General features: G+C 42.1%; 7 protein-coding genes across 13 annotated transcripts; 3 read left to right on the top strand and 4 right to left on the bottom strand.

Annotated features, from left to right (window-relative positions):
- Positions 1–1,400: 1,400 nt before the first annotated feature.
- On the bottom strand, positions 1,401–20,445 carry pum2 (pumilio RNA-binding family member 2). 7 transcript variants are annotated; one of them, XM_084560148.1, is made up of 23 exons: positions 20,266–20,444; positions 18,406–18,769; positions 16,769–16,837; positions 15,126–15,231; positions 14,189–14,376; positions 13,921–14,093; positions 13,438–13,732; positions 13,250–13,343; positions 13,006–13,113; positions 12,759–12,901; positions 12,292–12,412; positions 12,037–12,177; positions 11,350–11,655; positions 11,029–11,256; positions 9,573–9,870; positions 9,335–9,464; positions 9,106–9,240; positions 8,828–8,965; positions 8,194–8,319; positions 7,828–7,899; positions 6,776–6,897; positions 4,926–5,118; positions 1,401–4,022 (listed from the first exon to the last, which is right to left on the bottom strand). In XM_084560148.1, exons 2-23 carry the CDS (start codon positions 18,754–18,756, stop codon positions 3,891–3,893), a joined length of 3,669 nt encoding a protein of 1,222 aa, XP_084416274.1. In that variant the 5' UTR covers positions 18,757–18,769; positions 20,266–20,444; the 3' UTR covers positions 1,401–3,890. The 7 variants fall into 7 exon arrangements, with proteins under 7 accessions (XP_084416274.1, XP_084416277.1, XP_084416276.1 ...); XM_084560151.1 differs by having other exon boundaries at positions 9,112–9,240; XM_084560150.1 differs by having other exon boundaries at positions 11,350–11,652.
- A 356-nt stretch (positions 20,446–20,801) lies between these two features.
- LOC311499287 (rho-related GTP-binding protein RhoB) lies at positions 20,802–23,977 on the top strand. Its single transcript, XM_084560217.1, has one exon. The coding sequence runs from the start codon at positions 21,138–21,140 to the stop codon at positions 21,723–21,725; it is 588 nt and encodes a 195-aa protein (XP_084416343.1). The 5' UTR covers positions 20,802–21,137; the 3' UTR covers positions 21,726–23,977.
- Positions 23,978–24,946: 969 nt separating this feature from the next.
- LOC311499197 (apolipoprotein B-100-like) lies at positions 24,947–38,480 on the bottom strand (the record flags this gene model as incomplete). The annotated part of the gene is made up of 26 exons (XM_084560084.1): positions 24,947–26,273; positions 26,372–31,068; positions 31,177–31,550; positions 31,688–31,803; positions 31,896–32,071; positions 32,188–32,354; positions 32,448–32,649; positions 32,742–32,872; positions 33,123–33,293; positions 33,382–33,587; positions 33,756–33,923; positions 34,022–34,225; positions 34,308–34,481; positions 34,670–34,889; positions 34,992–35,203; positions 35,316–35,462; positions 35,558–35,672; positions 35,760–36,210; positions 36,323–36,408; positions 36,548–36,672; positions 36,844–36,996; positions 37,388–37,535; positions 37,676–37,821; positions 37,921–38,033; positions 38,192–38,236; positions 38,426–38,480. 26 exons carry the CDS (start codon positions 38,478–38,480, stop codon positions 25,164–25,166), a joined length of 9,912 nt encoding a protein of 3,303 aa, XP_084416210.1. The 3' UTR covers positions 24,947–25,163.
- A 12,319-nt stretch (positions 38,481–50,799) lies between these two features.
- On the bottom strand, positions 50,800–66,015 carry apobb.1 (apolipoprotein Bb, tandem duplicate 1). The gene is made up of 29 exons (XM_084560083.1): positions 65,946–66,015; positions 65,678–65,710; positions 65,471–65,583; positions 65,229–65,374; positions 64,987–65,134; positions 64,737–64,889; positions 64,455–64,576; positions 64,270–64,355; positions 63,745–64,189; positions 63,549–63,663; positions 62,543–62,689; positions 62,254–62,459; positions 61,969–62,164; positions 61,692–61,871; positions 61,367–61,570; positions 61,101–61,268; positions 60,805–61,010; positions 60,403–60,585; positions 60,183–60,313; positions 59,879–60,089; positions 59,624–59,796; positions 59,373–59,533; positions 59,159–59,268; positions 58,697–59,070; positions 52,503–58,496; positions 52,305–52,416; positions 52,194–52,217; positions 51,861–52,068; positions 50,800–51,769 (listed from the first exon to the last, which is right to left on the bottom strand). The coding sequence occupies exons 1-29, from the start codon at positions 65,998–66,000 to the stop codon at positions 50,810–50,812; spliced, it is 11,364 nt and encodes a 3,787-aa protein (XP_084416209.1). The 5' UTR covers positions 66,001–66,015; the 3' UTR covers positions 50,800–50,809.
- An 8,623-nt stretch (positions 66,016–74,638) lies between these two features.
- hpcal1 (hippocalcin-like 1) lies at positions 74,639–88,929 on the top strand. The gene is made up of 4 exons (XM_084560262.1): positions 74,639–74,969; positions 83,586–84,096; positions 86,955–87,060; positions 88,695–88,929. The coding sequence occupies exons 2-4, from the start codon at positions 83,719–83,721 to the stop codon at positions 88,790–88,792; spliced, it is 582 nt and encodes a 193-aa protein (XP_084416388.1). The 5' UTR covers positions 74,639–74,969; positions 83,586–83,718; the 3' UTR covers positions 88,793–88,929.
- Positions 88,930–88,948: 19 nt separating this feature from the next.
- On the bottom strand, positions 88,949–96,023 carry pdia6 (protein disulfide isomerase family A, member 6). Its single transcript, XM_084560261.1, has 13 exons — positions 95,911–96,023; positions 95,453–95,594; positions 94,585–94,642; positions 94,072–94,198; positions 93,673–93,779; positions 93,451–93,587; positions 92,430–92,544; positions 91,829–91,969; positions 91,530–91,614; positions 91,333–91,405; positions 91,075–91,233; positions 90,890–90,986; positions 88,949–90,062 (listed from the first exon to the last, which is right to left on the bottom strand). Exons 1-13 carry the CDS (start codon positions 95,927–95,929, stop codon positions 89,991–89,993), a joined length of 1,332 nt encoding a protein of 443 aa, XP_084416387.1. The 5' UTR covers positions 95,930–96,023; the 3' UTR covers positions 88,949–89,990.
- A 1,911-nt stretch (positions 96,024–97,934) lies between these two features.
- LOC311499801 (voltage-gated potassium channel regulatory subunit KCNF1-like) lies at positions 97,935–100,246 on the top strand. The gene has a single exon (XM_084560923.1). It carries the CDS (start codon positions 98,046–98,048, stop codon positions 99,543–99,545), a length of 1,500 nt encoding a protein of 499 aa, XP_084417049.1. The 5' UTR covers positions 97,935–98,045; the 3' UTR covers positions 99,546–100,246.
- The last annotated feature ends 10,281 nt before the right edge of the window (positions 100,247–110,527 follow it).

Genomic DNA, 110,527 nt, shown 5'->3' with positions numbered 1-110,527 from the left:
AGACATTAGTCTGTATAAATGTTCACAAAAAAGGGTATGGGAACCACTGACTTCAGAAGAAACTCTTTTTTTATTATTTCAGATTATTCACACTAATGTATAAGTGTTAAAACTGTCTGTTTTAACGTGACACATACACCAATCAGCCACAACATTAAAACCACTCACAGGAGAAGTGAATATCATTGACCATCTCGTGACAGTTCAGTGTTCTGCTGGAAAACCGTTTGGACCTGGCATTCGTGTGGATGCCGTTTCTTGTCGCCACATGTTTGCTAATGTGTGTATGCACCTTTTAGTTGACGTGTCCTGAGGGTTTTTAAGTTTCCACACCGCCGTGTAATTAGCGTTTTGGGCCGTTGCTGATTAAGTTTGCTCATGTTGTGATGTCATAGTCATGTTTGTACCTGAGTAAAGCACAGAGACGGTTTCCTCCTATAGATGATTGTGAAAGCAGCCTTGTAATGTCAGACTTTGCTCAGATGTCATTCATTCATTACATACACTGATGAGCCACAACATTATGACCACTGACAAGAGCAGTGACCAACATTGACCATCTTGTGATAATACAATGTTCTTTTGGGAAACTTTTGGACCTGGTATTCATTCGTGTGGATGTTACTTAGACCTAGACCTAAGCACCCACCCCCACCCCATAGCAATGACACTCCCCAGCAGGGTGCAGCCTGACACAGCAACTCAAACAAACAACTCAAGAACAGCACAAGGTGTTGACCTGGCCTCCAAATTCACTAGACCCCAAACTGATCAAGTATCTGTGGGATGATCCACAGAGACCCCTCCCCTCAACCCATAGGACCCAACGTTTTTATACACATTATTCAAGTTATTTGATCTATATACATGCATAATATTTACTAAGATACGTTTTGTGTCAGGTATAATAATCCAAAAAGTAAATGCTTGTTAAATAATTGCAGTCAAATAACAAGTATGACATTTCCTATAAAAAACTACTCATCCCCTTTTATTGAAAAGCAATAAAAAGGGTGGAGGTCCAGCTAATCAGTTATATCATCAAGACACTTTTTGCAGTTTGGGAATAGAAATAAAAACACACATTAAGAAACTGAGGGAACATGGTACTTGTGTAAACTTGCAATAACTGCATAAATGTACACTTTGCACCAAGAGTCTTACTTAATACTTTGAAAAAGCTTACTTTACATTAAATGTCATAATCAGATTTCTTAAAAACTAACCTCAAGTACCATGTTTAGAGCATTTCTAGCACCACCCAGTGATTGTTTGCTCTTCACTGTTCCTACTCCCCAAGAGGACGAACCTCTACGGTAATTTCAGACATGTGCCGACGTCTTAAAAACCAATTCAACTCGAACCAAACGCGAGGAAAAACCACAACAATACTGGTCAAATGTTAGAAGAACAGTTTAATTATACAGTCACAATTCTGCTTCCAAAAATGAGTTTGTTTTCTTCATCTAACATCTGGAAATGTACATAAGGCCACCTGAAAATGTACATGACTTTGACAGTGTGACAAAACTCATATGTTCATATTTATATAATTGACAATATTTTACATTGCTTTTGCTTACAAGGTAGTAGCTGTTCCAAAATACAGCACTTCTTCTGTACAAAAATAATTCTTGTCATATCCTGTGAAGTTTCCATGGTAGCAGAGAGGACTAAATGCAGCCTCAGTTTTAGTCGAGTGTTTTTTTTTTTTTCCTTTTTAAACTGTCACACATCAGAAAGACTATCAACATTGGATGTTACAGCTTCAGTACAAATAGAGGCTGGCCTTTCCCATAACAGATTAAAAACAAAAACCATGCCAGATTGTGAAGCCATAAATGTTTTTTTTTTTTTCCTTTAAAATAACACTTGATCAAATAAAACTGTATACATTATATTCAAGGGGAAAGGAGTGATGAATATACACACATCTAAATGCACAATTTTGCCTTTTTCTCCCCAAAAAAGTGTAAAAGACATCCCATTTACAGCATAAACGTTTACAAATGTACAACTGTACAGACGAAATAAAAGCATCACTACAAATTTAGAGCAAGGCCTGTCAAACACCACGACTAGACAAATTTTTTTTTTTCCTCATTTAAACTAATAATCTTACACTTAATAACTGCACATATACTACATGTATTCTACAATTCATATGAATCAAAGAAGCCATCACTACGAGCATTACAGGTGAATCGAATAGCTTTCCGATGGCCCCACCAGCCTCCACCAATGCACTTGCATACCCAACCAAAATAGAAAAAAATATATATATTTAAAAAAAACAAAAACAGAACCATTAAAAAGGTTCTTTCAACATCCCTTTCTTTAACTTATCCCACTACTTCTAGTTCATTTCACCTCAGATGTACAAAGCTGGGATCAACTCCACAACAACTTTACTTATTATTATTATTTTTTTTTTTGGACTGCTCGGACCTTCAGGCGGTGGGGGTTCCATCGTCGCTGCAAGCCCCCCTACCCAAAAGCAACAATTTACTCATACACAAAGATGCTATACACCGCTAAACTACTTCTACGCAAGAGATGATTATTCCGTACATAAAGATACCGTTTTCTAGGGCAGTGTTCATCTCAAACTACAAGACAGATAAGATGTTACACAAAATGTGATAAAGAAAAAACTCATTCCAAGGATTAAAACCTGTCACAGCATGCCAACGCATAGCCCGCTCCCACCCCGCTATCCCCACGAATAAGAAGGAAAAAAAAAAAAAAAAGCCCCCCGCAATGGTCGCTTCACGTCAAGATTAAACCAGGTAACGCGCCCGCTGTACAACCAAACCACATGCTCTGCTTCTGTAAGTAAATAGTAGGGATTTATTTTTCCTCTCTCGCTCTCTTTCGCATAAAAGCCGAAGTGATGACCTGGATGAGGGAAAGTAAGACGGCTCGAATGGATGCAGCAGTTCGGATTTGCAAATAATAGTACCGAAACGTCAGGCCGACTGCGAGCTGCTGGGGTGAACGCAGGCTCCCGTCAAGTCTGGAAAAGGAGGCAAAATAAGCCACCACTGGAAAAAAACAAAAAACACTACCCTAGACGTAAGCACCTATCCCCAACGCCAAGCTAGCAAACCGGTCTCAAAGACCTCTGGGTGACTGTGGCACGTAGTACTCGCCTATGGACGGAGGGGGTTGCCATCCGTCCGTACTATGCGGCGCTATTTGAAAACTAATCCATCCGGCAGCTTTGGCATGGGCAAACACTTGCACTGTGCACGGGATAATGTACAAATATAATATTCAACTGCCTGGACTTAATTAGGACAGCTGACGTAATAAGTCTGGTTACAAAAAAAACAAATGGAATTGTGTTTTAAAAGGTTTCACTCAGTTTAGCCTTATAAAGTCACTTGCTGGTGTTAAATTGTAAGAATTGTAAATTTCAGCAAATGTGTAATAATTTGTTTTCTACAGAGAATTTACAAGGTAAAAAAAGTAAATGTACAAGGTAATATGAAAACCGGTCAAATACATCAATTACATCATTAACAATGGGCTTGTGCTTTACCCAGGAAAAAGCAAAAAAAAACTAAAAGAAAACAAAAAAAACAAAACTAAACAAAACCAGCCTGCTGACTGTGCGTCCCCTGGGGGACCACGCTGGGGACCTGCACCAGGGGTGGCAGAGTGGCAGGGGTCAGTTGTCACAGCGTTCTTAGGTGAAGTTGACTTGTCTTTTCTTTTATTTAGTTTTTTGGTAATTCCCCCAAAAATGGGATGACAGAGTGTGTCAAAGGCTAACCCCTATGGCTAAGGAGCATCTCTCACAGAACGGGTGGGGGTGGTGGTGGTTGTGGTGGTGGTGGAGGGGGGGTTGTGTGTTTCTCCAGGGGGACTCGGGGATGTCGACCAGACTACATGAGGCCATTCGTGGGGCCGCCGATGGGACCCAGTTCAGAGCCGCTCTTCATGTAGTACTTCTCCAGCTTGGCCAGAATGTGCTTCCCGTAAGTGTACTTACGCAGAGTGGCAATGTGGGGCCGGATCTGAGGGAGAGGAGAAGACGCGGGTCAGTAACATGAAAGGTTACTCTGGTTTAATCTGACAACAAGCTGATTAACCTTATTGCAATATGGTTTGTGGTTTTAATGCCCGTCGAAAGATTGTCCTCTGATAATAAACAACCTGCACACTGCATGATCATACCTCTTCTCTGGAATTTGGTCGTATATAAAGACTTTTATGTGCTACATTAGTATCCCATTAACGATTTAAATAACAGGCCGATCGGAACAAATATGCTTCAAGCAGCTCCATTCAGAGGGTAAATGAATAAATACATTCTTTCTGCACGTTTGCCCCAAACGGGGTAGACGCCAGGTGACCTGATGGGTTTCTGGGAGCGCCACGAACGCAGCAGCAGCAGCAACAACAAAACAACGAGCTGTTCAAACAAGCGTTTGTAAAGATGAATGGAGCTGGAATCAATGTGGGCAGCGACTTTGAATTCATTCACTTTAGGAAGATGACCAAGACGAACAAAGAGCACTCTCAGTCTTTCAGCCAATACTACTTCTGCTGCTGCTGCTGCGTTTCCAGCAGAAGTTGGAATCTTTAACGAGACTCGTTTTAGTCGAGTAGAAAAACATATATAAAACCCAGACGCCTCAGTGTAAGGGTGGGTCAAAATACACTCTTATTACGCTTTGTTCTAGATGCACTCCTGTGTTATCAGATCATAAAACCTGTACAGCTCCACCCACCTCTTATCCAGGAAGAGATCATTCATGCATGAATAAGAATGTGCAGGAACTTGGTACATATAACTTGAGTGCAACATTTTCTGACGTTCGCGTATTTTTTTATTTATTTATTTATTTATTTTTACAGATTCTGCAAGCTCGACTGCGTGCACGCTGAGAACCTGCACCCTCGTCCGTTCAGCTCACCTTGTGCATGATGATTTTACGCTGAGCCGGTTCCGCCATGTCAATCATTCTTTGGACAACATAGTTGGCGTACTGGTCCTTCATCATGGTGTACAGGGCGCTGTGGGGGCCGTCCTTCTGGCAGCACACCTCGTCTATCAGCAGAGCCCTCTCTGCACGTGAGGAGTGGATCACGCACTTCTCCACAACGTTGCTGGAGATTAAAAAACAAACAACAGAAGTACCATTACTCACAAATTCACAAAGAGACGGCCAGTCACATTAGTCATCCAGCATGTTTGTCGATATATCAGAATGTGGTTCTTTTTTTTTTTGCATACTCCATTTGTTGCTCAACATGGGTTGCGTCACGGTGAGCAACTGGTCAGAGCGTCTATCTCTCACTACATTTGTGGTTGGGAGCATGTTGAGCAAATACGCGTTTTGTTTTTCCTTTTCGAACGGTTCAGGGCAAGAGGCAACATGACGGCACGACTTAAGGCCTTACGACCGATTGCACCAAGCAAAACAGAACGTCCTGTAATGATCGCATCAATGCATGTGTCTAACCACAATTAACATGTTGACTGTGGGCGACATGCACACTGCATGTTTAAACAACAACAACAAAAAAAGCTCTTTTCACACAGAACTTATAATGTTATGTCACAATGATTCATAACAATGGTTTCCTGCTGGTTATCTTGAGCTGGTTCCTATAATGTGCCTGTGGTTCCTCTCGTGTTATTGTGGTCAGCTCGCAGTATGACACAGTAATGCTGCCGCTGCAGTATTTAAGTTTCGGATTGAATACTTATGTGTTTAAATCCTTTGTACCTGAGAAAAACACTACTATAGAGTTTTTTGAACAACACAGTTGGGATACTAATCCATAGTTTCTCAACCAGGGGCCCGCAGACCCCTAGTGGTCCATGGTGTAATTGCAAGGGGTCCGTGAAAATAAAATATCTTTTAAAAAAAGATCCTATGACATTTATAGAAATAGCATTTTATTCAGATGTGACTGAGACACAACTGAAAGCTCATATTTGCCTTAAAGATTGAATAAATGCCATAATGCAATTTAAAATGCAGTTTCTGCTGTTTCTTTCTATCAAATTGCACCGCCACCCCCAAGATCGGGTGGGGGTTCCTCAGGGTCGATCGAAAATGTGCAGGGGGTCCAGGACGCAAAAAAGGTTGAGAACCACTGTACTAATCGACCAATAAAAGGTTAGAAATCAGTTTGGGAACATGCCAAATCAACTGTCTGGTCATTTTATTAATAAACTTAATTTTTGATTGCCATTTTCTACACAGAACTGGATGTGCATTATTGACATGCAACAGAGACTCAGGCTTGAAATCTGCTTGGAAGGAGAGTCTGGGGATAGAGACAAAAGAGATTCAAAAGTCTGTACAAGACGTGGTCTTTTATAGTTCAAGGTACCATATCACCTGCACTGGTCAGCACAGAGGCTCAGGAAAATGTTTCCAGATATATAGACATCGTTTAATTTTTTCCTGGAGCTGTAGAAAAAGGTGTATTTCTGGCGCTACCAAGGTGCACGGAGGAGGAAAATAAAATGGAAAAGAAACTGTAGAAAGGTCAAGACTTTATCAGACCGATGTGAAATACTGAAAGCCAAGAGGCAAAACGCATCAGTCTAATAAAGTTGTTCCATTTACTACAAGTGCTGCTGGAGTCTTGACCTTTCTACAATTTGTTCTGCAGCTGTCAAAAGATCTCAGATTATTGGAAAACTACTTTTCTGACTTCGGAGTGTGTGCAGCAAGCTACTCAAGTTTGCATCATATAGCCATTCTCCTTCCATGGAACGGTTTACAGAAGGTCATAAAACACGGCTTACCTTGCAAATTTATGCTGGCTCAGGACGAGGACCTTGCCGCGAACCTCCGCCACTATCTTGCTCTTATCTTCGGGTCGGCCGTGCTCCAGAACATGCTGAATGACGTAGTTACCGTACTGATCCTGCAGGGGGCAGCGGAGATGTGAGCGCAAAGGTAAAGCCGTAAGGACGGCAACAACAGAAAATAAATAAATAAATAAATAAAAATCACAGAGACACCCTTTAAACGTGATTGACACTCATGCACTACTTTGCACCGCTGGTCTCGACTGGTGTGAGATAATCATGCATCTCTACAATGATAGGCTGACGAGTGAGTGACACCCCCATTTGTAGTACTTGCGAATACCCTTACGCCATCACTGCGGAAGGTCAGACAAGACGGATGCTGCTGGTTTGGGGTGTCGCTGACCAGGCAACACAACCAGTAGCATCTTTGCCCCTTCAGAAATGGGTGATAGACATTCATGGGCGTAATTTTAGTGTGACGAGATGGAGACGAGAACTCACCTGGCCAAGCAACAAATAACACCACTCTCAATTGTCAATCTTGTTAAGGGAGTGATTTGTTGGGCAGGTAATGTGATCTCCCACTTTTAATTTCTCAGCATTTGCCTTCAAATCCATTTCCCGTCAATCTGTTTTAACAAGAACCTGCATTACGCTGCTCTTGGAATTTAAGGTGATTCAAGCATTAATTGTTAACACTTTTATTGGTAGAGTTTTATTATTTTTTTTCTTTAAATCAAACTATTACACATTTACTTGAAATGAAGAGGGAAAACGGAAAAACAGATTGATCAGAAAATGCTGTGGCGGCAAAAGAGGGATCATGAGATAAGTCGGTAAGCATGTGCCTTGTGAATCCTCTGTGGCATAAAGCAAGAGAAGGGGGAAGAGAAGGAAGAGGCGGCTCAGTGGGTTAGGAAAGGGCCTGTAGAAGAGTTGGGCAACTAAATGTTAAATCAGAGTCTGTACAGAAGAAAAGATAAGAAGGGGAAAGAGGAAGGGAGGACGGGGACATCCGCGAGAGAGAGGCAAATTGCTCTGACCTTGAACAGTGCATCACGGGACACTGTATAATATGTTTTGGGTGTCATCTCCAATGATACGCCTTGATATTTCTAGATGGAATAAGTGAGGGGGCAGGGTGGATGTTTAAATAATCACATACGTCAGATGCAATGACTGCTAACAAGTACAAATACATTCATTCTTTCACTTTTACACTTAGCAGACCACGGCTACACAGGAACAATGACAAGCTAAGTATAATGAAAATGTTCAAACACGAAAGGAGACATGCAAACACACGAGACACGTCAACAGCAAATGTAGAAGTCGCTTATGTGGTTCTTTTAAAATAAAATAAATAAATAAATAAATAAATGGGATGGACGGGAGGCAGATGTGCTCACCTGGCCCAGCTGTTCAGAGTGCTGATGCAGCTCCTCCAGGATGGGCAGAGTCTGCTCCTGGGTGCAGTGCTCCAAAATCCTTTGGATAACTCTGCAGCCGTAAGGGTGAGTGGAGAGCACGAACACCTGCAACAAAAAATATACGTAAAGAGGTAAAAGTTGAATCAGATCAATACAAGCGGTAACTAGAATTATAGTGCTGCCCTCAAGTGGATAATAAAAGAATCTAAAGCTGCATCTCAGCTCATTGTTTTATCCTTAGACTGATCCTTAGTCCTTTGAGCGTTTTTATTCCATTAAAAAGATTAAAGACCTAACGAACAAACCTTCTACAACTGCATAAAAAAATGAAGAATATCAAGAACAAAACAAACAGAGTTAAATACACGATTTGATATATTCATTTGGCATTTAATAGAAATGTCTGTGTTTATGTACATGCTTTTTTCCCCCAGTTAGATTCTTTCATTATTTCTTCATATTGCAATGCGAAGCAAATAAGAGACATGCGAAATGAGCACAGTGAATCTGCGGCGCTCGGAAAAGAAAACTAAACTGGTGCGACTGGTTTATAACCGACGAGAAGACAAAACAATAACCGCCACGGAGCTTGCTCTCATAACAATAAACCCACCTGTCCCTGGAAGGCATCAATAATGAACTGCAGGGCCTGCGGCTGGACGCATTCAATGCACTTCTGCACCACATGGTTTCCATTCTGGTCCTTCACACACTTCAACACGTGGCCATCCAGCTCACGGACAATGTCGCTCTAAAATTAGGAGGTTTGGTGGGGAATGGAGGCAAAACTGTCACGCCGACTGAATGTAAACTGTATTAATGTTTAATACTCAAAATAAATGCAAAAAAAATTAAATAAAAATGTTAAAAAGGAAGTGAAATCTCACTTACAATTACCTGCTGGTCTGAGGAAATGGACTCCAAAGCTTTCTGAATGACCCTGCAACCATACATCTGCAAAGCCAGGGGGAGGACGTGCCCGCGAATGCGTGTTGCCAAAGCCAGCTTCTGGTCTGCACTTCCAAACTGCAGGAAAGAAATTATTTTGATTATATGCTTCAGAAAATAGAGCCCCCTGTTGTGGTTCTTATTGTGTGATTACTGAGAAGACGGTGCCAACCTCAAAGAACTTCTGGATGACATAGTTCCCAAATACATCAGTCATCAGCTGGTATGCTGCTTGCAGAATCTCTCCAAACACCATCTGCCTCTCAGCAGGAGTGGCCCTCTCTAGCTTCTGTTGTATAAATCTAGGGGGACAAGATTAGAACAAAGAGTTTAGAGACAGAATAGACTTTAGCATTTGAGCAAAGCTGAAATCTCTGCAGCACTTCAAGCCTTAAAAGCAGATCATTCACCTGGATCCATGCTGGTCTTGAGAAAACTCCACCATGTGTCCTGGCAAGTCGCGGAGCTGGAGGTTCGGGAAGCGGTTGTTTCTGAAGTCTTCCAGTAGACGGCTGCGTCCGGATGGCATGACATCAGAGCGGCTGTAGCGGGGCCGAGACGGAGGGAACAGCTGGCTCGTGGAGTTGAACAGGCTGGACGTGCCGCCGGCGCTTCGGTATTTGGCCTCCGCTCCGGGAGCAGCAGAGATGTAACGCCCGCTGCCGTTTGTCAGGCCACCTAGGTTTACACAATAAGAAGGGGGGGACACTGTAACAAAAAAACAGTTTTGTTTTTGGGACTGCATAGTTAGTGACCCCTGAAACTGACAAAGTAATGTTAGACACCGATTATACATGTGAGACACGCTACAAGCGCCACTTCAGTCCCCCCTTTACACTGAAAGTTAAAATATACGTTTCTAAAACAGTTCAATGTCAGTGATGGGGAAAAACCCACAGTTCTTTTGTGTAATAACAAATACACTGATCAGGCATAACATTATGACCACCTTCCTAATATTGTGTAGGTCTCCCTTGTGCCTCAAAAACAGTTGTGACTCATCAGAGAATGGACATGGGCCTTCTGAGGGTGTCCAGTGGCGTCTGGTAACAGAATGTTGTTAGTGGGGTCCTCTGTGGATCATCCCACAGATACTTGATCAGTTTGGGATCTAGTGAACACCTTGTGCTGTTCTTCATGTTTTTTTGAGTTGCTCCTAAGGTGTTTTTGTGTGTGTGTCTGTGTCAGGCTGCATCCTGCTGGGAATGGCTGCTGCCATCAAGGAGTGTCATTGCTATGGGGTGGGGGTGTCTGGTCTGGTCTAGGTGGGTGGTACATGTCTAACACGAATGCCAGGTCTAACAATTTCCCAGCAGAACACTGAATTGTCATAAGATGGTCAATGTTATTTGCTTTTCTAATCAGTGGTCATAATGCTGTGGCTGATCAGTGTATGTGACAAATGAATTACATATGAACATAGTCTGACATTACAAGGCTGCTTACACAATCATGTAGTGGAGGAAAGCGTCTCTGTGCTTTACACAAGTACAAACATGACTATGACATCACAACATGAGCAAACTTAATCAATCACGGCCCAGAGCGCTGCTTACACAATAGTGTGGCAACTTAAAAACCCTCAGGACATGTCAACTAAGAAGGGGCATACACACAGTGGCAAACATGTGGCAAGAAGAAACCGTTCTTGTTGTAGCAATAATAGGTTAAAAATCATTTGGCAATGCAAAGTGGGTGTGTAATCTCAGCTTTGAGGCGATGACCAATTGGAGCAACTGATACAGCTGACTGACACTTGACTTTAATAAGCATTTACTGTAAAGAAACAGCTTAGGTTTGTTGGAGCGTCAGCAGCAAATAGAGAGTGGTGATGGCAACATGAGATAGCTCTGTCCTTAAGCTTACCTAGGTGAAGGCTGGAAGAGGATCCATGAGAGGAGGGCAGAGAAGGTGGAGGAGTGAGTGGGGAGTGACCTGGTGTGAGCCCGATGGGGCTGGGTGAAGAGGAGTAACCCAGGCTGTTGTAAAACGGCTGGCCGATGGGAGTTAAACTGCTGCCACCTCGTTTGTAGAGGTCGGAACTTGCCAAGAGGGAGTCCCTGCGAGACACGCTACTACTGGTAGAGCTGGACACTGTAAAGATAATAATAATGGAGAAGCAGTTTGAGAAAACAGGTTGCATTTAATAGGTGGGAGAATAGTTAGAAAGTAGTTTTAGCGACTGACCAGAAGAGCCAAAGCCTCCGAGAGCAGAGCCCAGGCCGACGCCCAGAGAGCCGCCGGTGCTGCTGAAGCCCAGGGAGGAGCTCGGGGGCGGCGGGGCGGCAGAGGTGTGTGAGAACAGGGAGCTGCTCTGAGAGGTGTTGGGGACAGATCCAGAGCCGTAGAATGAGCTGGAGGGGAGGCCGCTGCTCTGCGGGGGAGCCTGCTGCTGCTGCTGCTGCTGCTGAGGCTGAGGCATGGAGCGGTACAGTCCGTTGGCCGGAGGACCTGACATGTTGTTGCCAGAGCCAGATGCAGACACAGCAGCTGCTGATTGAGAGGAGGAGGAGGGGTGTGAGGGGTGAAAGGTGAGATCACGTGATCACAAGGAACTTAGTGGTACTAACTAAAGTGCATGTTTGGCATTTAAATTAGTATTTCTGGTCAGTTTCTAGTCACAGAAGTATGGGATACAATATTTTTCCAACATGTTTTCTGTTATCGCAAGTTGTAAATTTGTGGATTTATCTTTTTTTTTTTTTTAATAAGTAGGTCTAACTCTAGGAATGACTCTGCTCTCACGCCAATAATCTACTCAGGCTTTGACAGTAATAAATCTAATTGCTCAACTGTTCTACTGATTACATATCTGAGTCCGTAGGACCTAATTCCAACATATTCATCTGTAAATGCAAATGGGTTGGGTCCTACCAGCTTGTGCGGCCGCAGGGTTGATAAGAAGGGGGGTCTGGACTAGACGAACAGGGCCGCCCAGACCGGTTCGGGCACCGGGACCCATCACCAGGGCTCCAGTCTGGTCATAGTAGGCTGCAGGGGCCAAAACCTGATAACCTGGAACACAAAACATGGATTATTGTTTTTTGAAAGTTGTAATAACACACATCCAAATATCAATTAGTGAACATAAATGCATTAATTTGTGAATGTCTTAACCAGGTCACCAACCTGACATTCCTGCGTATGCCAATGCAGGATTTGCAGCGGCTGCTGCAGCTAAAGATTCCTGCTGACTCTGTTGTCCTTGTCCAGGTGTAAGAGGTCGCTGGTTGTTTCCTTGGCGCATCACCTGGAGGAATACAGTCAGAACAAAACTGCAATGAAACCTATCGAGCATACTACGCAAGCAGTGCCCTTTTCAATTTGGGTTTTGTAACTTTAAGCAGAGCCGAGCTAAAGTGCCAAATCTGTTAAAACTGGTCAGATTTGACAGTTGCCTGGCAACATAAACAACCAACCTCACAACCGTAACCATGTTTTGATGAAACGTTGCTCTGATGGTTGCAGAAAAGTATGGGATACAATATTTTTCCAACCAAGTTCATCCATTTTTAACTCACAAATAGAAAGAAAAAAAAAAAGTCTAAAGGAATAACTCCTCCGTGAATATGCAATAAAATATGAATAATTCCTACCTGTTGGCCTGGTCCTGGTCCCTGATTGGATGCTTGCTGATTAGCCGAGTGATTGGCATTAGATGCAGCCTGTTGCTGGAAAAGATTGGCAGGGTACACTCCCCACGGGACACCGTAGTACTGTGGGGGAACAACTGTGGGGCCTAAAGAGTAAATATTCATGTTATACACGTATTCGACGCATCGGCTCATCTTTCGACAGATCAGAAATCGGTACAGGGACATTACGTATGTGTTGTATAATCACCTGCAAGCGTGGCTGCTGCTGCCAGCCCAGCGGCAGTGTAGGGATCAGTTCCAGGAGGGCCAGCATTAATGATGTAAGGGTTTGGCACAAATGCAGGAGCAAGTCCAGCTGGGGAATAAGGAGAAGTAATTCAATTCATATTTCCATATTTAATCTCATTCGAAAGTCTTAAGCGGTCTTTAGCTGGTGACGTCTCAAAGTTTTTCCTAATTATATTACACCAAGGAGAAACCGGTCGTCATACCGAGATGCTGCTGCTGAGCGGCAGCCAGGGCGTATTGTTGTTGCTGAGCTGCAGTGAGCTGTTGAACAGTGAGGGCATTAGATCGCTGGAACAACTGGGGGGGGAAAAAAAGAAAATGAAAGATCACAATCTGTTTAGCAAACCCACAGTTAGATCCTTTAATTAATATGCTTTACGTTTCAACAGACCTGCTGCTGAGAGCTGTAGTCAAACAGTCCTACTGGAGTCCCTGAGGAGTCCACCTGAATCTGGTTCCCAGCGTAGTCGAACTGTAAGGACTCCACACCGGCTTGCTGCTCCATGCCACCCATGTTCTGGGCTTCCTGGTTCTGGAAGTCCTCGGTTGGGACCTTGTTTTGGGCGGGGTTCTGTTGCTGGAGGGCATGGGGGTGGTGCTGTCCCATCATCTCCAACCCCGTCTGGCTGGGACCCATCCTCTCCACCGCCTCGGTGGGGGAAGCTTGACGGCTTCCGGGAGTTGGACTGGAAAAGCAAACAAGGTTTCGCATCAGCACTAACGTCATATTTCTAAAAAGTATCCTGACAGTTTACGAGCTTTCACGTTTATCTCAACCAACTTTTGGACGTTTTTATTAGGTTTCGGTTTCAGTGCTTTGAGTTGCATCATCCTCAGTAACATCTAGAGTAACAAAGCATACAAGAAGACCTACTTGAAGTCTTTGCAGTCTCTGTCCATGCCATTTAGAAGACCTCTTCCGTTGGCTTTAGCGGGATCATTCTCCTCTCCCACTTTCATCTCTGGGCTCTTGTCCTCCTCAAAGGGCGACACCTTCTCTTGGGCATCGCTCTTCTCTCTCCCATCTTGGTCGGCATCTCCTCCACCCTGCAAAGATTACATCACCATCAAACTTAATACAGTTAAAACAAGCAAGACAAACGCCACCTTTGGCGTCGAGAGAGAGAGAGGGGCTGACTTACATATCCACCGTTCCTGTAGCGGCCGTCCATCTTGTCGCCGGGAGAGGAGCTCAGGACGTACTCAACCATGCTCACACCCAGGCCTCCGCCTTCCGAGCGAGGTGAAAGCACGGAATTGGCGTCGCCGTTCCCGTGGAAACCGGGGCCCGGTCGCCGCTGCACCATGATCGGCTGGGACACTGAATGATCTGAATGAGACGCAAGCGACGTCAGCTTCGCGTGGTCCGTACGGTACAACTTACAGCTCAGACATATTTTAAGTTCCACATGGTGGCTATTAGGACTGGGTTCTGACTGAACCCCTTAAAAAAATATATTGTTTTCATCTAGGCTTTAAGTCATTCTGCAATAGTTTCACTTTTAGGGTTACTGTCCTGCAACATCACCCAACTTTTACTGTACTTCAGCTGGTGAACAGTCACCCTGACATTATCCTGGCTTCATTTTTTGATGATGGCAAGCTGTACAGATCCGGACGGAGCAAAAGAGTCAAAAATCATGATTCTCCTTCCGCCACACATTTGGAACGACGTTTTCCTATACATACTCAGCCCGTTGTGCACATGTATAGTGCTGCATGTTCTTAAACTATTGGGCCTTTGTCACACATTGCCATAAATTCACATGTGGTAGACTAATGAAAAGTGTATGGGTGCAGGAAAAATGTTACGCACATTCCTTCACCGACCTACAATGAACATGACTGTCTGAGTAACGAATGAAAAAGAACACTGCAACGATTAAGTTGATTTATTAGTTTAACTAATACTTAATTTGAACTCTAAAGTGTATATATAAACCTTGAGAGAGGCATAAAGCTATTTAAAGTCACATAAACAACAACGTACAGTCAGATCTGATCATGTCTTCTTAACAAAAACTAAATCATGAGTATATACACAATATATTATAAAAGAAAGACATAGGAGCCACTCACGGGACGGTCCCCACGCATTGTCCCTCCACTCCTCCCCAAGAAGCATCCCCTTCCTTCCATCTTTGGCCAGCTCATCAGAATCCCAGAGCTTCTTAGCTGGCAAAAGCTACAAAAAACATCGACATACAGATTTATTTTATATTTGTTTTGACGTTGGCGCACAACAAACTGAAGCAGTATTCGAAATACAACCGGGGTGCGACCCTGTGTGTGTTTGTCTCAAACAGTTTGTCACACCATGTGATTCCATCAATTACTATCAGAACAGTCTCCTTTTGTCCGTGTAATCAGATGCTTGGAACAGAAATGTTTGAGCTCAGTTCATTTAGCATGTGCTTCCTTCGCAGCAAAAAGGGAATATTACTAAATGACATTCAGTGGATGATTAAGAAAGGTGATAAATACCATTTGGCAGATTGGTGTAGTTTTACTTTCAGAGTCACGCTTGTCTGGTAATGGACCCCTAAATGCACGATTAAACTACCAGCTATTATCACGACCACATGACTCAAAACACTTGAATTAAGTGTTTTTGTTTCATAAAACAGCTGCTGGAGTGTTTTTGTGGGATTTAATTTTAATAAGCTGATGAAATGCCATCAAACAGCTAATCATTACAAACTTCTCCACACAGCGGCGTCCCATAATGTGATGAATTCCGCCCAAAACTAATTTCTGACTGTGACTACGTTTGCTTCTTTACTGTCGCCGTGTTTTACAGGACGGGGAAGGATCATGACTAAACAAAGGAAGCACCTCAGAGGGTGTGACACAGACTTTTAGTTAAAGTTTGCTTAAGTGTGCTTTTTCCCCGTACGTGCAGCAAAAAAAAAAAAAAAAAAAAAAAGTTTCCACTAAAGGACACATTGCAAGGCAGTTATTAAACCTGCTGAACAAGTACAACATAACATTACTGAAATGTGATGTCGTGGACCACTCCCCCTACAGTCAAACAACTGCTCTCTCTACATCTTTAGTTGATATAGCGCACATGTTAATGTTGTAATGTTTGCGGCCAAAACCACAATATTAGACTCTGTCTATATAAAAGACATGGTAAATAAGATGAACTTTTATTTTAAGATGGTGTCTAGTAGACAGGATGAATGATTTAATGATGCCGCAGACTTGTTCGAGACAGTAATTGTCACAGCCTTGCATATTTTAGCAGCTTACAGAGTATTAAGCCTTTAATTAGTCTGGTTTTAATAGGGCTTCCAAACAAAAGTTTTTAGAAACAACTTTACAATACATGTTTGTATGTTTAATACTAGGATTTTTAATGCCTATCTAAATATCGATGTTTCCTCAGGAAAAAAATAAACAAGTCACCTTCTTCTACGCATATTTACATTTATAAGATTAACAGTGTGTATTGTATTGGCCGCAGCAAACAGAAAGAGGGGAAAAATGCTATCGTTATCAGCCCTTAAATTCCATATCTGTGTATCTGCATAGAGGTTTACACATCTTGAACTTGAGTAAACACCTGCTCTCTGCAAAAGGGCCCTGCACCAGCTCTGCAGAACACATTCGCTATAAATAAAATAGCAACCTAAAGGTGTGTGAAGACACTTTAAATTTGATTAAACACCAGACAAGAGTCCCAAATAGACAATGTTAGGACAAAAACAACCCCTTACCTCTCCCATCCCCCGAGACTCCAAAGCAAGAGCTTGAAATTGATAGTTCATTTCATCCACGACACGGACCTGAAGCAAAAAACAGAATAAGGTGTGAGAATAATTTTACTAACTTTAAGATTATTCACACAAAATCACTGAACTGTAACCAGATAAACACTGTTTTTTTTTTTTTTGTTTAATCATTTTTACCTTCAACATTTTATTTCAGTGAAATAAAAGAACCCTGGTATGAAAAACAGCCGAGTAGTCTTTCAAATAATTGCTCAGCCAAGAAAAAGATTGTTTATCTGCAACAGACATGTTCTTACATAAAGTCTCACAAATAACCAGTCATGACAGGGTGTGAATGAGTAATAACACTCCATCTCATTACAGCTGTTTTGTCATCACTAGCACCACCCTGTCAATACGTATATCGTTTTATAAATGGTGACAAAATTCTGGAAATGGAAGTAATGCAGTCATTTTCTGGACAGCGTCATCTGCAAAAACAGAGTCTCCCCAAGACACCTCACATCTTTCTTTTTTTTTTTTACAACGTTGGGCAATAACGCCATGCTTAATCAACTGTGTACACAGGGGCCTGTTGAACAAAGGTCTCAGACGTGCACTGGGAAACGGGATCGCAACGAACTGAAGATGGACCTTCGTACAGATTTGTGGACCCAAACAAGGAAATGTAAAACACACAATTTACACAAACCTCAAATAAGGGATTATAGTTGATGCCTTATAGGGAGAATTAAATTGGGTCGCATGAAACTGAATAACCTGAAATTGAAATAAAAAAGTACATTTTCCAATGGCTCAAGTTTTGGCACCGTTGTCCCACTGTTCAAATTCAATAAAGAGTTTGGGGCTTTTTCTGTGAGGAGTTTACATGCCTACGGGTAAAATGAGATCAAATCCAGGATGTTTAATCTCAGCAACAAATCAAGTTTGAGGCTTTATCAGATACCAAAACACTACGCAACAGATTGGAATACTGTCAGACGGGATGTTACAACTCTGGCTGGGTTAATCGTTGTGACAACGCAGTGTGGTGGCACCTCTGTTGTGCCAGTACAATGGCTGAAGCCCTCATCTCACTAGTTTGCCCACTATGAATAAAACGACGGCAGTATTTTAATGCAGCGCCACTGTTGTCTGAACACACCTTGTGACAACACTGGTGATCTATGCACCTCTCCCCTACTGTGCGCTGGGATAAACGACGCGGATGGACCCAGAATTCAAACTTAGTTTTACTACGGTCTGAGGAGAGACAGCACGTGTACACACCGCCTCATAAATTGGACTTGTAGATGGAAAAAAAGAAAAATAAATAAAGTTGGAAGTCATATGTCACAGAAACAAGTGAACTGGTGTTGGTGGTGACTAACAATACAATGCTACACAAGTTAAAAACCCACTGATGTCTTTTGATTTTCTTGTTTTCTGGAGTTTGCATCACCTGTTGAGTTATTTCCTTAATTGTTAATAACTGGTGTGTTTCCAAAAATGCACCAAAAGAAATTACAAAAGTTTACTCAGTTGTGTAATTTGGTGCAAAATACAGATGCCTGTCTATCTAACCATCATTAAACTGCTATTGTATCTCTACAATAGATGTTCTTCTAATAAGGGTCCTTTACCTGATCAACATGATTAGCATCTCCAGTCGGCCAGCGGTGCTTGCTGGGGGTGCAGCCCACAAGCTGCTCTCCCGGCTGCCTCTGAAAGAAGTATCCGACTGTGGCGTCGTCCTGAGACCTTCCACTCAGCGGAGGCTGTGGGGTACCTGGGGTGGCGTTAGCGCCCCTGTCCATGCCCTGTAAGTGCGTTCCCCCGGGAGCTTGCCCGGCGCCTCCAACTGAAGCCAGGGGCCCTCCGGCATGAACTCGGACACCCCCAGACTCGGGAGCACCATTTGCATGCAGCATCCCACCTCTTGTCTCCTGCCAGGCCACGTCATTCATACCTAGGATGCTGCATGGAACGCTCATTCCACGGTAAAGCCTAAAACAAACACGACACAGTTATTTAGTCGTTAAAATATACTCTATATTCATATAAATACATATTGTGTTGTTTTTACTTGAATATGCAATCTTATTAGAAAATACACCCCTTCTATATTGCTCTGCAAAATAATATTTAATTGACAGACTACAATAGCTGCATAAAAACAAATAAATTAATCTGTCCAAGTAGTAGGCTACACTGTTTTACATGACGTGTTAGGTAATTAACCGTGTAATTCACAACGTGTGATCACTGTGGTCTTTTAACTCAAATGTGAACCTTTAGACAAGCGAACTTTTGTAGTAGACCCCATGAAAGGGCTTCAACCCAAAAATACTACTAAATGGATAAGTGGTGCATTTAATTTTCTTCGCTGGGACATGACTAATTCCCGAGCTGTTAACGCCTTGCCACGGGCGTTTCAAAATACTCAAATACGGCTGAAAATGCTTCCTTAGCAGCCGGACACCGGCCCTCTTTGACAAGTCTGATTTAACGATTTGCTGATTTAAGATCGATCACGGCGAGAACAAAACAAAGACTGATAAGATGTAGCTTGCACGACAAACATTGCTAGGTAACGTTGTGCCTGGCTACATGCTAGCTGGCGATCAAGCTAACTATGCTACTACCATTATTGCGTTACTCAAAGAGAAAAATGGCTCCCCAAAATGCAACTGAACGTTAATCATCCCGACCACAATTAGAAACGTGTACGTCTTTGATACGCGTAACGACTTGCAATGTTACATCAAGCACAGACCCCCTTGGTGGGTATGACAAAACCGACGTGCAAGCGTTTAGCAACCCGACTAGCTAACTTAGCTAGCGCGCCCGCTGCTAACAAGCCAACTTGTCGGTTTCGCTGTATTTACGCAAAAAATGTTGACTGCATGTGCTCAAGGTGTAGCCGTTCGCGAATTTGCCGCGCGTTTGCGTGTTTTATTTTGCACCAACTCGTTTATTCGCACACGCGGATATCGAACATGATACATGCTAGCTACAAGGTACTTCACGGGGGGTTAGCATTCGCAGCCTCCTTAGCTACCATGCTAATGCTAACCGCAAAAGGGGCCTGTTCTGTTTGTTATTTCTCGGCTGCTGCGCTGAAACATCACGGTGTTACTCGCGAATTCGCTGTTTTATTTATTTATTTATTTATTTATTTTACAATAAATTGAAGCACTTCCGCGTTGGACAGAAACGAGCCGCTTTCTCAACTCTTTAAGTGTGCTTTGTGCAAGAAGCCAAAATCAACCATTACAGCTAGCGTGCGAGCTAGCAGGCGCTACTTTGGCCAAGTCGCTGCTGGCTGAGCTAAAACATCAGCCAAACACTCAGCGGCTAAACAACATGGCCCCCCTTCAAGTTCCAAACAGAGGGGCCTTAACCGCTAAACAAAAGGGGAAATACTCGCACCGAGGCGGCCGCCTTGAACGCGGCCGCCTCGCGGAGCTTTTCGCTGCGGGGAAATAAGAGGAGATACTCACGCCTTGTCGCGTCGAGAGAGGGTCTACGCTTGTTGCACGCCGTCAAGCCAATTCTAAATTGTTTTGTTTCCTTGGAGAGAGCGGTGATTTAGCAATGCCTGGTAGTCAATGCTAGGAGTTTGCCTACGCTAGTGCCCCCTCCCTGTAAATAGCGTGAACTACGTAGACGTAACAATGTCAATGTAAATTTCCCCCAACGTTCCTTGTTGCGCACAGCTGTTTGATGTTTTTATTTATTTATCAGCCACACGAGAGCTTGTAAATTACAAGTGTATTTCTTTAAAAAATAAATAAATAAATCCCACTCACATTGCTGCTGGGTAATGAATGAAATATGTCTTAGTTTGAATGAATGTTTATTGGATAAATAAATCCAAATATTACTGCTGAATCGGTGTGAAAAAGTAGAAATACCAAAAAAACAAATATGTCTTTAGATATATATATATATATATATATTAGCTGCTTAAAAAAAACAAAAAACGAATGGCCTAATATCATAGTGTAATACATCATCATGCAGTGTTTGGTTGCTTTTTTGCTGATCCTGGGTCGGGTGGATCCTCGTGGTCCATGACCCTCCTCTACATCAGGAAAACCGATGAGATCCAATCACCTCCCCGTTTACAAACTGTGATCTCACCTCCCTACTTCCGATTGGATTGCTATATTTAGGAAACCACCCTTCTCTTTATAAAGAGATCGCAGTGGTTACCGGCAAAGGTTTCTGGATTTGGGAGGTAGGATCGGCTTGCCGGACAAGTCTGTCCAGTGTCTTTTAGATTATAAAAAGGAAAGGGAGTTGAGAGACAGCAGCACATCTCGGTGTTTTTGGATGCTACACTTTGGGTGAGCGCTAGGGAAAGGCAGGAATGGCTGACATACGAAAGAAACTTGTGGTGGTGGGGGACGGCGCATGCGGGAAGACATGTCTACTGATTGTGTTCAGCAAAGACGAGTTCCCCGAGGTGTATGTCCCGACCGTGTTTGAGACATATGTCGCGGACATCGAAGTGGAAAACAAGCAAGTCCAGCTGGCTCTGTGGGACACCGCCGGGCAGGAGGACTACGACCGGCTGCGCCCACTCTCCTACCCGGACACCGATGTCATTCTGATGTGCTTTTCCGTGGACAGCCCGGACTCGCTGGAAAACATCCCGGAGAAGTGGGTCCCCGAAGTCAAACACTTCTGTCCGAATGTGCCCATCATACTGGTGGCCAACAAGAAGGATCTGCGCAACGACGAGAACGTGAAGAACGAGCTGTCTCGGCTGAAGCTGGAGCCAGTGAAAACAGAGGATGGCCGGGCCATGGCCATGCGCATTGGCGCATATGACTATTTGGAGTGCTCCGCTAAAACCAAGGAGGGGATCTGGGAAGTATTCGAAACTGCTACACGGGCAGCTTTACAAAAACGAACACCGCCGGGTGGTTGTCTGAAATGCTGCGTTTTGTTGTGAGCCTGCTCCGTCTGGAGGGCTGCGACGCGCAGACAGGACGTTTCCTGCCTTGGGGTCTGTGTCTGAACATGTGCGGGCTGCGACCATGGTTTGGACACTCCCTTCCTATTCAGATGCCCTCGGTTGAACTAAGACGGCCGACTGCGAACTGCTGAGCTGTTTTAGGACATTCATACGAATATCATCTGATATCTTGGTGTGTGGGTGAAATGCACTGGTTACAGCATGTTCTTTGTGGGTCACACGACCTCAGTCTGACTGGTAGAGGGGTAAAAAAGGACAAAGCGTAGAGCTGTGGGGGACTTTCTTTTTTATCTACTTCTCATGTGGACATGGCCTCTCCGAAAGGGCCTGCTTGCCAGCCAGCTCTTCAATTGCTCACTTTTTTGTGTGTGTGTGTGTGTGTGTGTTTTAAAGTGTTTGCTGAGGTCAAGGCCTTACTGCCAAGGTTATACGTTGTAATAAGCAAAGCAGAAAAATTGCACTCGTTATTTATGTCCACTTTGTATTATAACTGTACTAAGTGTGTGAAAATTGCACAGCGTCTGGACACTTCACGGAAAGTTTTGTAACATTATTAGTCAATGCCCACAGTGTTCTGTATGGCTTCTCGTGATGTTTTACTTTTGAAGAGAAAGAGAGAGAGAGAGAGAGAGAGAAGGCTTCGCTTAAGTTTACAGTTAATGAATCCGTTGTCTCAGGTTTACAAATTGGACCGACAGTATTAAACCCCCGATTTTGTAATGCAGCAGGGCAAATTTCATCCCAGGTTTAGGAGGCTGCACGTCCACCAGGGCTGAAAAGGGCTAACCATATTTTGAGGTGTAGGTTTGCAAGTTTTCAGGAAGACATTCTGCTACAGTTCAAATTAACATGTAGTACGTGTAGGCAGAGAGAGATTTTTAAGTTCGCAAAGCATGCTGTTAGTCCACATGTAATGCTCAGCTGAGGCCATATTTTCCAGTTTATGCCAAGACATTTGTCATCTGTAAATAGTGCAGCCAATAAAGACGATACTTTCAGGTCACCTTAACCAAAATCATTTAGAGTGCATACTGCTTACACACATCTAACTGTTTGAAAAGACTGATGAGCCTCTGCTGTCTCAAACACTTGGAAGACCGGCTTAACATTATCTGTACAGCTACAGCTTAATTTACAGTTATATGGGTTGTATTTCCAAGAGATTGGTTTAGCATGTGAAGGTTTTACTCAGTAAAGCGTATTTTCTCAGAGAGTGTCATGAAACTGCTGCTTATGAGCCTATAGCACACGCTTCTGTGGGATTAAGCCATCGAATGGCAATTCAACACTTCAGTGGAAGATTACCATGTTATATTATTATCAGCAGAGTCTTAGAATAATAATTCAAGTCTAGACAGGGGTTTACCTTTGATTGAAAATACTAAATGTGAAGTAGTAACAATCTCTGAAGCTGAAAATAAGCAGTCAAACTGAATTATTACTAATTTTGCATCTCTATGTCTTCCACAATGACGGTGAATGTAGCTCAGATTTATTCAGTAAATTTGGCGTAGGTGTATCTGGGTGTTCATACTTGCTCACGTTTGATCTGTGTCTGCACAGAAATGTTGTGTAACTGTCCTCTTGCACGAGGGTCGGAGCGTCTGTTCAAATGACAGCTATGAACATCACTTACAGAGATTGTTGCTACACTGGGGATCCAGGGTAAAACCCCGGTAGATTTACTGTCCGAGTTGTTATTTGATCAGTTTGGCCTCAAACGGGTCATTATTTTTTTTTGTTTTCCTGCAGTTCGATTTGCATCCATAGTACAGACGCATCTCAGTCTAAAAGACTTTATCTTTTATAAATTCAACCAGGGTTACGACGGTGTAAAAGTCACATTCCTCCCTGCCTTGTGTTGCTGGGCTTTTTGCTGACTTACAGGGCAGGAATGCATTGTGCTGGACTGGTTAATTTTCCCACACTGGCCCCCCTCATGTGCCTCCGATTTACCGTGTTGTTAGGTTATTATTCACTGGTCGGACAGGGCAGTTTTCATCCTCTTTATTTAATTCAATCACGGAGAAGGAAAATGCTGAATGTGCCAAATGTATCTGTTTGTAAGAGTAAATCTTGACAACACTAGTGCGATTACATAAGGCCTTCTATGGTGGAGTGGTACTTTGGAAACAGTGGACATTTTGTGAGGAAAAACAATACAGAATGTAAGGGAACAAGTGGTACTGTTTTGGGAAAAGTCAATAAAAAAAAATCAATGCTTGTCACCATCTCCACTTTTCCATTCTTTTGCCTCATTTTCCTCTCACTGAAGAGACGTCAATATTATTCTGTTTCAGGTAGGAATACTTTCATCTTACCAGAAAGAAACCATATCATTGTATAGACATGAAGTATATTTCAATTTTGTTGGTATATTTAGTGAAGTAAGTGCATTAGTGATTTTTTTTATGTGCTTTTAGTGGGATACATTTACGCTTAACTTGAATATACGCCTTATAATTAGGAGTGGAAGTACATTTCAAAGGTACGGAGTATTTAGATTTCCCAATACTACTCAATACTCCTTAGATGTTGTAGTTTTTATTCCAACGGTACATAAAGTAGTTAAGAACAGCTTCACCTAACAGTTCAAACATTAAAATAATGAGCTTAAATAAATAATTATACCCCAATAATATACAGTAAATTATCATAGAACTGAAACTAACACAAATATATGACACAATACTTTTTGCTGATGGTATTTCCATTATGATTTAAGACATATGCAGGACCTTTTCTCATGTGGGAGTAGTTCTACATTAGTATGAGTCATTCTTATTCCACCACTCTCTAGACACATGGTCAGAAGCTATCACTGGAAAAGTATAAGCCAGTTTTTCCAAAGTATATTTTAAGGCCTGCCCCTACTATTGTTCAAACCGACTCTGTATCTGCTCTAATTGTCATTGTTTTTTTTGATAAGAAAGCATGTGTGTCACAGAAACTATTTGTGGCACATCTAAATTTGGATACAGATGACTGATGGGGAACTGGCAGGACTGTATTTGGAGTGTGTTCAGCATGTTTTAAAATAGTGATTAGAAACTAGATTCGATTTGAAACATGTTAAGAATGCTTAAAATGTCACATTAGCTGACTTTAATATTTCCAAAAAGCTGAGATATAGACAGTTATGTTAAATAGTATATAAGAAAAGCACTGAGTTTTTATGCAGTACAAACTGTTTTTATTGAAGACCACACAGGTTTTTAAATAGTACAAGAGACAAAGGTATGGTAGGATCACGCAGGGTGTCCACTAAAACAAAATTAATAGTTTGAAAAACAGCAGAGAAACAAGCATCATAGTACAGACCATGTTGTTAGCACACAATATTTGTTGTTGTTGGCATGACAACCCTATTGTTGGTCACAAACACTGTCCTATATCTTTTTGAGTCATGGGCACTTAGTCGAATCTGGTGACAAATGGCAAAGGAATGTCAATTTCTATCTGTCTGTCACCGACTCTCACATATTGTTCAACAGTTTTGCTTTTTTCCTTAAGGGTCCTAGTGACATTGTTGTGAACCTTGTTAATGCGTTTTACCATACCATCGATCCTGGACTGTATGTCGGTTCTAAGCTCTTCACTAGACATGTCAGTCACAAAGCTCTGGAGTTTAGCTAGCACAACTTTCAGATATTTCATTACAGCTATTTGGACTGCTTCAACTTGCTCAACAACGTCAGCCAGGACACGAGAGTTCATGGCATCATTGTACACAGCAGTCATAAAGGCAAAGAGCTTCTCTACATTCTCAGAGTTTAGATTCTGGAGAAACCTTTCACTTTGCTCTACGGTGTACTGCATGAATGCTGACAGTTTCCTAATGATATCCTCCAGCTGCACATTCCTCACAGTATCAATCACTTGGCTCTGGATTTTCCTCAAAGCTACAAGGAAGTTTTCAAGTATTTCTCTTCCAGTGACAATCTCGCCAGAGACGGGATGGGTGAATTCGATGGCCTGGAAATAATTAAGGACCCCTTCAAACATGGAAGCAAAATACTCTGGAATTTTCTCAGCAGCCTCCTCAGATACATCAGCAACAAAGGCAGTGAATTTCTGATAGACCTCAAGCCCAGAAAGCCTCTGCTCATAGCCAGGGAGCTGGAACGTGGTCTCCTTCAGGAATTTAACAACAGCATCAAGTACAATTTCAACTTTCCTTTGGTACTCTCTGAGGATTAAAATGGTCTTATCTGTGAAAGCTGTCATAACATCTGAAGGATTTACTGCTGCAAGGTTGTCATTAGCTCTCTTCAACATCACTTTACCCTGCTTTTTAGCCCACCCAAAGAAACTATCAAGCTTTCTAGACTGTCTGTTGATTACGTTGTATGCTCTGGCAGCTGGAACAGACGCCATTTCCATGACGGCGGGCACCTGTTCCTTCAGTCCCAGCATCATCTCGTACGGCATTTCTGTATTCCAGGTTGTCTGAAGGTTCAGCTTCTCAGAGTTCATCACAGACATCTTCAGACCCACAATGTCAATGTCGGTTGTTGGCTCAGACTGTTGAAAAACAAGTCACAAAACATTAAATTATTAAAAACTACACCATTTACATTACAATTAGCTGTTGGTAGTAAGCAGGTTTAATTTGATCTTACCGGGTAGCGACCATAGAGTCTTGCTTTCACTTGTGCTGGCCGCTTAGTCTGCATCTGTACTGCGATGAATCCTGCAGATGGCGTGGACATGGAGACAATAAGGCCTTCCTCTGGATTTCCAGTAATCTCCTGATAGATTTCCATGGTCAGGTCAGGTAGATTGACCTTTGCTGAATTGGAGATGGTGGTATCAACATTTTTTAAACTCAAGAAGATGGAGCTGTTATGCTTTCCCTCTAGCATCGAATGTTTCATGGCCAGGACGGAGGCCATTTTGAGTCCATCCACTGTGTTCACGTTGGCACTGCCTTCAATTCTTCCATTCAGAATGTCAAACTCAGATAACGAGGAAGCATCAAGCTTCATGGTGAAGCTGTCCCTGTTGAATATGCTGGCGTCGGTTTTCAGTGTGATCACTGCTGTCTTCATGGAGAACTCATACATCAAATCACCCATCAGTGGGATTTTGATGCTCTGAATTTTGGGCAGGGTGATTTTTGGAAGAGTCAGCTTACTGAGAGCAGATGGAACATGCATGGAAGGCATTGTGACGAGAGTGAAATCAGGTAGAGGAATCGTGAATGTAGACATCTCAACATCCATCACTGGAACTTTGTAGGCAGGGACTGTGATAGTTTTAGGCAACTCAATGCTGTATTTTTCATACTCTGCCTTTGCTTTGTCATAAGACATAGTGAGGATGGCAGCAGCCTTATCCTTGCTGATGAGCACTTTCTTGTGCAGTGCCTTGATGTTGGTATTAAGGGCTTCGATGACTGGATCCATATCAATGTCAATGGTGATCATGTCAGTGTTCTTAATGTACTTAATCTTGGAGCTCATGTCTAAAGTCTGCTCAGTTGTGGTCAGGAGGTAGCCCAGGCCAGCATCTTCCCACAGTGTGAAGTCTTTCACTCTTGGTGTATTCATGTCAACAAATGGCACAGGTATTTCAGGAATGGTGATGGGCACTTTCAGCAAATCAAGATTTGCTTCTGCATTGATCTGGGAGAAGATGTTAATCTCTCTTTCACCATTGTCCATGGTGAAGTAATGGGAGTATTTGTATTCATTGAATCTCGCCAGACCCGTCCAGCTAGCTTGCTGTACTTCAGAGTTTAGGGTAAAAGCAATGTCATTCTGGAGATCCATCTTTCCAGGCAGCATGAATGGAAGGGGAATATTGGCATTTCCCTTGTTCTTGGTATCAAACACAAGTTCCTTAGGTGTCACCAGAGCAAGTGCAGAGCTTGAGAGAGTTCCCTCAACCCGACCAGCCAATTGTGCATCATGAGAGGCAGTGAAATCAATTTTCATGTCTTCAACTTTAGCTTGGAGCTTGACTTTTGCAATGCTGCCCTTGATCAAAGGTGTTTCTGTTTCAAACTTAGCATCAATAATTACATGGCGGAAAATGCACACATCAGCTTCCACATTTTGATTCATTTTAAAGTGGCCACAGCCTGTTTCTCCGGCGAAGGTCACCTTGGCTGTGTGGAGATCCATGACCACCTCTATGTCACTCTTGTGGGTTGCCTCATCCGAGTAGTCCTTGACTGCATATTTTTCATTGAACAGATTGTTAAAGGTCAGGCTAGCGGTGCCAGCTTCAACCACAAAGACTGTCTTTTGATTCAACTTTGTATCACTGAGGATGTTGAGGGATGGCATGTTAAAGTCATGCTTGTAGGCAGTCTCCATCGAGGCAGAAACTCCATTTTCCATGGCAAACAATGCATTGTTGACAAGCTCCGCAACATACAACTCAGTTGTGGCCTTTGCAGTAGTCTCAGCTGAAGCCTGAGCGGACAGTCCATAGAGAGTAATTCTTCCCTTGTGATCAACTGCAAAGCTTGACTGATCAACCTTGACACTCTCAGAGATGGACAAACGTGTCATCTCGGGTAAAGCCAAATGTGCACTGGCATCAACAGTGAAATCGAGGATTTTCAAAGTAGATGTACCCTGTGAGTTGAGGTTCATTTTGAACTCTGGTGTGGCCGATGTAGTTGTGGTGTTCTCCAGGTCAGCAGTGGTCATGAGTTTGTAATGAGGTGAGGTAACTCTGAATTCACCATAAAGTTTTCCAAAACATGGAATCTTGCTCATTTCGGCCACTTTCTCTCTTAGCTCCCTGGTGAATGTGTCATAATCAAAAGATCTGATCTTCTGAACCATTCTCATGAAGTAGTCACTCATGTCATCAATCAGTTGTTTGAAGTCAAAGGAATATAGCTCATTCACAAGCTCTTGAACAGGCATCATAAACTTTTTCATCAGTGGCTGGATGTCAATTGACCTGAGGGCATCAAATGCAAGCTGAATCTTTTCCCTCACCTGATACTGCTTCATAATTTTAACAAGCTCATCCATGATGGCCCCAATCATTTTTTCAATCTCATAGCTGGAGAGGATCTCTTCCATTTTGGTGTAAAGCATATTGAACCTGTTAGGAATGTTGTATTTCTTGATCCAAGCCATGACAGTGTCCTTGATAGATTTCAGGAGATTCATAACTTTGTCAGATGGGAATTTGGCTGACAGGCTGACCATGTAATTTTCCACTGTGTTGAAGAACTTTCTCAGATCTTGGATGAAGAGGTTCAAGTCAAAATTGTCAATGACCTCCTTCAGTTCTGCCAGTTTCATCTGAATCTTGGCACTGATCTCGTACCTGGTGTTGATGTCTTTCAGGATCTCAATGCTGTCATCCATCAGCCTCATCACTGTGGTCTTCATGTTTTCAATCACTGCTGGCAGATACTCAATGAAGGGGATTTGGATGAAGTGGCTGTCACTGTTCTTGTCATACTTCACAAATCCAGAGATGGCGTAGTTTTCACCAGCCTCACTGAAGAGGGGAGTTGAGATTTCTCCTTTCATTTCAATTCCCATTTTCTCTTGATTGTTATAGGCACTAATTTCTTGATTAAAAGTGTGCTCGTTTACATTAGATATCATCTTCGCTGTGACACTTTGCTCTTGGAGGCTCAGCAGGGTGCTGAACTTGTTGTCCATATTGGTTTTGATGGTGGACCTGTCCTGCAATTCATGGGAGGTTGAGGCTCTGCACTCAAATGCATGTGTTAACAGCATGGGTTCTGCCTTCAGGAGGAATGTGCTGTACAGTTCGCCACTCTGCTGTCCATATATATTCATAGCACCATTTGAATTGAAAATGGCATCGATATTGAGCATGAAGGGTGCAGCAACAGTTTTGACAGTGCTGTCCAGGCGAAGAGCTGGTGAGTTGAAGTTAGCCATGTTGTTGAACTTCAGGGTCAGACCAGCAACCTCCATTTCCGTAGCGTGTGTCATGTGAGATCCAAGGAGCTTACCATTGGTGTTGTACTTTGCAGACAGGACCATTTCAACAAACTTGATTTCATAAGTGTGCTTGAGTTCTTCCTCTGAGAAGGCTCCCTTCACTGTTCCAGTCAGCGCCATGTTGTACGGCTCTGCCTTGAACTGAGCCTCATTCACAAAGTTGACCTCCATGATCTTCAGGTCATTTTTCACAATAACCGAGGCAGTGAAACGCTCCATGTTGACTGTGATGTCGTGCATGTAGGAGTTGCTCCTGTCAAGGACGTTGTCAGTCTTGGACTGGAGGGTAAAAGATCTCAGTGAAAGAGACAGTGAATGGGTATTATCGGTTCTCATGTCATTGAAAGATCCAACCAAGTTGTTAGAGAGGACCAGGCCCTCTTCATTCAGTCTGAGGTTTACTCTGTTCCTGCTATTGATGTCAAAGAGGTTACCCTTAAACATGCTGTTCAGATAGACTTCTGTGCTTGAAACCTTCCCCTCAACATTGAGCTCAGCTGTGTTATCTTTAATGGATCCCTTTGTTGTGATAGAGACTGTGGCGCCAGAGGTCTCAAGTCCACCATGGAAAACATTCTCAAATGTCAGTGGGCTGTGCTGAGCAGTTGTTGTGCAGCTGGTGGTCAGGCCATTCATATTCAGGGCCAAGGTTGCCTTGTGGGAGGCAATGCTTGAAAAGATGTTCATGGAGGCATCAGCATTGATCTCCAAGCCAGAGGGGTTCATGGATCCAGTAAGCAAAGAGTAGACGCGGTTCTCTGTATCATCGGCTTGATTCTCAATTCTGAGGGCGGCCTGTCCTCCAGAGGCAGAGAACTCAACCTGGCTACGAAGCATTCTCTTTTCGGCCTTGGTCACAGAATCACACTGCATTTTAAGTGAAACATCCCTGTAGCTGAGGCTCATTTTGGTGGTGTGCTTCATGATCTCGCTGTTCAAGTTGGTGGTAGACTCAAACAGAAGTTCTTCATTTGCATATGATGTCGTCATCTTGTTTGAAAGCTTCAGGATTTCAGAGTTCATCCCCAGTGAACTCTCCATTTTTGCTTCTTTCTTTGCTGGCTCAACAGAGAAGGTGTAGAGATAGGTGGTGCTAGCAGTCATGGGCCCAACAGTCACGCTTCCATCCGTGTTAACATCTCCAGACAGCTTGCTTGAGTCCAGGGTTAACTGGGTGGTAACAGTCAGAGAGGTGTCCAGACCCACAGGGGAGTTGGCATACACATTGTACCGCCCTGTTGTGAGCACACTGTCTGTGACAGCAACTGTTTCCAGCACTTTAAGACCTGTGTTGATGAACATGTGCTTCAGGGAACCATCAAGGGTGAATTCCATGGTTTTTGCATCTGTGTCTGTGATTTTGGAAGCTCCTATAAAACAAACCAGGAAGTAAAATAACTATTAGTATCAACCTGTATGCTCTTTCTATTATGTTAAACAACACATGTATAAGTCTTGAAACATAAATATTAAATTACCCTCAGCTGAGAAGGATAGAAGTTTGATGGGACTGTCAGCCATGACGCCGAACCTGGCCTCGTAGTTAGGAGACTCTACAGTGTTGTTACCAGCAGACACTGTTCCCTCCCAGTTATAATAGTTGCTGTTGACCTTGGCAGCCAATTCCACCATTCCCATCAGAGGCACAGTGAGCTCATACTCAGAGGGGAGGGTAAAAGTTGGGACTTGGATCTCCTGTGGGGCAAAATCCATACCCAGCTGAGGCACAGAAATGCGTGGTGAAGTAACCACTGGAGGTATCCTCAGCTCCTCAGATGATTTGCCTCCAAGAGGCAAAGGGATAGTGATTGCCAAGCGGTCCTGGTTGAACTTGTATCTGAATGCGCTTTCACTGGTGAAATGATAAAAGCATAATACTTAGACCCTAAAACATACATTTAAGCACAGACTAAATTTTATTTTAAGATATCATCAGGATTGAGCTGAAAATGTTGTCATAATCATAAAAACTTTGTATGTTTAACTTACACATTCATGAATAGGTTTTCAGGGATGGCTGGCATTTCCACCACTGCGATACTGTTCCTCAGATTTTCAACATAGGGAACATCAGCTGAGATCTTGTCCAGCCAGATGTTGCTGGCCTAATGAAAGAAACACCACATTTGTTATGCTCATGTCTGGAAAAAAAAATAACTCTTAGTTAAGTCAGTTGTAGTGATTATAGTCTTTTCACCTCAATTCCCTTGACGACAATGTGACGCAGTTTCATGTCAGAATTGACAACCTTCTGTTCCATAACATCATCTCCAAGTTGCTTCAACCGGTCCAGGAGCATTTCGGTGTAAAACAGCGAGGACTTAGTATCAGCGTTCATATTGGACATCAGTTTAATCTCAGCCTGGTCTTCACCTGAGATACAAAAGATTTACATTTTACTTTTACATCTGAGAGGGTGATTTGAAAAATGTAGTAATTGAAGTAATCAATCTTTGAAGTTAATGAAAACAGGATTTTAAGAAATATACCATATTTCAAGGTGACTGCCTGGATGGAGGAGATATCCATAACATCACTTTTGATCTCCATGGTGAGTCCCTCAGCTTTGCTCATGGTAGCAGTGATGGCGGCATCAGTCCTGAGAGAGGGGACTAACAGCTGAACCTGCAGCATGCCATCAGTCATGGCCTGAACCCTGTAATTAATAAAAAAAAAACAGTCAATATCCAAATGCTTTGAATAAGATATATATTTGACTGAAAGCAAAGACAGTGCTTGGATTACTCACTTGGCACGACCAATCAGAGAGAGCTGGGGCACGTTCTTGTTGGAGATCTCGAGGGTGATGGACTTTCCTTTGGTATTGCTGTCGGTCAAGCCAAACTTAACGCCCGCCTCGACATCAAAGTCAGGTATGAGAATCTGAGTGGTGAAGACATTCCTGTTCCTGTTGTATTTCATAGTGGCTGTAGCCTCAGTAGACTGAGAACCTGAAGTCACAGAACAAATACAACTTCATCATATACCAATGCGAAAAAGAAGACTATGGGTTACGTGAAATTTCCAAATACGACAGTCATACCTTCAGCTCTCAGGGACATCTTCAAAGAGTCAACCTTCTGACGGCCGTCTTTTCCTTCGCTGAGGAGTTTGTAGGCGATGGTGGCTGTGTACTCAGAGACCTCTTTAGTAGGCCTGATGACTGCAGCAAACCTGGGGTGGAGTAAAATCTTTGATGAGTTTTCATGTAAATAATATGTAATATCTAATTCTATGCAGCTACATCATAGCACCAACCATAGCACCTAATCCATTACTTATATTTCAAAGTGAGGTGATTGAGTGCTTTCTTGGCTTTAAGCATCTTTTATTAACCCATCTACTTTTCAACTGAAATACTTTTTCTTTCACTTTAAGAATGGCAATGATTCAATATGTTGCAATCTATAAAATAACTACTCACTTAGTCTCTCCATTCAAGGGGAAGTAGGGAACAGTTGTCCTGTCACCGGTGGTGGCCCGGAGTGTTTCGGTGCAGTATTTAACTCCAGAGAAGAGAGGACTGCACTCTGATTCACCCTCTGTGTGTGGGATCTCTGTGGCCTGTCCAGCACCCACAATCAGCACTTTATTGCTATTTAAAAAAAAAGAACAGAAACGTTAATCTCTTTTTAAAATAATTTAATTGCATATGGATGTTTTATGATTTGTTTGTTAGTTACCTGATGCTGAAGAGCTTTGTGGTGCCCTCAGGAGCCGGGATGGAAAGCTTCACCTGGTTCTCCTCCATGGTGATTTTGGCATTGAGGGCGCTCTCATGGTACATGTTGGTGCGCATCTCAACAGCAGAGGCAACAAATTCAGGCATGTGGACTCCCATCTGAGTCATGAATTCAACTCCAACAGAGGGCATGAACACCAGCTCCTTCTGAGAAAAAAACAAAACAAAAAAACAGACACATGAAATAAAAAAGGTTGCAAATGAGGAAAGATAATGTCAATAAATATCATTATTATTATTATGACAGATTTTATTAACATCTAATTAAAAAGAAAACTCTTTTGAAGAAAGGTACATTTCAAAAAAGAAATTTACCATGTTTGGAGAAAGGCGAAGGCCTCCCTTTGCACCAGGAGCAAAGGTGCCAGACAGAGCAAATGTCAGAGGCAAACCAGATGCTGTAGGCATGATGAATTTGTTGTCCATGAAGATGTAATGAGCAAAAATCTCATTTTCAGTGCTCGACATCAGGTTAGACACAGCCTGACAGAAAGAACAAAACATTTTTACTACTTGATCTGGTGAAGAAAATGAGCTGGACAAACATTATATTAATGGGCCAGAATAGTGCAGGACTGTACCGTGGTAGGGAAGATCCTCATGAAAATATCGGTATACATTAATGCATACTGAGCAATCCCCTCCAGGTCACTGCCCTTAATGTAGCCAAGCTCAGCTCCCATGATCCTCAGGTAGGCCATGGCCTCTGGGGACTCTTGACTCTGCAGATCTTTCACCAGCTTGTTGAAGTTGCGGAGAATCTCTCTCATAAGACTTTCGGGAACCTTAAAAAACAGCGTCATTGTTTTAGCAAAGGTGGAATATAACCCTAGACTAATTTAATGGTAATAATTACACACAAAATACCTGTTGTCCTGCTGTTTTCAGGGGAGCAACCCATTTCTCCAGAACTTCTTTAACCTTAGGAGGCATCTTGTCTTCAGCCCAATACAGAGCCTTGGACACAGTGTCAGGGAAGAACCCATTCTTTCCAAACAAGGCCTCAATGGTTGGTTCAAAGCCCTTTCCTTCCATGCCAACCTATCAAAATAAATAACAATTAGCTTAAATAAATCAATTAGGTACAAAACCAGAGTGAGTTTAGTTTATTAATGATTGAGTCTGGGTCAAATCATTCTTTTTCACTTGTTATTTAGCTTGCTTATGTTTCTAGTAAATGTAAAACTACAACTACTTTCTTGAATATCATGATCTGTAGTATTACATACCTCCCACATATCCATGCTGTAGCCAAAAGCTTTCAGGGTACTTTCCAGCAAGACCTCCCTTGGCAACTGGCTGCTGGGATCAAAAATGACGTTGCCCTCAACGCTGGCCTGCATCTTCTCATGTGCCACACCCAGCTTGTAGTTGCGAGACTTTGTGGTGTAGTCTTCGTGTGTGACAACATCAGTGTCCTGCAGCGCAGCCATGATTTTCTCGCCGAGCCTGAGGCAAAGGATCAAATCAGTTGGTTAAATATGAATAGACGAGGCCAGAAATCACTGCAGTGTTTCCATAAGATAAAGCGTAAAGTTGAAAAGCTCTTACTTTTGGGTCTCTGAATCAGTTGAGGAAATTATGTTGTAGACGTGGGAGGTCACAAAAGCCTTGACCTGCACGTTCTGCTCCTGCTTAATCAGCTTCTTTACCATCTCAATGTCACTGTCCTTGGGGTCCCTCATAAGAATCAGGTAAGCTGCCAGGCGCTTCTGCACAGCACCCTTGGGGTACTGGCAAACCCTCTGGAGGTTGGAGCGAACCTGGACAAGAAAGGGACAATGATTAAGTATTTATAGTCACAGTTTGTCATTAGTTTTTGGAACTTTACACTATACAAAGAGCAGTATTCATACGGAACTGGATGTTATTTACCTCATCTGTCACGGACATGCGCCTGAAAGCCTGGATGGATGCCAGCTGCACAGACAAAGTTGTTGCAGGCTGTCTCATGCACTTCAGCAGGGTGGCCTTAATAGTGGGGCCAGCAGCCTCCATTGCATCTCCCATGTTGCCAATAACCTAGATAGAGTAGTAAAGAAAATTAGAAAAAATGGTGGAATTTTTCACAAAAATGCAATCTTTCAAGAGGTGTATGTCTGGAACTGGTTACTTACCCTTAGGGTCATGAATGTTAGGTCTTTTTCTCCAGCACAGTCTGCACCCAGAAGGGTAGCCATATACTCATAGACAGCAGTGATCTCTGGGGTGATACCTTCAGACTGGTACAGTCTAGAGACAAGGATAGACATTGGTCATGACGTACTAATGAAACCATCACTCAGTCATACAATACTGAGGAGACCTCTATTCACTTACTTCTTGACTGCAATGCTCAGGGCATACATGATGGGTTTGCTCTGCTTGTACCGAGCCATCTCCAGCAAGTCTTTCACCAACAGGGGGGAGGGGTTAGACAGCAGCCCCAGGGCATAGACAACAGCATCAACCTCAAGAGCAGAAACATCAAAGGTCCTGAGGACCGTCAGCAGGGCGCTGGTGCATTCTGGGGTACCGCACTGAACCAGAGCTTGGAATGTCAGAGGGACGGAAATGTCCATCAACTCAACAGCAGCAGGAGGCAGGACGTCAGCCTTCAGGCCACGGACCTCAGACACCAGCTTGTTGAAGAGGCCGGCACGCTTCTCGCCCTGAGTTGTCAGTGACAGAGCTTGCAGCTTCTGCATTGTGGCAACGACAGCATCCATGGTCTGCACAGGAGACTTGTCGTCAACAACATCCATGGCCAGGTTCTTCATGTTGTCCTCATCTGTACACAATCATAGCATAAGACAGTTAAAGAAACCATGATGTCTGACACTTACAGAAGATTTAATGATTTTTTTTTTTTTGCAGCATATTTTAAAAACTGAAACACTCACTGCTGTTAAAGATTCTGTCATTAATCTTGGTGGTCTCCCTGAGAGTCACAGTCTGCTTCACCACGGCAGAGATTCCATATTCATTCCTATTTTTTCCCAGAAGAGAAAATGTGTGTTAAGCAGAATTAAATGTTCATTTTAGGCACAAAATTAGATATTGTATAAATATACATAAACAGTTAAGATGTTTTCCTACAGATAATGTTTCATTCTTTTAAAACTTACTTGTGAGAGAATGGCAGGAAGATGTGTTTCTCTGTGCAAGTTCCACTGGTCATGTGCTTCTTCTGGTTGTCAAACCTGTAGTTACATGTCTGAGTGCTGCTAATCATCTTGGACAGAGGGAAGTTCTGATAGGAGAAAGGCAACAAGACAATATCCAAGTTAGCTGATGAGGAAAATCAGACTGTACACGGTATATTATATGACAGCAATAATTAAAATAATTTAACAATCTTCAAAGCAAGGTGTGATATTTGACTCTTGGTCTCAATTTATGAGGTGACTATATCAGCTCTTACCATGCCAGAGATGAGGGCCAGAGGACTGGTGTTCTGCCTGCGAGCATTGAATGCATCACACCGGGACAGATCCCTTCTTACAGTCACGTCAGTAGCGATGTCCTCTCTGGAGTTGACGGTGAAGTCGGTGGGGCACAATCCATGCACGGTGGGCTGAAAAGGAAAACGGGCTTCCGTCAACACCGAGAATGTTCGAAACGAGTCAAAAACAAAAAGTTGAAAGAGTTGTGGACGTGCTTTCTGCCCTGTAACTTATCTCCATAAATCAGATAATCAATAGGACAGAAAGATTACCCCCCCGTTATGAGAGCAGGTGATGCCAATAGCAAGATAAACTTATCATGGACTTTGACTTTCAGCTGAAGAGTGTCATTGTGAGAACACGTTGTGTGTTTATCACCTGTGACTAGGGCAGCTTATCTTTTCGTTGAGCAACTTGTTTATCTTTGCGTGACTCCACACCACAAACAGAATCGAGCCCCACTTGGCCTGAATTTAGGGACAAAAATGCCAAGTAAAGCGGTAAACAGGCATAATGACGTACCATTTCTCTGTTCCTCTCCTCTTCCATTGCGGGAACAATGAGTGCAGAAACGATTCCCCTCTTCACGTTGAGGATGTTGGCGGGCTCATCATCCTCAGGGTAGAGATTAACATCAGCCCGTCCTTCAACTGTGATCTTCAGAGTGTTCCTGTCGACGTGGACAGATCATATTTTACAACCCTGCGATTACCTCATTGCTCTCCTCTTAATTGGCTCAGGTAATGAGATCAATTTTCAGTCTAGACAGTACGCATGATCAGAGATCATTCTTCATTCAGGATAACTTACTTCGCCATGGCAGCGCTGAAAGCCTCAGCTCCGGCAGCAGCACGGTACAGTGGGTTCCCCTCTGCATCCACACCAGAGATCTCACTCAGAGAGCACTCTGTTGTGCGGATGATGAAGCTACAGGTCTGGGGCACATCAACCTCGACCTGTGCAGCAGATTAAACAAGTTTGTTGGCACTTCTGTTTTATATTCAAGGTCATGGCCGAGTTGTTTTTGTGGTAATGGTCAAGGCAGGAAAACATACTTTGCAGGAGACTTTGGGGCCGCTCTTGTTGTCTGTGGCTCCGTTGACACCGTTAATAGTCTCGGCTTCATAGTTGTACACAAATCGTCGGAAGTTCTTGTATCTTTTGGCCACTATAAGTATTTAAAGCACAATTTAGAACACATTTAATATAGGAATATTTGGCAGGCCATTAGTAAAGATTCAAGGGTTACTCTTTCTGTTACATCTTATAAAACATCCACAGTGATTTATGAAACAGTGACAGCTAAAGATTTAAAATGAAACTCACAAAAGCAAACTGAAGATGGTTCATCAACACTTCCCACATCTTGCTCTGTAAAGGATGAAATTCAAGACCAAATGAATACTTACACTGCACACTTTTCTATTCACGAGTACACCCCCATTTCAGTAGCTTAATTTGTTATATAGAAAACTGTCCCATCTCAGAGGGAAAATATACATTTTTTTAAAAAAATTTAATTTGAGAATCAAACATTTAAAATAAAAGTATAATACTTACGGGCTAGTGTATATGTGCCCAGCAAGAGCAAAAGGCAGAGCTTTGCACCCGTCATGATGCGTTTAGCTCCTGGAAGCCTTAAGGAACGGAGAGTCTTCCTCTTTCTGTGAAGACTAATCTTAGAGCTTGTCGCTTTAGGCTTTTATAGCTCTCCCGTCTTAACTGTATATGATAGCCGAGACTTGCAAATGTGTTGCCCTCGTTCCAAAGTCTGAGCAGTCCTTGTGGCAGGCCAAAGGTAAAAAGACATGTCTGTCAGCACTGGGTGGGGGTGGTCAGCGTGATTATGTTAAATGGCTCTTTGTTTTTTTATTTGGGGTTTTGGGATCATCCTGACGTCACGGATGGAGAACGCCAAAGTAAATATATGTATGTTTGTTAGGAAAATAATGCGGTACCTTTACCTCAAAAAAGAATTTGTAATCAGATCAATGTCATGTCACGGCTAATTTATCATTAATCACTAACTTGATTGCTTTTCTGTTGTAGTCAAAGGGCAGTGCACAAATAAACAAATTAAGTAATATCTGGGATTTAATTGGCCTTAATTTTTTACGTGTGTGCCAATTAGCTTTTTCATTTTATATATTTCAAAACTATAGTCTTGACCCATTTATATATATTTTTTTTTAACTCAACCACTTGCTAAAAAATATTACATAAATTTATTGAATGAATTTTAGGACAAAGGTTGCACTAAGATGTCATTTTAAACTCACACAAACACACGAAAGCTCCTAATAGAAAGCTAAACTTTGGCCCCGCCAAACAATCTGGAGCATATTGACGCCGCCGAATCGAAACCTGAGTCACCAACTGCTTTTGTGCTGCTACTTGGAGTGTGTTATCAGCACGTATTAGCGCACATCTTGATGAGTTAGGTCTCTTCAGACATGCAGGGTTTTTTTTTCATCTGTGCACCAGTATCATAAATCTTATGACTAACGTTGTAAAATCAAGTGTTATTTCATTGATGATGGCTGCCTTCCATTTAGGTGTGCCGGTTCCTGAGTCTTGGTTTGTTAAATGGTGCTGAACTGACACAGTTTGCAGAAACACAGAAGCAGATTCTGCCTTCAAATGAGGTCGTATTCACTGTGTTCACGAGAAAGAAGTGGCCTCCTTCTTCCTCTTCTTCTTCCTCTTCACAACCTCATAAGTGGAAGTTTTCAGAAATGGCAGAAGTGGATGCTAAGTGAATACTGTAATTTCATTGTGTAGAGTTTGGTTTGTAACTTTTATAATATGCCCGAGTAAACTGGTTCATCCTTTCATTGTGCCTTTCCAACATTAAGTTAAATGCCCATTAGCATGCTACATGCTAAACGGTTAGCCTCAGTGGGTCCTAGGTGCTGACAGTTGCTTAGCGGAGGTGTTCTCATGACTTATGGCTGATGTTACCTCTTGAACGCTTGTGTACACAACTCCAAATGTCGTAACCACAAGCTCATGAGTTGCATTTGAAGGCGGAAGGAGTCATCGGTAATATTAGGCATAGCTTTTGCTGCTAAGACAAATCAAACCCTTGAACAGGCTTATTTACAGCACACATTATGTTTACATTACAAATGTTCGATATGTACATACTGTAAATTATACAGATGTTATGTATGAGGAACCGTGTTAATCTATATGGCAGAACTAAGGTTTCTGTTGTTTTTATGTCACACATTTTTACCGACAATGTTGTTCAACCTTCTCAAGTTTGGTCGAGCCTTGGATGTGCTATGCCGGTAGTGACCAATGTAGCCTCTATCCTCAAGAAAAGTTAGCTGTGGAGATCTGGCAAGTCAACTTCTTCCTGACTCCACACCCTCAGTTGACTCAAATGATGTCACTCTGTAAATTAAATCAGTCTGGCAGACTTTGCCCTGGTGTCTGGGGAGCCACAAAGGCTTTCTAAAACTTGTTTTACCCCTCACATATTGAGCAGTTACTCCCAACAAATGGAGTTTGATGGACATTTTTTTTTTAATGTCCAATATTGTTCAGATTTTAAGTTTAATATGAATGACAGTTTCCTATAGTGTCGAAATCTACTATTCACAGTGAGTCAATCCCTTCTAACTTTTAACATTTCAATCCTTTTAAGGTTTAGAAATGTTATATTTTAAAAGCCCAAGCCCTACACATTTTTAAAACCCTTTAAATCTGTAGATTAAAAACACAACATCTCAGCACTGGTGTCTTAACATTCTTGGCTAACCTTTCACCTCCTAAGAGAGGAAAACTGTTTGATCAGGATTACAGCAGAAGTGAACTCAAGATAAGTTAATCAGACACAAGAAGACAGTCCTATGTTGCGCAACAGTAACATCAGCACTGCGCAGAGAGATTACGTTATGTAGAGAATATATCTCATTGGGACCGGAGAAAATTAACAGGATTAACAGTTAATTTTAATACAAAATACATTTTCTGAAGTTCCGCTGGAATGCACTGCAAATATTTAGTGTGAGTTTAAGAGAATAAAAATAGTAAAATAAAAAAAAAACGAACATGGATAAATACACAATTTTGGACATCTCAGATCAGGTCAAAGAAACAACATGAAGGGCCGAAAGTGGGATTCATTCAAGAGAACAAGTTAATTAGAGAGATTTTCCATCAAGCAGACCATGAGAGTGATTCAAGGGAGTGGATTTCTATTTTTTTTTTTACCCAATATAATGGGGACAGACTTTAGGAACCCTAAAGTCTGTCAAGGAGCGACTGTGTCTCTTGTGTGTCTGGCTTTGTACTGCTCCCTACCCTTACAAGATTAGCCGGAGCCAGACTCATCATTGTTTTTGAGGTGTTCAGCAAAATCAGCTCACCTCTGAGACGGCAGCGATAGCATCTGTCGGCAACGTAGTGATAAGATGACAGAAATACAGACACCGATAACCCTCTAACAAAAAAATATATTATTATGTAATGTTTTCAAATCTTTTGCTGTAAAACATGACATAATAGATACATACAGGAAGATTACATGTATGAAATCATGGCTTAGTCTAAGTGCAAGAATTGCACACTTTTCTTCTGATCCCAATTCATGTAGCATTTCTGTAGCAACCCATCCGGTAAGCAACTAGAAAGTAAAGGGGCAAATGCTAAAAGAGTTAAATTTTTAAGTATTTGCAACAGTTGAATGTTTTCCTGTATTTCTGTCTAGGAAGGTAGCATGCTAAAATGTTCTATGCTAGCATTTACCTGTGAGAGCCTGTGTGTTCTGAGTTCACTGAGACATTTGATGGTTAGTTATTAATTTGACTGTTGATCTGAAACCTTTTCACGGATGAATACATGAATACATGAAATGAATATAATAAAACTTAAAATTCATGCCTAACATTAGGCTGTGGTTATTGCAAGGTTATTTGGATTCATATGAGCTAGGTGTTCCTAATAATATGACAAATAAGTGTAGTTCGAGAGCTGTGAAATCCAAATACAGTATTTTTGAAACTGCATTTGGAAGAATTACATACCTTTGTTCTGGTAACAATTTTGGTTAGCTAACCATAAGGTAAACAACATTAGCAACTGTAAAACAGAGAGGCAAATGCTAACTGTTTGTTTTACCTGGCATTAGCTAGCTTAAGTGCATGTCCATCTTCTTCAGAGGCTGGTTGTGCAGGCCATAGAAAATTCTTAACTTTTTAAACAGTGGAGTTATCTTGACTCAAGTGTGATGTAAAAAGCTAAATAAAGGAGCTAAAACATGATACAGTGCTAAATGTTTTCTGCTAGATGTACCTAATAATATGGCAGCTAACTGTAGTGCAACTGCTGCAACTAGAAAACAACAAGGTAGATGCTAACTGATTATTTTACCTGGCATTAGCCAGCTAGCATAGGTGCTACCTCCCCTGGCATCTCCACCTGGATGTTCTTCTTCTGAGGCTGGTTGTGCAGGAGTCAAAGTAAGATCATAACATTTTAAAAATCTGAGAGAATTTCGATTTATATTAATGTCAAGAGCTGCAATTTTCAGCACTTGTATGAACAAGTGGCTAAATGTTTTCTTGTACCTACTATGTACGTAGCACACATACTAAAATGTTCTTGCGCTTCCCCTGTGAAGAGTTCACTGTGACATTTGATAGCAAGTTAATCATTTCACCATTGATTGGAAACCTGTTTTATGGATATCTCTATGATGCGTTGTTCCTTATAATTTTGATAACGCATGTTGAGATAATTTAGAATAAACCCAGCCAAATATTAGTATTTTCTTTGCCAGTTAATTATTTCGCATGTGTGACTTGAGCAGAGAGTAAGAATGTGCCCACAAAACCTTTATTATATCCTACCAAATGTATTCACAGCCATGCAGATCTAATCTAATGTGGAGTTTGCATGTTCTCCCTGTGTCTGCGTGGGTTCTCTCCGGATACTCCGGCTTCCTCTGAGTCCAAAGACATGCTGGTTAGGTTAATTGGTGATTCTAAATTGGCTGTATGTGTGAGTGTGAATGGTTGTCTGTCTCTCTGTGTTGGCCCTGTGATAGCCCCTCCACAGCGGTTACAGAAAATAAATGAATGACTGAGGTGTAATCAGAGTTTAGCCAAAATTTTTGCACAAGAGTAATTTCCACTGCCAACTTTTTTACTTGAATGCTCAGATGACTGAGGTTAATACCAGCATATATGTACTTTATCACAGTGTTTTCTATTAGAGAGCAGGCGAGTCTTCACTAGAAACAAGGTTTCCTGCAGAAATGTCCCCAGTATATCTTTTTTTTTAATAGATTCTTCCCACATGGTCTTTTTCAAATGTTCAAGTTTGCAAATTTCTGTCAAAGAGGGGTAGCGGGGAATGGAGGTTTGGACCCAAATGCAATACTTAGGAGGCAGGAGTCGGTGAAAAAAGATATTTAATACAAAAAGACAAAACTAAGGACGCTGCTGATGAGGCAGGATATCAAAAAAATCAATAAAAAAAAAAATCAAAGCACTACCAAAACTACAACTTGGCATGAAAATCTGTGGCAAGAACAAGACATGAAAAAACTATGACCTGGAACACTTGGCAGACAAACAGTATGACACGACAAGGAACAAAGGGGAAGGCAGGACTATATATACACACACGAGGAACAGAGGGGTGATGAGACACAGGTGAAGCAAATCAAGAAACAAGACAAGGAGAAACCAATGACCTAATCAAAAGGAAAAAAGACATGGAGTAACACAAACAGGAAATCCAGAACTTAACAAAATAAAACAGGAAACAGAACAGAAAAACTAAACACTAACCATGACTATGAAAAACCAAGAACTTAACAAAACACAATAAACAGAAAATCAAGAAACTAAACCATAACAGAAAACATGACAATTTCATGATAATTAACTTTATACCTGTTCTTCTTCTCTGATGATATATTACACTGTTTGTTACATATGCAGTGACACAGCAACATCTGTAATCTCTGCCCTGACCATGCCGTTCTTAACAGCAAAGTAAATATGTAATGTTGTGCCCTACATCTTGAAAGAGTGTTTTGTTTTTTGTTTTTGTTAAGAAAGTTGCCATAATAGCAGTTAGCACTGTTGCCTCACAGCAAGAAGGTCCTGTGTTCGAATCCATGGGCCAACTGGGCCTTTCTGTGTGGAGTTTGCATGTTCTCCCTGCGTCTGCGTGGGTTCTCTCCGGGTACTCCGGCTTCCTCCTACCGTCCAAAGACATGCTCATTAGGTTCATTGGTGATTCTAAATTAGCCGTAGGTGTGAGTGTGAATGGTTGTCTGTCTCTCTCTGTGTTAGCCCTGTGATAGACTGGAGACCTCTCCAGGGTGTACCTCGCTTCTCGCCCAATGACAGCTGGGATAAGCTCCAGCCTCCCTGCGAAACAGAAACAAGCGGTTACAGAAGATGAATGAATGAATGAATGAGTTGCTAAAATCTTAGATTTGTTGATATGTCTGAGAAGTCACACGTCTGGTGTACACTTTCCCAGTTAAACCAGCTTCTGGAGGGCATCTTTGCTTCGGCCAAGACTGAACTTGCAGACAGTGGGTCTGGGTGGCTCCTGCAACACCTGACCAGACAGCAGTTGGTCAGATGGTCATTGATAAAGTATTGCCTGTGTATATATTCTGCAGGATTGCCGTTTGCTAGGAGTTATTGCATAAGAAGAGTTGCCGGCACTTGTTGTGTAATGTCAGAAAATCCAGCGTTTGTTTATAGTTCACGGCAGAAAAACATTTGCTGGTGGATATTTCACTTGATTCCCAAGCACATGTTATCACTGTGCTTGTTTAAGGGCGGAGAGCAGCGCCATGAAAACACTGTCCTACATCTCACTGACTCGTATCTTCTAGTATCTTCAGGAACTTCCTGATAACGTGTTCCTGTACTGTTCAGGAAACACAGTCAAGGATCAAAGTTTTCAGCTCCTGACTGAAGGTTTCATCAGGGGTTCAGCTAAGCAAGGACTAAGGACTTCTTATAAAATCGCTTGCCGTGCATGAACTGTGGATTAAACACATGCTGTGACACACCAAAATCAAGCTGTGTATAATGGAGGTTCAAACGGGTTCAGATATTCTTATCAAGCTCATATTTAGGTGAGTTTTCCAATCCTATTTCAATTCGTACAATTGGAATTCATCATTTTCACAGTAACCATTAAATCAAACTCTGACCTGCTGATGATCATTGTATAGTATGGCTTTACTGCCCCCCAGAGAGACGTTCTGTTATGCCAATGAGTAATCAACATATTGTCTTTGTCAGGCTTAAGATAAACATGGTGCCACACTTATGAACCTCAAGCGTAAGAAGCTGAAGTTAATTTTTTAGCACTGATTTAGTCAACTGCATGTCAACTCTCTCACACATGCGGCAGCAGAATCGTTCATGTATTCCAAAAAGAAAATGTTCCAGTGACACCATCTGGTTGCTAGTAAACATTACAGTACATTTGTGCCTCTGCTCATGCCTGTTCGTGATTCTGATGTCCGCTGTGCAAGCAACCCATAGAACGAAAACAATTTTAAAAAAATATGTCCACCACACTGTCTATCTGTGACAGCCTCTTTTTTTATAAGATAAGATAAGATTTTATTCATCCCCGTGGGGAAATTAGGGTGTTACAGAGGCAGGAAACAACAGTGCAAGATGCAGGAGATACAAAAAAAGAAAATAGAATAGAATACGGCAGACAAATATGTTATGTACAAAAACAATATTTACATATTGCATCAAAGAGATTCACAGTGTCTAATCTGAGTTGAAACAACCAATTTGTGTGGAAGTTGAAGTGTTAAGGAGGTTAAATAGATATGTATATATGTTGACATTATGTGAGAAATCTGTTCTCCAGATTTCTTCCAGCTCCCACGAGGCTTTTCCGTTACATCATGTTGTCAGATTTAGTACATTTCTTTCCTCTTGTTTTCTCACAGACAATTTAATCCTTGTTGATGGTGCAGTTTTATTTCGCTTTTTCTAGTTGAATAAGATCCATCTTAGTGCCAACATGCTGACCACTTTTACCATCTGTTTCATATTATGTCAGGAACTCCCACAATTGCGATCAAAGGATCTAAATTGGTGGGCCAATGCAAATATCTGACAGTCAGAAAAAGACAGAAATATATTTCCCCAGTAGACTGGCGTCCTCTGACCGCTTCAGAACATATGACCTTATAATGCCACAAGCTCGCAAAGATCATATGAAGGATCTATATCTGGAAATATTTTTTGTTGTAAGGCATCTGCTGTTACTTTACTGTAATCTCTTAAACTTACTTTCTCATCTTCCTTTTCAGGTCATTAGAATTACAATAAAAGATTTAAATAAAAATGACTTAAATCTAAGTGATTGACCCAAAGCAGTACATGCATGCTTGATTTGAACAGCATGAGACTGAGTTGTAACATATGGGGAAGTTGGAAGCGATTTAAAGATGAATTTAAACCTGGAGGATTTCAATCATGAATCTACTCTATAATGAAAAGGTGAAATCGTTTTTTTTAAATTAGTTATCTATGTCGAGAGAAGAAGGTAAAAAGGGCCTTTGTTAATCCTTATCACTTGGAAAGATTGAATGCTTTGCAGTCCGTTCCTCCCCTCGCGGCTGCGTCGGGACGGGCTTGACCCTGACTTCTTTTGCAGCTATCAGCCGAGGAATAACAAAGAGGTACAGTCGGTAGTTCGGCGTGCAGCCTCACGGATGAACAAAGCGCCTCAGTGCAGGCAACAGGGAGGGAAGGAAGATGTGTTTTTTTGTTCAGATACGCTTCCTATTTTATAAAATGTCAAACATACTGTATGTAATGATTGAATTTAAAGAAAATGCAAGGACTGGATATATATAACACTGTCTTTTCAGTTACTGGCTGCTAAAGAAAAGCATAACTGAAACTGACTGTTGTGTTTCCATTATTCTGAACAACCTCCGTGAGGTCAAAAACAACATTGTTTGTTTGCTTAAGGCCCCATTGACTATACCAGTTAGATCTGTGATGTGGGTTCAGCTCGAGCATCCTGTCATGCTTGTTTGCTTTCACTGATCTCTCTAAAAGGCCTCTTTTGACTCTGGGACCTTATGCTACAGAGCAATCATTAAACTTAAGAATAGTTAACCAGATCAGTTCTCTGCTATCAGCTGACTCATTTTCAAAAAGAATGTGTCAGTGATTGTCGACATGACTGTACTCGGACTGATAGTGACTTGCAGGCTACTCTACTGTACTGTGATGAGAGCTGTGTGTGGTCGTACCTCGACCCTGGGTTTTTGAATGTTGTGAGGTTCAGTTCAGTTTTATTTGCACAGTGTCAATAACAGTTTTACAAAGCTTCTGACAAGCCAGAGCAAGGTGACAGCCGCAAGGAAGAAACCTCAAGCAGAATACAACTCATATGGGGCATCCATTATGCCCACCTTCCTAATATTGTGTAGGTCTCCCGTGTGCCTTCAAAACAGTTGTGACTCATCAGAGGATGGACATGGGCCTTCTGAGGGTGTCCTGTGGTGTCTTGCAGCAGGATGTTGTTAGTGGGGGCCTTTGGGTCCTATGGGTTGAGAGGAGGGGGCTATGTGAATCATACCACAGATACTTGATCAGTTTGGGATCTAGTGAATTTGGAGGCCAGGTCAACACCTTGTGCTGTTTTTCATGTTATTTTTTGAGTTGTTCCTAAACCGTTATTGTGTGTGTGTCTGTGTCAGACTGCATCTTGCTGGGGATGGCTGCTGCCATCAAGGAGTGTCATTACTATGGGGTGGAGGTGCCTGGTCTGGTCTGGTCTAGGTGGGTGGTACATGTCTAAGTAACATCCGCATGAATGCCAGGTCCAAAAGTTCCCCAGCAGAACATTGTGTTGTCACAAGATGATCAATGTTATTTACTTCACCTGTCAGTTGTCATAATGGTATGCCTGATCGGTGTATACAGTGTACATGATACGACACAAGCAACAGTACACAATACTAGGGGATACACGATGCATGAGAGGTTGATAATTGATAATGGCTGGATACAGCCAGAATGCAAAGTATTTGTTGTAGATATATCATTATATAATTATATAGTCCAGAAAGTCTTATTCGCTTGCTGTCTTTTCGGTGAAGGGTTGAATAATATTTGGCTTCTATAAATGATCTCAAAACTAAATATTTCCTTGAACTCCAGTTTTATTAATCAGCTATTTCCCACATTTTCAGTTTCTCTCCTTTACTTGGCGCGTGAGGTTGACAAAAATACTTTACATAATCCACACTTGTTAAAATGATCCTAAAGCACAACCCAGAAACTGCAGATTGATGATTCCTGCAGACAGGATCTTGATGTCTTAGATTCTCTGAATAGATTCTCAGTGGCACAATCAAAGACACTGTGAAATGACCCTGAGGCAGAGCTCGTCCAGGGACATCAATAATGTGCTAACCATGGAGGTTTTATATAGGACAAAATAGAAACACATTTGGAATGAATGCAGGGGCTTACATGGACACAGAAAAGACTGCATGAAAGAAATTATTAACATTTTTACACTCAGATTTTGCCACCCAGTCTTTAACTGTGTTGCTTACTTAGTCATGAAAGTTTATTTCATAGGTTTATAGATTCATGTATTTATAGTAGACCCCCAGGTTCTCATAGACAAAGGCTGATAGTTTATTAACCTTGTCGCCAGTGTGTCTGAAATATAAACTCAAACACTTGCAGAGATTTCTTTTCCTCCCCACTCCATAAATAACTAAATAAAGATAAACATTAGTCAACAACAAGTGTCTGAGTTTAAACCACTAGATGGCAATAAACACTACACATTCTGACAGCGTCTGCTCCATTTTCTTGTAAATAATATACTGAGAACTGTACTTATACTTTGGTCTTTTCATTTCTAGGAATTTCACGAAAAGTCCCAGCTTTCTAGGATGAACAGCGTTACACATTTTTATACAATAATGATAAATTAATGCTAGGGTAGTGATGCTTAAAGTGGCACGATGTGATCTGATCTATCCTGATTTTACTTAAAAGTCCAGCAGCTGCATTCTGGCATTACTTGTCCGGTGAGTGATGTTGGATTTACACCAACTGTTAAAAGGAAAAACAGCTGACTGTTGAAAACATCGTAAAAAACTACTGGATGGTTTGGTTTGCTAAGAAACATGGGGGGTATCTTGACTTTTGGACGATCCCAGTTACTGTGATAAATTGTCAGAGTACAGGATTTGTTACCAGACATCATCGTGAAAAAGAAGAGTCTCAATGCACGCAGGAAGTGTGATAATATGTTAGTATTTTTCTTTACGTCAGAGCAACTCTTGTTTATAAGTTTTAAAGTGGTGTGAAGATACAAACCAGGGATTTTAAGATAAATAGTTCTGAGCTTGAGAAAACATCTAGATTTATATTATCAAGAAAATATTAGTTGATTCCAGTGAGGTTTTATCAGGCAAAGGTCAGCTATAAAAATAAGCCATGCATAGTTGATCTGCTGTGTTTTTCATCATTTGAATGCTTAAGTTTCACAAAAGTTGTCTTCCAGTCTTCACTAAAGGGGCATACACAAAGGAAGAGACCTGCAGCGTCACACTTTTAATGAAATTCAGCAAGTTGTATAGGCAATGATAGGCTCAAAAACATGATGGCAACTCCAAGTGTGTATGTGGAAACCAACAGGAACATTTTGCGATCTCTGCCTATGCATAATACGTCGAGTCAGCTCTATCAGTTGCTCCCATTGGTCATTGCCTCAAAGTTTGGATTACTTCAACTTGGGACCCTCCCACGTTATGCCGCCAAAGGGTTTTCTTTTTTTTTCACTCGTGAATGCTACAACTTGCTGAATTTCATTAAAATTTCATGGTCACCAATCTCTTCCTGTGTCTATGCCCCTTTAGGTACAAAGGGATGGGGGACCAGTGATCCACTTTGTATGTGATAGTGGGAAGTCTGGCTCTTTTCAAAGACTCTGTTCTTTTGGCTCGGCTCCCTTGTAAGACTCTGCTTTTATGGCTCCCAAACGGCTCTTCATTTAGTTTGACTCTAAGCCTTCTATTGTATACCAATTTAGCAAATATGAGTGGTTTGTGTGTTGGTGAGAAATCTTTCAGAAAAAGCCTTATTTTTATGCTTTTCATTTTGTTACAAAAAAATACAGCTACTGTTTAATATATTAACCAAAGCTTTAAATGAACAACTGAACGACAGTTTACAATTGAAATAAATAAGCCATAGTCTTAACGTTGGATTTCCAGTTTTGGCTAATTTTAGTCTGTCCTCGCTTGTGATTGGCCGCAGAGTGCCCAGCAAAATAAAGTCCCACCCTGCCTGCATGGATTCTCAGGAGCGGATGAAGCTTTGGCTTTTCCTCTACGGGAATCGTCTGTTCTCGTTTGCTACAAATAATCATCTCTTAGAGTATATGCTTTCCAGCCGCGAAGAACAAAAGCAAACAGCCTACTACAAGCACAAACTACTGACCAGCTAGTTCAAAACATGCACATATGTGGCTGCCAACTCTCTGCCAATGATTCAGCTATTCAGTTAATTAGGCAAATCCATAGTTTTATCTAAAAGTACTGATCACATTCTTGAAATAAATTTAATCTGTTTTGTAACACCAAGTATTACAATTTCTTATGTAGTTGTATTTAGAGTCGCTCTCATTGCGTGTGGATGCAAATTTAAAGAAGACAGCATTATGAAGCAGTAAATCAGGCATTTACAGATTGCATTAAAAGATTTTATTAATGCTTTTCCCTCTGCTGAAAAGGTGTGTTGCAGAAAGTTGTTACATGTTCAATGTTTGTGCACAATAAACCATCTCAATTATATATATATAACAGGTGTTATAAATATTGTTGAAGAGCAAATAGTCCATACTCTTTCAAAGCATGTGTTCAGAACAGATGGCAGTGTCTGTGGAGGTTCCTCACTGTTTGAAATGAAATGGAAGGTCAATCTCAAGCTTTGCGTCTTTAACCTTAATGTAGGCTTTAACTTCATCTGGAGCTTGTTGCAGAATAGAAGTAATATCACGAGTGAACTGATCTATTATATGAATGAAAGTGTCTATAATGGTCTCACACGCCTTGTTGAAATTCTCAATACTGAAGTCAGGCATCTCATCAACTCCATTCTTAATAGCTGTGACTAAGTTACGATAAAACTCATTGATGTAAATGAACACTGCATCTAAATAGTGAGAGTTTAGAGAGTCAACGAAATCCTGAGATTTCTCAACAACAGCCTTCAGGTTCTCACCCATCTCCAGTAGCATTGTGTCAATATTTTTCACAAAGTCTTCCAGTTCATTATTGAGTTTTCTGAAAGCTATTTTGACCTCATCCATAATCTCGGCTCCAGTGACTGCAACACCAGATGGCAGGTATACTGTCACGCCTCTGATCTGCTCAACCAAATAGTTACAGCAGCCCTTTATTTCCTCATAGATCATACCAATGGTTATATCCACCATAAAAACAAAGATTTCAGTCAGCTGCTTTAGGACCTCAGGAAGAGTGGTCATCTGATTCCAGCCAGGAGGCGTGAACTGGGTCTCCAAGAGGGCCTGGACAATTTTCTGGAAGCGGACTATGGTGTTTCTGAAGAAAACTGACAGCTGGCTCAGTTGGACATCATAGTTGATTACATCATTATAGACTTCACTGATGTAGTTCACAACAAGGTCCTTCAACGTTGCCATGTTTCTTGTGATGCCGTGCTGGTCAGTAATTGCTGTCAACAAAGGGGTGATGGAAGGGAGTCTTCCCCTAAGCTCAGCGAACATTGTTCTGGATGCCTCCATGTTGTAGATAATCTGCAAATTCATCTTATCAGCACCCGGAGATGATCTGACGACCAAGAAGTCAACGTCAACCTCTGGTGCCGACTATAAAAAGAAAAAATATTGATTTACCTGTCTTTCGATTTGAGAATTGAATTCCCCATTGTATCAAAAAGGTAATGATAACAATACTCACAGGATAACGGGCATAGACTCTTGCACTCAACGGAGATGGGACTCTGCCATTGAACTGAAGGCCAAGGAAACCAGTATTTGGAGTGCTCACAGAGGCACTCATGCTATCTCTGTGTGCAGCGTAACGAAGGTTCAGAGAAGAGACAATATCAGCGAAAACCAAGTCTTTGGTCATGGTGATGTCCACATTCAGTGTGTGACGAGAGGCACTGGAAGAGAAAGAAGGGAAGTTCAAATGTAAAATTGTGAGTGATTTTCAATCTGTCATTTAATGCAACATAGTTTGATTTAAATACAATGAAATAAGAGCATGGCCAAAACTCTGGCTATTTACCTGTCATCAGCTTGACGCTTGCTCCTGGAATGCAAAGAAAATTGTTAATTACCTTTGAACAAGTGTTATATTAGAAGCAATAGTGTGTGACACATATACAGAGTACATTACCGTAAAGCTTGGGTAAAGACATGGTTGACATCTGAGGTTATGTAGGGATGTGTAAGGATGGCCTTGCTAATCAGGTTCAGAGCTTCATTCTCAAAGTTTGCGTTAGTTGAGGCTGTTGAAAGAAATTATTCTACGTGAAATTGAACTGTTTCCAACATAAAACATGTAAATATGTTAATGAATTTTTCATTGACTCACCATCAAAGTTGTATTGCAGGAAATCAAAAATTGATTTGGCAGAGGACTTTACGATGACTTTGAAGACAGGAGCACTGCCCTCTACTTCAGCTTCCATGGTTGAGATGTGCAGTGGGGTGTCAAATTTAAAATTTGTGGAAATCTTCTGCTTGTCAGCGGCGATTTGAGCAACAGTCTTCTCAAAGATAGTGTAAGTGTTCGTTTTGTATAGCTGAGACATTTCAATCTCAATATCAGCATTCAAGGAAGAGGTTGGTATAAAATCAATGGTAGCCAGGACAATGTGCTTCCCCTTGGTATTTAAAGATGTTGCTTCGTTATTGCCAGTATACTTCAGATCTGCATACACACGCTTCATGGAGGCTTCAATGGCAAGATTTTCATTTACATCCATTCCAATTACCTTAACTATGCCATGGTTAAGCTTGGCATCAGCAGTAATCTTGGAAGTGGATCGTAAGCCATCATTATTCAGGTACATATTAGCCTCATTATCCAGGACTCCTAATAGTATAAAGTCCTTGTTCACTGTGGCATCCATGTTACCCTTAGAGAAGGTTTCCATGGAAACATCTTCAAATGTTCCTTCTAGCTTCAGACTATGTTCTGCCTCAGCCTTTCCTACAGCCTCGATCCTGGGGATGTTGAAATCACCTCTCATCCTCAAGGTGGAGACAGCACTTGCTTTGGTTTTGGTGTCTGCAACCAGCTTTTGGTTTGCTTCCATGTTGAGTATGGGTAGGGCGATCTTTGCAAGTGTAGCCACGGAGAGAGCTGTTTCTAGAGTCTCAGTGTTTATGCTGATGGTGCTGTCATGAGTGCCTTCAACGTGAGGATTTTCAAGGGACAGGGAATTGGCCAACTTGACTCCTCTCTTGGTGGTCAGACTAGTGGTGCCATCAAGTTTGGCTTTTAGACTATCGAACACAGAGGTTGTGGTAGCTCCCAGACGGAATACAAGATCATCTTCAGTATACAGTCCAGCGTTGACATTCAAATTAATGATGGCAGACTTGAAAGACAGGTCTGTGATCAGGTTGCCCACAGAGGGAAGCTGGATCAGATACATCATATTAATGTATGGGGGCTCCTGGCTTTTCTGATAAACAATCTTGGCATCCACATTAATAGTCTGCTCTGTGGTAGTCAAAATGTTATTCAATCCAGTCTGCTCATATAAATTCAGATTATCGATGGCTGGAATATGAACAAATCTCAGGTCAATCTCAGGGGTGCTGATGGGGTGTGTCAGGAAGTCCAGATTTGCTTCGCTTTCCATGGCAACAAAGATGCCAGCTTCTTTCATATTATTGTCAAGAGTGAAGTTATAGAATATTTTGTACTGATTCAGGCGAGCCAGCATGACAGTGTTCATCTGTTGACCATCAGGGTTAAATTTGGCTGAGTAGTCATTCTGCAGGTCTATCTTAAAAAAGTTGACCTTGACATTTCCTTTGTTTTGGAATTCAAAGACAAACTCATCTGGGTTGGCTACGAAGTTCAGTCCATTGGACACGACTCCACTGACTTCATCATATAGTTCTGTGTCATGGTTTACTTTCAGCTCAGCCTTGATATCGGGAATGCTGACGAGTCCAGTTGCCACAAAAAGACTGTTCTTGATGATTGGTGCCTCTGCCTCACTGCGGACATTAAATTTGAAGTAGGTGAAAGGGCCAAATTCAGCATTAATGAGCTGTTTCATCTTTATGAGAGAGTCTGTATCGCCAGAGAAAGTTAGGGTGACAATTCCAGGAGTGAGAGACAAATGCAACTTGCTATTGTGGTTTCCATTTCTGTAATTAAGGTTTCCATTGGCAGCATTATCAGCTGTTAAAATGAGTGAGAGCCCATCTTGGCGCATAACTGATTTTTGGGTTACACTGACCTGACTTCTGGCAAATGGAAGGTCCATTAGATGAGTGTAAGTTGTATCAAGAGAACTAGTCATTCCACCTCTCATACCAATGACAGCTGTGTTCATAAAGTTTGCAGTATAAGGTGCGGTGGCAACCCTAATTGTAGTTTTTGCCTGGGCCTGGGCTGATCGGCCGTAGAAGGTTACAGATGACTGATGATCAACTCGAAGGGCAAGATGGTTGATTTTTACAGTCTCTGCAAATACAACACGGCTCATTCTCGGGATTGCAATGCGAGCAGTGGAGACAAATTTGTAATTGAGTAAATCATAACTAGATGTGCCCTGGGAAGTGAAGAGACCAGTGAACTGGGGTGTCACTGCAGTCTCAGTGGAGTTCTGGAGCTCAGCAGATGTATTGATGGTGTAGATGGGAGACTGGAATTTGAATTCGCCATAGAGTTTACCAAAGGTTGGAACCGTGATCTCACTTGGAATGGTTGGCAGCTTGATCTCAGGAACCTGAAGAGATTTAACAAGATTTTCTATGGGAACCTGTGGGATGGTAGGGAAGGAGATCTCAGGAAGAGTGATTTCTGGGAAGGTTATCTCAGGCATAGAAGGAAGGTAGTTCATAGTCAGGTCTCCAAAGAAAGAGTCCGCATCAAGCATTTTGATATCAAAGTTTACAATGAACTCAATGAGTTCAATGATTCTCTGCTTGATGTCATCAAAGGAAATTGTGGTGGCTCTCACAGTATATTGTTGCAGGATGGTGAACTCAGGGATGTCAAGCTGTGTGGGGATTTCAATTTGTCCCAGCTTATCCATGCTGAACATCATAGGAGGCACAACAAGATCTGTAAACGGAATGACAAAGGATGGCATGTTGATCTCAGCTTTCTTAAGTTCAGTGAAGAGTCCGTCGATGATCTGCTGAATCTCGCTGATGATCTTTTGGTCAGGTACAACTGTCTTAATCATATCAAATATACCGCTGAATGTTTCAGAGATGATGTGCATGGCCCATGTGTAGTATTTGCTCATCCAGTTCAGTATAAAGGAAATCTCAGATTTGACATCCAGATTTGTAATTTGGTCCTTTATGACTTCAGCAAATCTCTTCGCCTGATCCAAGAAACTGTGGTCAATGATGTCCTTTACAGTTTTTATCACTTCTGCAACTCTGATTTCTCTCAGGCGTTCCACAAGTTCTCGAACAGAAGACAAGACCGTGTTGACAAAGTCTCGTGTTGCCTCAAGTTTCTGGGGAATCTCAAGAGTCTTGATCATTTCGTTCACATAAATTGTGTACTCAGCAATGATTGGATTAATATAATCTACAAAGTCATTATAATCCACAGATTTCAGTTTTTCCACAGTAGTATCAATATATATGTTCAGCTGTTGAATTATATTCTCAACTTCAGTTGTTTTCAAATAGTTGATAACACTCTGGAAGACTTCCATTAATTTGGTAGGAATTTCTGCATCCTTCACGATCGTGGCTACACCCCTGAGAGTTTCCTCAATGTTGAACTGTTTAATGAGGTCCACAGCTTTTTCGAGGACAGCTTGAATCTTTTTGTCAGCCTCAAACTTTACAATCAACTCTCTTATCTTGGCATAGAAGCTGTTCACCTTACCTACGATATCAAAATTTATAATCACATTCCTAATATAATCAGTTATGTCAGTGAGAATCTCAGTGGGGAAAACCCTCAACAGTAACTCAATTGGAGCTTCGAGGTTGATGGATGAAATGTCCCTCTTCAGCTCAGCAACAAATTTCGCCATGTCAAAGTTCTGAATTAATTCTTGAATCTCACTCATGACTGTCTGTAGTTTAGCCCTGATTTCATACTTGGCATCAATATCATACAGGAATGCAATGCTGCTGCCCTTCAGTTTTTCTAGGTCAATCTCCTGGAGCATGTCTCTCAAGGTATCAATCACGTACACTACCACATTCTTAATGCCATACTCCTCATCAATGGCATTCAGCAGGTCTTGAATATTCTGAATAAGGCTCTCTGGGAAAGTGCCACTACCAATAATCTTCTGTATTGCCTCAGCAAAGGATTGGATGTAAACACTGAGATCAGCCAACACTCTCTTAAAAATAACCTCCAGCTCTCTCAAAAAGGCCTCCACATCATCTACGGAGATGGAGTAGTTTTGGATAAAATCACTGAAATATTGCTTCAGCTGAATTGCCTTGCCTTCTATATTCATTTGAGCAAATACATCACTTGTTTGTTGGGAAAGAGCCTCTAGTTTAGCCCTCAGCTCTCCACTGTTGATGCTGTCTTGCAATGCCTCTCCCATGTACACAACAACTCCCTTGATGGCTTCCAAGAAGTCAGCCAGGCTTTCAAACAGAGGCAACTGAATTATGCGACTGTTTGTGCTCTTGTCATATTTAAGGAAGCTAGAGATGGTGAATTCCTGGTTCTCTGCAGAGGCTGTGTTGAGGATGTTAGTGAGCATGGTGCCAAAGACTTCAATTCCGGCCCTCTCAGCAGTGTTGTAAACATCTATGCCCTGATTAAAGGCATGCTCATTCATTTTAGACTCCATTTTGAAACTGGTCTTCTGCTCTTGGAGTGACAGAGTAGTATCCAACTTGTTGTTAAATGTGGTCTCAAGGGCAAATCCGTTATCCAGCTTCTGGGTAACTGATGCTCTGCATTCTTGTGAGCTGGCAAAAGCCAGGGGTTGTGCTCTGAGAAGGAATTTTCCATAGAGCTGGGCGCTGTGCTTCCCATACATGGTCATGTCTCCATCAGCATTGAAGATGGCATCAAGGTTGAAATCAAAAGGAACAATGCTGCAACGGATGGTGTGGTCAAAACGCATTGGCTGTGAGTTGAAGCGGGCATCGTTGCTGAACTTGGCAGCAAGACCAACTACTTCAAGTTCGGTGTTGTGGCTCATGTGTGTTCCAAAGAGTTTTCCCTTGGAGCTGCACTTTGCATTAGCACTCATATCAGCATAACTGATCTGATAGGTGTGCTTGATTTCTTCCTCCCCGTAGTTCACCTTCAGGTTTCCAGTTAGGTCCATCTTGTAAAGCTCCGCCTGCAGCTGTGCCTCATTGATAAAGTTGGCAGCCAGAAGTTTCAGCTTGTTGTTAACATTTGCAGAGGCGATGTAGGGTTTCAGATCAAAGGCGATATCGTGAGTGTAAGAGGCATACTCACTTGCAATGGTTTCTATGGTTGACTTGAAGTCAAGGCTAGAAAGAGTAATGGTCAGAGTGTTGGCATTATCAAACTTGATATCACGCATTGCTGCCTTGTTGGTAATTGACAGAGTAGCCCTTGTAGCATCAAGACCAGCGCTGAAGGTGTTTTCCAGGGACAGAGGGCTTTGGAGATCAGTTGTTCCACTTGTGGTCAAACCATCCTTGTTCATTTTCAAAATGGCCTTGTGAGTAGCCTCATTCTCAAGGAGCTTCACACTGGCATCGCTGTTTACAGCCAAACCGTTGACATCAAGAATGGCAGTCAGCAGGGAGTAAACACGATTTTCAGAGTGGTCTGCATTTGTCTCCATCCTCATGATGACTTCACCGGCACCAGCAGAGGCTTCAGCCTGGTTGCGGATCTTCATACCAAGAGCATTGGCATTTGCATCACATTTCACTGACAGCTTCATGTCTTTGAATGAAAGCTCAGCCACATGGATAAAGGCATTTTGATCGTCATTGGTTTTAGACACAAATGAGAATTCGTTATTGACAAGGGTTGTTGCAATGACATTCTGTCCAATAACAATCGGCGAATCAAATTGAATAGTGGAATCCATCTTAAAAGTGTTTGGGTTGAATGGTTGAATAGTAAATGACTGGGTTGAAACAGTGGACCCATACATGGGCCCGGCCATGAACTTCCACACAAAGCTGCTGTCAGCAAATATTTCGTCGGTGTTCAGTCCAGCCATACCAGTGTGCTCGATGTCAACACTGAGACCAAAAGGACTTTTGGCTTCCATCTTGCTGCTTGATTTCAGATTGATTTTGTCTGTAATGGTTGCATCCTCCACAATGCTAATGCTGGCGTCAAGGAATTTATGGGCCAGAGAGCTTTTCAAGTATGCTTTGATGGAGTCAGTGTTGGCCACCATTCCAGACCCTAAACATAAAACAAAAGACCAAAATATATTACTAATATATATTAATTTGTATGTAAACAATTTTATATATATTTTTTTTTTATCAAAAATTACTTTAACATTAAGTCTTAATTTTTCATAGTGGAAGTGAAAAAATATTCCAGTAAAACCGAACAACAAGTCATGTTAACCCTAAGGTATTAATAATGTTTGCAAATACCTTCAATCTTCATTGAGAGGATGTCAAGTGGAGAGGTTCCTTTCACGTCGAATGTAGCTGAATAGCTTGGTGATTCGATAACATTTTTGCCAGCGGACACTGAGGCCTCCAAGTCATAAAGGTTGCTCGCCATGGCAGTTGAAACCTCGGCTTTACCAAAGAGAGGAATAGATAACGTGATGCTCTCTGGAATAACAAGCTCTGGGATGGGAATCTCCATGGAGACAATTTCCAGTCCAAACTGGGGTAGAACCACATTAGGCGTGGTCAGAGCTTGTGGGAAGTTGAGCTCATCTGTTGACTTTCCTCCAAGAGGCAGAGGGATAGAAATTGTGAAGCGTTCATTGTTGAAGTGGTAGACAGCTTTAGCCTCACTGTTAAAAAGACCAAATTTCAATGCATTAACATTTTGGAAAATTATTTGATAATTACATCAATTACCATGGAGTTATCCACACTTACGTATTCAGGAATAGACTCTCTGGCAGGGAAATCTCAGGCACGTCAGGTACTCTGAAGTCCTGAATGTAAGGTAAATCAGCACCGTACTTCTCCATGTAGTTGTTTGCTGCCTAAAAAAAAACAAAAAAAAAACAAAAACAGTTGAATGCTGTTTTATGAATAATTCACATATTTTATTTTAAGAAAATCTGAATAATTTAGCAAAACTGCATACCTCCACAAACTTCTTGAAGACGTGACGGACTTTCATGTCGGTCTGCCCCACCTTCATATCAAGAAGCTCGTTGCCGTACCTCTCAAGAACGTCAGCATTGGGGAAGATGGTGGTCTTAGTATTCACATCAGACTTGACCTCAAACTCAATCTTGCTAGCATCTGGAACAACAGAGCAATGGCATTATTAGAGAGACAAACCAGGAATTTCTTCTCAAATGACTTACTGAATGAACTGGAATGTGATATTACCATATTTCATTGCGATTTTCTGCTCAGAGGTTGCATCCATGACCTTGACTTCACTCTTAAGTTCCAGTTCCAGTTCATCCTCATATTTCATGTTAGCTGTGACAGAGGCATCTGCACTGATTGAGGGGATCAATAGTTGGACTTGCAGCATGCCTTCCTTCATGGCCTTCAGACTGAAAGACATACCAGTTAGTCCACGTGCTCTGGATCATGAGCGTAATGTTATTTTATGAGCATTTATAATAGATTTCTTACTTGGCACGGCCAACCAGGGAGAGCAGAGGAATGTTCTTGTTTATAAACTCAAGAGAGACTGAGTGAGTTCCTTTGCCCCTGGTGTTTCCATCAACAATACCCAGCCTAAGTCCAGCCTCCACGTCGTAGTCAGGGATCTGAATGTCGGCTGTGATGACATTCTTCCTTCTGTTATATTTCACGACCGCTCTGGCTTCAGTGGGCTCTGCACCTGTTTTTGACGAACCGAATGAATGTATTTAGGTCTCGGTTCTTCTCTAAACTGTCAGTAAATAGACGGAATAATGTCAATGTTGTACAATACCTTCAGCCTTCAGAACAAACTTCACAGAGTCAACCTTCTGCCGGCCCTCTTCTCCTTCCTTGAGGAGCTCATAGGCCACAGTAGCCGTGTACTCAGTTACTTCACCAGTAGGGTGAAGCTCAATGACAAATCTGTTAATTAGACAGTGTTTCACAATTGAATAAATTGATTTGAGAAACAAACATGCTTGTGGTTTAAAAAAAAAAAAAGTCCCACTCACTTGCTGTTTCCGGTGACGGGGAAGTAGGGGGATGTCTCCTGAGAGAAAGCATCAGTGTATTCCAGTGCAGTGCAGTATTTCATTCCAGTGAAGAAGAGAGAGCACTTGCTAACATCAACCTTGTCCGTCACCATAGGAGGGATGGCTATCACTTCTGATTTAGTCACAGCCACCAGGGTGTTTCTAATTGTAAATGTAACAAAGTTCAGATGTAACTTTGACCATTATATTTAAACTTACATAGGTACACTAACATAGCTATCTTTAATTTTCTACTGTTGACATTGTCTTTTTATACCTCAAGGTTATAATTGCATTAAAACTAGTGGTGCAAAGCAGCTCCTATCAGTTATTTTCTCTGCATTTGGGATTTAAAATAATAGACATTATACTTTGACTTACGTGATTTTGATGAGCTTAGTGGGGCTTGTTGGAGCAGGGATGACCAGCTTAACATTGTCATGCCCTAAGGAGATCTTGGCCTTGAGCCCACTCTCATGGAACATATTAGTGTGCATCTCTAATCCAGAGTCGACATACTCAGGGATGTGAGAGCCAACTTGAGTTACAAACTCAATACCGGCAGAGGGCATGAAAGACACTTCGCTCTGTTTGGAAACACAGGAGAAAGCTTAACAGTTCTGTCCATTGGTGAAGTTGATTCTGGGTGGCATTTAAATACATCTATGGAGACTTACCATGTCACGAGCAATCTTCAGTCCACCCTTGATACCGGGGGTGAAGGTACCAGACAGTGCAACTCTCAGAGGCACACCAGTGAGAGTAGGCAAGAAGAATTCATTGTCCATGAAGATGTAGTGGGCAAAGAATGTGTTGTCAGTTTCAGTCATCACGGCCCTCATTATCTGGCAAATGAAAATATACATGAACACATTTAAACAATTAACAAGAATTTTCTAAATGGATGCATTGTTGGCAGTATCCTTTGTAGATAATAACTTACATCAGTTGGGAACATCTTGAACATGCTGTCAAACACCATAGCAGCAGAGTAGGCCATCTCCTCCATGTCATTGGTTCTCAGATATCCAAGTTCCTTTCCCAAAACCTTCAGATAAACCATTGCCTCTGGAGATTGGGCACTCTTCAGTTCCCTCACCAGTTTGTTGAGGTTGCGTCCAACCTCCCTCATCAAGTTCTGAGAGGCCTAAATATAAAATACATGTGCACAATATATTGAAATGTATTTCCCTTATCGAGAAATAAATCATCGCACAGTCCAATGATTGGGAGTGATTAATGTGTACAAAAAAAATGGTTTTCAATACCTGTTTTGTCATCCTGTTCTTCTCCAGAGCAGGCACCATGTCCCGCAAGATCTCATTGACTGTGTGTGGCATCTTGTCAGAGACAAAGTACATAGTCTTCAGGACAGTGTCGGGGAAGAATCCATTTTCTCCAAACAGAGCTTCAACTGTTGGCTCAAATCCTTTTCCCTCCATACCAACCTGGAAAGGGGACACATTTTTCATGGTTAACACGTACTGAAAAAAACACATCTTAGGCCACAAGTTAAAATTAAGTTAAAATGCTCAAAATATTTACCTCCATAATATACAATTCATAGCCAAATGCCTTTAGAGTCATTTCAAGCATAACCTCCTTGGGCAGGTAGCTGGTACCATCAAAGATCATGTTGCCCTCCAAAGATCCGAGCTTGTAGTTGCGAGACAACTTGCTGGGGAACATAATGGGCCCAAGCTCATTACCCTGCATGGCAACCTGAATCTTCCGTATCAGCCTGTGGGGTAGACGAAATAAAGCTGAACAACTGGTGGTGATCAGACCAGGACACACTGGTGTCATTTAGCAATAGCAATTTTCTCTTACTCTTGGTTCTCATTCGAGTAAAAAATGTTGGTCATGTGGGAGCTGACAAAGTTCTTGACTTGTCCATCTTGCTCATTAGCCAAGGCGTTAGCCAGCTGGGTCAGTTCACTTGGCTTGGGGTCCTTCATAAGCACCAGATATGCAGCAATGCGCTTTTGGGTGGGGCTGGTACTGTCCAAAAGAACATTCATAAACACCTCTCTGCCCTGTGAACAAATTATATTAAAAAAATGAGCATACAGCAATAATAGTGATTCCAACAACGTGTCAGGCTGATTATTCAACTTGCCTCTTCGGGGACGGCAGCCAGCCTGAACACTTGGATGGCGGCCTGCTGCACAGCCAGGGAAGCTGAAGGCTGGTTCATACACTGGAACACGGCAACTCTGAGTGCAGGACTAGCAGGTACCACAGATAGAGAGATGTCTCCAATAATCTTTGAATAAAAGAAAATAAGTTATTCTTCTCATTAGATAGACTCTAAATTGCTTGTTACCTTACTTAACCTACCTAACCTAACTTGTTACCTCAAAGGGGAACTACTGTTTTTTACAACCTGGACCTTATTTCTGGCATAAAATACGGTTGTTTACTCACCCATATAACTTTTTTGTAATTTGTGTCCGGAGTTAGCTGTTATCATCATTCGGGATCTGAAGATAGACCTACAGATCCCGGATGATGTCATCTGACCTGGATGATGTCTTCTCTGAGCACACACCCGCGATGGTCAGCTTGTTTACCTACTGCTATTTTTTTTGCAAACAACTAACTCACTCCCACTATATGGATATACGCTGATCTAATTATCTCCCGAAGGAATACAAATAACACAAGGGTTATATGGGTGAGTAAACAACTGTATTTTATGCCAGAAATAAGGTCCAGGTTGTAAAAAACAGTAGTTCCCCTTTAAAGGATCCATCCTTCATATATACGCCGTGCCTTTTCTGTTAATGTAATATAACTTAGGGTTCTTGCATCTGATGTTTCAGAATGCATGTTAGGCATATGCACAGTGAAACCATCCTTTATTGGAAAATGTAAAACTATTTCAGACTAAATATTCACCAATCGCTACAGTCTAGGGAACAGAAAACATTTTTTTTTAAATATATATTTGAGGCTGATAAAGCGAAAACCAGTTAATTAGCAATGGATTGTTGAATGTTAGCAATTGTTGTACTCATTCACCTTCAAACCCAACCCAACCCAACCAAAGTACAAAAATTCTGATTTAGCTAATTAGCTAATTGCCTTGTCATTAATTTTGAGCTGTCAGGTGAAAAACCTACCCTCAAAGTCAAGAACGTTTGGTCCTTGTCTCCAGAACAGTCTCCCAACTGGGCAGCCAGGAACTCAGCTACAGAGTGAATCTCAGGTGTCAGTTTATTTTCAGCTGCATAAAACCTGTTGAAGAGAAAATAGCTTAAAATCAAGCTGTGCTACTTATCTAAAACTCTAAACTACTTGCAAGTTAGCTTCACTTACCTTTTGACAGCGTTGCTCAGGGCATACATGATGGGCTTGCTGGTTTTGTACTTGGCCATCTCGAGCAAGTCATTAATCAGTTGGGCAGAAGGATTGGACACAAGTCCCATAGCGAAAACAGCAGCATCAACCTTGAGGGAGTCGGCATCAAAGGTCCTGAGGATCTGCATGATGGCGCTGGTGCACTCGGGAGTTCCACACTGGGCCAGAACCTGGTATGTCAGGACGTGGGACACACCAAGAGCCTCGGGAATGGCCGGACTCAGGGTTTCAGCCTTCATTCCACGGACCATGGAGACAAGCTTGTGGAAGAGGTGGGCCCTCTTCTCACCCTGGGCCTCTGGCAGAGTGGCCAATTCTCTCAGGGCATTCAGAACTCCATCTTTATCCTGGACAGCGCTCTTGTCCTCAACAGCTTCCATGTGAAGATCCTTGACAATGTCACCTTGACAAACAAGCAACAAGATTAATCGGTGATATCTTTAGTTACCATTTAAAAAGATTAATCAAAACAAGAAGACTTACTGCGGTCAAAGACTCTGTCGTTGTGAGGAGAAACCGTAACCAGAGTCAGCTCTTGCTTTCCAACATTGGTAACTCCATATTCTCCCCTATACAAGGACAAAAAAGATGTAACTCATACCATAGAATATATTTTGGAATGTACACTTAAATAACAGAGCATTTAATAGAAATTGTGTTTAACATACTGTGAGAAGGGGATGAGGATGTGTTTCTCAGTGCAGGATCCAGAGGTCATGTGTTTTTTCTCATTGTCAAACTTGTAGTTGCAAGTTTGGGAGCTTCTAACCAGCTGAGCAAGAGGGTAGTGCTGGAAACCGAAAGACAATGGTTTTAGCGTGGATTATTAATTGTGCAGGTATATTGTTTCTTTGCGGCTTTAGCCCTAATTTGCACAAACACAAAATGGCTCTGTAGCATATTTGGCCAAACGTGTCATGTTGCCCCCTCATGTCTTTTGAGCGTCTTACCATGCCAGAGATAAGTGCCAGTGGACTGGTGTGATCTTTTATCGGAACAAATTTGTCACATCCGGAAAGGTCCCTGCTCAGGCTGACGTCAGTTGCAATGTCCTCTCTAGCATTGACGGTGAAATGGGTCTTGCACATGCCGTGGATGGTAGGCTAAAATGAAGACGTTAAAGATGATTAGAGGAAGCAAACACGAATAAAGAATCAGAAATTTGTGAATTTTCTGCATTTTCTTGGTAAATCCCTGTACCATGATCTTGTTCTTTTGTTCTTCCAGAAGAGGTACAGCCAGGGCGGAGATGATACCCCTCTTAATGTTGAGGGTAGTTGTGGTCTCACCTTCCTCAGGGTACAGTTTCACATCATACACACCCTCAACCACAAACTTCAGAGGATATCTTAAAGAAAATGCATGATTTTAATTTATTTTCAGTGCACAGTCAAGTTAAAAAAAACAAAAGACAAATTATGTCTACTATCAAGGTTACATACCTTGACATTTCAGCAGCAAAGGCATCAGAGCCGGGTGCAGAACCAAACACTGGGTTGCCGTCTGCGTCCATATTGACCACCTCACTAAGCCTGCAGCCAGTGGTGCGGATGATGTAACTACAAGTCTGAGGCACTTCAATTTCAACCTGGGAGAGAAGGCAAATGATTTCTATGATATTCTCTTACTCTCTGAGATATATGAGATGGAAAGCATTATGATGAGACTGAGAAGTCTGTCGTACCGTGCAAGACGCCCTGGGTCCATTCTTGAGCTGCGAGCCTCCGTTGATAGCATTCAGAGATTCAGCGTCATACTGGTATTCATATTTGTGCAGGGTCTTGTACCTCTGGGCCACTAAAAGGCAAAAGATAAGAGACATGAGAATACATTTTGCTAATGAAATGTCTGGAATTGCAAAGGCTGAATGTCGTAGTAAGTAGTTACTTACGCAGACAGGTGGTCTGATCTACGTCTTGGGCAACTGTTCAGAAATAATCAGATGAATCACTTATTGTAATGCAATTGAAAACAATTTGAATGTCTGTTTAAAAATGCCACAAAGCCACACTCATAAAATTTTATGAATTTGCAATTTTTTTTTTTTTTTTTTTTTTAGTCAAAAATGGTGAAACAACCAAAATTGTAAAGCTTAAACTTTTTTTATTTTTGCATTTTTTTGTTTGTTTTTTATGGCAAAGATTCTAAGAACTACTCACAAGCCAAGGCAGATGTACTGAGGAGCAGCAAAAGGCAGAGCTTTGAGTCCCCCATGATGGGTTCGTTGAAGCTCTCTCCTCTGGGGTTGGCGAGTACTCTGATGAGACTGACTTCTCAGCCTCACGGTGAGGTCTTTATACCCTCAGCTGGGCTCAGTCAGGAGCCTGGGAGGCACAGACAGTGCTTTCAACGCTCAAAGTCCACCCCACCTTCCTGGGTGGAGGGACAAAGGCAAAAGGTTTAAAAAGATACTCACAGATCAAAGCACAGGCTCACCAAACTGATAAATTGTGTTAAAATGAAATGAACTTTTAACTGTATTACATGGATGTTATGGATATATTGATAGATTATACAACACTAAAGATTAACGTCATTGAATTTAGGCTGCATCTAATGTAATTCAGATGAAGACTTGTGCTCATTGAAGGTGTCACACTGTCTTGACTTTAAATAAGTGTAAAATATTTCACAGTTGATGACATCCTTAGATTAAATTTAGGCCTCAAGGCAGAGGTGTGAGTTCTTGAACTTCTAGAGTCAATCAATGATAAGGTAACAGCTCCTGTCTGAATTAGGTCACTGATCGACACTCATTAGACAGTGAGTGATCAACGCATGCTCCCGACACAAAGTCCCACCAGATGTGAAAAAGATAATAAACTTACCAGCCACTTCATCCACTGATAATATCAACCAAAAACCAAACCAACAGCTCAGAGCAGCATTTCCTCTATTATGGAACTCCTGCATTAGTCCCTTGGTCTTTTTATTTGTTAGTTTATTTAGCAAGGAAAGTGAAGACATTGTTTAAAATGGGCAAGTTAGAGGAAAACAGTACATTTAAGTAAGTTTGCTGCAAATAAAACACTCTACAGGCTTCACTGTGTTTTAAAAGATATCATCATTGTTAATCGTGGATCTATAATCTTGGTTTTAGTACTTACAGTCGAGTACCTTTTAATAGATGCTTGTTGTTCTGCGTCCACTCCCCAAAATGAAAACAGAGAGAAAATTTGGCAACTTTGATTCGGTTTAGCTGATGAACTTTGATTTATGAAGTTCCAAAGGTCCGTGCAGAATTTGTTTGAACTGGGGCTCCGGTTCAGCTCGGAGCAGGCACGGTGCGTGCAATAAATATATAAATAATGATAACCTTGGACTGGCTGGGACCTTCTCTTTTATTAGGTTTTATTTTATTTATTGCTTTTTGTTGCTGCAAATGAAATAAATACATAAGAATTGAGAGGAGACAGTTTTCAATTTTATTTCTTTTGCTCCTTTTTGTGCATCAACCACACGGCTACATCAGAGAGTTGTGCAAGGACCTGTTGCAATGTATCCCGATCAGTACTTTTTTAAAAGTTTGTTAGATAATGACAGTGTTTGCGCTGACGGACATGTACACAGATAGGGTCCAAAGGGGGTGAACACCTTGCCTTTTCGACATTTAGCTGACACTGTAAGATTTCCGTCTATCTTGTCCTTTCTTGACTCAATCATTTAGAGAGGATCGGTGTATCTGCATGCTCTCCTTGAGCTTTGAGTGTCTAAAAGGAGATGATGCTGTTCTTTGAGGGAGCTGCAGTAAAAGCAGTGCTTGAACCACACAGTCAACAGGTCAGCAAGTCAAGCAACGTGAATCATCAGGAGTAGCAACATAAATGTCAGTGACATCAGTAGTATTCGAAGTGGCTAACGAGTGTCATAGAGTAGCTCCATCTTCATTTTGCATAGTTAAATGTCTAATCTGCTGTCAGTGAGAAATGTGTAGTTATCCAGAACCAGTGCTGTGCACCACACCATCCCTTGACAGTGTGAACACTCAATAATGTCAGGTTGTATGAACAAAACGTCATCTCTCTTTAGATGCAAACCACTTCTCCGTTCTTATTTTCGTTGTTAGGATGTTGCTGGCAGCAGCTCTGTTTTCCTCCCCTGGAGATTTTATAAATAGCCATCCGATTTGTTTTCTCTTCTTTCTCAAGTCAGCTGGTGAAATCTGGCAAAACGCTGCAGGAGGAAAATATGATCAGAATAAGAGGAAAAGAACAACTGATGGTGATCACACCAATCTTGTCATTACTAGAACAACCCGTGAAAAAGATGAACTCTCTGACCGGCCTGGAGACAGACATGTGCAGAAAACCTGCAGGCTGGCTGCAGGGACTCTTGCCCAATCAGTCTTTCGATGTAAAGGTCAAGAGTTTAATCCAATGAGACCACTGCTGGTATTTCGTAAGAACGGTTCACCTCATTTTTTTTTATTTATTTGCCCTTGCAGGATCTAAATGTGAATGTAACACATAGCCTGTTACACTGCCTGCAATCATTCATGTCGGTTTGAAAGAGATACAGAAGTTCAGATTTTATCAGCTGCTTCGCTCTGTGTAATCAACGCTTATCTGTAGACTTCTTAATCACATTTCACAACCCTGCGACAGTGAGGACAGTTGTGCTGAACAGTTTTCCAAATGAGGTTTGAATGCTTGTGAAAAAAAAAAAAAAAAAGATTGTGAAAATGATTCAATCAGAAGAGGATCACAACACTGAGTGCTTATTATTACCTCCTAATAACTGTTTAGGGCTTCAAGATGCAGAATAAAAATTGGATTTATTTGTAATTTTATCAAATAAGGAGATTGCATAACACTCACTGCTATGACTTTTGTGCATTTTTCTTATCAAAAACAACTTTAGTCTTATATCTATAAATCATAATGACCTGTCTTTTCAACAAAAATAATTCAGCTTGAAAAGCAATTTTTGTTTTTGGTGGAATAACTATCAAAGTTCCTCAGACATGAGGCTGAAGTGTTGCCTTTGGCTAAAGCTTGCACAAGCAGTGTCTTGCCAGTCAAGATCCGGGTTTGCGCTTATGCTGTAGAGCTAGAATCATGATCAGATCATTTATATAATTCATAATTTATCATATAATTGGTGTTTTCTTGCCACATTGGCTCGCAACAGTTAAAGAAAGTTTTTATTTTGCAGGCCAGGCCAGGCATCAAAACAGTTCAACTGTGATCAGTAGTTTTTTCTGAATTACTGCAACTGCATTGTAAAATTAAAACTCTCGCCCGATGACAGCTGGGATAGGGATCAGCAGACCCTGCGACCCTTAACAGGGTCTTTCTTAATCTTGATCCAGGCGTATTCTACCTTCACCTGATCCTGAAAAATGTGACAGCATTTCCCTGACAGCAACATAAAAAAATTTGCCGGACAAATGTTTGTGTTTGTGATTGTGGTGGACTACAAATAAGGATACGCATTAGATTACAGTTGACCAGAAATGATAAAGCAATATGGATTTTTAAAAAAATACCATCATCTACACGTATGTGTTGTTTCCTGCATATATTGAAAATGCATCGATCAGTGTGGTTAACAAACAAACAAACCTGTAAAACCTGCAGCACTGTTAACTGCATGATGTAGTTTGTTGCAGGTTAACCCTGTTTACAGACCCATTAGTCAGTCAGCTTGAGCAAACATTGGCTGAAAGTCCAGACACAATGAAGTCATTCACAGGGCATCATTGTGTCATAAACCATGTTAGCTAGAAATTATATTGATCTACAGCTTTATCAGAGATGGACAGATAGCACTTTAGACCAAACCAAACTTCAGATAACCGACACATAGGTATAACATGTGCAGCAAGAACATAGAGAATGCCTAAAAGACAAAGGATTCACATGTGCATGAGTCCTCGCACCAGCCACAACATTATGACAGGAAAAGTAAATAACACTGACCATCTTGTGACAATACAATGTTCTTCTGGGAAAACTCCTTGATAGCAGCTGCCTTCCCCAGCAGGATGCAGCCTAATACAGGTACGCACACAAAAACGCTTTAGGAACAACTAAAAAAAGACAAAAAACAGCACAAGGTGTTGGCCTCCAAATTCGCTAGATCCCAAACTGATCAAGTATCTATGGGATGATCAACAGAGGCCCCTCCCTGGACAGTTCGCCAGTCTATCACAGGGCTAACATGAGGGCTAACCTGATGAGCATGTCTTTGGACGGTGGGAGGAAGCCGGAGTGTGGTAAATTATTGTCAATTAGTGTCAATTCTTAGTATTGTCTCAGGGATGCTTTTACTGACTGAAAATGAATTTTGCATTTGTTTGAAATGTAGAAAGGTTCCTTGTAATTACAGGACCTACCCATGTCAACCAACACACAAGAACACACACACTAATTGTCCTTCCAGTGGAACGTCCACATTGCCTCTTGCAAGCTGACAGCACTATTCACACATGGTGTTTACAGTGTACTGTACAGAACATATAGGGCATGTACAGTAAAGCGTATACACATTTAGCTCGTGATTGGACTTTGGAGGTTGGATTCAACCTTTTTTTTTTTCATTCTTTTCTTACCTCAGAAGGCCTCACTGATTACAGTGCTGCTTAAAAGTATTTGTGCCCCTGAGAATTTTCTACATTGTACAGTACAGTGTATAATCCAACATTTCTTCGTAACTGGTGGAGGTGGAGGTTAGAGCATAGTATTAAACAAAAACATGAGTGAGTCTGGCGAAAGTGTATTCGGGTCATCGGTATCTCGTGGCTCCACTCTGGGTACCGAACTGTGCAGACTTTGGCGCCAAACTCGCAAGAGAGAGCTGCCAGTATCCCCGGGAAAATCAGTAACATCCAGGGCCACCAGGGGAAACTGCTGCAGTTCCACAAATGGCCACTTGAAGCTGATTCCAATAGCGAGTCAAACCCACATAGACCTCCATACTCCTAAAAAAATCTATTATGTAATAAACTGTAACCCTACAGTGTCAAGGCATTTCAGTGCGTTCATTTAGAGTACAGCACACAAAGAAGCATCTTGGAAAGTCTACTCAGCAGTGCCACTATCAACACATGACAATAAAAAGTGAAGTAGAGCAAACATGAAAAGACAGCTGCAGGTTTTACAGCCCGTGTATCTTATCAGTATATTACATGATTCCACTATCTGCAGCCTAACACGTCCAAGAAATTTCTGATACGTTTCTGCCAATGACCAATTTGAAGCAAAGGAGAATATTACTAATATCACAGATAACACCTAAATTAACCTGACCATACTTTGTAGGGCTAACATGCACAAATTCGGTGGGGTGTGTTAAAATCAAAGAGATCATTGATAATTTCTAAGAGGTCCCGTTGATAGTGTGCAATAATAAGACTGCAAAATAAAAATGTATTCTTTTTACTGGTGCAGAGTCTTTTCCAAACGTGCCTGTTAGGATTGAATCGATTGCAGCTTGCAGCTTTCTCAGGGACTCCTCATCCAAACGTCAAGCAAAAGATTCAATAGGCTGCAGTCAATGAGTTGCATCACACTGACAAGGTATTTCTTCAGTGGAGCACACTTAAAACTATTTAAATTAATGAGTTACATTTAACAAAATCGTATAAATTAGCCAAAGAGACCTAAACATGTTTGTTTCTACTGTAAAGTTTAGCATTTTAACATGGACTGTCTATGAGGAATGATTCAGTTACAGAGTGGTCACTTTAGCCTCATCCCTTCATTTTTCTGCCCGAGGTTGCTGCCTAATTTAAAATGGCGTTCAAGAATGTGCAGTGAGGTGTGCACCATCAACGGAGGCCAAAAATCTGCCGTTCTCTTTTCTTAGCCGCTCCATCAGAGTTTTCATATTCTCCAAATAGGTTAAAAGAAATGATGAAGTCACTCATTTTTATGTCTGCACGTCGGCGGCAGCCACGGCCAGAGGCATATTGTTTTTGGAAGGTCTGTCCATCTGTGCGCCCATCCATAATATTATTTTGAACATTTTTTTTTTTTAATAAACCCTTAGATGGAATTACTTCAATCTGGCACAGACACTCACGCAAAGGTGAACTTTCAAGAATGAGGTACCGCTGAACTCAACTCTTGATGTTGAATTCTCAGGAACACCTTGAGGAATTTTCTTCAAATTTGACATATGTGTCCTCTCGGACACATGGATGAACTTATTTGAATTTGGCAGCTGAAGGTCAAAGGTCAATGGCATTGTGTCCTCATGAATCATGTTTTTGGTCTTAACTCTTGCTTTTTGGGAAGACAACTTGTCCTCTGCTGCACCTGATAGTCTCTGTGTACCCTGGACTCTGCAGGGTGACTTATCCTGCGGTGATAAAGTGAACTGTACAGCTGTTTAAAGGAGTTAAACCTTGATTTCGGTGACGTGTGTTCCTTAAATGTTGACTGAGGACCATAGAGGGGAGCAATGGCCCTCACTCTGTTCAATGTAAAGCAAAACAGATCGATATCTGAGGAGTGTGCCGCCTCTCCGGCTGCGGTGTCCGTCTCTTACAAAAACATGCAAAAGGTTAAATGTACATAGGATGAGCGATAGAGGGTCAACAAAATACACATCAGTTAATATAATCCTTTCGTACACATCCTATATGAAACATAACGCATCACACAGCAAAGTAGTGTTTAAAAAAAATAAGGGTTTCTGAATGGACTCTTGCTCTGTGTGTGGACAAACCTTCTAATGAGTCTATAAGTAAAATAAACTTCTGAAGGATAAACTCATCGCTTTGTTTTTTCAGTCTCCAGTAAAGGTGACCTCATTTTTTTTTTTTTCTGGAGTGAATTCATGTGAACTAAATTGAGGTCATGAAAAGTGGACTGTTCACAGTTTGTTTGCTGTTTGATATCGTGGTAAGACACAGAAAAAACAAAAGTTTAACCAGTAACGTTTTATTTACTCTTGTTAGCAAAAAAGGAAATAAGTATTGGATTTTTTTCCCTAACACTTTTTCTTTTGTTCTCATTCCTATGAAAACTTTCCTTTACCTACAGAAGGAAACTTCCATAACATCTGTGTATGTCATTTATGATTGTAGGCATGTTTCTGAAGGCACGACCGTAAATAGACTGAAATATAATTTGTGTTTTTAAGCCACAGCATGGAGTAATATCCTGTAAAAAACAAGCAGAAGGAAGAAATAATGCTGCATGGCACCACTACTTCAAAATACAGAATGCTCTTTAATAATTAGCTAGAAGGGGACTATGGCCGTAGACACCCTTGGCACAAATAAACAGACCTGTCTGGTCTTGTAAAGCCCACCCATCAGCTAGGTTCAAGCTTTAGGAGAGACTTATAACAACTAATCACCAGCTGATTGGAGGACCACTAGTGGCCTCTAGTGGATCATTACATTTCTACAGAATGAAACAGGAGACAGGATACTGACACTTTTCAGATGAGATAAATTTAAACTTACAGATAGATAAATACATCAAAATGTATTAGAAATGTGGTAATACTTGATTTGACTTTCACATAGATGGATTTTATTGGTCCTCTCTATTACTGTCAACATTTAAAATCTATAAATTTTGCAATTTCCACAAGATTGTTTATGCACAATGTTTCTTCCCAGTGAGAAATAGCAGTCAGTATATATTGTTTCCTGTCAAACCACTTTTCTCAAACCTAAATTGAAGCCTATTCTTCTTTAATCAGCCGTCTTCTGGTCTATATTCTTAACAATGTGCATGCAGATCAATTAATTGCGGTCCTAAAATGTTGTTTTACTGAAATGATTTGACCTGTGGTGGCCTTATGCCGAGCCTCTGCGACATGCAGCCCCCGCAGCATCTTTTTCATCCGCATCGCCGGGAGACGACACACAGGTTTGTGTCAGTATTGGGTTGCAAATTGGCAATAGCAACAAAAGCAAGACCCAGACTACTTTATCACTGCCTCAAACCCACACCGCCCCTCTCACTCGGAAGGCCAGATAAACACTCCATGTGCTTATAGAAACAGGTGTCAGGCTTCAGGAAGACACACACACACGTACAGTTAATTATTTAACCACTCACTGAAACGCTGACATACACACCATCCAGCTTCTAGTGTCACTTTATCCTACAGAAGATGAAGTTGCGGTCATAGGTGCTGATTGACATCCGTAGTAAAGAGCTTAGAGAGGAGACAGGAAAAAATACGAAAGAAGCTTGATTACCAGTGCTTTATTGTGAAAATAGAAACTTTGCTACCACTTTGATAGAACTTTTGATGGATTAAATACACTTGGTGTAATGATGTTGGTGTTCATAGAGTTTATTTAAAAGGATTTTCTAACAAGTAGGTCTTATATCAACACTGGTGCAAGAAGAAAACCACATTGTACGCTTATATCTGAATAACAAAAATATGCCAGTGAAATAATCAGTAATATGATGCACTAACTTATTCTTTAATTGCTTTGCTGTTATTTTTTTGTTACATTTAACATGTTTTAATTGATTTCTGCAGAATGATATACGGGATTTGGTGCACATGCTGTTTGCTTATCTAAGTCTCAAAATTTTCCCTTCAAATATGAACCGTTTATTTTAGATATTGCGCTAATAATAGTCTCCTGTGATAATTTTCCACAGGACGCTGCTGCGACTGTTTCTACGATGGAAGAAGCGAGTGTGGGCTGGACCATCCGGCGCTCTCGGGGGGAGTTTAAATTGTCAGAACGTCAAGAAATCATACTGTAAATACATTTTAGACATTAGCGTAATTAATTCAGGCATCTACTAGCGTAGGAGTTATTATACACTGTTGTGGAAACTTTATGAGTCAAACTGGGTAATTTTAATCGCAAACAAGAAGAGAAATGCATCCCCTTTGTAGTTAATGGTCGAGTCGGATGAAAACCGAGCTCTGTGCCACATCTTACGCTAAATGATAAAAGCCGCTACGCCGGGAACTGGAGGCAGGAGCGACAAAATAGAAAGACAGCTTTGAAAGAAAAACATTATCGTAAAAAACTAAAAAAAAAACAAAAAAACGGTACTTTTCTGTATTTTCTCGTCGAAAGTGTCACTCGGAACATCTTGAGTTTGTCTCGTGTCGTCTCATCAGGAGGAAGAGGTGGTTAGACGTTTAAACTGCTGTAAGTTAACGGTTAAGTTTGGGCAGTTGGTGACGCCGTAAAGTGGGAAAGTGAAATAAGTGGACTTTTTTCAACCGGAAGTCTCTTTAAAGAGGTAAGTTTACATGAGTTTGTTTTAACATTAGTGCTATTTATTTATTTATTTATTTGTAAAATCCACAGTGGTTTAATTTGCCAAGACGGAGGAGGCTGATTCAAGGACTACACCCATACAGACAGACTCGCCCATATCACACCTCCACTGGAAACTGTTGCAAAAATATTAGCCTGACAGATTTTTAGCTAGCTAGTTCTGCTAAAAAAAAATACTGTAAACAAAGCGTGAATACGTGTTTTAAATGTAACATAACAAATGTTTAATAGCATATTATGAGTTTATAATATAATTATAGATAAAATTGTTTGTGCAGTACAATGTATTGTCAGTTACTGTCACAGTATTTCATTATAGTTTGTCACATTATTGCAAATATAAGTGCATAGAAATATATAAAACAGTCTAATGCAACGATTTGTACACAATCACTTTAGCAAATACTTATCAATCTATGTAATAAGCTCATAATTAAATCACCCATATGTCACTTATACTAGAAAGTGTTTTAAAAAATGTAGTGTAACAGTTTGAGGTTTATTTTTATATAAATCTGTGATGTTAAACAACAACAACTCACCTAAAAATATTGAAGACTTAACTTTAAGTGGCCCAGAGGTCTAATTTGATAAGTGGGCCGTCTTCAAACCAGATCTGGGCCAAATGTCTCTGCTATGTGGGTAGCTTTGATTATAAGGTAAACTATTTTTTTTGTATTTTTAGTATTGGGACATTTTGTCGGCAGTATACCACATTTATTTTTATTGCAATTATTTGTCCTATATACTGATACAAGTAAATCAAACAAGACTCAAAATCAGTCTTTTTAATAAGTTAATAATTGAATCACGCATACCCTTTTCGCTCTACTGCAAAGAGTATTAAAAATGTCTACAAATATAAACTGTAACAGTACACTTATAGCTGGCTAGCTTTGCAAGTAGCTTGAAACATACCGTAAACTAAGCTTGCTCACATATATTCAGTAATAAAATCCATTTACTTACAAAAAACAGTAGGTATACTGGTAAAACAAATGTATTGTAATGTAACAGTGATGCACAAAATCTCTTTTCATGACTCTTTTCATTCAGAACGGTGGTGATTCAACTGCACGATCATTTCGGAGGGTGTACTTCGTGATGCTGTTAGCTGAATTAAGCACCCCAAGTGTTTCTGTTATTTACCCTAGCCCACAGGCTAAAATGGGGTTGTCAAAATAATAGGAACACGTGTCGGTACAACTCTACATACTGATGACCAGTCAAGTGGGTTATAAATGCACGGTTTTAGACAAAATAGAGCTCGACGATAAACTTCATTATGACTTTCTTCTATATTATGACAACATATTTTACGTCGCATTTTGTTTGCCACTTAAAACAGTTCAGCTGATGATTTGCGCTCCATCATCTTCTATGCAACCCTCCATCCCCCCCTTCTTTCATATTCAGTTTGCCACCCCTGTCCTGCTGCTACTATTCAACACTATTGTTGCTGTGTTGTTTTTTTTTTAATCTTATTTCACAGCTTTTGATAATATGTGAAACGCGTGCATCCAAAATCCAATAAGCAACTGGTGAGTGGGCTTTGCCGTTACAAACTCACAGCTTAAAAAAACTAGTAACACGCAATGAGCATGATGCAGAGGAGACTGAACAACCAAACCATTTGATTTGAAAAAAAAATTCTTTCTCTTGAGGGTCGATATATCTCCTGCCCTGCGAGTGCCCCCAGATTGATAGTTACACTGCCTCCCTCTCATACGCCATAGCACTACTACCCTGTTGCCTTGACTACTGGTGTGTCTGGGGACTTCACCCTGATCCTCTGCATGATTTTCCCTGACACGAGTTCAGAAAGACGGCCACGAAGCAGTGCCTGAAAACGAAAATAACTGGAGAGCTCATTTTCTTTTTTTTTTTTGCTCTTCGTGAATCCAACTCCTCGTGCACCTGATGCAGTTACCAGTAGCGCACGGCACTTCAGCTACAGTGCTGCTCTGCTCATCCACGGCACAGCAGGTTACACACACACACACACACACAGCGCTAAAATAGGAAGTGTGCTTTCTTTCCGTCCACCGGACCATATCAGTTTGTTTGAATTACATTCCATTTAGAGGAGGCACTACGCAGAGAGCACGATAAACATGTTCTCCGTCGCGTTTGTGCCGAGTTAATGATGGGAAACGTTCGATGTGACCTCTGTGACATTAAGGAAATGGGAGGCGGAGGAATCAAAAGCGATTTACAAACTCTGGTTTTTGTGATTGTCATTAACTGGGGTCGGAAATTTAATCTGAAAATGTCCCGGACGTGGTGCCATTTCCAAATGTCTGTCAAACATTAATGTGCGATCATCGACAAGACTAGGAAAACCTCGAATTTGGAAGTTGAAACGTTGACCTTTTTCCTTTAATGATTACTTAACCCTCCTATTGTCTTATAAAACATGATGTATACATTTATTATTTTTTTAATTTTTTGTTGTTTCACCTTTTTATTGAACTTGTTTCCAACACATTAACATGAATTTTATATTTAGTTTTGTAGTTTATGGTGCGATACACCTAATTTACAAAAAAGTACGAATTTTTTTAATGGCAGCAAATAGTCACACCTGTTGTCCCGGGAGGACAATGTCTAAAATGATCACACCATTCTGTGTTACATATTTTTTGGCCTACTTCATGACAAGTCATTAGCACACATTTTAAACTTCTTTTAGACCTGTATTTATGAAAATAAACCTAATACACAAGATATTATTAGTTATTTGGCATAACTACTGATTATTATATGTAAAGCATTAGTCAGGATACCCCAAGGTCAAAATTAACTGATGCACTTGTTTTTTTTATAAATAAGAGAGTAAAGAAATATAATTTGCAAAGTGCAGCATTTATTTTAAAAACTCTTTCTTTGATCTTCTTTATAAAATAATAAACACAGAAATACAGTGCAAGCGTGTGTGTGAGGGTGAGGGACAGTCCGTTTACAGCTGTAGACACTGGTGACCTGCAGCAAAAGTAATAAACAACAAATCAGGTTGTGGACTCCCTCTTGTTCTTGTCATAATCAAGGAGGATCTTTTTGTCCTCCATGGTGCTACTAAAAGCAGTGTCCCAACGCAGAATGCCCATGAGAAGCACATTTTTTTTCTGTCTTTGGGTCAGTAGGAGACAAGAGAATGTCTCCTCTTCATCACGCTGTCTCAGAGTGAAATGTGACATTCCCAGAGGACGCTGTATTTGTAATCTCAGTTTGTTGTTTATAGTCATCTTGTCCAGAATTGGAGAAAAACAGATCACAGGTGTGAAATTAACGTGTTCACAAATGTTTAGCTTTGACATTTGGTGTCGTCTGGAGGCCGAATGGACATCAGAGACTGGAAATATTACACTGCATGTGTGTGTGCGTGTTTATACGTGTGTGTACGTGTATATGTGTGTGGTTTTGGTTTTGTGAGGGGGGAGTGTGGGGGTGGAGGTGGATGTGTGTGTGTGTGTGTGTGTTAATTGTGCTGAAAACCACAACAGTGTGATTTTCACATTGCACCACTAAATATGACCGGGTTAAATTGACCCGGGAAGCAGCGACAACCGGTGTTATAAATTTTGATAAAACACACATAATTTAACAATTTTTCCCGAAAATTAGATGAATCAGATCCCGGGAAGAGACGACCCATTTCCCGGGAATCCCGGGAAACAGCTATTTTTTGTTGTTGTTGTTTTTGCCCAAGTAATGTATCGATATCATTCAAATATGCGTTCCCAGCATGTTTTATATTATTTGTAACATTATCAGGGCAAGAAACACAGTTTATGTCCATATCAACAAAGTTTGCAACGATCAATTCTGCTGCGTGATCAAGTGAGCTGCGTGCGTGACAGCCTGTCTGCCGTATTGGTGTAGAACGATCACGTGACCAACCGTGCCACCACTCGCGTCCATGATCTTATTACGCTCTGAAGAAACTAGTTCTGCATAAAACATAGACGCATCGGCAATCGACTGGAATTTTTGCGACGAACTTTTTTTGGGTAGCTTAGCATGACTCGTTATGTTTTATGAACTATGTGGAGCGGGATGAAACGATAACAGGGTTCACCTTACGGCCTAACAAAGCTGGCGGCAGACATCATTAGGAGGTTGGTAGCCTACTGCTGCAAATGGCATTTGCTGCCGCTAGGGTGCGTGGATTTCTAGGCTATAGCCTACTGCTGCACTGAATTCAACGTTAACGTAAGACAACAATAGAAGCGCACGTGTAAAAATAAATAAATATATATTTCCCGTTTCCCGTCATAACCTTTCCCGGGAATCGGGAGATAGTCTTGATCAGATTAAACCCTACTGTAAAGAGCATAGCAGGGGAGCATCCATGTAAATTTCAGGCAATTATATGGAAGAAAACCAAAGTTATGACAGTTTACAACAGTTTTGAAGTCGTGTCAAGTTGACCCAAAGACAATAGGAGGGTTAAACAATCAGATGGTGTTTTGGTGTTTGTGTTTACTACTTCTATTAGAAGTATAATGAGCTCCATCAGCTGTGTATCAAGCCTTGTGGATGTACAGGGAGTTGGGCTCCCCGTCTCCACACATGTGCATACAAGTACATGTATATGTATCTAAAAACATACCATCACCAATTATCTTTTCACGTTCTTTCTCCTCTGCTGTACATGTAGTAACGAGCATCTGGTCAAAGAATAAAGGTTGTCTTTGTTGTGACACAGCATTAAACAGGAAATGAGGTGGGCCTAAGGATCACAAACAGCAATGAAACCCGGTCAGAGGTTTACGAGAACCCCCACTGTAGCCTTGGGGAGGGGGTGTAGGGGGACTTGCTGTGGTGGAGCTTGTGTGAAACAGTCTCATTAGGCAGGACTGTAACAGAACAGAACAGGGACGGCTGTGGAGGTTGAGGACAAGGGGAGAGACTGTTGCTGTGTAATCGATGGGAATTACAAACACAAAAAACCCCCCGAGCGGCTGTTGTGTATCAAGCGATGCAGGGCTGTGTGCAGCTTGCAAACTTACTCCGCGTTTACTCCATCAGTCAAGGGAGGAAGAACATGATTTTGTTTTTTTTCTGCAAAGAAGTTCTTATGTCAGAGATATTGCACTGCAGAATGTATTCCTTCATTGCCTCGTGACTTTTTAAAAACATTCTGCAGGCATAAATGAAAGCATAAATAGGAACTGGATTTCTAAGTACAACATACGGTTAGTTATCCGAAAAATAGCAGCGTAATAATGTCCGACAGTGCAGAAGGTAAACAAATGACCAGTGACATTTTGTTTGTGGTTAAATTAACGATTCCAAGACCAGCTGTTCAGACTTAAATCTTGCAGAGAAGTCTGCTTAATCAAATTTAAAGAGACGTTAAGCGATTATGCGTAATCCTTAATTGCTTTTGGGAAATGGTTGTTTATGACTTTAATGAGCATATTTCAGAGGTCACTGGAGTCTCCTTTGCAATCCACACAGCCTCATGTAAGTTATCACAGCGAACAGTCTCTTCGCTGAAGTACACACTGTTTTAATGAGCGTCTCCTCTCGGATGTAAACTCTTAATTTGGCCTCCGAGCTCCTCGAAAACGTCAGGGTAGCACTTTTCTTCCCTGCAGCCAGGAATCTGTTGGGTTTCGTGTGGCTTTGTCAGTTTGAGGGAAACAGCAACACCCATATTTATGTCTGCTGCTGCTCAGGCTGTGCGCTGAGCTGTCCCTGGAAAAGTCCATGTGACCCAGAGCTGTGTGTGGAAGGTGCTGCCGCTTCCTCATCCTGTTGCATGTTGGAGCGGAAAGACTGCGTTCAAGCCCGTGGGACGGCGTGAGATTTATGCTGCGACCAGTTGAATCAGAGTCATCAGACAGGACAGTATGCTCCTTTGTAACGCTGACAACCGTAGACACCACAAACTCCTGCTATTTTAAAATTAAAATGCTGCTTTTTGTTGATTTAATAGTCACTCCATCCATCGCTTTGGTCTCAGTTATACATGAGATACTCACACGATCAATCCTAACTTTCACTTTTTGTGGGAAAAGTCTTAAACTGCAAGTACTTGGAGCATTCATGTCCCACGATGGGAAAGGTAACTCTCAGGTGAAGCCTCCGTTTGTGATTGAAATTCTTTATGTCAGACAATGCCTGGTTTTCTAATCCATTACACATGAAGAAGAGAATTAGCCTGACGAGCCAGACCCACATTAAATGTAGGGTCTGGGCACTCTCCATAGACAGGGCTCAACCGGAGGGGTGGGATAAACGGTTGTCTTTCAAACTCCCTCTCCACGCAATAGGATAGCGCCACAACCAATCAGAGCAACGAAGAAGGTGACGTAGTCAGAGCGACGGAAAAGAGAGTTCCTTTCTCAGAGAAAAGCTTAACTTCAAGTCTTTTCAGAGTGGCGGCCAAAGCCGGATTCGAAAGAAAGTTGTTCGCTAGCAGCAGCCATCGCTCTGGTAGTTCTACGGTATTCACGGAACTTATGGAAAGCCGAAGTCCCGCCCCTTCCGGTTGCCTCCATGGGACCTATCTTTCGAAAAAATATGAACGGCAGTCTACGGCGAAAGATAAATTATTTTCTGGTCCCGATCGACTTGTGCCTTGGATTATACATATGTTGTTTTTCAGAATAAAAAAATGATTTTACATGTCAAGAATGTCACAGTTTGTCGCAAGATAGTTAAGTAAAACGCTATGGAAAATACGTAATTAAACGAACTACAAGTCCCGCATGCTGGCGCGTACAGAACCGACCAAAACTCCCTTCGTGTAACTACAGCTCTCGACATGACCCGATTTATAATGATTTTCACCTCGTTTGATGCTTCTGCCTTCGTCCTGGAAGAAGACGGTAAAGCTCAACAAGGAGACAGCCACAGTTCTCTCGCAGGTCAGTCGCCATCATGTTAAGCCCGCCCACCGACTCGTGATTGGCCCGTTACATCTTGGATTTTTCGAAATCTCAAGTCCTAGATTCTATGCTAGAAGAGAATTGGAGTAACAAGTTAATTACATGAACGTGTCGTGCGCGCCAGCTGTAATTCGTTTCTCTCTCTCATCCGTGAGCCTGAGCTTTAAGGGTTTGCGTCACTAGCCCCTTTCTCGCGTTACTCTGCGACTGTGATTCATAAAATCTGCAGGAAATTAAACCTGTGTGACAATCACAAGAAGTGGGGGCATCGGCGTACAGAAAAGACCTCATCCAGATTCACGCTGCTCTCACTTGTTCCCCGCCAGATGTAATCGCTCTAAGACAGGAGCGCTGGGATCTCAGTAATTGTAAGAGGGAGAATATGTAGATAATACATCTCTCTCTCTCCTCCATCAATTTGTTAGAGGTATCGCGGAGCCGTGGAGGTGTTATTCAGAAGGGTTATTATGTAATTGAACTTCTGGTATTAGCGAAGCAGCTCACATTGCATGGCTGGAAATAGTTTTTCTTCTATGTGTCATACTTTTTTCCATTCTTTCTTCCTCCCTACCCCCACACACACATCTCTCTTTCTGTCCCTCCCACTCACGCTTTACCAGATGCATGTAAGAGAATATTAGCTCAGGTTTTGGCCAGATTCCTCCTCGCTTCTCCAGAAAAACCACAATCAGTCATTTGTTTTTACTTTCTGTTTGACAGTCCACTTTTCTTATTCTGTCACGCAGCGGCACACGCCCTGCTCTCGGATTTATTTATCCTTCATAACGCTTTTCTTCGCACAAGAAACAGATGTTCTCTCCTCTAATCTGGGAAAAGAAATCCGCCACCGACGCACCTTGTTAACTTAACGCCGCACATTTTCCCCGCGAGTGTCGTAACCTTTCTGCCTGGTGACAGTCACGCTCACGTCCCATCTAATAGTTATTATGCTATTATGGGTTTCATTCTGGATGTGTTGTGTTTATGCGGCCTCGTATCGCCAATCATGAATACCCCCCTGCACGCATGAATAAAGAGATTTTGTGGAATAGAACCATGGAAACTGAATTTAGACTAACCTCAGGAACCAAAAGGTGAATAGGACCAGGTGGTCAAATGCTTTAGCGTTTTTTTAAGCCACCATTCGTCTTTCTGTTTAATCAACCTGCTGCTTGAGATCAATTGGAATATTCATTCATTCATTCATTCATTTAATCCGTTTTCCGGTGGAAGTGGGGATTATTGTTGTTGGGCTGAACGTCTGGCCTTCCCAATAACCACAGTCAGTATCAGCCTGACCTTTTAGAAAGTGGTGTTATTGAGAATTACAATGCCCCGGGACACTTGTCCCTCCACCATGCAGGGAAGGGTCGATAAATTATCACAGCGCCAGCGCATTAATACTGTATCCACGGAGACCAGGCCACACCCCCCGCTACACACACACACACAGTGTGATATCTCAGTTGTAATTTTATTTTTATTTTTTTTTGTTATCTGCATGGACACGGTCTCAGCTACCCAGATATTGTCCCTCAGCTTGGTTGACTGAGAAGCATCTTTAGGACATGTGTTATGACGAAACACTGCTACAAACTGAGAGGAATTATTATTATTAGCAATGAATCATTTATGATGTTCACCCAAGGATGTTAATGAGGATTGTTGGTCCCCTGTAGGAGCAGAGGAAGCTGACGTGGAGAGTAAAAGCAAAAGGGAGAGTGGAGAAGTGAAAAGAGAAGGCGGAAACTCCAGCCCCGGCTACCTGCCTGCCTGCCTGCCTGCCTGCCTGCCTGCGCAAAGCGTCGCATCATGGGGAAACAGAACAGCAAGCTGCGGCCCGAGGTCCTCAACGACCTGAGAGAAAACACGGAGTTCACCGACCACGAGCTGCAGGAGTGGTACCGCGGCTTCCTGAAGGACTGTCCCACCGGACACCTGACCGTGGAGGAGTTCAAGAAGATCTACGCCAACTTCTTCCCCTACGGAGACGCCTCGAAGTTCGCCGAGCACGTCTTCCGCACGTTCGACACCAACGGCGACGCCACCATCGACTTCAGGGAGTTCATCATCGCCCTGAGCGTGACGTCCCGGGGCGGGCTGGAGCAGAAGCTGCGCTGGGCCTTTAGCATGTACGACCTGGATGGGAACGGGTACATCAGCCGGGCGGAGATGCTGGAGATAGTTCAGGTGAGGACGTGCTGCACTGTATGACTCATAGTACGGGATGGAGGTGCATATGGGCCTCTCATCCAGTCTGAGTCAGAGTCACATCAACCTTAGAGTTTAGGTGATATTAGACAGCGGTGAAGTATTGAGTTCACTAGTTTTGTGCTTTACAGATTTTCACCCCCCCAAAAACTGTGAAAGTTAGCCATTAAAGGTGCCATGTGTAAGAATTGAGGTAAAAATATCCAAGTGTCGTAATACCAGTTTCGGCCATGGGAGGCGGTATGCGGGCAACATAACCGCCTCTGATTCTCACGGGACCTATAATGATCTTTTATGTATATCAAGTTCGATTTTCATTAGCAATACCTCTTCTAGCGATTAAGTAAGTTATCATTAGTCACCAAAAACATTCGGTCTCATTACACCTTGCAATGTTTTCCGTTAAGTTTCGTGCGTCCATGATTTGGGGTTCGTTATCATCGAAGACATTTCAAGCTTCTTAGCTAATGTTACATTTTAGCATCAGCTTGGTAGATAGCCTAACAGGTGAAAACCGGATCGGATCTGTGGGTAGAGCTAACTATCAAACGCTAACAGCTACGGTTAGCCATCGCTAACATTAGCACGTTTACCGAACAGCCTTCGAAACATTTTTATGTTACAACTTCCCGAAAAACTACACAAAACATATCAAACAAACTTCTAGCGAAACACTAACAGCATCTTACTTACCAATCCAAAAGAAATGTTGCAAGTTCGGAGTCGAACCTCATTTCTTTCATGTCCATCAGTTGTCTCCAGCGATGGAAAGCGGTGCCAGTATTCACTCGGGTTCTGTTCCTTTTTTTATCCGATTTTATTTGTGCTTCCGAGCGCGTTTTTTTTTCCCTGCAGCGGGTGGTTGTGGTGGTGGTAAGGGTCTCTTGCCAAAGGCTTCAGCCATTCTTCCGCTCTCTTCCCTGAACTGAAATGTAGGCCTAGTAGTAGTGGGCTGTACTTTCCACACGATTGACATCAGGTTCAAGTACGCCCACAAGCCATGCGAGTTATTCGTGTATTGCAGTTTGGCTGGCGGTCATGTTGCCCCACATACCGCCTCCCATGGCCGAAACTGGTATTACGACACCTTTCGGCCTGTAGCTAGTAATTTAGCATGCTAATTCAGGTTGATATCTCTGCAGCACTATACCAGAGAACGTCTAATAAGGGGAGAAGTTCCACTCTCACTGAACTTCCGGGTTCTGAACTGTTGCAGTTCCACTCTGGTTCCATATGAGGGCGCTCTCAGGATGAGTGCAGAATGAATGGAGGTCTATGGAGCAATACCCCTCAAAATCCACTTTTCTCAGGATATAATTTTTTGTGCAGTAATTTGAATATTGAATTTGAAAGGAGATGCAAAGAAATTACACACTGCTGGGTGTTAGATTTTTTAGAGTCACTTATTTTGCTTTAAAAAGTATTTTAAAATGTCAATGACGTCATACACATCGTACGACCAGATACTGCTTTACGGCAATCCTTCAGCCACTGCTTTGGTGCTTTCGCGCTCTGCACTTTCTTTTCTCTCGAGGCATGGACAACACAGCTGACACGGGTAAATAATCGTGCTAGAAGAGTTTCTGTTTCGTTGTTTTAAAAGACCGGGCCGAGAAAAAAAAAACTTGGGCGAAAAAGTCCGCCTTAACATTCTGGTCCCGCTTCGGATGCCACGATGCCGTCAAGCGGGATCTGGTCGTAATCAGTCATTCACTGACCAATCAGCGTTCATTAGCACAATGCTAGCGTGTTATGGGCAACAACAACTCAACCTGTAAGAAAACGAAAAGACATAAGTTCTCGTTCATTCAACTTTTGACCTATAACCCATGTTGAACTTGCAAAACCTACAATCAAATCTGAGATTTCTCAACGACAATCGGGTGAAAGAGACACATTTAGCCGTTTAGCTCCATAGAGTCCCATTCATGTTGCACTCATGGCGATCGCCCCCAGTGGAAATCTGGTGGAACTGCAACCAAAATTCGTTACAACGGGACTTAATAGAGAGTGGGAAGGTTCTCCGTAGACGGGCTCTGACTATACCTTGTCATTTTTGTAATGGCATCATCGCCCTTATTTCTTCTCATTCTTTTGATGCGTGTAGCTCATTTTTGGGATATTTTTACCTCAATTCTTACACATGGCACCTTTAAAACTCCCATAAGATTGATATGTTCAAAGACATTATCAATCCACAGGCTTAACCTAATGTTGTATGGACTTTATTTTCCTACTTGTGGTTGTTTTTAGGATTAGTAGTCGTCCGCTTGTTTCCATTTATAAGATATTCTCACTTCCTATCATGCACGCTGGCTGCCCTTTCTGTTTTCCTTATCGCCGCGACTGTATTTACTCTTCCAATATGGTGAGCAGAGCAGCCAGCAGGGCCGTATCAATATTGTCTCAGCCCGCAGTGTGTTTGTGGACACAAACGAATGTGAAAAAGAAATAAAAAACAACATTAAAGCATCAGTACTTCTTCTCTTACTGTAAAATGTTTTTCATTAAAAACGTCCTTCACCTCGTCAGAGCCAGAGACCTTTACTAAACCGTGCGGCCCTCATAACACACAAACAGACGCACCGTAGCCATGCATCCTCCGATATAAAGCCTATTCAGAGAATTACCGCGAAGGGAACAGCGGGATCTTTAGTTGTGCGAGCGAGCACTGTCATTATCAGGTGGCAGCAGCAGCAGAAGAAAAAAACAGGTCAGAGCGTTCAGGCAGCACGTGCGCGTCAGGTGGGAGCAGTTGTTTTGCATCTTTGGTAATTTGCAACGGAATCAACATGCACATCACATCACAACACAACATTATTACCCCTCCTCTGTAGGCCATTTACAAGATGGTGTCGTCTGTGATGAAGATGCCTGAGGATGAATCAACGCCGGAGAAAAGGACAGACAAGATCTTCAGACAAATGGACATTGACAACGATGGTAAGCATTACGTGCATGTTTCACGTCTATAAACAGATTATCATAACCGACTGTGACAGTGACTGTGAATATTGAAAGCATGTCATCTGTAGCTGCTTAGTTACAGCTCTGCGCAGTTTAGAGCAAGTCGTAGATATGGACACTGTTATGAAATCTGTTATCGGAAAAGAAAACAAGTCCCATCAGAAAGAATTTTTCTCGTGGGACAGATTGGGACAGAATCATGACAGAGAGTAACCGGAAGGACTGAATATGTCACAGAGAAAGGACACAAGACAACAGTTTTTTGCGGTTTGCACCTTTGCTTTGCACCCCGATGACGGCGGTTTGACATTTAGAGCGAAAAAGGTGACGTTACACCCGTGTGATAGGTGCGAAGCATCTCCACTGTCTGAACGTATCTGACATATCACGGCTCGGTGAGAAATGCGGGAGCTGCTCGCCTGGCGGACTGCGGGCAGCTCGGGTTTGTTTTGAAGCAGACTGGGTCCTGGAAGCCTGAAGGTCAAAACTGTGTCTCAGACTCAAGTTTTATAACGTCACGTGGTGCCCGCAGATGAGACCTGCAAGCTGGAGCGGCGGCGGCAGTGGTGGAGGGGTAAATCCTTTCCAAAACTCAGTTAGCCCTCCTTTCTAATGCGATTTCCACAGATGATCTGTGACAGAACGCTGTTGGTCACTCTGAACAAAGCAGCGTCTCGTTTTCTATCTCTCTCTGGTAGAAACATCAAAAAAATGTAGACGCAGGAATACAGGTCGTCACTTTCACGTTATTGTTATTGTAAAACCATCAACAGTATGCTAAATAATAGTGTGTGTAGGATGCTGTATGTTTTAATACTTAGTGCTTTCTTTGTTAGGGGTTTTAAATACTCTAGTAAAGTTTTATCCATTAAGAGACGATCTCCTTCACGTATACACTTCCATATATGTTTGGACTGTGATGTTCACCAAAACCAACCACGGGCTTAAAACTGCAGACTCAGCTTTAATGTGTGGGCGCATCGAAATTAGAGGAAATGTGTAGGGATTACAACCATTGTTATACACAGCCCCTTAATTCAAAAAGCTCAAAAGTGACATTTGACTCAAAGCTCTTTAATGTTTCGAGGATATGAACATATTAAATATGATTACTTTTATGTATCCAGTTAACATTCAGCCCTTAGAAACCGGCTACACTTTCCTCCATTTGAGATGCGAACACTCTCAAATTAAAGCTGATAGTCTGCACTTTAATCTAACGCCACGTTCTGGTGATCAGCTAAGCATTTGTGTGCGATTAAAAACATGCTGCATGCATCACCCATTCCTTCCTTGGTCAAAGTGCCAAGCCACACTTAATTAAAGAAAAAAAGAAAAAACAAACGACCAGAATTACGTGGAAATAGCACAGCAGCGCCACCTGCTGGCTCCGATTGATGAATAATTAATTAATTTTACAGTGTACTTTGCCCCATACTGTGTTTATCTGGGGCAGCGGTGATTACATTTACCACATGAGCCCGAATGGATCATCAGATGCTTTTTTTTTTTGTTGATAATTTCTGCGTGACTCACACCACAGATGTCACATGAGGAGCTGCTGTGCTGGTGGTGACTGAGATTTTTTATTTTTGGTCTGTGCTCCACAGGTAGATTGTCTTTGGAGGAGTTCATTAAAGGTGCCAAGAGCGACCCGTCTATTGTCAGGCTGCTGCAGTCGGATCAGGGAGCCTCTCGTCAGTTCTGAGGACACAGACAATGTCAGACACACACACACACACCCATCCAGCTTCATGCTTTTTTATCCGATACAGGCTCAAGTCGTCATCATCACATACACCCTTTTTCTCAGCAGAAACCCTTTCATTTTACACTCCATGTCTTAATGTTTACATTAACGTATACTTCTCTCATCAACGTGGCTTCTTCTCGGTGGACAACAAAGTGTTTTGTTTTTTTTTTCAGTTGAGCTTCTCTGTGTAGGTGGTTTTCCAAAGCTTTCTTGCCTTGAGAATGGTTTCTACACGTTTCCTAAAAGTCAAGTGCCATATCATATATTTATACAGACTGGATTATATGCTGTCAAGTATTACGACGCCTATTATGTTACACCAGGAGGGAACTAATTAAATCACTTAGTATAATTGAATTCAAATTCACTGACGAAAAGTGGCTTGTTGTTGTTCAGGATGTCGGCGGCGGCTTAACAGATACAAGTTGCTGGTTTTTGAACAAGCTCTGTACGCCTTTGGTATTGCATGCGCTCAGTGGTATGCGTTTTCTGATGATGTAAGTTTATGTGAATAAGGAGGCCATGGTTGTTTTTATTCCTTTTTATTTTTGTAACAAAAATGTCATTTTGTCTTCACACAGTTGAAATAAAGTCGTGTAAGAAAAATCTACACAAGAAGTCCCACAGTATCCCCTTGTCCTGGACAGACGCACCGAGATTCTCATTCACCGGTTTAAAAAGAGCAAGAAAAAAAAAAATAATAATAATCACGTTTAGTCACATCAGGTTGGACGTTGAAGGTTTACTTTGACAAGTCCACATCTTAAAATAGGTGCTCGAGAGCGGCTGAGGAGGGGAGAGGGAACAATGTTTGAAAAAGACGTGAATGAACAATTGAAATATGACATTCAGAACCTCCTCCCTCCTCTCCTCAGCTCAGCTGGCAGCGGCTGTATAAATACGCAGTTTCTAACGTTCAGCAGGTTTGTGAGTTCGCTCCAGGGACGCGCGCTCCCCCTCCCTCCTGTCCCCGCGTGACCGAATGATAATGTGAGAAACCGCAGGTGTCTCTCATGTGTCTTTTTCTGGAGTATTTCAGTAACTGGGCGACCGGGGGCCTCCTATTCGTCCACAGGAGAGGGGAGGTGGGCCGCGCAGGACCAGACCAGACCAGACCAAACTGAACCGGTCTGGATCGGATCTCTGTAAAGACTCATAGCTCGTCCTTGTCCAAGTCATCATCCAGGTCCACGTCACTGAGGTCGTAGTCCTCCTCCACAGGAAGCTGGAGACGACACGGAGCGTGAAACGGAAGACAAGCCGTTAGTAAAGCTTTCGCAGATTTCTAAACAGGCGACTCGCTGCAGATGGATTTTCACTTTGTGACAAAAGAAACGTTATCTGAATTATTTTTAGAATAACACAGCTACAACATTACATAACAGAGAAGATAGAGTAGCTGCCGGGGGTTATTAATGCTGAGCACGGCGTACAGTAAAAGATAAAGGCACATTTTAATCTCAAACTGCTGGCCGCTGATGAACTTTCCGACAGATAATCAGTCCTTCCTCAGATCACTGCCACTACCAAGATAACCCAGTGAATACAATATCAAAGTCACTTGATCTTTCTGAGGGTTCAGCTTCAGTGTGAGCACCCGCTTCATGACGTGTATGCTGTACAGAAAGGCCATTTAAATGCAGAGTGTCTACCTAGCTTTATGGGTTATTATATTAAACCTGTGCATATACGACACCACTGTGATTCTCAAGAGGCGTACACACAGGAAGGGACTAGCAGCCATGTGGAGACAAGAGACCTAGTAATGATGAAAGTTGTGGCGTTGATTGGCGAGCAATCCTTTGGTGAGGTCAAGTGACGAGGAGTTGAGCTAGGTAACGACCAATGGGAGCGACCCAGAGAGCATCGTCTTTGTAAACGAGCAATATCATCTACGATCTGCTCGGTCTGCTTTGAAAACGTTTCGGGTGGCAAATTCTTAAGACCGTTACTAGGCAACCAGAGGCTGATGCTACATCCTCTGGTGCTACAAAGCGACGGGCGGACGGGAGAATCACTTTATATGTGGGCTGGGCTGGGCTTTACACTCACCTGTCCATCTAGGCCATCCCAGGCTTCAACGGAGTGAATCTTGGGCATGGTGCCACCTCCTAATGTGGCAGTAGAGCCGCGTCCCACAGAAAGCTCCCTTAAAAAGAGAGAAAGGATGAGGTCAGTGCTGCCATTCAGCAAATTCAGACCATTTCTTTTTTTGTTTTGATTCTTGTCCGCCCTACCTGAGGAACTCATGAATGCCCGTCTCACTGAAGGAGCCTCTGAGCAGGGCAAACTTCATCTTGCGTGTGTTGATGGCGGCCATGGCGGGGTAGCCAAATCCACCGATACCCAGGGAGGACTCCAGGTCCATCTGAGCCCCCGCCTCAGTCCACAGCCAGCTGAAAAAAAAAAATAAAAAAGACAGACAAAGCGGATCGTTAGTCACAGTCAGAATGAATCATTCAAATAATAGTCCAGGGCTGGTCTCAAGTCCTTACCCCCACATCTTCTTCTTGTACTTGTCAGCCATCTTCGCCATCACCTCCAGGTAACCGTTTCTACCGGAAGCACCTGTTGAGGGGCAAGGACAACAGATGATGGTGAGTGCTTCAGTGCTTCAGTTGTTTGTGTCCTTTAAGGTCAAAATTCATAACAGTTCCAGATGTTAAAGTCAGACGCGCGCCTGAGGCCTCACCTGTATCCAGGATGTGTGGCAGGACGCCGATTATACACAGCTGACTGTCTTCACAGGTCTTCTTCAAGATGTCTTCATTAAGGATCTGAGGGACAAACGTTTCATGTGAATTCTCAGTATTTTAAGTACGAACAAGTGATGCGGTTAAGCCTCGAGGAAAGTTTGGTTGCCCGTGATGCTGCTGTTGATTTTTTAAAAAGAGTAATTATCTGGTGAATAATGGCTTCAAGCATTAATGTCCAGATGTGCGTCTAACGCCTGCACCGGAAGCATCCACACGCAGACGAAAACATACTGACCTCCAGCACCTCAGGAGGAGGAGCGTTGTCAGAGAACAGCTCCAGAGCTTTCTCAATGATGTCGCCGCGGGTGCGACCTCCTTGGTAGTCCTCGGGCTCCTCGCCTTTGCGGAAGATCTTGATGGTGGGAAATCCACGGATCTGGATGCACACAAGAACCAACAACATGTTCCTTTAGTTGGTGATATGAAGCAAAAAAACGAGAGATCAAGATCTGCGAGTTCTACTCTGAAGCTGGATTCCCTCGAGCAAAGTCACCCTGACTTAATTAGTATAGCCTGACTTATCTCCATACTTTACACAGAGTTTAATAGCTTCGCTTGAACATTAACTAACTCTACAACAAGGCAGCAGAGACTTTACCTTTTTTTTTTTTTTTTTTTTTTTAAACACCAGTAAAGAATAACATCAACAATGTTTGAGAATTAGCGTTTACAGCTCTAGAAGCAGGTCAAAGTCTCGCAGGTAAAGCTGAAAGTAACTTCTCGTCACAAGGCTTTTTTGGCCAGGTGTTCATGTGCCAATTTGGATATTTAAACTTAGTCTTAAGTTTTGCATTTAGTAAAAGAGTATTGGTATCCGTCGCTCTTAATTTACTCACCCCATAGCGACCGGACACGACTTGGTGCACGGTAGCGTCCACAGCTCCCAGGCGAACTTTGCCCTTGGTCTGCTCCTTGACAGCTGAGGCTGCAGCTGTCCACTCGGGCTCCAGGCTGTTGACAAAGAAGGAGAGTTCAGGAAAAGTCACCCTTATATACACAAGTTCATAGTTCAGAAAATATGAGGCCGGCACACTTTCGTTGACTATGATTATAGCCGCAGACAGTGTAAATATAGATGGTGGAACAGCTCCTCTAAAGTGAAGCCAAAGCAAGTAGAGCTCCCCCCGGTGGCCGGCCAAAACAAAACACTACAACACAAGTCAAATAATGACAGGATGTTTTCTGTCACTGCAGGTAGTTAATATAATGTTGATGCATGTTCAAGTGTCGAATAAGTAAGTAAAGTGTTAATCCAACATTGTAACTGGTGGAGGTAGAGCAGAGTGTAGTATTAATTAAACAAAAACACGAGCGAGTCTGGCAGAAGTGTGGTCAGGCCGTCGATATCGCAGCTCTGTGTGGCTCCACTCTCTAACTGTACTGCACAGACTCAGACTCCAATCTTGCAAGATGTCCCTGGGAAGTGGCGACACGTTGTCCATATTTATACAGTCTATGATTATAGCTAAGAAAGCCCACGCTGCAAATACATTTTTTAGGAATCACCTGCGCTTCTTGAAATATGAAGTTGTTGCAAACTTCATTCAAATTGTTGGATAGAAATGCTCAGACCACATTCAACAGTAAATAGGGATTATATTCTGAAGTACTTTCATCTGTGGATTATCCAGCTTTACCAGGCCTTTTGCTTCTGGCAAGAAAAAACACCATTTAGTTTTGCAGACATTAACAGTTAGTGGTTGAAGGAGGTCAAACTGAATTCCTCTACTTCTGTTGTGCAGCAGAAATCATAAAGACTGATATAACAGCTGCACCACTTTGAAACACGGCTTCACAGTGAGCGGCTTTCACCGTCTCCCAAAGCTGAGGACCGACGGCGTCGGGTATAAAACTCACTTCTTGCAGTGTCCACACCAGGGGGCGAAGAACTCCACCAGCCACACGTCGTCACCGCCCAGCACCAGCTTGTCGAAGTTGTCATCGGTGAGCTCGACCACGTCCTTCTTGCTGCCGCTGCCGGTGCCGCCTCCGCTCTGCCAGAAGGTAGCGGACGTGTTACTGAACCACATTCACTCACTTTTCTTATCTTCCGTTGCACAGGTCCACTACTCCGTCTACCTGTTTGCTGTAGCCGGAGCCACCGGACTTGCCGCTCAGCCTGTCCTTCACGAGACTACGCAACGTATTCATTGCTCCGTCGACGATGGCCTGGCTGGTGCGTCCTCCTGAGGAGTTAAGGACATGCAGGGCTCAGCTATTGCAGCATAAATACTGTATACTGTATTAAACAACATTATATAATAATTTCTGCCTGAAAGCTTTGTTTCTTTTCTTTAAAGAAGTCTTGAATGCAAATCTGTGATTTTTCAACTGTGTTTCCTCTCCGACACGCACTACACCTACTTCTCCTTTTCTATTAAACAACATGACGGTGATTTTTACATTTACCGAGACCGCTTCAGATTTGAAGAATGCAAAGCTGAGGCAGACGTTGCGCAGTTCTTTTGTCATTATTACCTTGATATTCATCAGGCTTGTTCTTGTTGGCTCCGAAGATCTTGATGGTGGGGAAGCCTCGGACGCCATACTGGCCTCCCAGCGACTTGTGCTGGTCAGCATCTACGGCGCCGACCTTGACAATGCCCTAATTAAAAAAAAGAAAAGTCAAAGCAAGCAGGTTGGTGTCTTCTGTCTGTCTCAAGAGTTTCAGTCCAAATCAAATGTTTTTACAAGAACAAGGCCGGTGGTTAATTGTTTTATATCTTTAGTGTTAAAGAAAACACTTAAGTGAAGCAATCTTGAGTTATTATTATTATTATTATTATTGAGGTGCTGTTAAGTCCATCTTCAAATATATAGTAAAGTAACATACAACTAACAACTGGATTTCAATAGAGCGCACTTTAGCATCTTAAATATTTCTCTGCAATAGATAAAAGCTTAGACAACAGCCTGCCAGTCAGTCAATCTTCAGCGGCCTATCGGTCGACTACAAATGGACGCCACGATGGCCGCAGACGTCATGTTTACCTTGAGGGCAGTGGCTGCCTTCTTCCACTCAGGAGCCAAACTTTGACAGTGGCCACACCTGAAGGGGAAAAAAATATATATTAAAAAAACGGTTAGGATGACGAGAGGAAATCAACTTCACATTGATGTTTAGTGAAGACATTCATTTTATAGCTGGCAATGTAGCTTTGCAATAGACACAGACTTTATTTGAGTCAGCAGGCTGTAACACACAAACATGCGTTTTAAAAATCCTGACATACACCGAGGTATAAAGAGCAGAACACAAAAACAAATGACCCGAACCAAGTGACTGATTCTTGTCTTCGTGCCAAAACATACACTCGCTTGCCAGTTTATTAGGCACACTAGTGAAAACAAGTCAATTCTAATACCATAGTCCTGCACCAAATCTTATCTTAAAATAACTGAAACAACCGTCTTTTCATTTCGGAGGCCGTGGTTTGCAACACTGTTGAATTGTTTTCTGCTCCGTCACATGTTTCAACTGTTTAGTCAGTGGGCTCGGCTAAATAAGAGAAAGGCTTTTTGTGTTCAGTTCGATTCAGTTCAACGGCGCCACAGAGTAATCATCAAACATTTGACTTGCCACCTTTCAGGGGTGACTCAAGGTAATTCAGGGCAGGACCGGCATTTGCAGCCACTACTGTACTTAATAAAGTGGCAAGTGAGTGTACTTTCAAACACTTTCATTTGTGCACTTGCCATTAAACCAAGGAGGAGCCCCATTGCTTTGCATAAACGTCTCCACAGCCGGAGAGGAAACGACAACAAGTGGCCGAACCATCACTGGGCTAACTTCATTTGGTTTAAACCCTACGATCTCTCGGTTGAACAGAGGTTTTAACCACAGTTATCTGAAACTCACCAGGGGGCATAAAACTCCACAAGCCACAGACTGTCACTCTGGATCACCTCTCTGTTGAAGTTGGACGAGGTGAGCTCCACAACATCATCACTGGATGAGTACAGGGCTTGGACAGACAGGACCAGGGAGCAGCTCAGCACTCCTGAAAGACAACACACAAGCAAAGAGGGTTTACACTCAGCTCCACTTACATGAAACCAGATGAATTAAATGGCAAAACAGACAACACACGCCTCCTCATGAAGAGTTTATGTGTGTGAGAGAGTGAAGCTGAGGTTCATTAATTCAGTAATTCAACCATAACGCAGGCCTGGCTGTTATCTGCACCTGGACTACTGTGGTTAGCTACTCAGGCTAACCACAGTAGTAGCACCACAAACGCAACTAAACTCTCCCACCGTTTAACAAACCCCCAAACGTTACATTTCATAGGTGCAGAAAAGGAAGAGTTCACTCACCGACTAAAAGAGGACCCATGGTTTTAGCAGCTCTCTGCTCTTCTCTGTTAATTCAACACACGGAGGCTCTCTGCCGATGCGGCTCCCACAAAAAGTACATGCAACAATCTCACCGTGGCCCACGCTGATTGGTCCGCCGGCCCAGACGCCGCGCCTCAGCCAATCAGAGAGCGCCGTGTAGTTTTTAGTAGGGGGGGGGGGGGACACCGGAGAGAGAGAGAGAGAGATAGAAAGGGAGAGGAGGCAGGGCTGAGAGGCTGAGGGCTGGAGGAGAGAAAGGAAGCAACACATGGAGGAGATGTTCAGATGTGACAAGGCTGACTCACCCCAGCAGTCTGGTGACAAAATGCATATGTAGACCACGTATGACTGAGCTTGGTTTCACTTCTCAAGTTCAAGTTTATTGCCACTTCCACAAAATGTTAAGAAAAAACATACAGAGGTGTGAAATACACTGTACTACATATATGCTGACAAGACACACACAACAACTACTATAGCTCCAACTACTGCTGCACTATTCTCTATTACTCTACAACGTGTTATGACACTAAATACAAAAAGATTACAGTGAATGCACACTTTCAGAAACCAGACACCGGACTGTACCGCCATCAGTTCAGTTCAATCCCATTTTGAAAAGGCCAGACGGAGACTGGGGTCTTTGTTTTATTAGATAAAGTAGATGTTTGCTGCCTCAATATGGAATTGCGGTTGTAAGTTAATCAGTTTACAGTAATCTATCTTACATTCTCTCATTACGCAGCCCTTGGTGTTTTTTCATTACAGTCTGATGTTTCAGTCACTTGAGGTAAAAGTTTGACTTGTCTCCACTGCATTGCAGGTTTTACATTTTACAGACATGGTTTTATGTTGTTGTTTTTTTTCCCCTTTAAGAACCGATATAACTTATTTTCGTCTACATTCATTCCTTAACCACTTATTAATCACTTTCTATTCCCTCTGGACTGCACCATGTTTTACTGAGAAGTGAAAGCCTCTAGGCCAGTACTGCAGTGTGAAGTAGTTGCCACTAGGTGGAGACAAACAACAAGACATTCTGCTAGGACAGTCTGGCTGTCGATCAATCAATCAATCAATCAATCAATTACTTGAGGTCGCTGTAAAACTATAAAGATGAACCTTAAACTCGAGTTGTAAAGAATTAATCTCATTGTGAAAAATAATCACCATAACCATTGTATAATCAGGTGTTTGAATAATCCAATAGTCTAAGAAAAATCCAACATATTACTGTGATGCTGTTTCACTGTGTTAGTTCTCTCTCAGATTAAGTCATGGTTAATTAGTCTTGCATGAGGACGAAATGATGATGGATAATGCATTCCGGTTTGGGGTTATTGGAAAAAATACTTTACGGGCTTATGGTTAGAGTTAAAAACGGATTATTAACTGCATGTTATAGATATATTTAACCAACTGTTGTTCTTGCAGTTGCCACATAACACAACAGAGTGGCCTCTTTCTTTGTTTTCCGCTTCACAATTAATTTCATGTTGCTTAGATTTATATGCTGCGCCTGGCTGCACTGCGCTTCACCAAGGAAACAAAAACACACACACAAGACCGGAAGACACTGAGTCAGCCTTAAAAATAAAAGCAATAACTGCCCAGATTTTGTCGCTATTTGGGGTCATTGAGTTTATGAGCAAGAGGAAACTGGCAGTTAAATATCTTAAGACTTAATAGGGAAGAATCACTTTTTAATGTGTAAACAACAGTAACTATTATACAGAACATCATAATTTAGGGTTTATTGTATTTCATCTTCTAAATTCTTGTTTTGTGTGCGTTTTATTTGAGTATGTAACCGGAAGTCTTCTAGGTTTTGGTTTGGTTTGGTTATGGCTCACTTGACATTACGCGCACTTCAATGTCAACTTTGTCAGAGCGCACAGGCGCACTGTTCATTGCCAAACACGACTGCATGGAACTGAGAAGACTTCACGCCGCAGTCACTTCTGAACACACATATTCATTTTTTCAGCTGAATCGCAGAGTTTAGACGATTTGGGAGGTTTTACGCGCGACGTCAGCTCTTCTGGAGTTTACTTCATCAGAGAAAAAAATTGTTCTGTGGAAATCTCGATCAGTTGGGCTGTTTCGTCAGCATAATGTGGGGGATCCAGAGGATGCGGTATGCGGACTGCAACGGCTCCGAAGCAAGCGAAGAGACGGAGATTGTGGTGAACATTGGCGGGGTGAAACAGGTGTTGTACGGGGACGTGTTGAATCGCTTCCCGGACACTCGACTGGCAGAACTAGTGGACTGCTCGGTCAAGTCCTCTGAAGAGATATCTTTATTGTGTGACGATTATGACCCTGACTCAAGAGAGTTTTATTTTGACAGAGATCCCGATGCATTCAAATGCATTATTGAGTTGTATTATTATGGGGAGATACACATGAAACGAGGCATCTGTCCAATTTGTTTTATGAAGGAAATGGAGTTCTGGAAAATCGGCTCGGATTTTCTGGATGAATGTTGTAAAAGCCACCTGAAAGAGGTGGAGGATGAACTTGCAGAGATTGCCGAGAAAGTGAGATCCATCCTAGTGGATAGAGAAGGAGATCCATCTGCAGGGGGCTGGCAGCGCTTCCAGATGTGCCTCTGGAGGTTGATGGAGAAGCCAGAGTCCTCGCTGCCTGCGCACATAATCACGATAGTGTCTTTTATCTTCGTCCTCGTCTCCTCCGTGGTGATGTGCGTGGGGACCATCCCCGAGCTGCAGGTGGAAGACTCAGAGGGTCACCTCACGGAGCACCCAACTCTGGAGGTCATCGAGACGGTGTGCATCGGCTGGTTCACTATTGAGTACATCCTGCGCCTGATCTCCTCCCCAAACAAAATTAAATTTGTCCTCGCTTTCATGAACATCATCGACTTCATGGCGATCATGCCCTTCTTCGTGGTGCTCACTCTAACCTCTTTCGGCGCGGGTGTGATGGAGCTGGCTAACGTGCAGCAGGCGGTGCAGGCTTTACGCATAATGCGCATTGCGCGCATTTTCAAGCTGGCCCGCCATTCCTCCGGACTCCAGACCCTCACATCTGCCCTGAAGAGCAGCTTCAAAGAGCTCGGACTGCTCCTCATGTATATGGGCGTGGGGGTGTTCCTTTTCTCTGCGCTGGGCTACACCATGGAGCAGAATCATCCGGAAACACTGTTCACCAGCATCCCACAGTCGTTCTGGTGGGCTGTGATCACCATGACCACTGTGGGGTACGGAGACGTCTACCCCAAGACAACTTTGGGTCGGTGCAACGCCGCCATCAGCTTTTTGTGTGGGGTCATCGCCATTGCCCTCCCTATACACCCCATCATCAACAATTTCGTCCTGTTCTACAACAAGCAACAGGTGCTGGAGACTGCTGCCAAGCATGAGATTGAGCTGATGGCACTGCGCACCGGTGAAGGCGAGCTGAAGGCTGCACCTGGCGCCCATAAACATGTGTGCAGCTCAGGGGTCTGGGACAGCGCCATGCACCCCTGTCACAGCGACACATACATCCCCTTACTGAAGGATCCCAGGGGGGCTGCAGGCATCCAGACACCTAGCATGGACACGAGCTTTGAAAGCACAGCTGAGGCCACTGAATATTTCGTCTCATGAAGACTTTGCAGTCATTTGAAAAAAAAAAAAAAGACCTCAGCAAAACACAGAACATCATGATGAATTATTAATTTTTGTATTATTCAAACTTAAACTGCCAAATCTTGGGTGATGATTGGGCCGCAATTTTAGACTGTAAATATGAAGAAATAATAGGACCGCAGTAATGTCTCCAAAGTCCTTTAATACACTCGAGGTATGGTGCCTATTAAAGGGACATACTGTATGAGATATTGACTTGATGAGCTGTGCCTTTGCGCAGTGAGTCCCTCCAGGCTAGTGGGGTTCTTTCTGAAGAGCCAGTACACTGATTCCCCCATGTAGGCATCTTATATAACAACCTCCCCATCCTCAGTTCTCACACTTTCACTGTAGGCAGCACTGTAGCTTATTGTTCTGTAAATACCACAATGGATGTTTTTAATAATAAATATAGGCAGCTTCTTTTTCCGGAGAACGCAGGAATGTAATAATCCCATGGCAGGTTTATGTAAAGGTGTACAGACATCAAACTGAAGGTGTTTAAAACCGTGCCATAAATTTCAGCGGGGGTCACGGTGTTGCAGCCGCAGGCATTTTAAAGGTACACTAGGGGTGCGGAAGGAAGGACTTATAAAAATATCACGAATGCTGTTTACTTCTGTTTCTGCCTGTCATCTGTGTGGCATCGGTGTGATTTTTGTAACCGACACTGCGTGATTGTGAGGATAACAAACTCTTTTACTGCACGGGAATTTTAGAAGCGATGTCATCGGCCTGAGCCTCTTGTTGAGCTCACGTTGCTGACACCAGGAACTCACAATCCCTGCAGGACATTGCTCCTATAATGGGCTTAAATTTTGCAGCAGCCGTCACCACTCCCCCCCTGAGGTTCGACGGAATAAACTTGACCATCAAGTCGCAGAAGAAGGGAAGAAGCGACAGGCGGGAGACTAAAATTACCCATATTAGTTGAGTTATTTAGAGAGCTGGGCTATCCAAGTGGAAATATAAATAAACAATAAATGAATTCATTAGCGAAGCTTCCTGGACAGCATGTGTCTTAATGCATTACCACTCTTATTTTGATGAAAGCATGATGTCTTTTCACACTCTGACCCTTGATTTAAAATGAACTCCACTTAATGGGTGCTATATTTAAAGGTTACATTTTCACTGTTTGAAAGGTCTCAACTCCTACACCGTCAGTCTGAGTGACGGGAAACTTTCTGCACAAATCTTTAGAAAAAAAATTAGTTGGCGCAGTCGGGATGCTAATTAAAATTTGACATATTCAAAGCACGTGTCTGAGGTGTCACATGGTAACCTGAGGGGTGATTTGTGTCAGGGCTGTGTTCCTTCTTAAGGGCTTTTGTGTGAATCTTAGGAAATGATCTTGAATGTAAGAAAAACAATTCTTATGCGCAGCGTGAGTGATGGTTTTTCCCTCCACAAAAACAGACAAGGAAGGAAGGAGTAGATGGGCTGACAGCTTGAGAGTGAGCTGGTGTCAAATTCACGTCAAATTTTGTGGAGAGTTAGACCTTTTTTTTTCTAACGTTTGCCTTTTATAAACAGTGCAGCAGCAGCAGTTCCCAAAGGTTCTGTTTCATTAATGTCCAGTCGAATGAGCTAGTCATGTTCCTAATGGATTTATAAAGAGGATTTTTATCAAATGCAAGTCATCCTATAGAAGTTTATGATGTAATACGATTGAACTATTAGTGGGTGGCATGGTGGTGCAGGGGTTAGCAATGTGACCTCACGGCAAGAGGGGTTTGAACCAGCTGGTTTGTGTTCCCTCCAGGTGCTCTGGCTTCCTCCCAGAGTCCAAAAACATGGCTATTAGGTAAACTAGTGATTCTAAATTGGCCGTAGGTGTGAATTTGTCTCTCTATTTGTGAGTCTGTGTACCCTGCCTCTCGCTCGGTGCCTGCAGGGATAAGCTCAACCCTCCTGCGAACCCTGTCCAAGATAAGTGGTTATAGATGAGCAATTAACAGTCAGTGTTCAGGCTGGCTCGGCTCTTTACTTCTACACACGGAGGCTGAGGAAACCGAACATCAAGTCATTTTAAGGGGGAATTACCGTTTTTTACAACCTGGACCTTATTTCAGGCATAAAATACGATCGTTTACTCACCCACATAACTTTGATGTCATTTGGAGTCGTTCGGAAGATATTTAGATCCAGTGGAGCGCCGCGTATATCCATATAGTGGGAGTGACTGGGGCACCGAAACACAGCCTTTAAATAACGCATTATCTGCCGCGAAACTCGTTCATTTCACCAAAATTTTGTTATGAAACGCTAGTGCTATTCCCCGTTGAGTCCAGAGTTACCTGTTATCATCATCCGGGGTTTGTAGATTGACCTACTAACTTCTGACCTGGATGATGTCATCTCTGAGCGCCGCACGCACCCGTGACGGTCGGCTTGATTACCTGTAATTTGCTAATGCTAGTTTTTTGCAACATGGCTGAATATTTTTCCGATTCTGAGGTTGTGGACAACGACTTTGTTTATGATGGACGTCCTTACCATTTTGAGCCAGAATATACGGATGAGGAGCTCGTTGAAAGGACGACGCAGAGAGAGGAACAGCTGACCAAAGAACAACAAACCGCTGCACGTCCGCGAATAGACAACAGGTAACTCTGGACTCAACCTGGAATAGCACTAGCGTATCATAACAAAATATTGGTGAAATGAACGAGTTTTGCGCCAGATAATGCGTTATTTAGAGGCTGTGTTTCGGTGCCCCATTCACTCCCACTATATGGATATACGCGGATCTAAATATCTCCCGAAGGACTATGAGTTACACAAAAGTTATATGGGTGAGTAAACGATTGTATATTATGCCAGAAATAAGGTGCAGGTTGTAAAAACAATAATTCCCCTTTAAGGTATTTACAGTTGAGATGGATTGATAAATGTAATGCTAACAAACACTTACTACTACAAACGCTACTATTTAGCAATTAAAATGATTTTATCTTAGCTCAGTTTTTGAGGCTTCTTGCTCTCAAGTTTCACCAAAATCATAATTTCCTGTCTTCTTTTGAATAGCTGAGTTACTCTGGTACTCTAGTCTTTCCATGTGCCCTCTGGCAAGCTGCAAAAGCATCCTCTCGCTGTGACTCACTGCTGTACACTTCTAGTAGTCTAGACTTATCTGTCACCTTCACGTCCAGCCTTGTTAAAATACATTTTTAATCTACCGATTTTAGATGTAAATGGCAAGCGCACGCTGTGCCACATAATGAAATCAGAATTGACTCGTGAATGCAAATGGCGTATTGATATTCTGGCATGTTCAAAATGACCTGACAGCGAAGCTAAAAGTAAAGCCGCAGTGACGAGGGACTGACACATCTTACTGTTGCCTCACAGACAAGGTGTCTGCATCACTCACCGGTGCGAGATGGCAGTTTGTTTGATTAGCAACGGGGCCGCCTTCCACTACAGCTACACCTCTTCACTGTTGCTTCCCCACTGAGCTTCCAAGTCTAAGTTATGCAGCCTCACAGAAACATCACGGAGGAGGTCAGGGAGGACTCTGCAGGCTGTCCACCCACACGTGTCCGATTCAGGACCGCTATCTCTCCTGGCCAGCCGCAGATTCACACATGTCAAAGCCTGGCAGGAAGGCCTTTGTTTTGCGCTGACAGGTGGAGCTGGAATGTCAAAGGCGTGCATTGTGTAACGGAACAATGTTCCTTCGGCAGATGCACATGCAAATACACAAGCTCCTTCACGTTCAAATTTAGACTTCCGAGCGCGCACACACACGCACGCAGCTGTACACAAACATCACCCCTCCTCTCCGCCGCCTACCTACAAGTGCACACAAATAATTGTACTCGCAAATATACACACTCCTTCGCTCATATACCCACAGTCATGCGTGCTCTACTCCACAGTGACCCGCTGCGATCTGCTGGCTAATCACCAATTTTTTACGCCCACACATTGGCCATCTGTTGCATTCAGTGGGTGTAGCATTTACACAAAAAAATTGCTCATTATCCCTTCACCAAAATGGCACCAGTTATTATCCAGCTCGCTAATGTCTGCTACTTCTTAAATCCCTTGTGTTTTTTTGTTTTTATATTCCAGTTGTGGAATCTCAGAGAGAGGATTTTTTAACTTTATGCACACTCATTCACACTGTAATTGTAAAGTCTAAACAGCTTAAAGGGATCAAGGAGTGCAGGAGAAAACTGTGCATAAAATACTCTTTCTGATTTGAATTTTAATTACATTATCTTGCTGACGCTTCATTCATATGCGCCACACTGAAGAGAGGTCGGAGAAAAATGGTTGACACTGCAGCCTGCAGCATGTCATGCTTCTTTCAAACAGCTGTGCACCTTAATATTTCACTAGCTCCAGTATCAAATCATGCATCATGCTTGTAGGATGCTGTAAATATTCATAAACATTCAGCCTAATGTCAGTCGCTTCCAACTGTTTCACTGCAACTTAGCCAGTCATTTAGATAGATAGATAGACAGACTTTCTAAGTGACACCTGCTGTACTTAGAAAGACGAGCGTCACCAGAGGAGCTTTGCAGCGTTTCATGTGATGAATGTGATTCCTAAAACTTGTGTGTCCCAAACAGCTGACTCTCAGCTCTGATTGTTAGTCGGTGACGCACCGGTATCGAGTTACCGCCCCAACCATTTTGACGAGAGCGTGCACACACAGATACCGACCCTCGACCTTTACAGCGGAGATTGTCTGCAAAAGTTGCCGGTCTAAAAATAGGGAAATCCCTTTTAGAGTCCTGCAGTACAAACTAGATAGATAGATAGATAGATAGATAGATAGATAGATAGATAGATAGATAAATACTTTATTTATCCTGTGGGAGATGGGATCGTATAGCCTGAGAGACAAACAACCTGTCTGTGGAGCAGGACAGAGACAGCAGCCTTGTCACTGAACGAGCTTCTCTCCCTATGGTGTTGTGTAGAGGGTGGTGGACATTGTTCATAATGGGCCGGAGCTTGTTCAAGGTCCTTTCCTCTGCCACTGATGTCAGGGGCTCCTGCTCTGCCTGTACCACAAAGCCCTCCTTCTGTGTCCTTCTTTTTAGCGCTGCCTCTCCAGCACACCACAGTGTAGAAGAGGGCTGGCACCGATAGTCCGGTAGAACACGTCCAGCAGCTTCGGGCAGATATTAAACGACCGTAGCCTCCTGAAGAAATAGAGACGGCTCTGACCTTTTTTGTGTACTGAGTCTATGTTAGTTGACCAGTCCAGTTTGTGATCCAGATGTAGACTCAGGTACTTATAGGTCTGAACCATCTCTACACACTCCCCGTTGATGGTTACGGGCTGCAAGTAAGGCCTGGACCTCCGAAAATCCACTACCATCTCATTGGTTTAAGCTGTATTGATCAGAAGGTGGTTCGCTCCACAACATGAGACAAAGTTGTTCACCAGATCCTTGATACACCCCACAGTCACAGTGTCATCTGAGGACTTCTTCATATGACACGACTGTGTGTTGCACCTGAAGTACGAGGTGTACAGGGTGAACGGTGCTGCTGACGACAGTCAGTCATGTTCTACTCACATGTCTCAAAACAATATATATTCTTATAGCCAAGAATCAAAGCTGTAGACTGACTGTTATCAGATAACAACGCTCACACATCGCAGCTCAAGTGTGTTGGGATATAAGAGAAAAGAAAAGAAAGAACAAGAGAGTGCAACAGGAAGAAAAACAAAGCAAGAGAGTCTTTCAAACACAGTATCATGGAAAAAAACAAATCATAAAATGGCCCAAACGGGATACACTAATGGATTCGTATCTTGAGGAAAATGGACAAACACATTCATTTGAATAAGAATACGTGTGCGCATATTTCAGTGGCTTAAAAGCCCACCCCTGCGACCATTATCTCAGTTTGAGAGATATTTCCAGCAGCAGGAGAGGGAAAGAGCAATCTTCCTGGTGTCAGATTCAGAATAAGAGGAGAAAACAGGTTCCAAGTGCGTTATTGTGCGGCAAATTACTATTTTTTTCTTTTCCTTTTGCAACACGAATGTTTAAAACGCTGCTGCGTAGGATCACCTTGGAGCACCTCGATTCAGGCAGAGAGCTTCATGAAAGTGCATGACAATAATTACACAGATTAAATGTGACCTTCTACAAAATAGAATAGATAATGCACCGAACGCTCTCAACCAGTCTGCAAAAATTATTTCCAGAGTGTCTTTGTCCACTCTAACCCTTTCCCCACTTTTATCTTGCAGAGGTTCTCTTGCGAGGACTCCTATCGGTAACTTATGGAACCCGCAGAATATAATACACATTCATTTGGGAAATCAAATAACGCGTGCCCAGGCGATGTATTGTTTCAGATGAATTATTGAACGGCTTTTCAGCTGACCACGCCAGAACCAATCAAGATGTCTGCGTAAAGTGTTGAACGATGAAATCAATACGGTTGAGCCTCTGCGACATAAAACCGGTGAAGATGAAGTACAGCCTTATGCACTTTTCTGGTACATTTCTCCCAGTCTAATAAAAATGAAATGGAAAATATAACTGCAAATGCAATATGAGAAATACGCCTGTGGTGTGATCCTGGCTGGTTTTTCTTCTAAGGGACTAATAGAGACGTGGTCTGATGGAACGCTTCTCCTGCAAGAGAGCCCTACGAGGGTTTGCAAACATTAAAATTCTGCTCGAAGACACCTGCAAGAGCAAACTTAGTGATAGTTATATTGGGGCAGGTATGCGGCACCGTTTAAAAGAAATCAGCAATTACTTTCCCAATGGATTCTAATAGTATTTATTATAGAATATTTTAATGAATACAAAGATTCATGCTGGGGGACTCCTAAGTGGAGAATTAAACCGTGAGAGATAAGCCCTCAATACACATAATAAACCTGTAAAACTATTCACTTGAAAACAAAGAACAGCATTAAAATAAAAAAAAAGGTAAAACAGTGCCTTTAATCCCAGTACGCTATCAGTGTCTTGAGACCTGACAGGTGAGTTATGGCCTCATTTCTTCAGGTTGCTAACCGAGGTGCTTTTTTATCGTGGGTTTTATGTGAAACAGAGACTGTTTGGTTCTGTACTATCACTGTGTAATGCTGAGTCTATACTGACGCAGTGGCGAGGCCTTAACTCAATGAAAACATCTTACTCAGTTCACCTAATGACATGTCTGCCCTCATCCAGAACCTCTGCTGCAAGTGTAAGCTCGAAAGAGTTACATCAGATCTCTTCTTCTTCAGGAAAATACCTGTCTGATTAGATTTACGTCGCATAGGTTAAACCAAGAGGAGCAGTAAAATGTTTATGAACTCGTTATGTTGCTTTAATCGACTACAGCCTCTCATAATACTATATTAGTTTAGTTAATTATTGCTTTGGAATCCTGTCGTGGAAGATATTGATTCGCCCGCACAGTCGGCCTCACTGCAACGAGCAATTCAAAATGTTACGGCTCATTGGTGGTGGTTATGTTTCTGCTCCTTTAATTAGACCACCCAGGAACTTTGTTTTATCTTTTATCTACACTGCAGTGGGTCCAGTGGTGTATCTGTTCCCACTCGACGTTTTCTATTTATTTTATATCTTAAGAACGAATGTCGTAAGACATAAAATAAATTTAATATGGTTTCTTATGAATGGCCCCCCTCTTGTGGCACTGACAACCCCCGTGAGTGGACATTTTCGGAAAGATCCAAGTTAATGAGGTGTGACGCATCTGTTGATGCTTTCACAAACAGCAGAAGTAGATGGTATGTTAACAAAGTGCTCTCTTTGGGATTTTATAATACGTCTGAGGATTCAGGAACAGGTATTCAGGTCGTGGTATAATCAAAAACAAAGCTAAGACAAAGGCATCTGGACTTGTTTGAGTTTTCTTGAGGACATTTCACCACCATCCAAGAGACATCTTCAGCTCTGAATGACCGGTGAAGAGTTCAGGATTTGAGAGGTCAATTAGATGAGGAAACATGAGCATGAACACGCAAGGTGATTGTTTGACGGTTAGACTGACTGACTGAATCTCCAACGATGAAGGAAGATAGGGACAGGACCCACCTGATCAAGTATCTGTGGGATGATCCACAGAGGCCCCTTCCTTCAACCCACAGGACCGAAAGGCCCCCACTAACAACATCCTGCTGCCAGACACCACAGGACACCCTCAGAAGGCCCAAGTCCATTCTCTGATGAGTCAAAACTGTTTTGGAGGCACTACATACAATATTAGGAAGGTGGTCATAATGTTATGCCTAATCAGTGTATGTCTACAGCTTAACTCTTAATCAGATGAAATCACAGTGTAAGATACATTCAACCCTTCAACAGCATAAATAGACTAAAAGTGGAACTTAAAAGGGAACTACTTTTTTTTTTTTTTTTTTTTACAACTTGGACCTTATTTCTGGCATAAAATACAATCGTTTACTCACCCATATAACTTTTGTGTAATTTGTAGTCAGTCGGGAGATATTTAGATCGGTGTAAATCCATATAGTGGGAGTGACTGGGGCACCGAAACGCAGCCTCTTAATAACACATTATCTACCACGAAACTGGTTCATTTCATCAATATACTGCTATAGTTCGTCCACAACCTCAGAATTGAAAAAATATTCAGCCATGTTGCAAAAAAGTAGCAGTAGCAAATTACAGGTAAACAAGCCAACCATCACAGGCGTGCGCATCATCCAGGCCAGAAGACATCATCCTGGGTCTGTAGGTCAATCTACAAACCCCGGATGATGATAACAGGCAGCTCCGGACTAGGTCTGGGGAATAGCACTAGCGTATCAATATCAAAAAAATATTGGTGAAATGAACGAGTTCACGGAAGATAATGCGTTATTTAGAGGCTGTGTTTCGGTGCCCCAGTCACTCCCACTATATGGATATATGCAGATCTAATTATCTCCCGACTGACTGTAAACTACACCAAAGTTATATGGGTGAGTAAACAATCTTATTTTATGCCAGAAATAAGGTCCAGGTTGTAAAAAACAGTAGTTCCCCTTTAATACAATGGTATTAGTTCACTGTAAAAGTTTAAAGTTCAGCTATTAGAAATATATAGAGACGGGTTAGTTGATAGCCAGCAAGCTAGGCTAATCTCCTCCTTGCCCCAGCACAACAGTTAACTTACAATAAAGTCCTTTTTATTTTATTCTTTTAATTCTTATCTAATTCTTCTCTAATTTAAGTCTTAAATCTCAGTCAACAGACTAAACTTCAATATTTAGATTCCACTAATGGCAGGGAAACATTGTGCTGTTCCTTCTTTACATTCCACTGGAGTGAGTGTTTACAGACCACAAATGAATATGTAAATTAAGAGTCAGAATCTTTGTGAATTTATTCATGTTGTTACCTACTTGTTATGTATTGACTTGAGCAGTTTTGTGATTTAGTGGCAGTGCTCTGCGTGTCGTGCCGCTGCTTTCCATACTGTATTACTGTTGTGCTGACTGTTTCTATCAGGCAGATCCAGATGAACTCGGCCTGTGGAAGCCGTGTCCACCGACACCTTCGGACAACTTGTTCAAAGTCAAAGCTCGTTAAAGCCGCCTCGGTCTATTTAAAAATCAATCCACCCCTTGTGCATGCTTTTTTCTAAATTATTTTTTTATTTAGCAAATGAATTTAATTAGAATTTTATAAATAGCAGGAAGAAAAAAGGAAAGGCTCTCCTGTGTACCACAGCCTGCCTTATAAAGAGCTACATGCTTGAGCCTGGAACAAGTTGTTCTTTCTTTGCTCTAAGTCACTTCAGTTCTTGCCCTTCAATGACGGCCCCCGCTTCAAAAAACTGCTTACAAAGGGCACATTTCAATAAGCGAGCCATGTTGCATTGGCCCCGTGTCACATCTGCTGATAAATGTATGGACATCTAATTACGGAAATTGGCCTTGAGAGACCCAGGGTGCAGTGATAGATCTGACCTGCTGCCTGATGCACTTGCCATTGCTGATTATCTCATCCGGAGACGATAAGGTTTTATGGAGTGGAACATCCTTGCCCTGTGTAGAGGATTGCTACAATGATTACAATTAATTTAGTGAGGCAGGTTATAAAAACAATATTTAGTGAGGGCGCTGCAAGATTGATGCCTCCTCTGGGATGTCGAGCTTCTCCCTGTTAGAAAAAAACAACAACTTGCATTTCCATACATCAGAGTGTGACAGCTTTGCATTAGTGTAACCTTGGGTTTCAGCCCTCGCAGGATAATGTGAAAAAAACAAGTGAAGTTGCACAGAAAAGTGTGATATCCATCTAATGAAAACTGTAACATCCACGCCCAAATGACTGATTCGTCGTAAAAGTCAACTTCACTGTATTGCTTCGAGGCCAAGACGTTTGACAATGTGTGAAAAAAGTCATATGGAAATTTGAAATTAAGTCATTTGCAAAGGCTGGAGGAAAAAAAAAAAATCAATTCATGAATAATTGAATGAACTGAATAACTACTGAAAAAGACGTTGGCAGAAACTTGTCACATTAGAGGAAATAAAGAGCAGTCTCGCGCATCTGTGGTAATTAATTTGACATTTAGGGAAATATTTCTTGCAGGGAGTTTGAAAAGAAAATTGATTCAATCATTCTGGTTCATTAAATATAGCGGCAGACTGTAGATGGTTTCATTTAAATCAAAGGCTGGTTAGAATAGCTCGGTCTAAACCTGTCCTGCGCTTCTGAAGGCAACGCATAGGTCAAACTTTTACTCTTTTACACAGTTTCACATATAGCTGACAGGCTGATTACTGTCAAGATCAAGGTCTAATAAACCTTTTTCATGGCAAACACCTTGACTTGTCAGAGTAGGTGAAGCACAGGTGTCAGCCATAGCCAGACGTTCACCTCCCCAGCAATGAAACTATGTGTCATAGCAACGCAGAGAGCAAGAGCTGTGATTGGTCTGCTTGGTAGTAGCATGCATCTCCATCTCTACAGTTTTGGATCAATAACGATGGAACACATACT

This window comes from Chelon labrosus (assembly GCF_963514085.1).
Source record: "Chelon labrosus genome assembly, chromosome: 14".
NCBI classification, from domain to species: domain Eukaryota; kingdom Metazoa; phylum Chordata; class Actinopteri; order Mugiliformes; family Mugilidae; genus Chelon; species Chelon labrosus.
The sequence above is the reverse complement of the archived record's forward strand: the minus strand, read 5'-3'. Positions and strand labels throughout refer to the sequence as shown.

Bases quoted from the DNA above. Each gene is read 5' to 3' on its own strand.
- pum2 (XM_084560148.1), bottom strand. From the start codon at position 18,756: ATGAGCGTTCCATGCAGCATCCTAGGTATGAATGACGTGGCCTGGCAG. The intron at 9,871-11,028 runs GTAAGCTTAAGG...TTTTTGTTACAG, and splicing joins CTCTTCCAGCCTTCACCTAG to TGTCCCCCCCTTCTTATTGT. The intron at 9,465-9,572 runs GTGAATGATCTG...TTGTCCCCCTAG, and splicing joins CAAGACCAGCATGGATCCAG to ATTTATACAACAGAAGCTAG.
- LOC311499287 (XM_084560217.1), top strand. From the start codon at position 21,138: ATGGCTGACATACGAAAGAAACTTGTGGTGGTGGGGGACGGCGCATGC.
- apobb.1 (XM_084560083.1), bottom strand. From the start codon at position 66,000: ATGGGGGACTCAAAGCTCTGCCTTTTGCTGCTCCTCAGTACATCTGCC. The intron at 60,586-60,804 runs GTAAGTCAAAGT...ATTTACAATTAG, and splicing joins ACTAAGCTCATCAAAATCAC to AAACACCCTGGTGGCTGTGA. The intron at 59,534-59,623 runs GTAATATCACAT...CTGTTGTTCCAG, and splicing joins GAAAATCGCAATGAAATATG to ATGCTAGCAAGATTGAGTTT.
- hpcal1 (XM_084560262.1), top strand. From the start codon at position 83,719: ATGGGGAAACAGAACAGCAAGCTGCGGCCCGAGGTCCTCAACGACCTG. The intron at 84,097-86,954 runs GTGAGGACGTGC...CCTCCTCTGTAG, and splicing joins AGATGCTGGAGATAGTTCAG to GCCATTTACAAGATGGTGTC. The intron at 87,061-88,694 runs GTAAGCATTACG...TGTGCTCCACAG, and splicing joins AATGGACATTGACAACGATG to GTAGATTGTCTTTGGAGGAG.
- pdia6 (XM_084560261.1), bottom strand. The intron at 91,970-92,429 runs GTGAGTAAATTA...GTGTGCATCCAG, and splicing joins TCGTGTCCGGTCGCTATGGG to ATCCGTGGATTTCCCACCAT. The intron at 91,234-91,332 runs GTAAGGACTTGA...TTTTTTTTTCAG, and splicing joins TACAAGAAGAAGATGTGGGG to CTGGCTGTGGACTGAGGCGG.
- LOC311499801 (XM_084560923.1), top strand. From the start codon at position 98,046: ATGTGGGGGATCCAGAGGATGCGGTATGCGGACTGCAACGGCTCCGAA.